General features: G+C 41.0%; 2 protein-coding genes and 2 long non-coding RNA genes across 4 annotated transcripts in view; 2 read left to right on the top strand and 2 right to left on the bottom strand.

The window, feature by feature from the left end:
* LOC117506793 (peptidyl-prolyl cis-trans isomerase FKBP5-like) overlaps positions 1-268 on the top strand; it is a 65659-nt gene extending 65391 nt beyond the window's left edge. The window contains exon 11 of the mRNA XM_034166417.1: positions 1-268. This exon is cut by the window's left edge and continues 707 nt beyond it. The gene's annotated coding sequence lies outside the window, so the exon portion shown is untranslated.
* Positions 1-1102, bottom strand: part of LOC117506794 — a 1249-nt gene extending 147 nt beyond the window's left edge. The window contains exons 1-2 of the long non-coding RNA XR_004559549.1: positions 866-1102; positions 1-420 (exon numbers count right to left, since the gene is read on the bottom strand). The exon at positions 1-420 is cut by the window's left edge and continues 147 nt beyond it. This is a non-coding gene — a long non-coding RNA (uncharacterized LOC117506794). The remainder of the gene's footprint in view (positions 421-865) is intronic.
* A 23237-nt stretch (positions 1103-24339) lies between these two features.
* slc6a22.1 (solute carrier family 6 member 22, tandem duplicate 1) lies at positions 24340-83522 on the bottom strand. Its single transcript, XM_034166416.1, has 15 exons — positions 83312-83522; positions 76594-76778; positions 66562-66696; positions 61852-61992; positions 58449-58530; positions 58223-58355; positions 51370-51504; positions 49670-49773; positions 43662-43786; positions 43421-43533; positions 27391-27528; positions 27201-27303; positions 27025-27125; positions 26701-26871; positions 24340-25919 (listed from the first exon to the last, which is right to left on the bottom strand). The coding sequence occupies exons 2-15, from the start codon at positions 76772-76774 to the stop codon at positions 25806-25808; spliced, it is 1776 nt and encodes a 591-aa protein (XP_034022307.1). The 5' UTR covers positions 76775-76778; positions 83312-83522; the 3' UTR covers positions 24340-25805.
* Positions 83523-100082: 16560 nt separating this feature from the next.
* LOC117507919 lies at positions 100083-105438 on the top strand. The gene is made up of 3 exons (XR_004559883.1): positions 100083-100578; positions 102317-102415; positions 103725-105438. It is a non-coding gene; the product is annotated as an uncharacterized LOC117507919 (long non-coding RNA).
* The last annotated feature ends 28745 nt before the right edge of the window (positions 105439-134183 follow it).

Raw genomic sequence — 134183 nt, 5'->3', positions numbered from 1 at the left:
AAAAAAACTTGCAAATTGGGAAAAAAAATGAGCTTGAAAAACACAGAGAATACAAACAAATATAACCTTGCAGCACATGCAACAATTTAATTTGATAATATAGTTGCTGCAAATTCACACAGTGCACCCAAACACAGAAATGGTTTGCATCATTTCACAATGCAACACAAGTAGTAGCAACACAACAGAAGTGCTCAGTGGAAAGAGTCAAATCTAACAAATGCACAAACAACTGATATTTAATTTTGCAAAAAACAAACAAAAAACCCTAAATTTTGTCACTGCTGGAAGCTTGTTAAGCTGTCAGTAATGACGAAATCAATCTGCACTCTAATAGAACCAAAACTACATCATTTTAACCTCGTTCTTTTTCCTAAGTAAAGCATCAGAGCCCAAATTGTTCTGCATTATTAACACCTGCTTGTTGCCACTTGGTTAACAATAAAGCAGAGTTGCAGTACAGTTTTGACAATGCAATAAGCCGCCTAACTTATATTTCACTAAGAATTTGTTGGCATTTTGTACCATATCCACTAAACATGAGTCAGTACTGCTGGCTTTGTAACTAGCCAGTAAATTATCCTGTGTGCAGCTGCAAAATAATCAAATGTATAAAAGTGAACTAAAGTCTGCCCCTGGTGGATTGATGTGATTTAGAAATCAAACCGTCATTGACTGCTGCACTCACTGTAGTTTATATATTTCATTAAAGGTGGTGCCCAATTGCTGACAGAGAAAAGTTGAAGTTACACTCTTCATCCTGGTTCTTATTCATTCAGAAGATCAGGACTGTTTCTGTCATTGGCCAGACACATTTTTGAGCGCAGGTTGGAAAGCATGAACTGAAACAAAACTTTAACATGACCATAACAACAATTTGTATATATCTGAATTAACTACATCATTTCAAATTGTTCAGTTCCTGTTGCCTTTTTTTTTAATTCACGGCATGCTTTTTTTTTTTTTAGTTAGTGAACAATGATGCACTTTGATGACTGTCGAGCCTTTTTTTTTTTTTTTTAATAAAATGTCTGGACCAAAAATCTTATTTAATAAACACATCCTTGCTGTCTAAAATGTTCTGTGTAAAATGTGTGTATTCTACAGGCAACACTGACCTGAAAAATCTGCGGTGTTTTGTGTGTGTTATATATAGTAAGGAATTTACATTTTTGTATGTTAATGAGGTTTCTGAACAGCATAAATATTTTAGAACTGTTAGCTCTAAATACTCAGACTTTGTGCAATAGCATGAAGTGCTTTTTTAATATTAATAACGTAGTTAGTGTGTGTGTGTATGTATATATATATATATATATATATATATATATATATATATATATATATATATATATATATATATATATATATATATACACACACACATCCAGCTGTCATTAGTACTCTTTTTGTTTTCTACAATACTCATAATTTTTGATCATTTGAAAGCACAAATTACAGGATTCATTCATTTTTCTATTCCCTTTTACTCCAATTAAGAGTTACAGGGGGCTGGAGCCTATCTCATAGGGCATGAGGCATGGTAGACCCTGGAAAGGACACCAGTCTGTCGCAGGACCACATACAGACAAACAAACCCATTCACACCCACATCTACGGACAAATGAAAGTTAACATTTCATCTAACCTGCATCTCTTTGGATATGCAAACATGGGGAGAACATGCAAACGCCACACAGAAAGGCCCTAAAAATTACAAGATTTTGCAACAATTTGATAAATTCAAAAATGCAGTTGAGAGTGGTCAATATGATATTATTGTTTTTACAAGAAAGCAGTAATTTTAAGTGTGACTGCAACATTAAGGGCTCCTTCACACAGTGCGAATTTGGTCGAATTGCACATCAAGTGCGCATGAAGCACGAGTCGTATGCAAAACGTGTAAAATCGTAGCTGCCTCTAACACCTCGTACAGCTGTTGCTACAACTATTTGCACACATCAGCAGCTGAAAGACAAAGTGTGCGCTGTGAGAGCCCATCAAACCCTCTCACTGCAGGTGTCGCCCAAATTCCTGGTGACACACATGAACATCTAACACTGCTTTCATGACACTTAGAAAATGTGTGGCCATTCATACTATCATCACAAAAACAGTCTCCAGACAATCACTGTCGAGCTGGATGTGAAATTTGTCTAAGTTCCTCACAAGTGTGGCTTTGCAAAGAGACACAGTGACACGGTGTGTGCGCTGTACAGACAGGAGGTGTGGCCACCGATGGGGGCAGCTGCGGGAAGCTGTGTATCTGGATGTCACGGCTGGGGACGGCTGTCGGACAGGACACGCGTGTGGTGCCGGCTGCACATGCTGACAGCAGATGTGGACATAAGACCGCACTGCTTCTCATTCATGTTACTTCATGACTGTACGTCTGTGACCATGGGTCATCTACAGAGGAACAGATGGATCATATTTGTATTGCCCACTTGATAGGGATTCAATACAATACATTGTTTTTATATGGTGTGTGGTTTTATTTTTTTATTTTTTCTAATATTTTATTTCATTCATTTAAAAGAAAAACAGAAAAGCAAAAACAAAGCACCACAATACCAGAATGAAAAGGAGCAGAAAGAAGAACAAGTCTTATGATTTCTGCCCCTTTTAACAATACAATCTTTCAATATCCAGCATCATATTCAACATTATTTAACAGATTGCATTTCTTTAACTTGTCACATACCACTGACCCATTTCATAATTATGACCATTAATTAATAGATTACATCTCTGACAGGTTACATTTAAACGTAAGACACTCCAAACATTATTAACAGTTTACCTTTTTTTTTTTTTTTGACTTTCTTGCAGCCCACTGACTTATTTCATAGTTTCATACTTACTTAATACATCTAATTTAATACGTTTTTTAAATAATTTAAGCGACCTTAATTCTTTAATTTCTTTATTAAGATTGTTCCATAATTTGACACCATTTACTGCAATACTCCTTTCCTTTACTTTGGTTCTAAATCTTGTTTTTTTAAAGACTTCTATTTCTTTCAATTTATAACTACTTACTCTTTTTTCAAACATATTTTGAATGTTTGTTGGTAAAGTATATTTATTAACTTGGTACATTGTAATATTTTCAAATCGACTAAATCATGAAATTTAAGTACCCTATACTTAATAAACAATGGATTAGATGGATCTCTAAAACCACTGTTACTAATCACTTTTAAAGCTCTTTTCTGCAAAATAAATAAAGGTTGTATATAGGTTGTATATGTTGATCCCCAGATTTCTACACAGTAAGTTAAATATGGGACAATCAATGAATTGTACAATGTTAATAAACCATAACTATTTAATGAATATTTTACTTTATGCAAAACAGCAATGGCTTTCGCTATTTTTCCTTTTATGTAATTTATGTGTGACTTCCATGTAAGATCTTCATCAATCATGACTCCTAAAAATTTTGTTTCTTTTACCCTTTGTATATCCATTCCATCTATTTGTAATGACACATTATTTTTTTTCGCTCTATCATTAAACAATATAAAATTTGTCTTATTAATATTTAGTGACAATCTGTTTATATCAAACCAATGTTTAACTTTTTCCAACTCTGTATTTATCACTTGTGCTACTTCCTGTATATCTGATCCAGAGTAAAACAGCGTTGTATCATCAGCAAATAAAATGCTGCCAAGCACATTGGATACATTCACAAAATCATTGATATACAAGATAAACAGTTTGGGTCCAAGTACCGATCCTTGTGGTACTCCATAAATAATGTTACACAATTCTGATTTGGTATTATTTATCTGAACAAACTGTTTTCTATTTTCTAAGTAGCTTTTTACCCACTGATGTGCAACACCTCTTATTCCATATTGTTGTAACTTGTGAAGCAATCTTGAGTGGTCTATAACATCAAAAGCCTTTTTCAGGTCGATAAAAATACTTACAAAATAATCCTTATTATCTATTGTTGTTGATATTTTCTCTATTAGTTCCATAATTGCCATAGCTGTTGAATGTTTTGTTCTAAATCCATACTGAGCATTATTTAAAATATGATGTTTCTCAATAAATTTATCCAATCTTGTCACAAAAACTTTTTCCATAATTTTAGAAAACTGTGGAAGCAATGATACTGGCCTGTAATTAGAAAAATTATGTTTGGCTCCATTTTTATATAATGGGACTACCTTAGCAATTTTCATTTCATCTGGAAAAATCCCAGTTGACAGAGACAGATTACAAATATAAGTAAATGGTTCAATAACAATTTCTATTATACTTTTTACAGTCATCATGTCTAAATCTTCATGGTCAGTTGATCTTTTGCTTACACAGTTTTTTACAATATTTCTTATTTCATCTTTTTCCACATTGTCCAGGAAAATACTATTGACCGTATTTACCAATGTATGTAATTTATCTTCTATTATTAGTTTTTTTCCCACCAGACTTGATCCTACATTGAAAAAATAATCATTAAACCCATTTGCAACTTCTTTTATATCATATATCTCTTTATTTTCCTTAAAGTAATTTGGAATAGTTGCTTTCGCTCCATCACTATCAATCACACTTTTTATAATTCCCCATGTTACCCTCATATTATCTTTACTCTTATTTAGTTGTTCACTGTAATAATCTTTTTTTTGTTTCCTAATTATTGTTAGTAGTTTATTTTTATATTTTTTGTATTTATGTTCTGATTCCTTTGTTTGCAATTTTAAAAAGCACCTGTATAAATAGTTTTTCTTTGCACAAGCATTTTTTATTCCCTTTGTCAGCCATGCTTTATTTACTGTTTTCTTACTAATTTCAATTAATTTACAATTTTTATTGTATGATTTCATCAATATTTTCATAAATGAGTTATATGCTATATTAACATCACTGACATAAACTTCTTCCCAATTTTGATTTTTAAGGTCATATTTTAATGCCTCTAAGGCTTTTACTGACTTATCTCTTTTAAAGTTTATAACAGTTTTTTTGTTGTACCTATTTTTATATTTAAATATTGAAAAAATTGGTAAATGATCGCTAATATCTGTCATGAAGATCCCATTCTTGATCATTTCATCTGTTCTGTTTGTAAATATATTATCAATTACCGTTGCACTTTGCGATGTAAATCTGGTTGGTTTTGTTGTCAAGGGGAATAACCCCAAACTATACATTGAATTCACAAAATCACTTAATCTTTGGCAACTGGAGCTTTCTATGTTAATGTTAAAGTCCCCACACATAAAAAGCGTTTTGTTTTTAATTTGATGGAATAATTCAATTATTTTATCTGTTTTTACAAAATACAGCTCATATCCCTCCATTTGAACTTCATCCATGAGATCATCTTTAAGCCAAGATTCAGTGATTGCAACAATACTAAATCTATTTTTAAACTGATTTAAATAATCTTTTATTTGTGACATTTTACAATACAAGCTTCGGCTGTTTATATGTATGAGTGACAGGGTATCTTCTGCAATTTTTTCACTATTCAGCTGTTCTACCGTATAATACTCACAACCAATCATTTTTAAGTCAAATATACTTTCATCAATATTAGTGTCTATGTCATATATTTTATCATGTGTTTCCATGTTTGATCTGATTTTTTGTTGGTCCAATTACCAACACACGTCATATTTGTCTATTCAGGTCTGTATTTCGTAAGGTCCTCCATGTTTTTGATTTGTATACCGTTTGTTCCTTCTTTTACTCTAATCCACACCCTACAATTCCAGACCCATGTACCAACAATATGTTTCTGTTTTCTTAGTAGTCTTGCTTCCCTAGCAATATCTGCATTTTTTTTCGCTAGATACTCATTTATATAGACACTCGTTCCTTTCAAATTCTTTGCCTGTTTTAATAACTCATTTTTATATTTTCTGCTTGTAAATCGTTTAACATTGTTAGATAGTTTATTTTTCTATCTTTAGTTGGAATAGTATAACAGTCTGATATCGTGTCTTGATGGATGACAACACCTTTTTGATATAAAAAGTTTATAACTTGTTGTTCCAATGATTGTCGTTCTTCAGGTGGTGCATCCTCCCCACTAGCTCCCCCAGAATCCACCACCCTTGCATATGTCCGATGTTTTGTTTCTAGTCCAGATATTATAACTGTTGTGTGGGCCGCTGAAGAGGAGGTACTGCTGGCCCACCACCACCAGAGGGCGCCGCCGCCCCACAGGAGCAGCCTCGGTAACAGCTGTCACCCATCACCTGAGACAGCTGACGGCAATTATCACTGGGGTATATCAGCAGGACGGCATCTCCACCTCATCGCCGAGATATCGTTCTACCTGGAAGGTAATAATCTCAGCTGACTGCTTGACAGTAACCTTTGTGATTTTTGTGAGTGATTGCAGACTTTTTTCCCCAACGAGAGGTGGAGGTAGCTTCCCTGCCGTACAGGTTGCTGGGTGCAAACGCGCCCACGTTAATTGTGTTCTTGTTCCTCGCCAGCAGTACCAGGTCCGACACGCGGAGGCAGTGGCCACCTGGGAGTTCGGAACTTGGCGGCTCCAGTATTCCCGGGGTCCTGTGGCGGAGGAAACCGTGTGGTTCCGGTTCTACTTTGGAGAGGCGTCTCCTATCTTCGAGCCTGCCCACACGACACCTTCGTGAATTGAACTTTGTCCATTGTTGTAATTTGTTGTGTTTGTTGTGCACGTTCGCAACAGTAAAGTGTTGTTATTTGACCTATTCCATTGTCCGTTCATTTGCGCCCCCTGTTGTGGGTCCGTGTTCCTACACTTTCCCAACAATAACATCATCTTTTCTAGTGAATTGTTCAAGTTCATCTACACATTGCTCAAGTTTCTTAATGATCTTGTCCTCTTTAACCAGATTTTGGAGTTCTTTAATCTCCACCATCAGTTTGTCTAAATTAGACATGTCGTTTGATATACGGTTTAATGAGGTCTTTATCTCCTTTATATCTTCCTCGAGTTTATCTGTCTTCCTGGGTGGTGCCATGCCGACTATCGTGGCTCAGTATGGCCACTATTGATTACAAAAACAATTCTCACCAGTAGCCTCCACCACCACAGGTCCGGTAGCCGCATACCAACCCTCCCCGTTGCCAACCTCGATCACAGCCGCCCCCAGCCATGGTCGTAGCTACCGCTAGCCACGGATGTAGCCGTAGACAGCCTCAGATGTAATCGCCTCCAGCCTCAGATGTTGCCGCTGCCTCCAGCCCCGGATGTAGCCGACGCTAGCCGTGGATGTAGCCGCCGCTAGCCTCGGATGTAGCCGATGCCGCGGGCCTGAATATATCGCCCTCACCAATGCTGCGGGCCTGGATGAACCGCCTCCACTGATGCCGTGGACCTGGATGAACCGCCTCCACTGATGCCGCGGGCCTGGATGAAGCACCTCTGCCGATGCCGCGGGCCCGGACGAGCCACCTCCACCGATACCGCAGGCCTGAATCTAGCCGCTGCTAGCCGCGGATATAGTCGCCGCTTTAAAACATATGCCCACATTTTTCACAGGACAGTGATGGTAGCTCAGTGATAAAGTTTCTGACTGACAATCAGAGCTTTTGGAAAGTACGGGTTTGATTCTCATTGGTGGCATGTCACGCGGCTGCTGTGTAAAGATGCTGTGTTCCCATGTCCACATAACCACTGCAGCATATATTTTTTAATGTTATATTTATTGTTTCTTTATTGTGTTCCCACGTGCACGAACTGTTGTACCGGGATCGTGCACGCCTGCCCATCGGCGCAATGTTGGTTGTGTGGTTCGCTCATACGAGCTGTTACGATGTGAGTCACCCTGAGTTGTACATATTCACACTATGCGTGAAGGGGCCCTAAGATTTGTGAAATGTTTATAACATGGAAAGCAATCACCCTTCAAAACAAAATGTGATGATATTTGATGTTTTAAAAAGGAAATTTTCAGACAAACATTTCAGGGACTTTTATTATCCTTGTCATATATCTTTTTTTTTTTATTTAAAAAGCATTACATAAAAAATTGAAATACATTTAAACAATGGTGTTCTTCACTTAGTTTCTCTTCAGCAATTTTACAACTTCATTAAAATGCCCCCACCCCAAAAAAGAAAACAAAAAAACAAAACATAAATGTGACCCTTTGCAATTTGACTTAAAAATGTTGTAAAGGTATGTACGAGTACAGTGTTGCTTAAAAGTATGTGAACCCCTTGAGCTTTTACGTTTGAATATTTTTAGGATGTCAAAAAAAAAAAAAAAATCAGGCTTTTTATATTAAAATTTCTAAAATTAGTCCCTTTAAACTCACAGTGAAAAGTAACTCTCTACATCATGAATTAAAATAAATAAAAATCTAAAAGCCAAAATAATGGTGTGAATAAGTAAGTGCACCTTTTAGTGCAACGCATATACAGTCGTGGACTTGGAGAAACACAACCTGTTCTATCGACACAGGCCAGCAGGCAATGGGTGACCCTGACCCAGTATGCAGATATGGGGGAACAACAGTTTTTCACCAACACACTTTTTTCAGTGTACAAGGTGCATCTGAATGGGTGTCCTCTCAGATTTAGCTAAGTTAAGTGTAACATGACAAATAAACAATCAAAGCAGCTTGACAATATTTTTTTAAATCAACACTACACTGGCAGAAGTGAACAAACACTGAACCAGGACAGTAACAGAATAAACGACAGATGTGTTTTTGAATTTTCACAGATTAGGCAGCACACTGGCTTGCAGCCAGTCTGCTCTGTGTCAGCCTGATCCTGTCAGATCTCAGAAGCAGTGCAGCATCTGGTTAGTACTTGGATGGGAGACCTCTTCAGAACACCAGCAGGTGTGTGTGTTTCTCCAGGTAAAACTGGAGTTGTGTCAGGAAGGGCATCCGGCATAAAACTTGTGCCACATACCTATGCAGATCTGACTGTATCTGCTGTGGTGACCCCGAACAATAACAGGAGCAGCTGAACTGGCAACAGCAATAGGTAGCACACTGGCTTAGTGGTTAGAACTGTTGTCTCACAGTGAGATGGTCCCAGATTTGCCACCTGGCAGGGATGGATTAAGGGTAGTCTGGGCCCCTGAGCAAAGACTTTGAGGAGCCCCCCCGAAAAAAATAAAATAAAAATCGTCAGAAACACCTAAATGCTATTGTCGCAGTGCTAATTCCCTCCCAGACCAGTTAGCAACACTGCATACCATATACATTAAAACAAACCACGTGTGCTATAGTTTGAACGTGAAGAAATTGAAGCTGTATGTTGCTTTATGTCTTTCCAAAAGATAAATACTGCCTGACAGCAGGAACATAAAGCCATAACATCTCAACGGAGTAGCCAGAGTTAAATGCAACCCAGCAGAAATACTTTTAAAAGTGCAGCTATATGCACAATGACCAAAAACAAAGTAAATTCAAAGATGCATACAGAAATTGTGAAGTAAGCGCAATCAAAACGACAAACCCCTGTTAAATAATAATAATAATAAAAAACAGCAGGTTTACAGGTGGGTTGTCAGGACAAGTGCACTGTGTCATGTAGGCTACTAGTTAAGAGGTGGGATTGCATTAGCTTGTCAGAGATAAGTGATACTATCAATCTAACATTAGTTTAAGATACAACACACACACACACACACACACACACACACACACACACACACACACACACACACACACACACACACACACGACACATCCTACATGAAATAAGACGCAGTCAGAATAATATTTCTTGTGACTATCTTGGTAACTAGTGCCATTTTACCTGTGTGAAGTGCTTTGAGGCAACGCTATATAAATGAAAATAAATTGAAATTAAATTGATGGTGGGCATATGATAAAGGAAACCCTATTGCCCTCCCTTAAATCATTGTGGCTGCATTAAATTTTGCTATTAGCTGTATGATCCATTTGTCTTCTTGCCACCCATACTACTAATTACTTTGTTTAAATCTGCGATTGTAATGGTACTTTCATTACATTAACTTCCGTTCTTTTATTTTCTGCCATCTAAAATTATCAATGCAAGAAAGCATGCTATAACAGACTAAAACAAAAAACTAACACCATGTTGGGCTTTTACACTGGCAGCCTGCATGTCACGTTCTAAAGGAGGGGAGAGTTTTTGATGCATTTGGAAAATTATAATTTGCCATGAACCTGTGAATGGAGTTCCGGTTAGAGGGAGAAATACAATTAAATTTTATGGTTTCCACTCCAAGTCAAATGCATTATTGTGTATAATAATATGTATAACATTTAAGCGTAAATGTTAATGTAGGTCTAATTACAGATATTTTGTCATGACGTTTAAAACAGAAAATGATAAACAACCTGTCAATAACTAATCTATTTTATATAAATTTCTTTAGACTCTTCTTTCTTGCAAAGTCATCCACTAATTCAATCAATCAATCAATCAATTTTTTTTTTATATAGCGCCAAATCACAACAAACAGTTGCCCCAAGGCGCTTTATATTGTAAGGCAAGGCCATACAATAATGATGTAAAACCCCAACGGTCAAAACGACCCCCTGTGAGCAAGCACTTGGCTACAGTGGGAAGGAAAAACTCCCTTTTAACAGGAAGAAACCTCCAGCAGAACCAGGCTCAGGGAGGGGCAGTCTTCTGCTGGGACTGGTTGGGGCTGAGGGAGAGAACCAGGAAAAAGACATGCTGTGGAGGGGAGCAGAGATCGATCACTAATGATTAAATGCAGAGTGGTGCATACAGAGCAAAAAGAGAAAGAAACAGTGCATCATGGGAACCCCCCAGCAGTCTACGTCTATAGCAGCATAACTAAGGGATGGTTCAGGGTCACCTGATCCAGCCCTAACTATAAGCTTTAGCAAAAAGGAAAGTTTTAAGCCTAATCTTAAAAGTAGAGAGGGTGTCTGTCTCCCTGATCTGAATTGGGAGCTGGTTCCACAGGAGAGGAGCCTGAAAGCTGAAGGCTCTGCCTCCCATTCTACTCTTACAAACCCTAGGAACTACAAGTAAGCCTGCAGTCTGAGAGCGAAGCGCTCTATTGGGGTGATATGGTACTACGAGGTCCCTAAGATAAGATGGGACCTGATTATTCAAAACCTTATAAGTAAGAAGAAGAATTTTAAATTCTATTCTAGAATTAACAGGAAGCCAATGAAGAGAGGCCAATATGGGTGAGATATGCTCTCTCCTTCTAGTCCCCGTCAGCACTCTAGCTGCAGCATTTTGAATTAACTGAAGGCTTTTTAGGGAACTTTTAGGACAACCTGATAATAATGAATTACAATAGTCCAGCCTAGAGGAAATAAATGCATGAATTAGTTTTTCAGCATCACTCTGAGACAAGACCTTTCTGATTTTAGAGATATTGCGTAAATGCAAAAAAGCAGTCCTACATATTTGTTTAATATGCGCTTTGAATGACATATCCTGATCAAAAATGACTCCAAGATTTCTCACAGTATTACTAGAGGTCAGGGTAATGCCATCCAGAGTAAGGATCTGGTTAGACACCATGTTTCTAAGATTTGTGGGCCAAGTACAATAACTTCAGTTTTATCTGAGTTTAAAAGCAGGAAATTAGAGGTCATCCATGTCTTTATGTCTGTAAGACAATCCTGCAGTTTAGCTAATTGGTGTGTGTCCTCTGGCTTCATGGATAGATAAAGCTGGGTATCATCTGCGTAACAATGAAAATTTAAGCAATACCGTCTAATAATACTGCCTAAGGGAAGCATATATAAAGTGAATAAAATTGGTCCTAGCACAGAACCTTGTGGAACTCCATAATTAACTTTAGTCTGTGAAGAAGATTCCCCATTTACATGAACAAATTGTAATCTATTAGACAAATATGATTCAAACCACCGCAGCGCAGTGCCTTTAATACCTATGGCATGCTCTAATCTCTGTAATAAAATTTTATGGTCAACAGTATCAAAAGCAGCACTGAGGTCTAACAGAACAAGCACAGAGATGAGTCCACTGTCCGAGGCCATAAGAAGATCATTTGTAACCTTCACTAATGCTGTTTCTGTACTATGATGAATTCTAAAACCTGACTGAAACTCTTCAAATAGACCATTCCTCTGCAGATGATCAGTTAGCTGTTTTACAACTACCCTTTCAAGAATTTTTGAGAGAAAAGGAAGGTTGGAGATTGGCCTATAATTAGCTAAGATAGCTGGGTCAAGTGATGGCTTTTTAAGTAATGGTTTAATTACTGCCACCTTAAAAGCCTGTGGTACATAGCCAACTAACAAAGATAGATTGATCATATTTAAGATCGAAGCATTAAATAATGGTAGGGCTTCCTTGAGCAGCCTGGTAGGAATGGGGTCTAATAAACATGTTGATGGTTTGGATGAAGTAACTAATGAAAATAACTCAGACAGAACAATCGGAGAGAAAGAGTCTAACCAAATACCGGCATCACTGAAAGCAGCCAAAGATAACGATACGTCTTTGGGATGGTTATGAGTAATTTTTTCTCTAATAGTTAAAATTTTGTTAGCAAAGAAAGTCATGAACTCATTACTAGTTAAAGATAATGGAATACTCAGCTCAATAGAGCTCTGACTCTTTGTCAGCCTGGCTACAGTGCTGAAAAGAAACCTGGGGTTGTTCTTATTTTCTTCAATTAGTGAAGAGTAGAAAGATGTCCTAGCTTTACGGAGGGCTTTTTTATAGAGCAACAGACTCTTTTTCCAGGCTAAGTGAAGATCTTCTAAATTAGTGCGACGCCATTTCCTCTCCAACTTACGGGTTATCTGCTTTAAGCTACGAGTTTGAGAGTTATACCATGGAGTCAGACACTTCTGATTTAAAGCTCTCTTTTTCAGAGGAGCTACAGCATCCAAAGTTGTCTTCAATGAGGATGTAAAACTATTGACGAGATACTCTATCTCCCTTACAGAGTTTAGGTAGCTACTCTGCACTGTGTTGTTATATGGCATTAGAGAACATAAAGAAGGAATCATATCCTTAAACCTAGTTACAGCGCTTTCTGAAAGACTTCTAGTGTAATGAAACTTATTCCCTACTGCTGGGTAGTCCATCAGAGTAAATGTTATTAAAAAATGATCAGACAGAAGGGAGTTTTCAGGGAATACTGTTAAGTCTTCTATTTCCATACCATAAGTCAGAACAAGATCTAAGATATGATTAAAGTGGTGGGTGGACTCATTTACTTTTTGAGCAAAGCCAATAGAGTCTAATAATAGATTAAATGCAGTGTTGAGGCTGTCATTCTCAGCATCTGTGTGGATGTTAAAATCGCCCACTATAATTATCTTATCTGAGCTACGCACTAAGTCAGACAAAAGGTCTGAAAATTCACAGAGAAACTCACAGTAACGACCAGGTGGACGATAGATAATAACAAATAAAACTGGTTTTTGGGACTTCCAATTTGGATGGACAAGACTAAGAGACAAGCTTTCAAATGAATTAAAGCTCTGTCTGGGTTTTTGATTAATTAATAAGCTGGAATGGAAGATTGCTGCTAATCCTCCGCCCCGGCCCGTGCTACGAGCATTCTGACAGTTAGTGTGACTCGGGGGTGTTGACTCATTTAAACTAACATATTCATCCTGCTGTAACCAGGTTTCTGTTAGGCAGAATAAATCAATATGTTGATCAATTATTATATCATTTACCAACAGGGACTTAGAAGAGAGAGACCTAATGTTTAATAGACCACATTTAACTGTTTTAGTCTGTGGTGCAGTTGAAGGTGCTATATTATTTTTTCTTTTTGAATTTTTATGCTTAAATAGACTTTTGCTGGTTATTGGTAGTCTGGGAGCAGGCACCGTCTCTACGGGGATGGGGTAATGAGGGGATGGCAGGGGGAGAGAAGCTGCAGAGAGGTGTGTAAGACTACAACTCTGCTTCCTGGTCCCAACCCTGGATAGTCACGGTTTGGAGGATTTAAGAAAATTTGCCAGATTTCTAGAAATGAGAGCTGCTCCATCCAAAGTGGGATGGATGCCGTCTCTCCTAACAAGACCAGGTTTTTCCCAGAAGCTTTGCCAATTATCTATGAAGCCCACCTCATTTTTTGGACACCACTCAGACAGCCAGCAATTCAAGGAGAACATGCGGCTAAACATGTCACTCCCGGTCTGATTGGGGAGGGGCCCAGAGAAAACTACAGAGTCCGACATTGTTTTTGCAAAGTTACACACCGATTTAATGTTAATTTTAGTGACCTCCGATTGGCGTAACCGGGTGTCATTACTGCCGACGTGAATTACAATCTTACCAAATTTACGCTTAGCCTTAACCAGCAGTTTCAAATTTCCTTCAATGTCGCCTGCTCTGGCCCCCGGAAGACAATTGACTATGGTTGCTGGTGTCGCTAACTTCACATTTCTCAAAACAGAGTCGCCAATAACCAGAGTTTGATCCTCGGCGGGTGTGTCGTCGAGTGGGGAAAAACGGTTAGAAATGTGAACGGGTTGGCGGTGTACACGGGGCTTCTGTTTAGGGCTACGCTTCCTCCTCACAGTCACCCAGTCGGCCTGCTTTCCCGGCTGCTCGGGATCTGCCAGGGGGGAACTAACGGCGGCTAAGCTACCTTGGTCCGCACCGACTACAGGGGCCTGGCTAGCTGTAGAATTTTCCACGGTGCGGAGCCGAGTCTCCAATTCGCTCAGCCTGGCCTCCAAAGCTACGAATAAGCTACACTTATTACAAGTACCATTACTGCTAAAGGAGGCCGAGGAATAACTAAACATTTCACACCCAGAGCAGAAAAGTGCGGGAGAGACAGGAGAAGCCGCCATGCTAAATCGGCTAAGAGCTAGTAGCTATGCTAAACTAGCGGATTCCTAAAAACACGCAAAGTGAATAATGTGTAAATAATTTAGAGGTGATTCAGCAGAAGGAGTGCTTTAGTTAAGGCACGTAAAGATTACACTGGGAAACAAATCGTAATCTAGATAACTAGATCAATCTAACTGCGCAGATTAAACAGCTAACAGATACAGAAAAACACCGCTGTGCTCCGGAACAGGAAGTGATACAATACCGCAGTGAGAGCCAACCACCAGTAGAGGCAAGCAAGAGCAATTCATCAAAATTAAGATGTCTGACCAGATCGGATTCAATGGCCAGAAGTGACAGTGAGTTCAGGTGGTTTTGGCACATCCTAATCCTGAGTTCATTCTTAATACGAGTCAGTTTGGAGAATGAACGCTCCCCTTCACAATTTGTGATAGGCATGGTCACAAAAAAGTCTAAGTGCTATGTAGACATTTGGAAAGGTTGACTGTAAATCCAAATCTATCATGGCTTTGAGCATTTTACTTGGAGAGTTTTCTTTTTCTGTTATGAATGATTTGTATTCATAACAGAAAAAGAAAAGTCGCTGCGGAAGCGGCAAGGGGGCGGAGATTGCTACGTTACACTCTGTCTGTTTCCACAACCTGAAAAAAAGTTCAGCGATCGCCATCTTGAATTTGGGTCGCCTGAACCACAAAAGCTACTTTTCGGAGTGACGCCGACCGAGGGAGGACTGACGACTTGGTGGGATATTGATCGAACCACGACAGCGGGCAGACCAGCACGGAGACCTTCAGGCATCATCACTGGGCAGACTGAGGCAGGCAGCTGGGGAGATGGAGCAAACCCACTCAGAGTGTATTTGTATTTATTTACAGTGTGTGTTTTTCTGGTTGAAATGAGATATAAATAATCTACCAGACTTAAAAAAATGTACAAATTTCCATGTTATTTTATTTGTCTAAAAATAAATGTCCAAGGTTCCTTATGTTAAACAAGAAATGATCTAATCTGAAATAACAGGTGGTTTTAATTTACAGATGAAAAATTTCTAAAGAACCATTTATTGATTTATTTAGCTATTTTAATTGCAAGTGTTCTAAACTTTTTTAACAGTAATCAGAAATTTTGAAGAAAAGTAGGAAAGTTTTAAATGCAGCTACTCCTCTACTAACAAGAATTGACTTGGCTTGGTTGGTAATAGTACTGGGCCATAAAGCAGGGTCGTTGACCGTTTCACACCAGGAGTTGGGATCCTTGCCCTCCTCATTTGAAAAAAGACACTCACACGATGCAGCTGACTGGTCTGATTGTGGGTCTGACACACCTGCAACTTTCATTTCATGGTCTTTCTGCTGCTGCTGGTGGTCTGTGGTAGTCTAGCAGGGCTGGCATTCCTGCTCTGCACCTGACTGGGTCTGCAAAGATACATAGTCACTGACAGATGACACTAAGCCAGTGGTGATCACATCTTCCTCGCTAGAACTGTGGTCACTGCTAACATTAGCAATACTTGTCTCACTCATATCCAGCGGTTTATCAAAGAAGTTTGAGATCAAAGGAACGCGCTTCAGGAAAACTGCCTGCTTTGCTTCCTTAATCTTTTTTGCTTTTCTTTTTGAGGCACCACTTTTTTGTTTCTTAAGACGCTAATATAGAAGCTTGTCTTGCAAATTCCTATTCCTATCCAATACTTCCTATGTTGTATGTTCAGGAAAAAAAATACAACCATAAAAGTGTAAAACCAGACACAATATGTACTGTATTAAAATAAGCTGATCTATAACTATTAGTTATAAGCTAAATTGTTATTGTAAATGCATGTATGAGTATGTACTAATATTATAAAGCTTACACTGCTACTATTATCAATGAATTATGTATAATAATATAATGTATTATCATATACCTATAAATGATACACCAATATGATTGGATAAAACACTAAAGAATAAATAGCAATACACTCTTTTTGCAGACGGGTAATATTTTTCATACCACCTGAGTAATCAGCCAATCCAGACAGCGGAGCGGTGCCACGACGAAGAGGCGCGGTCAGAGGAACTGTGAAATACTGGTGAGTCACTATTATTCATTTCTTACGTGTCCAACCTCGTAGGGTGATCGTTAAAATTAAATTCATTAGTTCTAAAAGCCATCATAATTATTTATAGGAAAACGTTCTACTTTTTTTCTGCTGAGGTTTGAACTTTGAGTGTTTACACAGGAGAGAAAAGTGAGAAAATGTTAATGCCTGTTTGAGAAAAGTGTATAAAGTGTGTAGTGAGGGGTTTTACAGCCTTAAAACATCTATAATAATTGTAAAAAATAACGCTGACTACTTCGCGGATTTTGCCTATCGCGGGTTATTTTTAGAACGTAACTCCCATTCACGGCCTCGCAGTTTCGCAGATTTTTTTTGTGCAATTTTGCATGCTTCTTCTTCTTTTTTAAAAATTAAACAGCGCATTGTGTTCTGCGTCCTTATCAGGCGGGCCGGTCGCGGCACCGGTCGGCATCACTACGATTGCTCTCACTGCCTCCAATGCACTTACTGAGTCTGCGGGCTCGGTAAGCGCCGCAGCGGGCCACTCACACCGCCCCCCGTCTGCTGTGCCGAGCTGCATGCAGCAACAGGTCCAGAGACTACGCTCGCTGTTTTGATGTGCAGCGCCCGCTGCATGGTCTCGGTAACCGCAGCTGCAGAGCTCCGTGGCCATGACTTGGATTCTTTGCGGGTCCTGCATCCGTACCCCCAGAGGCCTTCGCGGACGGGTAATATTTCAGACTCAGGGTGTATGGTTTTCTTTAGGGTTTATAAAGCCATATTCATTGGTAAAACAACTTGATAATGATTTTATCATATACCTATAAATTATAAATGCACGCAGAACACAATGCGCATGCTCTCCCTTCACTCACTGCCTCCGGGGGTACGGATATGTATTGTATATGTTGATAGGCATCACAAACTGTTTTGGACTACGGCCTCCCTGGGGCCCCTGGACCTCGCGGGCCCCTGGGTGCTGGCCCCGCTGGCCCGGTCCGTAATCCGTCCATGCTGCTTGGTCCTTCCTGTCTGGAGTTTCCATGTTCTTGCTGTGTTTGTATGGGTTCCCTCCCACTTCTGAAGACATGCAGGTTAGGGCCCTGTCACACCTTGATGATTTAGCCAGCGTATGTCAACTTATGAGAAATTTGGGGAATTATCTGGATATGTCGAATTAGTTATGCAGCTGTCACACCATGACGATGTAGCAAGCATATGCTGACAACCCCATTTCCACCAAGCGGTCGTGGTCGGTATAGCACATTATGGTACGGGTCAGAACAGCTAAGTCTGGCTTGGTTTTCATTTCCACCGATGGTAGAACCCTTTTTGTTTGGCAGGTGGAGCATATAGATATTGACACGTGTGTATCGACCGGGTATACGCTTCTGCGGGGCCTTTCCTCTCCACACAGAGGCCAGAGTAATTTTATTTTTGTCTTTGTGGATCATGGTATTTATTTTGATCGCATGCAGAATGCTGTCAACTGATGTCTGTGATAAACGCTGATGTGAATGGATGAGGCGCTGTGACTCTTTCAACTTTTAAAATAAGTTAATTGTCTTGTGGCACAAAGTGCTGGCATTTGTTTTCCAAAATCAGGGCACTTTATGTGGATAGGTTTTCGTCAGGCTGTGATGATGAATCTGACTGGTACACTGGTACTGGTACAGTTTTGTTTTATGCTTTTTACTCTTTTAATTCATTTTATTAGTAATTGGAGTGGGCCGCGGCCTCAACTTTACCTAAATTCTGGGTCTTTTAGTGAAGTTTAGGGCTAGTGGCTGGCGATCACCTTAGTATTTCTTCTGTTTTTCTTGTTTAATGCTGGCAAATTATACAGTATTTTTTGTCTTTCTGATGCCTGATTCTGTTTTTTCTCTGTTTAAGGTGCAGCTCCATCCAGAGATGGGAGTTGTATTTGTGTTGGCGATCCTCCTGTCCTGTGCGCCAACAGCATTTCTTGTATAGTCGTCCGTGAATTGTTCTGTAATTTATGTCTGTAGCATGGCCCAAGCAGAGGGTCACCCCTTTGAGTCTGGTCTGCTTGCGGTTTCTTCCTCAGAGGGAGTTTTTCCTACCACTGTTGCTCTGGGGGTTGGTAAGGTTAGACCTTACCTGTGTGAAATGCTTTGAGGCAACTCTGTTGCAATTTGGCGCTATATAAATGAAAATACAGTGGTCCCTTGCTATAACGCGGTTCACCTTTCGCGGCCTCACAGTTTCACAGATTTTTTTTACTGCAATTTTGCATGCTTTTTTTAAACAGTGCATTGTGTTCTACAGGTGGGCCGGTCGCGGCACCGGTCGGCATCACTGCGATTGCTCTCACTGCCTCTGATGCGCTTTCTGCGGGCTCGGTAAACGCAGCAGCAGGCCACTCACACCGCCCTCCTGTCTGCTGTGCAGAACTGCGCCAAATCTGGCAACAGGTCCAGAGACTATGCTCACTGTTTTGATGCGGATGTTGACCACAGCCTCAGAGCTCTGTGGCCACCGAGAGAGGACTTGGATTCTTTGCGGGTCCCGCATCCGTACCTCCGGAGGCAGTGAGTGAAGGGAGAGCACGCACATTGTGTTCTGCGTGTGTCTGTTTATAATCTACTTGCACAGAAGAAAAAAGAGAGTGTTTACACAGGAGAGAAAAGTGAGAAAATGTTAATGCCTGTTTGAGAAAAGTGTATAAAGTGTGTAGTGAGGGGTTTTACAGCCTTAAAACATCTATAATAATTGCAAAAAATAGTGCTATTTCGCGGATTTCGCTTGAGGGACCACTGTAAATTGAAATTGACTGAAATGAACACATAAGATTAAGACTTTATGTTTACTGTGTGTGAATGGTTTTAATATTTGAAAAAGTCTGAACTGTTTGCATGAGGACTGCAGCTTTCAGTTGCTGAGCCAATCAATGAACAGCATAAATGGATGTATTTCGATATATGAGTAACTTACAAGTAACGTGTGTGAACAATCGCATAACTTACCTACAGTTTATGACCCACGTATGCAAGATGTATGAGACATACACTGGCATGTGTTGAAGATATTGTGCATGGCCAAATATTGTGCATGCCAGCATATTCTGCGCATTTTTCATATGTCAGCATATGCTGGCTAAAGTGTCTAGGTGTAACAGGCCTGTTAGGTGAGTTAAAAACTTTATATCGACCTTAAGTGTGAATAAGATTGTCTATGAGTGGTCCTGTTATGGACTGGTGACCTGTCCAGGGTGTACCCCACCTCCACCCCAATGACCGCTTTGATAGGTTCCAGCTCGGCTGTGACTCTTGATTGAAATAAGCTTGTTCAGAAAATGAATTGCTAATAACAGTAATAACACAGTTTATGAAGTGAATGCAGTTGGAGTGAAAACAATTTAAACTTTTGTTTGTCCATTCCACACAACAAATATTTGACTTGCTGTCAGTGACCAATTGCCAGTTTATCAGAGCTTGTTAAAGGAGTGAACATGATACACATATTCTGAGATAAGCCTTTAATGAATTAACACACAGTTTTACAAAATGTTACAATTATCAAGGTGAACTCCAGATTGAAAAATGTTCCTACTACTAGCTAACGGAGGATTCCCCTTTGTACACAACTGACTGACCTTGTAGAGAGCTGGTCACCTGAACGAAGAATCTGGTGTTTGATTTTATTTGCATAATACGTATACAAACATTAAGATGCAATCTTTATCAAAGACTAAAGTCATCATAAAAACACAAACTACAATTCAACAATTAAGTCTTTAAGCGGGACTACAGCCTACATTATCTATATGTGAATGCTAAAAATGTACACTTTGAGATTTTGATTGGTACAGCCACTCATTTTAGACAGTGTATCTCCTGGATTTTGTGTTTTTATCATAATGATTTATATCATCACCATTAACATAATCATTTGATAAGATTGTCAGCAATTAAGGTCAAAAGTTAAGGTCAAATTGCTGGCCCCATGATAATATATAGAAAAAGGTCTCCATTTATTTAAATGAATTTGGATATTTTATTATCAGTGAACTTGTCTGTTTAAAAGCACATATAAGTTTCGGTACATGCATGATAATTTAAAACTTGTGTGTTGCCCATGGGGCTCTAGATTGGGTAGTGTTTATAAAATAGGTAACTGACATTTTCAAAGGTTGTAATAAATTAAGCAATGAGTTGGAATGGTTTGTGAGTCCAGAATGTTTTTAGAACCTCAGATTTCAACCCATTTATTTCCTGTTAATTGTGTATTATTTAATGTTATTTTACTGTCTTAATGCATTTAAAAATTATTAGGTTGTTGTTATCATATACACACTATTATTAGGCAGGTTTGATGTGATTTAATGCAATATAAATGAAATAAATTGAAATTGAATTGAAAAGTGTATAAAAAACAAACAAAAAAAGAAAAAACAAACAAACTGGACGCTACACCATCGTCTCCCACAGACGGACGGATGCCAGGGGAACTATTATCATTATCATTATTATTGTTATCAGTATTATTATTTTTAATTCATTATTACTTCTATTTTGTCATTTGAGTTTTAAATGGACTACAATGGAAATAAGTGTTTTCACTTTCTTGTGTCATCCATGTATTTTTAAAATATTTACAATTATATGCACTTACACTCGTGCTTTTAATATACAGATGATGTACTGACCCCTGATGGAAAGGCATGTGACTCCAAAATGTAATTAGCAACATTAACTAACATTCATAGCTTCTCCAAAACTATTAGTCCTATCAGCATTCTGTTTTGGCAGCATTTATCCTTGAATAATACATAAGCATGCCAAACAGCGAGTGTCAGCTGCGCTCAGTTTGTCCCTTATCAAAGTCAGTCAGTCGGCCGGTTGCCCGCAGGCTATAAGCAGGTGTTTTGATTTTGACAAAGACAGTGGCTGAAGACATTAAAACCACAAAAGTTTTTCATTCATGGTAGCAACATGAAACTGAAATTACACATGGTAAGAGAAACATTGAGCTACAAACACAATAAATCAATAACACTAACAACAATGTTAAACTAACATAAACCACAATAACAACATTTATAACCTCAAAACCCCAAACTCCTATGGTGCAGTGCAACACGGGATCCATTGTTTATTGGTTAGCTAAAATGGCTAATTTCTCAAAAAATATTTGGTCGATCAATTTTCCATTTTCACAGCGTGCATCCTTTACCCAAAATACATAAGCATGCCAAATGGCAAATGACAGGTCTTCTCAGTTTTTGTGTGATTGAAGCCACACACACACACACACACACACACACACACAAGCATGTTGTCCGTGGGGATCCACGGCCAGTAGATTGGGTAGTGTTTAGAAAATAGCTGTTATTTTTGTGTTAAGGGTGGTAATAAATTAAGCACAGCTTGTATAATGAGTTGAAATGGCATGTGAGTCCAGTATGTTTTAAGAACCTTAGACATCAACACGTTTTAGAAGAAGAACTCAACCATTTTATTTTCTGTTAATTATGTCATTTTTAATATTAATTTACTGTCTTAATGCATTTATAAATTGCTTAGGTTCTTGTTATCATATACATGTTATTATTTTATTTGTACTTCTATCTTGTAATTTGAGTTTTAAATGGACCACAATGGAAATAAGTGTTTTCGCTTTCTTGTGTCATCCATGTATTTTTTTCCACAAATTCACAATTATATTATATGTTTACACTGAACTTAAAATTACTCACGCTTTTAGTATAAAGATGATATTCTACCCCCTGCTGGAATGGCAGCACACACACACATGCAGCTGTAAGCAGGTTTTTTCTTTTCTTTTAACTTGACAACGACAGTGGCTTAAGACATTAAGGCCACTAAACATTTCACTCATGGTTCCAACATGGACTTAATTCGCTCATGGTAATTACAACATGAGTATTATCTAAACTGATAAAACCAACTGAGTGACAAAAACATAACACTAACAACACTGATAAACTAACATAAACCACAATAAATATTTATAACCTCAAAGCCTCAAACTCCCACGGTGCATTGCAGCGTTCATCCATTGTTTATTGGTTAGCTAAAATGGCTAATTTCTCCAAAAATATTTGTCCAATCAATTTTCCATTTTTGCAGCGTTCATCCTTGATCGAAAATACATAAGCATGCCAAATGGCAAATGACAGCTCTCCCCAGTTTCTGCATAATCCAAGCCATACACACGTACACACATGCACACAGAGACCACTTCACTATTATAATATAGATGAGGGTGTGGTGTCACTACGGTCTCTGAGCACTTTTTAATTACAGTATTATTCAAAAGAGGTGGCTTAGTGGTTAGCACTGTTACCTCACAACGAGAAGGTCATGGGATGGTTTTCCCCCTTCTGGCCTTTCTGTGTGGAGTTTGCATGTTCTCCCCATGTTTGTGTGGGTTCCCTCCGGGTGCTCCGGCCTTCTCCCACATCCAAAGACATGCAAGTTAGGTGAACTGGAAACTTTAAATTGTCCATAGGTGCCTCTTTAAAAAAAAAGATAAAGAGTAGATTTTGTGCGACTAGAGATCTCGTGGGAATTCAGTGGACACTAAATCTCTTTTTCAGCTCTTCCAATTGTCATTTTTCTTCGACTCTCTAAGTCCTAGCTCCTGGCTTTAGTTTCATTGTTTTGTGGTTCCAGAACTTTCAATGGTTGATGCACCAGTTTTTAATAGCTTTTAAGCCATTCTCTGCATTTTGAAGACAACGTCTGAGCTGAGTTTTTCAAATTGAGTGAATTTGCAAGTCTTCAAATACGTTATTTTTCTGTTCAGTGCTGAAAGTGTTTTTGTTAACCTTAATTTTCCTTCACAACTTCTTTTGCAAACCCTTGAACTTTTTCTAAATTTTTACAAAGACTTTAAATTGATTGGGGGTGGGTGGACAATACACTCGCACACCATTCGTGTTGCTTGGGGGTGGGGGGGGGGGGAATGACACACTGACCGTCCTTTGAGCTTTCGCCACCTGGACTGCAGCTCGACAGTGGTGTCCTGTGCTCTACATTCGTGCTGGCTGTGCCAATGGCCCTGCATTTTCTAAGTGCCCAGCGATTGCTGTTGGAAGTTGGTGGGTGGCACCTTGATTCTGGCCAAGAGTGGGTCGAATGGCCATTTGGCGCCAGGGTGCGATGTGGCCGATCATTTCGTGCAGCCCCAGGAACACAGTCTGATCTGCGTACCACATGCTGTACCAATGTTGCGATCACGGTCAGATGGCAGACGCCATTCAATTGGGTTTCCAGCACGAGTGCAATGTGAATGTGGAGTGTGTGTGTGTGTGTGCTGTGGCTGAATGGTTGTGCCGACTGATGTACGAGGCATTCGAGGTGGCTCCAATTTTTCACGATAGCCATTCGAATCGTCCTTTGTGCGCCATTCGGCCTCAATCGTGTAATGTGTGAAGGAGCCATTAATTTTCTGTACTTCTTTCATTTCTCTTGCTTTTTCAGGTCTCCTCAGCAACATATTGTCTCAGTAATGTAAATATGAATCATTATTCTCAAAATCTCAGTCCTGTGTTTGTACCTATATGTAAATAAGTCTGTAAATATTATGCCAGTTGTTTTTCTTGTGTCCAGTAGAAGACAGATGTTTGATCAATCATATCTTGAATTTATGACTTTCAGATTAAAGACTGATTAATATTGATTAACATGACGTTCCTGTGTGTCTAAGCAGGTGGTGCCCCTTTAGAGGCATTTAATTAAATTTCATTTTTGATTAAATATTGTTTTAACTTCTATTCTGTCTACAACTTACATTATATTCTTGTGCGCCCGTAGAAGGTACACCAGAATTATTTTTGATTATATTAATTATTTGTTATATATTTTATGGTGCTGCCCATGTGAGGCCATTCAGTATTGATTATATTTCAATTCCTTACATAATCAAAAACAAAACAACAAACAGTGTGCCAGCAGTGATGTCACTGTGGGTTCTTCTAATTAAAACTGTAACCTCCACATTTGATTTCGGAGGCCTGTGGTGTAATGGATATTATGTTAGCCTGTAATGGGGGGGGGGTCAAAGTTTTAACACTAAACTCTAAATGAAACTTTTGTACAAATTGGAATGCTGCATTCATTTAGTCATTCATTCATTCCTTCTCTTATGCTTATCTTGGTCTGGATCACAGTGGCAGTAGACCAAGCAGCTCATGCCATACTCCACCATCCTCAACCAAGTCCTGTAACTCTTCCAGTGGGGTTCTGAGGCATTTCCAAGCCAGCTGGGAAATTTAATCCCTCCAGCATGTCCTGGGTCTTTCCTGGGGCCTCCTCCCAGTTGGATGTGCATGGAAGACCTCCTTAGGCAGACGACTAGGGATATCCTCACCAGATGCTCGAACCATCTCAGCTGGCTCCTTTCGATGCGTAGAAGCAGCAGCTATACTCCGAGTTCTTCCCAGATAGACAAGCTTCTCACCCTGTCCCGGAATGTAAACCCAAATAGTCAATGGACAAATCTCATTTCATCTGCTTGTATCTGTGTCTTTGTTCTTTCAGCCATTGCCCAAAGTTCAAAAGTTCACGACCATAGATGAAGACAGGAGTGTGAAGCGACTGATAAATCGAAAGTCTTAGCTTCTGGCTTAGCTCTTTTCTGATCCAGTCCAGCATCCCTAAATCATCAGGATGTCTAATCTATAGTCTGCCATCATAGAAATTACACTACAGTATCACTAAATCAAATGTGGAGAATGTAGCTTTAAATAGATGAACTGATGATGACATTGCTGTAGCCTCCTGTCCCTAGCATTGCCGTGACCATTCACAAAAATATAGATCTACATTAATAATGATCACTTTGATTTGATTTTTAATTTGTCTTGGGCACAACCATGACATGTAGTGGAAACACATCATTTAAACTCTGTAGTTCATGAAGAACTCCAACGACAACAATTGCACATTTGAAAACTTGTAACCCCATCTTTCTGCCTCACAATGTGGTTCACAGAAATATCACAACATGCTGGTGTCTCTTCTCATGGGGACATCATCATGTTGTTGGCCGCAGTTAAGTTCAACAGTTCATGTGCTTTCTTCTCCACTTTGGACAAAGGAAGGTCATCTGCAGGTTTGCACAAGATGGAGATTCTCTAAAAAACAAACAAACAAGCAGCAACAACAAGTTCGCTTTTATGAGGCACAATTTATTTTAGAGACATATTAATGCGTTTACAACAGTGGGCTTAGTTGCCACCATGACCCTGCAATTAACAACAACACTTCACAAGGAACTAGACAAGTCTATTAAAATTTCCTGTATATTTGTGTAGTGTGTCAGTAGCATGGCCCAAGCAGAGGGTCATCCCTTTGAGTCTGGTCTGCTTGAGGTTTCTTCCTCAATATCACTGTTGCCTGTGTGCTTGCTTTAATGGTTGGTAAGGTTAGACCTTACTTATGCTATACACCTTAAGGCAGCTTTGTTGTGATTTGGTGCTATGTAAATGAAATAAATTAAATTAAATTATTTACTACTACTTTTTACTCTTTATTTTACTTTGTCTTTTACTTATTTTATTGCCTGTTGTAATTTTATTGTTATTTTTAATTTATTTATTTAAGGTAACTTGCTGCCCATTTTTTCATTATCTACAGCACTTTGGTCGAATGCTATTGTTGTAAACGTGCTTTAGAAATAAAGGTTGAGTTGAGTTCAGTATAATTTTATTTCATGTTATGGTGATTTTGCATGTCAAAAGATGCCAAAATGGCCTAAAATGGAATGTTCCTCATCTGTATATATCAGAACCCAAATTTCAGAGCTCATTATGCAGTAGCCCTTTTTTTTGGTTACTAATGGAAATTTTGCAACCTAGTCACTGACTCTATTAGTCTTATGCATGTACTGCTGATTTCAGAGAAGCTGTAACATACCTGTCTGAGTGTACCGGGAGTGCGAAACACATTGTAGAGCATCCACAGAGGAACCAGAAGGGTTGAGGACAGCGTGAACCACCAGCCAATAGCATATCCCCACCACGGATATTCCATTACATTATTGAACTTTAGTGGTGTGAATTTGACCAAGGAGAAAAAAAATGTTGCCTAAAAAGTTATTGAGACAATGTGGTTAGAATTGCAGGCGAACAAGTTCTGCAAAAAAATCACCCTGTGCTTCAGTGAAAGCAACATGTGAAATGAAGAAAAAAAAAAATGCTTTCATGTAGTATTTTGTAGGCTTATTATATTATTACTCACTGTACAGATTACTGGAGTGACATATTTCAAGCAGTATTTTATCAGGGGTAAAGGTTTGTATCCAATCATGTCCTCCAAGATTTCATAAAAGTGATCTGCACCTGTGAGCAGATTAAAAAAAGCATAAATTTCCTACTCACATTCACTGCTCATAACATGTTATTGATTGAGCTCACCGAACACCCATCCAATGCACACAGACTCCATTATGGCAAAGAGAAGTAGAGTCATCCCGCTGCAGGCGTAATAGTCGAATAGCTGGAAGATGTACAACCCACCCTGTTTGGAACAAACTCAAGTTAGCTGCTGCAAAACAGAAAACTTGATCATGATGGAAGCTGAAGTGAAACTTGAGTTGCAACGTACTTCTGTAACCATCACAAGACCGATGAAGAAACTAACAACGCTAACAGTGAGTAGAAGAACTTTACGTCGATGGCCAATGTGGAAGAAGGAAGGTTTCATATCTGAAACTGATGTTGCCAGAGATTCCAGACCTACAAACTGAAAAACAAAATATGGTATGTTCTTAATAAGTCTGACATTCAGCATTGATTTCATTATAAACAAGAACAATCAGAGATTTCTGACATCCACCAATCCGGTTCTGGATCACTTGCAAAATTTAATGGAGTCTTCCATGCCCTAATATCTATCTGTAGTGTAAATTTGGTGAGAATATGTTAAGTAGTTTTGAAGAAATCCTTCAAAGCCAGTATAAAGGGAAATCGTGATCCAGAAGGAGCACGATACCCGCACATGCACCACCCAGCAACAAATCAAACTTGTTTGTTAAGATTAAGTATATCCTTATATGTTAAAAGTGACAAGTAACAGTGAATAAACTCAAATCAAATCAATTTTGTTTATATAGCGCCAAATCTGTTGTGTGGGCCGCCAGAAGAGGAGGTACTGCTGGCCCTCCACCAGAGGGCGCCCTGCCTGAAGTGCGGGCTTCAGGCAGAGAGGGCGCAGTCGCCTCACAGGAGCAGCCAGGGTGACAGCTGTCACGCATCACCTGCAACAGCTGTTACGCATCATCTGATCAGCAGGGGAATATCAGCAAGACGACGCCTCCACCTCTTTGCCGAGATATTGTTCTACCTGGAAGGTAACGTACCTCAGCTAACTGTTCGACAGTATTCATTGTAACTTTGTGCGTTTTTTCGTGGACTACTTTTCCAACGAGAGGTGGAGGTAGCTTTCCTGTCATACGGATTCCTGGGTGCAAACGCGCCCTCATTTAATTGCTTTTTGTTCCTCGCCAGCAGTACCAGGTCCGACACGCGGAGGCAGTGGCCACCTGGGAGTTCGGGACTTGGCGGCTCCAGTATTCCCGGGGTCTGGTGGTGGAGGAAATCGTGTGGTTCCAGTTCTGCTTTGGACAGGCGTCTCCTATCTTCGAGCCTGCCCACACGACACCTTTGTAAATTGACTTTTGACTATTGTTGTAATCTGTTGTATTTGTTGTGCACATTCACAACAGTAAAGTGTTCTTATTTGACCTACTCCATTGTCCGTTCATTTGCGCCCCCTGTTGTGGGTCCGTGTACCTACACTTTCCCAACAAAATCACAACAAACAGTTGCCCCAAGGCGCTTTATATTGTAAGGCAAAAGCCATACAATAATTACAGAAAAACCCCAATGGTCAAAACGACCCCCTGTGAGCAAGCACTTGGCGACAATGGGAAGGAAAAACTCCCTTTTAACAGGAAGAAACCTCCAGCAGAACCAGGCTCAGGGAGGGGCAGTCTTCTGCTGGGACTGGTTGGGGCTGAGGGGAGAGAATCAGGAAAAAGACATGCTTTGGAAGAGAGCAGAGATCAATCACTAATGATTAAATGCAGAGTGGTGCATACAGAGCAAAAAGAGAAAGAAACAGTGCATCATGGGAACCCCCCAGCAGTCTAAGTCTATAGCAGCATAACTAAGGGATGGTTCAGGGTCACCTGATCCAGCCCTAACTATAAGCTTTAGCAAAAAGGAAAGTTTTAAGCCTAATCTTAAAAGTAGAGAGGGTGTCTGTCTCCCTGATCCAAATTGGGAGCTGGTTCCAGAGGAGAGGAGCCTGAAAGGTGAAGGCTCTGCCTCCCATTCTACTCATACAAACCCTAGGAACTACAAGTAAGCCTGCAGTCTGAGAGCGAATTTAAAAGCAGGAAATTAGAGGTCATCCATGTCTTTATGTCTGTAAGACATTCCTGCAGTTTAACTAATTGGTGTGTGTCCTCTGGCTTCATGGATAGATAAAGCTGGGTATCATCTGCGTAACAATGAAAATTTAAGCAATGCTTTCTAATAATACTACCTAAGGGAAGCATGTATAAAGTGAATAAAATTGGTCCTAGCACAGAACCTTGTGGAACTCCATAATTAACCTTAGTCTGTGAAGAAGACTCCCCATTTACATGAACAAATTGTAATCTATTAGATAAATATGATTCAAACCACTGCAGCGCAGTGCCTTTAATACCTATGGCATGCTCTAATCTCTGTAATAAAATTTTATGGTCAACAGTATCAAAAGCAGCACTGAGGTCTAACAGGACAAGCACAGAGATGAGTCCACTGTCTGAGGCCATAAGAAGATCATTTGTAACCTTCACTAATGCTGTTTCTGTACTATGATGAATTCTAAAACCTGACTGAAACTCTTCTAATAGACCATTCCTCTGCAGATGATCAGTTAGCTGTTTTACAACTACCCTTTCAAGAATTTTTGAGAGAAAAGGTAGGTTGGAGATTGGCCTATAATTAGCTAAGATAGCTGGGTCAAGTGATGGCTTTTTAAGTAATGGTTTAATTACTGCCACCTTAAAAGCCTGTGGTACATAGCCAGCTAATAAAGATAGATTGATCATATTTAAGATCGAAGCATTAATTAATGGTAGGGCTTCCTTGAGCAGCCTGGTAGGAATGGGGTCTAATAAACATGTTGATGGTTTGGAGGAAGTAACTAATGAAAATAACTCAGACAGAACAATCGGAGAGAAAGAGTCTAACCAAATACCAGCATTACTGAAAGCAGCCAAAGATAACGATATGTCTTTGGGATGGTTATGAGTAATTTTTTCTCTAATAGTTAAAATTTTATTAGCAAAGAAAGTCATGAAGTCATTACTAGTTAAAGTTAAAGGAATACTCGGCTCAGTAGAGCTCTGACTCTTTGTCAGCCTGGCTACAGTGCTGAAAAGAAACCTGGGGTTGTTCCTATTTTCTTCAATTAGTGATGAGTAGTAAGATGTCCTAGCTTTACAGAGGGCTTTTTTGTAGAGCAACAGACTCTTTTTCCAGGCTAAGTGAAGATCTTCTAAATTAGTGAGATGCCATTTCCTCTCCAACTTACGGGTTATCTGCTTTAAGCTGCGAGTTTGTGAGTTATACCACGGAGTCAGGCACTTCTGATTTAAGGCTCTCTTTTTCAGAGGAGCTACAGCATCCAAAGTTGTGCTCAATGAGGATGTAAAACTATTGACGAGATAATCTATCTCACTCACAGAGTTTAGGTAGCTACTCTGCACTGTGTTGGTATATGGCATTGGAGAACATAACAAAGAAGGAATCATATCCTTAAACCTAGTTACAGCGCTTTCCGAAAGACTTCTACTGTAATGAAACTTATTCCCCACTGCTGGGTAGTCCATTAAAGTAAATGTAAATATTATTAAGAAATGATCAGACAGAAGGGGGTTTTCAGGGAATACTGTTAAGTCTTCAATTTCCATACCATAAGTCAGAACAAGATCTGAAATATGGTTAAAGTGGTGGGTGGACTCAGTTACATTTTTAGCGAAGCCAATAGAGTCTAATAATAGATTAAATGCAGTGTTGAGGCTGTCATTCTCAGCATCTATGTGGATGTTAAAATCGCCCACTATAATTATCTTATCTGAGCTAAGCACTAAGTCAGACAAAAGGTCTGAAAATTCACAGAGAAACTCACAGTAACGAGCAGGTGGACGATAGATAACAACAAATAAAACTGGTTTTTGGGACTTCCAAATTGGATGGACAAGACTAAGAGTCAAGCTTTCAAATGAATTAAAGCTCTGTCTGGGTTTTTGATTAATTAATAAGCTGGAGTGGAAGATTGCTGCTAATCCTCCCCCTCGGCCTGTGCTACGAGCATTCTGACAGTCAGTGTGACTCGGGGGTGTTGACTCATTTAAACTAACATATTCATCCTGCTGTAACCAGGTTTCTGTAAGGCAGAATAAATCAATATGTTGATCAATTATTATATCATTTACTAACAGGGACTTAGAAGAGAGAGACCTAATGTTTAATAAACCACATTTAACTGTTTTAGTCTGTGGTGCAGTTGAAGCTGCTATATTATTTTTTCTTTTTGAATTTTTATGCTTAAATAGATTTTTACTGGTTTTTGGTGGTCTGGGAGCAGGCACCGTCTCTATAGGGATGGGGTATTGGGGGGATGGCAGGGGGAGAGAAGCTGCAGAGAGGTGTGTAAGACTACAACTCTGCTTCCTGGTCCCAACCCTGGATAGTCACGGTTTGGAGGGTTTAATAAAATGCACTGTTTCATGGGAAGATTTACACACATCCCACAAACCACATTTTCCCCCATAAATAATTAGGCACATGTTATTCTATTCTAAAGCTGTCAAACATGGCCACATTTTATAGATTTGATTAATCATTGATTTGATGTTTCAGTAAGCGCCAAAGTGTTCTCCTTCTTTTGGTTGCTCCAGTCACCCGCATGTCCTCCCTCATCACATCCATAACCCTCTTCTTTAGCCTCCCTCTGCTCCTCCTGCCTGGTGGCTCCATCCTCAGCATCCATCTCCCTATATACCCTGGGTACCTCATCTATACATGTTCAAACATCTTAGTCTTACCTCTCTCTTCTCTAGCCCCACTCTGCTCTATACCACTTCATCATGAAGCTGTATAACTGGTGATACAAAATGCAAAGCTTGCACTGTGCACAATTTGTCCAATCACAGCCACATACAATGAGGCAAATAAGTATTTGATCCACTGTCAATTTTGCAAGTGTCCCCACCTACAAAAAATGGAGAGGTCTGTAACTTTTATTGTACATTCACTTCAACTGTGAGAGACAGACTCTAAAAAAAAAAAATCAGAAAATCACAATGTATGATTTTTAAATAATTAATTTGCATTTTGTTATTGTTCTCTGAAACACTTTATCTACAGACCAAGTCAGTGACATCAAAACAAAATGGAGCAAAGTGTGAGCAATTGCGATTTTAAAAAATGCGTTATTATCTAAAATAAAATAACCCGGAACCCATAAAGATTACGTTGAAAGCTCTGTTTTGTGAAAAATATTGACTTTACATGAGTCTGGAAGAGATGTGGTGGAGCGATTTTCAACCTGACTGAAATCATGCCAGAATAGGTGGGACCTGACTGGACAATGATGTTGAGGAGGCAGTTCAAATGGTCTGGAACACTGATAACCACTGTAACAGGGGTAGACTGAGACAGGAAATCCCTTCTTTTCTGATTTGGCAGTGTGTTGCCCAAATCGCACTTATGAGAAAGCTGACCCTGCCACCACCAACGTCATGAAGGACCCCGCGGGACCAGATGCTATTTTCTACATATGTAAAAAAGTACAGTGGATGTGTATTCTTCCTAGCTGATCTCTGAACTCATCCCACCCATTAAATCAAGTACAAGTAGATTGAAAAACAGTTTCTACCCAACTGTTGTTAGAGCTTATTGAATGTCACTGGAACCAAATAGCCAGGTCACATGCCACACTTGAAAGGAGTGCAGTATTATACAAATAATGAATAATGAATGAGGTCAATGGTATGAATATTCCATGAGGTGAAAGATGGAATGTTCCATTTAATGAAGCAAAGCCAAGTTGAATGGAATGTTCCGGCTTTCACCTAATTAAATATTTGTTCCATTGAAAGAATGAAAAAACATTCATTATTTGTTTTATATCACGACTAAAATAGATCTTTGTAATGTGATCATTTGATGTTCCACTGGTGTTTTGATGTCAACAGTCCAACATGAACTTTAAATTGGAGTCCAAAATTGTTCTCAGTCAACATGGAAAAAGAGATAGTTCAAAAATTGCGATGATGTAGTCCGTAATGCCGTGCACTGACTTCGTGTACTTCCAAAATAAATAAATAAATAAAAGTTTGTGTAGTTCCTCAGTCCAGCGAAAAATCACATCAGAAATTTGTCCAGCTTTTCATCCTAACAGTTCTTCACATCTCCAGACGTCTTACAGCACAGTGGATTTGTTTTTTGTTTTTGTGTTAGAAGAGTTAGCAGCGACAATTAGCTCCTTCAAATCGTCATCTGGCAACAAAACTAACTCTGCGATGTTTATCTGCCCCCAGTAGTGTGAGTGTTGCGGTGGTTGGGGCGTACAATAGCACATTTCATATAGCACCACAATTGCGCGCTAAAAAGAACTATTGCACGGTCAATGAAATGCCATAGCAAATGGTATGAATAATCCATGTCATGTGACATACAACCCATCAATCAAATGACAAGGATCCACTCAGCTGTTATATAATTGTTAATGTGTAATATCCACTGCCATTGAAATAGCAACAGCTTTGTACATACTTTTCTCTTTTTTATATATAATCTCTTTTTTGCTACTACATACTGTGATATGGCTTATTCTGGCCATATTTTCAGTGTCTTTGTGACAGCTTTGTGTCTGTGGATACAGATATATGTCCTTATGCAGACATGAGAAATGGTGAAAGATCTGTAGGTGTCGTTCACATTTGGGTACAATTTGTCTATGGTGTTTGCACGTGAAGAAAAATCTGGAGTATGGTTAGGAGATCTGTCTGGTTAAAGTCCCCCGCAATAATGCAGACAGCATCTGGCTGAGTGTCCTGTTGTTTGCTTCACCTCAACCAGAGATGCCAAAGCCATGCCACCTCAAACTGTTCAGTGTTGCGTGTTCAATGCACATTGGGCCTCATGTATCAAAGTTGCGCACTTGTGGCGTAAATTTACGGTGTAAATTTGAAGTACACCAAAGTTGCAGTGACATGTATCAAGCAGTGCGCACCTGCCCATTCCCGGCGTATGCCTGACGTGACCTTGATAAATGCGGCGGGTGAAAACAATCGTAATTATAATAAACACGCCCATAAATATTCAGACTCCGCTTCAGACACACTCTCATTTTACGACATGGAAGCCAGGAAGACGGCAAAGAAAAAGATCTTCACCAATCACAACGCGTGCCAATAGAGCGTCAAAAGCAGCCGTCGTATTAATTGTTTTGTAGTATAATCAAAAAAGTGTTACAGTGGTCCCTCGTTTATCAATCAATCAATCAATCAACTTTTTTTTTATATAGCGCCAAATCACAACAAACAGTTGCCCCAAGGCGCTTTATATTGTAAGGCAAGGCCATACAATAATTATGAAAAACCCCAACGGTCAAAACGACCCCCTGTGAGCAAGCACTTGGCTACAGTGGGAAGGAAAAACTCCCTTTTAACAGGAAGAAACCTCCAGCAGAACCAGGCTCAGGGAGGGGCAGTCTTCTGCTGAGACTGGTTGGGGCTGAGGGAAAGAACCAGGAAAAAGACATGCTGTGGAGGGGGGCAGAGATCGATCACTAATGATTAAATGCGGAGTGATGCATACAGAGCAAAAACAGAAAGAAACAGTGCATCATGGGAACCCCCCCCCCCACAGTCTACGTCTAAAGCAGCATAACCAAGGGATAGTCCAGGGTCACCTGATCCAGCCCTAACTATAAGCCTTAGCGAAAAGGAAAGTTTTAAGCCTAATCTTAAAAGTAGAGAGGGTATCTGTCTCCCTGATCTGAATTGGGAGCTGGTTCCACAGGAGAGGAGCCTGAAAGCTGAAGGCTCTGCCTCCCATTCTACTCTTACAAACCCTAGGAACTACAAGTAAGCCTGCAGTCTGAGAGCGAAGCGCTCTAATGGGGTAATATGGTACTACGAGGTCCCTAAGATAAGATGGGACCTGATTATTCAAAACCTTATAAGTAAGAAGAAGAATTTTAAATTCTATTCTAGAATTAACAGGAAGCCAATGAAGAGAGGCCAACACAGGTGAGATATGCTCTCTCCTGCTAGTCCCCGTCAGTACTCTAGCTGCAGCATTTTGAATTAACTGAAGGCTTTTTAGGGAACTTTTAGGACAACCTGATAATAATGAATTACAATAGTCCAGCCTAGAGGAAATAAATGCATGAATTAGTTTTTCAGCATCACTCTGAGACAAGACCTTTCTGATTTTAGAGATATTGCGTAAATGCAAAAAGGCAGTCCTACATATTTGTTTAATATGCGCTTTGAATGACATATCCTGATCAAAAATGACTCCAAGATTTCTCACAGTATTACTAGAGGTCAGGGAAATGCCATCCAGAGTAAAGATCTGGTTAGACACCATGCTTCTAAGATTTGTGGGGCCAAGTACAATAACTTCAGTTTTATCTGAGTTTAAAAGCAGGAAATTGGAGGTCATCCATGTCTTTATGTCTGTAAGACAATCCTGCAGTTTAGCTAATTGGTGTGTGTCCTCTGGCTTCATGGATAGATAAAGCTGGGTATCATCTGCGTAACAATGAAAATTTAAGCACTACCGTCTAATAATACTGCCTAAGGGAAGCATGTATAAAGTGAATAAAATTGGTCCTAGCACAGAACCTTGTGGAACTCCATAATTAACTTTAGTCTGTGAAGAAGATTCCCCATTTACATGAACAAACTGTAATCTATTAGACAAATATGATTCAAACCACCGCAGCGCAGTGCCTTTAATACCTATGACATGCTCTAATCTCTGTAATAAAATTTTATGGTCAACAGTATCAAAAGCAGCACTGAGGTCCAACAGAACAAGCACAGAGATAAGTCCACTGTCCGAAGCCATAAGAAGATCATTTGTAACCTTCACTAATGCTGTTTCTGTACTATGATGAATTCTAAAACCTGACTGAACCTCTTCAAATAGACCATTCCTCTGCAGGTGATCAGTTAGCTGTTTTACAACTACCCTCTCAAGAATCTTTGAGAGAAAAGGAAGGTTGGAGATTGGCCTATAATTAGCTAAGATAGCTGGGTCAAGTGATGGCTTTTTAAGTAATGGTTTAATTACTGCCACCTTAAAAGCCTGTGGTACATAGCCAACTAACAAAGATAAGTTGATCATATTTAAGATTGAAGCATTAAATAATGGTAGGACTTCCTTGAGCAGCCTGGCAGGAATGGGGTCTAATAAACATGTTGATGGTTTGGATGAAGTAACTAATGAAAATAACTCAGACAGAACAATCGGAGAGAAAGAGTCTAACCAAATACCGGCATCACTGAAAGCAGCCAAAGATAACGATACATCTTTGGGATGGTTATGAGTAATTTTTTCTCTAATAGTCAAAATTTTGTTAGCAAAGAAAGTCATGAAGTCATTACTAGTTAAAGTTAATGGAATACTCAGCTCAATAGAGCTCTGACTCTTTGTCAGCCTGGCTACAGTGCTGAAAAGAAACCTGGGGTTGTTCTTATTTTCTTCAATTAGTGATGAGTAGAAAGATGTCCTAGCTTTACGGAGGGCTTTTTTATAGAGCAACAAACTCTTTTTCCAGGCTAAGTGAAGATCTTCTAAATTAGTGAGATGCCATTTCCTCTCCAACTTACAGGTTATCTGCTTTAAGCTACGTTTATCGCGGGTGTTACGTTCTAAAAATAGTCCACAAAAAGCGAAGTCCGCGACGTAGTCAGCGTTATTTTTTTACAATTATTATAGACGTTTTAAAGCTGTAAAAACCCTGTAAAACCACTTTATACACTTTTCTCAATCAGGCATTAACATTTTCTCACTTTTCTCTTATGTGTAAACACTCTCAAAGTTCAAACCTTAGTAGAAAAAAAGACCAATCTGTTTTCAGGCCCAAACATTTGTTTGAGAAATAAAAATAGAACGTTTTCCTATAAATAATTATGATGGCTTTTAGAACTAACGAATTTAATTTTAACGATCAACCTACGAGGTTGGACACATAAGAAATTATTAATAGTGACTGACCAGTATTTCACAGTTCCTCTGACCGTGCCTCTTCGTCCCGACACTGCGCCACTGTCGCGCCTTTTTCCACTCACACCTCGCTGCAGGTGTCTTTTTCCGAGTGACAGACACAGTTAAGAGTAGTTGTTGGCGCTCATTTTTCTTCTGGGCGAGAAGATTCTTATAAACAGACACGCAGACCACAATGCACTGTAAAAAAAAGCATGCAAAATTGGACTAAAAGAAATCCGCGAAATGGCGAGGCCGCGAAAGGTGAACCGCGTTATAGCGAGGGACCACTGTATTCTCTTTTCACATGTCAATAATTCTTAACATGTGGATATTTGCTCGCTCAATTAATAAGACACGCCTAATTTTTCAGATTTCTTTATTTTTAAAATGTATTTCTTTATTTATTTTATTGTAACAAACGAATGGAGAAGACAAAACCTGATTGCAGCATGGGCGAAGGGAATGACAACACTACAGTTGTAATTATCAATTTCATTGTCTAAAACGATCACACCACATAAAGTTAAGCTCAGCGCTGCTCTGGCTCCAGGCTCGAAGTCTGGAGAAAAAGGCGTGCATCGCTTTCTTTGCAGTCAGCACTGTGGCCACAGATCGTGCTCGAGACCAACAATCCTGCAAAAGCGGGATTTGTATTAATTATTATGTAGTATAATCAAGAAAGTGTTATTTATGTAACATATGCATTGATTTGTATAATGGCACTGTTTATCATGTTGATCATTTTCATTTTTATGTGGATTCCAGTACTGGTTCATTTTGGTGTATAATTTACGCCACCTCTCGACCTGGTGAATATTTTCAGCGCAGCGTACGACAAAGCCCATATTGATAAATGCCAAGTAGCACAGCCGTTTTGGCGTACACCCCATATACGCTCAAATATCGGCGTACGCAACATTGATACATGAGGCCCATTGTGAAGATGGTACGTACATCAGGAAGTAAATAATTGCTTTCAGGTTGTGCGAAGAGAATGAGGCTCTCACGTTGCTCTTTAATGGATAATAGATTAAATTAAACAAAAGTCTTTTTTAAATTAACTCACATTCATACGCTATATTACACTTGTATCCTAAAGCCCCAGTCACAATCCTGTGACTCATGTCTAAAATCTGGCAACTGGTTTCAAAGAAGCATGCCACAGAGGTGTATATGTCAGCAGATGGTGCAATGACATTGAAAAGAAAAACAGATTTATATACTGTGGTGCTCATGTGTTGCTGCAGTCTGTCATCTGACAGGACCTCAAAGCACACCTAGCATCGTACGTTTTATTATAAACACGTGCACCTGTCGGATCTTTATTATCATTATAAACAAGCACTTCTGTTTCTGTGTAGGCTCTCAGTTGTCCAGGTGGTTTCCATAGTAGAGAAGCTTGAATCTTCGACTGGACTGGGTTGCTTGACGCGAGGACGTTTCGCTTCAAATCGCAGAAGCTTCCTCAGCTAAAATTCTTGCTCTGGTAGTCTGACTTCTGTCTTGACTCTTGTAGAGAAGAATAAACAGAAGCCAACAAAAGCTGGAGTTTTATAAACCTAACCAGATCCCTCCTACCAAGAGGCCGACTGCAATAGGCTAGTGACTAAACAATAGCTCTAATTAGCACCTATTGTGCTCTAGTTAGCACCCTCCTAATGACAGGGCAGCTGTCCCTCCTAATGATGGGACGGAAGCCTCTCCTGATGGCTCCCTTGATGACTCTCCTGATGACGTGAATGACTCATTACCATGAACAAAAGACTGAAACTGCTTTGACCTGAGTACCCCATTGTAAACAGGGGACAAAGCGTGTCTCAGACCCCCTCCCCGGTTTAGGCTGGGTTTCAACTGTTTCACATAGAATGCTTCCTTGACACCTCTCTCAAACCATTTCTTCTCTCTGGCTAAGATTTTAACTTCCTTGTCCTCAAACGTGTGGTTAGTGTCTTTCAGGTGGAGATGAACTGCAGACTGAGGTCCATTTGCGCCCTCTCTGCGGTGCTGGTATACCCTTTTGTGTAAAGGTTGCTTAGTCTCACCTATGTAGTGTTCATTACAGTTTTCCTGACATCGGATAGAATACACTACATTGCTCTGTTTGTAACTAGGGATCCTGTCCATAGGGTGAACTAATTTCTGTCTCAAGGTGTTAACTGATTTAAAGTAAACTGGGATTTTGTGCTGTCTGAAGATCCTCTGTAGTTTTTCCCCTACTCCTGCTAAATAAGGGAGAGACACTCCTCTTCTTCTTGTCTCCGTCTCCTGTCCCTGCACTTTGTCCAGGGACCATCGTGGGTACCCACATACTGTGAGGGCTTTCTGTACAAGTTGTTGTTCTTTAGCCCTTCCCTCTGCAGTTGTGGGCACCTGTAGGGCTCTGTGTTGAAGAGTCCTGATCACCCCAAGTTTGTGTTCAAGGGGGTGGTTTGAGCCAAAGAGCAGATATTGGTCAGTGTGAGTGGGTTTTCTGTAAACCCCTGTTTGGAGCTGCCTGTTCTCTCCAATCGTAACATCACAGCCCAAGATCTTAAGTGGTTTCTAAAGTTAGCTAAGACAGAAGTCAGACTACCAGAGCAAGAATTTTAGCTGAGGAAGCTTCTGTGATTTGAAGCGAAACGTCCTCACGTCAAGCAACCCAGTCCAGTCGAAGATTCAAGCTTCTCTACTATGGAAACCACCTGGACAACTGAGAGCCTACACAGAAACATTGCAACCAACTGTAGGCATGAGGCCCTGGCACTGGTACGTAAGCTGGAAAAGACTGCTAAAAAGATAGCTAACTTTAGAAACCACTTAAGATTTAACCTGCGATGCAAACAAAACAATGTTATTCCCAAATGCATGAAGCAAAAGGCACTACAAGCAGGTCACACAGCAGAAAAGATCCAGCATAGTTACCTTAGGAGGATTTTGGGTCTTAGAATTAGAAGGCTTCATTTTAAAATATTAGACCTCCAAAATAATCTTGCTAGTCTTCACAAAAGGTTAGAAATCTTAGTGGGGGAAGAGGCCCATAAAAAGATCACAAAGTTCATAGTTAAAATTCAAATGGCTGAGCATTTAAAAAGTAAGGAGCGGCAAATCAGGAAGTTTCACAACCTTTTAGTGCAGAAAAGGCGTACTTTCAGTGGGAGTAGTTTTAAAGATACACCCAGACAAATTAGTGACAACAGGGAAAATTGGGTAAAGAATCTGTCCGACAAGGTTCTTACACAGACAGAAAAGGATGTGCTCGCTAAAGCACTAAATTTCTCAGTGACCCCTAAACATATACCGACAGTAGATTACAGTCAGCCATTAAACATAACAGTTTGTCAGAGTCAGAAGCTGGGGACCTCCGACTAAGAGTCACAGCAGTGCTTTACAGTGCTAAGCCTCCTCCGTCCAACATCACAGGAGAAGAACAGAAAGCTTTGTCAGCACTGCAGAAGGACCAAAGCATCCTTATCCTGCCAGCAGATAAAGGCAGATGCACGGTGGTCCTGAACACATCGGACTACGAGGCCAAGATCAACAACTTGCTCAGTGACTCCAGTACATACGAACGTCTGAAGAGAGACCCCGTGAGCGGCTATAAGAAGAAAATCATTAGCTACCTCCAAAACCTGGAGAAAGAGGGACTCATCGACAGGCAGACATACTCCAGACTGTACCCTGGGGACGCCACTCCATGCATCTATGGACTGCCCAAAATCCACAAACAAGACGTGCCACTCAGGCCTATTGTATGTAGCACAGATTCCATCACATACAATTTGGCCAAGCACCTCAAGTGGATTTTGGCTCCTCTAGTGGGTAACTCAGACCACCCTCTGGAGAACACACAAGATTTTGTGAACAAGATCAAGGACCTGCAGCTGGAGGCAGATGAAACTATGGTGTCATTTGATGTGACATCCTTGTTCACCTGCATCCCCACCGCTGAGGCCGTCTCAGCTGTGAGGCAGAGATTGCTGGAGGATGTGTCTCTACTTGAAAGGACCAAACTCACACCAGACCACATCTGCCAACTCTTGGAGATCTGTCTTAACACCACGTATTTCCTGTTTAGGGGGAATTACTACAGGCAGATCCATGGTTGTGCGATGGGGTCTCTGGTATCCCCCATTGTGGCCAATCTGTACATGGAGTAAGTGGAGAAGACAGCCTTGACGTCTTTCACGGGCATCTCTCCCAGTCACTGGTTCAGATATGTCGATGACACATGGGTTAAAATCAAGCAACAGGAGGTTGAGGACTTTACAGAACACATCAACTCAGTGGATTCCAATATCAAGTTCACACGTGAGGATGCCAGAAACAACCATTTAGCCTTCTTGGACTGTGATGTTACGAGTGGAGAGAACAGGCAGCTCCAGACAGGGGTTTACAGAAAACTCACTCACACTGACCAATATCTGCTCTTTGGATCAAACCACCCCCTTGAACACAAGCTTGGGATGATCAGGACTCTTTAACACAGAGCCCTACAGGTGCCCACAACTGCGGAGGGAAGTGCTAAAGAACAACAACTTGTACGGAAAGCCCTCACAGTGGGCCTCATGTATCAACGTTGCGTACGACGATATTTGAGCGTATATGGGGTGTACGCCAAAACGGCTGCGCTACTTGGCATTTATCAATGTGGTCGTTGGCGTACGCTGCGCTGAAAATATACACCAGGTCGAGAGGTGGCGTAAATTATACACCGAAATGAACCAGCGCTGGAATCCACATAGAAATGAAGATGATCAACATGATAAAAAGGGCCATTATACAAATCAATGCATATGTTACATAAATAACACTTTCCTGATTATACTATATAATAATCAATACAAATCCCGCTGTTGCGGGATTGTTATGGAGCACGATCCATGGCCACAGCGCTGACAAGAAGAAAAGCGCTGCTCGCCTTTTTCTCCAGACGTCGAGCCTGGAGCCAGAGCAGCGCTGAGCTTAACTTCATGTGGTGTGATCGTTTTAGACTATGAAACTGATAATAACAACTGTAGTTTCGTCATTCCCTTAATTCGCCCGTGCTGCAACCAGGTTTTGTCATCTCCATTCGGTTGTCACAATAAAATAAATACAGAAATACATTTAAAAAATAAAGAAATCTGACAGATTAGGCATGTCTTATTAATTGAGCGAGCAAATATCCACATGTCAAGAATTATTGACATGTGAAAAGAGAATACAGTGGTCCCTCGCTATAATGCCGTACACCTGTCGTGGCCTCGGAGTCTTGCGGAGTATTTAGTCCAATTTTGCATGCCTTTTTTTTTTTACAGTGTTCTGTGTTCTGCGTATCTGTTTTTAAGAATCTTGTTGCCCAGAAGAGAAAAGAGTGCCAACAACTACTCATAACTGCATTTGTCACTCGGAAACAAACACTTGCTGCAGCAAGATGTGAGTGGGAAAAGGTGCAGCGCCAGGACGCAGAGGCCCGATCTGTGAAATACCGGTCAGTCACTATTAATAATTTCTTATGTGTCCGACCTCGTTCGTTGATCGTTAAAATTAACCTGTTAGTTCTAAATGCCATCATAATTATTTATAGGAAAACGTTCTATTTTTATTTCTCAAACAAATGTTTGGGCCTGAAAACAGTTTGGTATTATTTTCCTACTAAGGTTTGAACTTTGAGAGTGTTTACACACGAGAGAAAAGTGAGAAAATGTTCATGCCTGAGTCTGCAGTTCATCTCCACCTGAAAGACACTAACCACACGTTTGAGGACAAGGAAGTTAAAATCTTAGCCAGAGAGAAGAAATGGTTTGAGAGAGGTGTCAAGGAAGCATTCTATGTGAAACAGCTGAAACCCAGCCTTAACCGGGGAGGGGGTCTGAGACACGCTTTGTCCCCTGTTTACAATGGGGTAGGAGGGGTCTGGTTAGGTTTATAAAACTCCAGCTTTTGTTGGCTTCTGTTTATTCTTCTCTACAAGAGTCAAGACAGAAGTCAGACTACCAGAGCAAGAATTTTAGCTGAGGAAGCTTCTGCGATTTGAAGAGAAATGTCCTTGCGTCAAGCAACCCAGTCCAGTCGAAGATTCAAGCTTCTCTACTAAGCACTTCTGTTGAGTCATTGTTGTTATGAGATATGTATCTGTTGCAACATATATACATGGCCACCCTATAAAGATGGTGCCAACATTTTGCATATGGTGTGTGCCAGTGCCTTTTGCAGCCATTGCAAAAGAGTCTTATGTATGTGACTGCAGCTTTTTCCACCAGAAAATTACCAACTGTATTCTTGAGGGAACTGCGAAAGAGACTTTTGACGACTCTCCCAAATCTCTGTGTGACTGAGGCTTAACATGACACGAATGCTGATGTGATTCACTTCTGCAGAAATCTACCTACCTCACTGTCCAGCCCCAGGAGAATGATCATAACAAAGAAGAAAACAGCCCACACTTGAGGAAAAGGCATCATGGCCACAGCACGAGGGTAAGCAATGAACGCCAAGCCAGGGCCTGCAGTCATGTTAGGAAGATAAAGAAATTAGCCACAGTACAAGACACAAAACACTTATTAAGCACATTTCATTTGCACTTTTTTTTTTTTAACATTTCAACTCTTTATTTTTTCTTTAACTTCTCACCTGACTCGGCCACTTTGGAAATGTCTATGTTTTGCTCATATGCCATGAAACCAAGTACAGAGAAGATGGCAAAGCCAGCAACAAAACTGGTCCCACTGTTCAGAAGGCACAAGTACACACAGTCCCTAAAGAATAACAAGTCACATTATACTGTATCCTCCATTGCACTGGATGTTTCATTGTCATTAACAAAGTCTGAAGTCAAGTGTTACTTTTAAAATTACTGTTCTCCATGAAGAAATAGAACAGTCATGTCTGTAATGTGATTGGAGAGACTGTGAATAGTCTACATTTTGGTTGCTGCATCAGTTACACAACTTCATTATCAGTGTTGCCACAGTTACTTTGAAAAAGTAATCCAATTACTGATTACTCCTTGAAAAAGTAACTTAGTTATTTTACTGATTACTCAATTTTAAAAGTAACTAACTTAGATTACGAGTTAAATTATTAGTTACTTTCAGCAGCTGCCGACAACACCCACTACTTCCTCAAAATGAAATGACAACATGTTTTGCCAATACTCACTCCTTCTTGACTCCAATGAACATAAATACTTGTTTCATAAAAAATTCAAAAAGGCATCTTTCGTGACCTCATATTTAAATCTTGACAGCACTGTAACGGTAGAACTTACAATTTCTAACCTACATTGTTTATAAATGTAACTATTAAATTCTTTCGAACATTTGACATTTAACTTTCTTAAAATTTTAGTTGTTGAAATTATTATTATTATTATTATTATTATAAGTAGTATTAGCAGTATGAAAAAATGTCTTCAAAAGTGGACCTTTTAGACCATGGGGCATTCCACAGAAATATGAAATTTTGTTTGACCCATTACTGAACAAAGATCTGACTCTTGTATCCTCTGATTAATGGTACAAATGTGCCAGAATGCTATTTTTCTGGAAATATTACCTGCACATTAATTAGTAACAGCTGTTTCAAATCTAAAGTCTTTGTTTTAATATGACTGTAGTTCTTAACCCTATAATGCCACGTGTATCATATTTGATACAGAATTTTCTGAGATGTCTGCTTCATCAGTGTGATATTTTCTCAAAAAAAAAAAAACCCCATCGTATACAATGAGATACTTGTAGTGCACAGACAAACCACCAGAAAAGACAGGTTGCATCAATATCAATAATTAATTAAATAATTAAATAATTGGATATTCCAAAATTTTCATGAAAAATCATGCACAATTTCATGTTGCACACATTTATCCCATTTTTAAGAATTTTGCTCTTATAGTGCAAGTTTTTGGTTTGTGGAGGGTTAATATCCAGTTTTATGACCCAGAAAACATCATTTTTGAATTGAGCACCCCTAAAATACCCAAGGATACCTATTTTCCGGTTGTTTGCTCATTTTCCCCCACAATTAAACAATTTTAAGTGTTTTGCTCTTTTATTGTACGTTTTGGGGTGTGAAGGGTTAATGTGCACATTTATGACCAAGAAAACATCATTTTTTTAAATTTAGCACCCCTAAATTACCTAGGAATAAGTGTTTTCAGGTTGTTCGCTCATATGTCAAACGAAACTTCATTTCTAAGCCTCTTTCAAGCTAAGCCCCATGGTCTATTTAATCTAGGTGTGTTGTGGGGAGCCACCCCCCCCCCCCCCCCCACACACACCCTCTTTATGTCTGGATTCAACCCTGGTTTGCTGTCTGAGAAGGAAGAATAGAATAACGTGTAAATATGACCAGATTGACAGGTAAGAAAGTTTTATCAGCATTTTTTATATTATGTTGTCCTCAGAAAGAGACTTTAGGTGCATTTGGGTGGAAAAAAAAAGCATTAGTTGTTGTTGTCCATTCGGCTGCTCCCGTTGTGTTTGGGGTCGCCACAGCGGATATAGCCTGATATGCATTCGTATTTGGCACAAGTTTTACGCCGAATGCCCTTCCTGACGCAACTCCATTGTAACCTGGCAAAACACACACAGCCACTGGTGTTCCAAAGAGGTCTCTCATCCAAGAACTAACCACTTACTGCACTGCTTAGCTTCTGAGATCTGATGAGATCAGGCTGTTAATGCGTAGCAGGTCTTCAGCTGTTTTTAGCGAGGACACACAAAGTGGCTCAGAGTTTTAATGAAGAAAAGCGTATAAATATCTTTGTAAAGCTCAGTGCAGGTTGAGAGCTGACAACTGTTTTTCAACTCGGAGCTGCTGCACAAAACAGCAGATGAACAGCTCGCAGTGCGCTGAAAATGAGCAAAGTGGGTGGTTCAGTCGAACATCGATCTCCCGCTGCCCAGTGAGTGGCCAGTTTTAATGCTACGATTGACCCGCAATACAAAATAGTAATAATGCACACTGACTTGGAGAAGTAACTTTAATCTGATTACTGATTTGAAAAGATTAACACGTTAGATTACTTGTTACTGAAAAAAGCGGTCAGATGAGAGTAATGCTTTACTAAGTAATGCGTTACCAGCATCAGTGTTCATTATAGAGTAGAACAGTGTAGTACTTTCTTAAAAGAAAGGAGATGGGACAAATGAACCAAGATATGATGTTTTCTTGCAACAAACTTTCAGTCTTGCTGAAACTGTTGCTAAATCCCATGAAGTTTCTTTTGCACACTGTTTTTTTCCTTCAACGAACTAAGCTTAGTTAAAGTGAAAGCAAAAATGTTCAGTACCTTGTTTGGGATATGATCAGCATTGTTACTTTCAAGAATAAGATGAAAAAAGTCAGTAATTTATAAGGATAACAACAAAAGTTAAATTTAATATTGTAAGAGTCCATTTTATGACATAAATTCACAAATTTATATGGTAAATGGACTGCATTTATAAAGTGCTTTTCCATCTGTATCAGACGCTCAACGTGCTTTTACAATAATGCCTCACATTCACCCAGCTGTCAATTTATAAATAAATTATTAACAATAAATAAAAATGACAGACTAGTGTCCTGCCCAGGGTGTACCCCACCTCACCCCCTATGACTGCTGGTATGGGCTCCAGCCCCCCGTGACCCCTAATTGGAGTAAGCAGTTAAAAATGAGTGAGTAAATAAAATAAATAATAAATATATACATTTTTTGGCAGACAGAAAAAGAAGATGTACAGAACATTTATTAAAGATGTAGTATGTTGAGCTGTACACAGTGACTGGGAAATGTCCTGGAGCAAGATGCATTTGAGTTTAAACCCAGCCTGGAACAATTTTGTGTGGAGTTTTCCTGTTGTCATCGAGGCTAGAATCCAGCCCACAGTTGCTCTCAAACAAAATATAAAGGTATGGATAAGGAATGCATGGTTCTTACGTGCATTCGATTTCATGTCATTTATTGTATCAGTTTGATTAGGCAATAATTATTTTTATTATCTTTTTGGGCATCATGTATATACAACCCCTGGCAATAATTATGGAATCACCAGCCTCGGAGGATGTTCATTCAGTTGTTTAATTTTGTAGAAAAAAAGCAGATCACAGACATGACACAAAACTAAAGTCATTTCAAATGGCAACTTTCTGGCTTTAAGAAACACTATAAGAAATCAGGAAAAATAATTGTGGCAGTCAGTAATGGTTACTTTTTTAGACCAAGCAGAAGGAAAAAAATATGGACTCACTCAATTCTGAGGAATAAATTATGGAATCACCCTGTAAATTTTCATCCCCAAAACTAACACCTGCATCAAATCAGATCTGCTTGTTAGTCTGCATCTAAAAAGGAGTGATCACACCTTGGAGAGCTGTTGCACCAAGTGGACTAACATGAAGCATGGCTCCAACACGAGAGATGTCAATTGAAACAAAGGAGAGGATTATCAAACTCTTAAAAGAGGGTAAATCATCACGCAATGTTGCAAAAGATGTTGTTGTGAAAGTGTAGGAACACGGACCCACAACAGGGGGCGCAATGAACGGACAATGGAGAGAGTAAATAACAAGATTTACTACTGAAACAAGCACGAGTAATACAACAAACACAATTTGGGGTCGAATCCGCTGGTGTCGTGTGGGCAGGCTCGAAGGTAGGAGACGTCTGTCTCAGTCGAACCGGAACCACCCAGATCTCCTCTGCCACCGAACCCTGGAAATACTGGAACCGCCAAGTCCCGAATTCCCAGGTGGCCACTGCCTCCGCTCGTCGGATCCGGTACTGCTGGCAGGAGAGAGCAACAACACACAGGAGTGGATGAACGCACCCAGTAACAGAGAGGGGAGAAGCCGCCTCCACCTCTTGGCAAAGTTTAGCAGGAAGGTGAGTACTTATCCAAAGAATGAGGTTTTCAGTAGTCACCAGTCCTGAAAAAGGTTTTAACAGTCTTAGCTGATGATGCAATGTATAACTGCAGAGAATACTACCTTGGTCTTAGGCGATATCTCGGCACTGAGGTGGAGACGCCGTCCTCCTGATATACCTCGGTGCTGAGTAGAACAGCTGTGTCTGGTGATGGGTGACAGCTGTCACCCAGGCTACTCCCATGATGCGGCAGCGCCCTCTGGTGCCTGGAGCCCGCACTCCAGGCAGGGCGCCCTCTGGTGGTGGTGGGCCAGCAGTACCTCCTCTTCAGCGGCCCACACAACAGATGTTGGTTGTTCACAGTCAGCTGTGTCTAAACTCTGGACCAAATACAAACAACATGGGAAGGTTGTTAAAGGCAAACATACTGGTAGACCAAGGAAGACATCAAAGCGTCAAGACAGAAAACTTAAAGCAATATGTCTCAAAAATCGAAAATGCACAACAAAACAAATGAGGAACGAATGGGAGGAAACTGGAGTCAACGTCTGTGACCGAACTGTAAGAAACCGCCTAAAGGAAATGGGATTTACATACAGAAAAGCTAAACGAAAGCCATCATTAACACCTAAACAGAAAAAAACAAGGTTACAATGGGCTAAGGAAAAGCAATCGTGGATTGTGGATGACTGGATGAAAGTCATATTCAGTGATGAATCTCGAATCTGCATTGGGCAAGGTGATGATGCTGGAACTTTTGTTTGGTGCCGTTCCAATGAGATTTATAAAGATGACTGCCTGAAGAGAACATGTAAATTTCCACAGTCATTGATGATATGGGGCTGCATGTAAGGTAAAGGCACTGGGGAGATGGCTGTCATTACATCATCAATAAATGCACAAGTTTATGTTGATATTTTGGACACTTTTCTTATCCCATCAATTGAAAGGATGTTTGGGGATGATGAAATCATTTTTCAAGATGATAATGGATCTTGCCATAGAGCAAAAACTGTGAAAACATTCCTTGCAAAAAGACACATAGGGTCAATGTCATGGCCTGCAAATAGTCCGGATCTTAATCCAATTGATAATCTTTGGTGGAAGTTGAAGAAAATTGTCCATGACAAGGCTCCAACCTCCAAGCTGATCTGGCAACATCAATCAGAGAAAGTTGGAGCCAGATTGATGAAGAGTACTGTTTGTCACTCATTAAGTCCATGCCTCAGAGACTGCAAGCTGTTATAAAAGCCAGAGGTGGTGCAACAAAATACTAGTGATGTGTTGGAGCGTTCTTTTGTTTTTCATGATTCCATAATTTTTTCCTCAGAATTGAGTGAGTCCATATTTTTTTCCCTCTGCTTGGTCTAAAAAAGTAACTGTTACTGACTGCCACAATTTTTTCCTGATTTCTTATAGTGTTTCTTAAAGCCAGAAAGTTGCCATTTGAAATGACTTTAGTTTTGTGTCATGTCTGTGATCTGCTTTTTTTCTACAAAAATAAACAACTGAATGAACATCTTCCGAGGCCGGTGATTCCATAATTTTTGCCAGGGGTTGTATATATATATATATATATATATATATATATATATATATATATATATATATATATATATATATATATATATATATATATATATCTGTCTTACCTAATGTCTGCTTACTGCTTACAATCATGTAACTCTGTTGCTTAAATAAAAACGATGAACTGAACTGAACTGGTTGTTGCTACTGTGTGCATTTTTTCCAAACTGAAAGCCCCACACATTACATGTACTCAACTTACTTGTAACAGTTATTATTGTATTTATTATAACTGCCAAGTGCAGCCAGGCACCCAATGCAAATTGCGTAAGAGTAAAAGATTTGTGTGCCAGCATCTATCCACACCTGCAACACAAAGAAAGAAGATTTTTTTCATCATGTCATCATATGAATGGTTAACATTTGCGTTAGCACATCCAAACTATAGACAATTACTTGTATCACAACTATCAGCTCATGCTCTATCTTCCACCTGGTGCAAAATTGTGTACAGTTCACTGTAGCTGTCATTTTCAGTTTAAACCTGACACAGATGTCATTTTTATGACCAGGGGCTGTATCCTCTAAATCACAGTACCACTTACATTCATGTGGCCGTGTTAGTCTGACAATGATGTGGTTGGTTGCAGAGCTGGTGCATTGAAATCATCCATTAACATAAAGCATATGTGCTTTAGATCACTCCACCTAAAGTCCAGCACTATATAAATAGCACATCACTCAGACGAGCCTTACATAAGTGGATCACAACACACTCTGCTTGAATGCCCACCATTGCCATTGCCTGTAGTACATTGTGATTTTAGAGCAACATATGATGCCTTCAAGATGACATATTTTCTATCAGCATCCATGCATTTTTCAACAAACAATGCAAGACCACACTATGCACACATTACAAAGACATGGGTGTGAGTTAACAGTGTACAGATATTGGACTGGCCTGCCTGCAGCCATGACATGTTCTCAGCAGGGAATGTGTCAAAAATTTTGAACTGATAAATGCAATGATTACCCTGTACTGTTGCACATCTAAAGATGTGTTTGCAGGATGAATGGGACAAAATAACACCCGAAATGCTTCACTGTTTTGTATCCTCAATGTCAAAATGTTTTTTTTGGATTGTGAGAAGGAATAGCAGGATTACAAAGTGGTGAATTCTTTGGTGTCATACTGTTTGCAATGAAATAGTAGGATAAATACATGAAAAAAAGCATTTTCCATACTTTCCCAACTTCTGATTTGGAGATGTAATGTGAGATGGTTTCATTTTCTTCACAGATTAAGTGTTTCACTCAAATGAAACCATTAACTCCAAATTCTGGCCTTATAGTTTCCTTTGAAAGAAAACATACATTTTTCACAAAACATATATTCTTTTAAACGTCTGTTCATTGTCATCAGAAATACACAACAAACCCCTTTTCTGGCATTTCTGGCATTTCATTAGCACATCATCTTTGTTTAACAAAAAAATTACACTACAGTGGCTCCTGTCCACTCTGATTGGTTTCAGTTGCGCCTGCTTCCTCCATACCACAGTGTTGTCTTCCTGGCACAGTCCAGTTCAAAGAAAAGGCCAGATGTCACTCTGACTGTTGTGTCCATGCCTTATGAACATGCTAAATCCAATCCCTTTGCACCACTATTTCCCACTGCTCAAACAGCAATGCCAGCTCAGACACACCCTACATCTATTTGTGCCCACTATGAAAAGCACTTTTTTTGCATTCACCATCAAGATAGAGCCCTTAAAGTTTTATAGTTTGTATACTTCAACAAACATAATCAAGCTCCAAAATACACTAAAAGGGTAAGACACCAGACTGACCTAAAGTGGATTTATGTGTATAAGTACAATCTGTGACATACATTGTGTGTTATTTCTACTTCTTAGGGTTGATGTGCTTCCACAGAGAAGCACTGAAATCTACTCATACCTGGGGATCAGTTAGTCGGGATGGGTCAGGGGTAAGGTAGAACTTGATACCTTCTGAGGCCCCTGGCAATGTAAGACCACGAATAAGCAACACCACCAGCATGACGTAAGGAAATGTAGCAGTGAAGTAAACTACCTGTGGAAGAGTGATCAGATGGATTAGTTGCTGGGATGGAATTTTTTTAATTAATTTCCAATTCTGACTTTCAACATTGTGTTTTTTTTTCATTTGCCATACTGTGTTTAACATAGAATGAAAGCATTACACAATACACTGTTCTTAAAGATGGAACAACATTGATATCTAATTAGTAATTCAGTAAATTCTTCTATTTGTTTCCCTTGGCTGCTCCCGTTAGGGGTCGCCACCACAGATCAATTGTTTCCATCTCACACTGTCCTCTGTATCTTCCTCTGTCACACCAACAATCTCCTTATCCTCCCTCGGCACATCCATACACCTCCTCTTTGGCCTCCCTCTTCTCCTCCTGCCTGGTGGCTCCGTCCTCAGCATTCTTCTCCCTATAAACCCTGGGTCCCTCCTCTGCACATGTCCAAACCATCTCAATCTTGCCTCTTTGACTTTGTCTCCAAACCGTCTCACCTGAGCTGTCCCTCTGATATGTTCATTCCTAATCCTATCCATTCTTGTCACTTCCAAAGAGAATCTCAACATCTCCAGCTCTGCCTCCTGTCTTTTTGTTAGTGCCACCGTCTCTAAGCCGTACAACATAACTGGTCTTACTACTGTCTTATAAACTTTCCCCTTCACTCTTGCTGCTATTCTTCGGTCACAAATTACTCCTGCCACCTTTCTCCACCCACTCCACCCTGCCTGCACTGTCTTCTTCACCTCTCTACCACACTCTCATTACTTTGGACAGTTGATCCCAAGCATTTAAACTCTATACTCTATATCTATTTTCACCAGCTCTACTCCTTGTAACCGCACTATTCCACTGGGCTCTCCTACACTACCCTCACATACTTCTCTGCCACTCCAGATGTCCTCATACAATACCACAACTCTTCTCTTGGCACCCTGTCATAAGCTTTTTCGAAGTCCACAAACACACAATGTAACTTTTTCTGGCCTTCTCTATACTTCTCCAACAGTATTCTCAGAGCAAACATTGCATCTGTAAGTGCTCTTTCTCTGCATGAAACCATATTGCTGATCACAGATGTTCATCTAAGCCTAGCTTCTACTACTCTTTCCTATAACTTCATGCTATGGCTGATCAACCTTATGCCTCTGTAGTTACTGCAGCTCTGCACATCACCCTTATTCTTAAAAATAGGAACAGCACACTTGGTCTCCACTCCTCAGGTATCCTCTCATTTTCCAAGATTTCATTAAACAATCTGGTTATAAACTGCACTGCCATCTCTCTTAGACATTTTCATGCCTCCACTGGAATGTCATCTGGACCAACTGCCTTTCCACTCTTCATCCTCTTCATAGCTGCCCTCACTTCATCTTCATTACTAATTTCTTGTACTTCCTGACTTACTCTCACCACATCATCCATCCTGTAGGTTCCTTCTTAATGAAATCACAGCTTGATGCTCCAATTCTTCCCTCATCCTCATCCACAACAATGACTAAAAAATAACTGCACAGGATCGTCAGTTACAAATTTAACTTCAAAATACGTATAAAACAGTAATTGGCACAAAGAGGTCCACAACGATAAAATAAAAAAAGGATGGGGAAAGATAGAAAAAGAGAGGTAAAAAAAACTGTGGCTCTACTCTGTGCTGCCTGAGCGAAAATCTGACCAGGAAGCCACACCTTCCCACGAGTCTGTGCTTGTCTACAATTAAATGTGCACGACCACTTAAAGCCACCAGGGCAGATACAAAATACCACATAAGGAACACACATGAACTCTCAAAAATATGCTTTATCCACATACATTTTAAGTGCAATGAAGCAAATACCACTCCACTACTCGCTGTAAACACTATAAACAGTCCCCACTTAACAGAGCAAACATAAATAACCAAGAACTTAAATTATTGTTCAAAGATTGATTAACTAAAATTGTATTTAGGCTCCTACACAGCCTTTCCTCTCTGTCATTTTCTTCAATCATCAGCTCCTCAAAATATCCCCTCCTTGTTTGTCAGTACATTACCATGTGTATCTTTTACGACCCTAACCTGCTGCACATCCAATCGGTACAAGTCCTTTTCTCCTTAATTCCTTACTATTCAGCTTCTTGTACAACTCGCAATATGCCCTTTCCTTAGCTTTTGCCACTTCTCTTTTTGCCTTATGCCACATCTCCTTGTACTGCTGTCTACTTTCTTCATCTCTCCAACTATCCCAAAACTTTTTTGCCAACCTCTTTCTCCTTATTCTTTTCTGGACCTCTTCATTCCACCACTAAGTTCCCTTGTCTTCCTTCCATTGTCCAGATGTCACACCCAGTAGCATCCTAAATCTGCAGTACTTTTCCAGTTGTCCAAAATTGCTTCCCCTCCATCCAGTGCCTCTCTCAGCTGCTCACTAAATTTCACACAACAGTCTTCCACCTTTAGCTTCCATCATCTGATCCTTTGTTGAGCTCTCACTCTCATCTTTTTCTTTACCTCTAAAGTCTTCCTACAAAACACCATCCTATGCTGTCTAGCTACACTCTCTCCTGCTACCACCTTACAGTCTCTGATTTATTTTAGCTTGCATCTCCTATAAAGAATGTAGTCCACCTGTGTGCACCGTCCTCCACTCTTATATGTTATCCTGCGCTCATCCCTTTTCCTAAAGTAGGTCTTCACCACAGCCATTTCCATCCTTTTTGCAAAATCAACTACCATCTGCCCTTTCACATTCCTATTCTTGATACAATATCTACCCATTACTTCCTCATCACTCATTACTTTCTCATCAATAATACAGGAAATTCACTTCTCAAAATATTCTGATACCTGAAAGTACTTGAGAATGATAAACTGCATTCCCACTTTGATTGGAGTAACATTTAGCATGTCTGATCTTTCCTAGACTCTGTATCTTTTTCATCCTTTATTGAGCATAGCATCAATTAGAGCAGTTTTCAAGGTTTGGTATGATCTTTCATGTTCCCAACATGCATAAAGCAATTTCACCTCATTTAAAATTACGTCAACAATATTGGTGATTCAACGTAAGCGCTCTTGATACACACACTGCAGACACACGCTAGCTGTATTGCTAATTAGTTTTACCAATACTGTCTTTCCACATATATCAATGGCAAGGACACTCAAAACTTGTCACCGCAGACAATTTTGTAGTCTTTGTGGAATCAGTGGATACTCTGACTGTACGAGGGTAGGCTGAAAAGTTCTAAGGCTCACCAAGAAGGAGAAATGCCATTTCAATAAAACTTGGCATGCATTAAGTTCAACTCTTCTGATGACTAACTGTGTTATTTTCTTCCAGGTTGTGAGGTAGTTTGTGGTTCATAGCCAAGTTTGAAAGTTCGTGGTAGAGGGAAACGGCAAAAATGGACAAAATCTGGCATTGCGGTGTGATTAAGTACCTGCATAAGAAGGGGTTAAAGCCCAAGGACATTCATGCGGATATGGTTGCTACATTAGGGGATGAAGCTCCCTCCATATCTACAGTGCAGAAGTGGGCAGCTGAATTTAAGAGGGGCAGAGTGTTGTGTGGGCCGCTGAAGAGGAGGTACTGCTGGCCCACCACCACCAGAGGGCGCCCTGCCTGGAGTGCGGGCTCCAGGCACCAGAGGGCGCCGCCGCCTCACGTGAGCAGCTACGGTGACAGCTGTCACCCATCACCTGAGACAGCTGACGGCAATCATCTGTGGGGTATATCAGCAGGACGGCACCTCCACCTCATTGCCGAGATATCGTTTCTACCGGAGAGGTAACGTATCGAAGCTAACGGAGTGTATCTTTTTGGATTGTGCTAGTTTGTGGATTACTGTTCCAACGAGAGGTGGAGGTAACTTCCCTGCTGTTCGGAGTCTTGGGTGCAAACGCGCCCCCATCTAACTGTTCTTTGTTCCTCGCCAGCAGTACCAGGTCCGACACGTGGAGGCAGTGGCCACCTGGGAGTTCGGGACTTGGCGGCTCCGGTATTTCCGGGGTCCTGTGGCGGAGGAAGCCGTGTGGTTCGGGTCTTACCTTGGAGAGGCGTCTCCTATCTTCGAGCCTGCCCACACGACACTTTTGTGAATTGACTGTTGTCCATTTCGTGATTGGTTGTATTCGTTGTGCACGTTCACAACAGTAAAGCCTTGTTATTTGACTTTCTCCATTGTCCGTTCATTTGCGCCCCCTGTTGTGGGTCCGTGTACTGACACTTTCCCAACACAGAGAGAGCCTTGAAGACGACCCAAGGTCTGGGCGGCCTGCAACAGCCACAACCCAGAAAAACATTGACCTTGTTCATGAAATGGTGATGGACGACAGACGATCGACGATTAATCAGCTAGCAGATGCTGTGGGAATATCCCGTGAGAGAATTGAACACATTCTGCATGAAGAACTTGGAATGTCAAAGGTGTCAGCTCGGTGGGTGCCACGTCTTCTGACGCCTGATCAGAAATGCACCAGGCTAGTCATGTCGAAGGCAAACTTGGCGCAATTTGAAGAGGATCCAGCCAATTACATGGAACGTTTTCTTACCCAGGTTGAGTGTTGGGTTCACCACTTTGAACCAGAGACAAAAAAACAATCAATGCAGTGGAAACACCCAAGGTCACCACCTCCAAAGAAGGCCAAGGTCTTTTCGTCTGCGGGGAAGGTCATGGTTTCAGTTGTCTGGGATGCCAAGGGCATTGTGTTCGTGGACTATCTTGAAAAGGGACAAACCATAAATGGACAGTACTATTCTAACCTACTGAGACAGTTACGCGAGGCTATCAAAAATAAGCGACCAAGAAAGCTGACAAAAGGGGTGCTGTTCCATCAAGACAATGCCCCAGCTCACAAGTCAACAGTGGCCATGGCCACTATCCACGAGTGTGGATCCAAACTGGTAGATCACCCACCATACTCCCCTGACTTGGCGCCCTCGGACTTTCATCTGTTTCCAAACCTGAAAAAAACTTGGCTGGGAAGCACTATCGGAGCAATGATGAGGTGATGGCTGCCGTTGAGGACTATTTTGACTCTCAAGATAAAAGCTTCTATGCCAAGGGAATCGAAGCACTCAAGCACCACTGGAAGAAGTGTGTGGTGTTACAGGGAGACTATGTAGAAAAATAACCCTGAATTTGTTCAATTCGACAACTGTGAGTTTGTCCTGGATATAGAATTAGAACCAGGCTTTCAGTGACTTCTGGACTTAACCGTCAAAAGTGTACTGTGTGTACTGTAATGTGTTGAACTTCCTGAGACATTCCCTCATCTCAGCAGTGACATCTATGTGTCTGAGTCCTTGGCCTTTGAACCCAAAAGATGCCTGGAAAGAGCTCATGGAGTTCATGAGGTCACTAGACAGACGTATTTGGTGATTGCAGGAGAAAGAAGGTCCAAGTCTTCAGGGCCCTGGTGCCTCTATTACTGTATGTATGTACGAGGGTAGGCTGAAAAGTTCTAAGGCTCCCCATGAAGGAGTAAGGCATTAACTGCATTATAGTGAGCCTTAGAACTTTTCAGCCTACCCTCGTATGTATGTATGTATGTACTGTCTGTGTGCTTTATTACCCTGTGTGCTGCTATACAATGCTGCTGAAACCTCAATTTACCTGAGGGAGTCTTCCCAAGGGATTAATAAAGTTCTATCTAATAAAATCTAATCTAATCTAATCTAGTGTATGATTTAGAGGCAAATCAGTGACCTAGATACCTTTGGTATTAGGTCTCTTCGTAGGATCCTTATGTACCACTGGAACATACTGGAATGACTTTGTGTCAAACGACTGTTATGTAGGGAGACAATAATGAAGAATATCAATTGCATTGTGAAGGATCAGCTATGACATTTTGTCCAGGGACAAAATGTTTCTTTGAGCGTGATCCAGAAAGTAGTGTTGAGGTCCCCGGTAGCTGTAGAAGACCAAGAGGATGTCCATTTTTCACTTGGCTGCAGCAGATACATGGTTACTTCCACGAGGTGGGATTGGATCGGTTCCCTGCCTATGTGGGTGTCATCTAGGACACAAGGTGGTTTCATGGCGTGGTGGATGTGGCACTGTGTGGTACTAGTGCATGATCCCAAACTTGACTTTACCGACTCTGGAAGGCCTTATCACACAAATCTAGAAAATTCCAGGATCTTCCCCTTTACCCGGTTCAAATCCCAAATTTTTTATGGTATTGATTCCATGTCAAGGCTACCTTTGCCAGTGAGATTCTTGACAATAATTTAATTCATATTTGAAACAAGAGGTGTCCTCTGGGAATACCTAGTTTAACACCAGGCAACTGTTAGTAAGGCTGTATTCAAGGGTAGAGGAATAATTGCATTCCAATTTTGAAAACACAAACAAGCAGAGGTGTTGCCAGGTTTTCTGGTGATACAATCATCAAAATACAGAGATTAATCAAGAGGAAAAAAACATTCAGTATTTCTCATAACGGTGAATGTTTTCACACTGGAGCAGTGGCAAGTAGAATAGGAAATATGGCTGACATGTTTTAGATGATGATGCTCAAAAGGTCAATGCCATAGTGTCCAGATTTGAGGACTGGGGAGACTATTATTGCAAGAAACATCCACACATCATGTTTGTTATTGTATCATTACAATACAGAAAATGTGGTCATCACATTAGAATGAAGAAGGTGTTTCTTTTTGAAGATCTGGTGGAGTGTTATTAGTTCACTCCAAAATAAGACACAAGAAGACATGGGCACCGCTTACACAAATAAAAATGTACAGATTGTTGACTTGCCTTCCCTGTGGACTTGACTCCTTTCCAGACACAAAAGTAACAGATGATCCAAGAGAGTAGAAGACACAAAGCCAACTCCCATCGTATGTTGCCTAACTCATGGATACTCCCTGTTATATTCAAAACTCTTCTTCTGCAAGTCACATTTTTAGTTAGAATATCATTAATCAGTTTCAGAGCTAACAGTAATATTTTTCATTTTTGCACATAACAACTGTACACTCACTCCCAAAATTCCCTCACTGGAGAAGTTGCATTTTGTGGGATGGTCCAGTTGAAGAGCTTTCGGTCAAACTCCATGCAGGTCTCTAATGCAAAGAAATATTTTAAATGTAGCAGCACATAAGGAAATGTGTAGATATGCAAAATCATTTGGAGGAAACCTGGAAAAAAAGGAGTAAAGGATATAAGACACTGGTCCTTAAGCAAAACCTACTCAACAGATTAATTTGTAAATGTTGTAATTTAAGGAAACTCCCTGCATTCACCATCCATTCATCTGTCTTCTAAACTCATTTATTCTGAAGGAATTTTGCAGGGCTGACAAACACATTCATACTCTCACTCACACCGACAGCCAATTCATAGTCACCAGTTCATCTAACCTGTGTGTCTTTGGAAATGGGAGGAAGCATCCAGACATGGAAACAGGAGGAGAACATTCAAAATACACACAGAAAGGACAAGGGTGGAAGTGAACCCAGGGCCTTCTTAGTGTGGGGCAACAGTGCTCACCACTAAGCCACTGTGTTTCCCCCATAGAGGTTAATATGAGAACTGGAGTCCGCACTCCCAATGCTGCCTACTAAACATGAATGTCCCTTCATGGACAGAGACATGTCACCTCCTAACTGGGCAAAGTATTGACAAAGTGTCTGGATGTTAGTGCATTTTCAATGTGGATATGCGATTGAACTCACACAGAAAAAAGCTTGCAAAATCTGTGTTAAAATGCCGTTCTGACCTGGATATCGAGCCAGTAAAAATAATTTACATTAAATTATGTAAGGAAAGTATTAAACTTACCCTGACACCCACATATATGGATGTGATCTGTTCCAGCTGCAATAAATCAGCAGCTCAGCTGCTGAGCTGCGACGTCCTGCTGTTGCTGCTATGTTCAGAGCTGCACGACTCATCAATCCATTACTATATATATATATATATATATATATATATATATATATACATATACAATGATCTCCAATGCTTTAGAATGGACAAAAATACCAGAGACGCATGGAACAAAATGGAAAACAACCATCAAAATGGATAGAAGAATAACCAGAATTGGCAAAGGCTCACGCACTGATCAGCTTCAGGATGATCAAAGACTGTCTGGAGTTACCTGTAAGTGCTGTGACAGTTAGAAGATGCCTGTGTGAAGCTAATTTATTTGCAAAGTCCCTCTGTTAAATAAAAGACGTGCAGAAGAGGTTACAATATACCAAAGAACACATCAACTGGCCTAAAGAGAAATGGAGGAATATTTTGTGGACTGATGAGAGTAAAATTGTTCTTTTTGGGTCCAAGGGCAGCAGACAGTTTGTGAGACGACCCCCAAACTCTGAATTCAAGCCACAGTTCACAGTGAAGACAGTGAAGCATGGTGGTGCAAGCATCATGATATGGGCATGTTTCTCCTACTATGGTGTTGGGCCTATATATCGCATACCAGGTATTATGGATTAGTTTGGATATGTCATAATACTTGAAGAGGTCATGTTGCCTTATGCTGAAGAGGACATGCCCTTGAAATGGGTGTTTCAACAAGACAATGACCCCAAGCACACTAGTAAACGAGCAAAATCTTGGTCCCAAACCAACAAAATTAATGCCTCACAGATGTGACGAAATCATGAAAAACTGTGGTTATACAACTAAATACTAGTTTAGTGATTCACAGGATTGCTAAAAAAGCAGCTTGAACGTAATAGTTTTGAGATAGTAGCGTCAACAGCAGATGCTACTATTATTGTGAACACCCCCTTTTCTACTTTTTTTTAACTAATAGCCCAATTTCATAGTAAGGCTATGAAATTGGGCTATTAGTTAAAAAAAAGTGTGTGCATATCATGAATGCTTGGTCTTGCTGGATTTGTGAGAATCTACTGAATCTACTGGTACCTTGTTTCCCATGTAACAATAAGAAATATACTCAAAACCTGGATTAATCTTTTTAGTCACATAGCACTACTATTATTCTGAACACTACTATATATATATATATATATATATATATATATATATATATATATATATATATATATATATATATATATATATATATATATATAACTTTGACAGGATTCCCAAAAAGGTCCATGGCACGACACAGACGAGGCAGCTGTAAACGATTTCTGATTCTATGAGCAAAAAGTTTCATCATCCAATACTTTTAAAAGCAAATGCATCATCAGCTATGAAATTATTATTTTATTTTAGTGTTGAAAGTTTAGACAGATCCGATATGTTCCAGCTTCCAAATTCTGCAGACATCAAGGTGTTACATATATTTTTGTGTTCAATTATGGTTTTCTTTATTTGTTTTCTGTACTTGTTTTGGTATTAAGATAGTTATTTAATTTAGGGTTATACTTTTATTTTCATTCTTATTCTCATTTTCCTTTGTTCTCTCTTGGTATGTCCATGGTACAAAAAGTGGTACAAACTGGATTAACCAGTTTATACCACTTATGATAAAGAGAGTTAGGTTACAATTATAAATCATATGTTTCCCGTTATTGCGCGGGCCTGGGGCAGGGGGATAGACCTCCCTTGAATGCCCACGGGGCCAATAAGAGAAGGATTTTGCAAAATAAGGTCCGCCTCTGTCATGCATATGTAATCCATATAAAAACTGCTTGTATCCATTGTTGTGGGTTCTGTAAGAGCGGCTCTTGTCTGTAAGATAAGTTCTTGCAGGGCCCAGGCCTGATTATTTTTGCTGTGACTTTTTCAGTATTAAAGAAAGAACTGGGGGAAAAAACAACAAAGGCACAATATCACACAATCCAGATGGGCACACAGACTGCATTAATTAATTGCACATGGTCTGCATTAATTAAATCCATAGTACTGAATAAATTCAGCTTTGAATAAAATTCCATTCAAGGTGGTTTCAAATCCTCAGATTTCATGCATGACGCAAGAATAACCAAAACTCGGTGTACCCCACGTCGCGCTCTATGACTGCTGGGATAGGCTCCGGCCCCCTGCGACCCTTAATTGGACTAAGCGGTAGAAGATGAATGAATGAATGAATGTTTAATTATGGAAGAAAATGTCTCCCTTCTTCCTCCATTTGTGGCTTTGCCAACATGCGCAGCTTTCCAGCATTTTGCACCAGTTTCTTGACGAGACTCACTGAGCATCAGTGTGTGCTGCCCACTGAGTTGCCCTGATCAAAAATGGCGACCACGCCTCCTTGCCGGAACACGTCTCAGCGTGACTGCGGACTCTAGTACTCATATTAAACTCTGTGCCCCCCACATTCACCAGTTTTACTTTTTCTTTTTTTTCTTATTATTTATAACTTATTTTATAATTCACATGAAAATGGAGGCATTGATATCAGAGTCACCACACATCTCATTTTGTAGGTCCAGAAATCACATCTTTGGACTGACCTGTGTTCCAGTTGTTGTTGCAGCTCGCCCATGGCAGTTCAGACTTGAATGAAGAGAATAGATAAAAGAACGCCCAGGCCAGAATGATGATGTAATAGATGCTGGAATATAAGATAACCACCTGACTGCCATAACCCACTCCTACAAGAAAGAAAATTACAATATTTGATGAAGAGCTGCCAGCGTCATCAAAGACACATCCCACCCCAGCAACCACCTGTTTGACCTACTACCCTCAGGCCGACGGCATAGGTCAATCAAAACCAGGACAAACTCCCCAGAGCGATCACTGCACTGAACAATAACAAACCACATTAATCTGCACTTTTCAAAGTTCTTGTGCAATATCTGTACCCATGTGCAGTATTTTCCCATGCAGTATCATTCCACAGTTGCACATAATTCTCATTTTACATTTTACTTTTTGCCCACATTTTATTTTAGTTGTACATATATATTTAAATAATTTATTTTGTTAAATTTCATTATCTTTTATTTGGTTAACAATTCCTTGCACCTCGGAAAAGCACCTTTTGGAGTTGCACTCAAATCTTGTTGCAATGTAAATTACAATGACAATAAAGGCAATTCTGATTCTGACTCTATTTCATGTACACACTTGGACATTAGGGAAAGGAATTTAGTATCACAAACACTTCATGACCACACAGAAAATATCAGCTTGGTAGAGGAGTGTTAACGCCTTGTTAACTGTGTGTATTCTGCATATTTGATTAGTTTTCCAAAGGAAGCAGAAAATTACCACAAAGGGTCCACTCCTACTGGAGACAAAACTATTCTAAAAACAGTGGGCTATAGTTTGTAGTCAGTTATAAGACAACTGCACAAATACAGGATTTACAGCTACTGGTAATAGGGCGGTGCAGTCTCGTTGGAACCCCTGCGTGATATGGCAGGATTAGACCACTTTGCGCAATACTAACACAGCATAACTTCACACGGATAAATGGTGTACTGTTTTACATGTCCACTTTCCACTGCATTGTCACTTTTTCTTTGCATTTTCACTTTGTTTGCCATGTAATTTGCCCAAAAACTCAGAGAGAGCTGTCTCCGGATGTAGGGTTATGTCCCTGGATGTAGGGTTATTGCCTCATATGCGTCATATTTTAACCCTTTAGCGCCCACCCACAAACAACACTGCGCTGCCCAGTAGCTATTCTTGACAAATTAATTACACAAACAAGGAATGATTTATAAACACAAATGCATTTTGAATACAAATAAAACAAAATATGTATCAGATGTTGTAATATATCTGTTTGGGTTAATTCTTTACTAGTTAAGCAACTCATTTTGGATTCTAGTACACGCTGTGTCATTAACTGACACTGTTTTTCTCAGGTTGACTGTAATGTAACAAGATAAGCAATAGAAAATGAATACATGGTTGGATGGTTGGTAAACAATACACATGAGAAAGACAAGCACAAAATCTAGTAAATCATTTAGCCACACGTAATAGAGTACAGCAATATTTAACAGCTTTTCCAGTACAAGCATTGTACCAACAAAATCCAAGTTCACAAGAATGTAATAGTTCACCAAAGTCGTGATACAGCTGGTTGCTTTTCATAGAAGCCGACCTTAACCTGAATGAACACGTTCTACTGGAATGTTTCTCTGTTATAAGAATCTGAGCAGATTTCTCAGAATGAACATTAAACATAATCTTGTGAACTAATACGTGAACAGCAAGGAAAAAGAAAATTTAATGGCTCAAAATGTTAATTTTGTTTTGCCACAATTTTCAAATACTGTAACAAAACCATTTTTGGTTTATTGCTCCTCAGAAGATTATTGATGGAAAATAATAATAAAAAATACGAGGGCTGTCCGTAAAGTATAGGTCCTTTTTATTTTTTTCAAAAACTATATGGATTTCATTCATATGTTTTTACGTCAGACATGCTTGAACCCTCGTGCGCATGCGTGAGTTTTTCCATGCCTGTCGGTGACGTCATTCGCCTGTGAGCACTCCTTGTGGGAGGAGTCGTCCAGCCCCTCATCGGAATTCGTTTGTCTGAGAAGTTGCTGAAAGACTGGCGCGTTGTTTGATCAAACTTTTTTCTAAACCTGTGAGACACATCGAAGTGGACATGATTCGAAAAATTAAGCTGGTTTTCAGTGAAAATTTTAACAGCTGATGAGAGATTTTGAGGTGATTCTGTAGCTTTAAGGACTTTTCACGGTGCGAGACGTCGCTCAGCGCTCTCAGGCAGCGTCATCAGCCTGTTTCAAGCTTAAAACCACCACATTTCAGGCTCTATTGATCCAGGACGTCGTGAGAGAACAGAGACGTTTCAGAAGAAGTCGGTTTCAGCATTTTATCCGGATATTCCACTGTTAAAGGAGATTTTTTTAATGAAAGACGTGCGGACGGGTCCGCGCGTCGGGACGCAGCCGACGCGGCGCGGCGGCACAGGAAAAACACCTCCGTGTTGATAACCATTTGTTAAAATCCAGTTGGCTTTTGATGGCTTTCAGTGGAGTGAGTATATGAGAAATTGTTTATCAGCTGGAGATGTTCCAACTTGTCCTCAAGGCTTCCAACAGAGGTGTTTTTCCTGTGGCGGAGCGTCGCGGCGGCTGCGAGCCGACGCTGCCATCCACCCGCACGTCTTAACAGCTTAATTTTTCGAACCATGTCCACTTCGATGTGTCTCACAGGTTTAGAAAAAATTTTGATCAAACAAAGCGCCAGTCTCTCAGCAACATCTCAGACAAAGGAATTCCGACGAGGGGCTGGACGACTCCTCCCACAAGGAGTGCTCACAGGCGAATGACGTCACCGACAGGCGTGGAAAAACTCACGCATGCGCACGAGGGTTCAAGCATGTCTGACGTAAAAACATATGAATGAAATCCATATAGTTTTTGAAAAAAATAAAAAGGACCTATACTTTACAGACAGACCTCGTACATATCTGTTCATTTTTACATTACTATTTCCAATTTGTTACTTTATTTATAATCCATGCTCACCAATTCATGAATGACCAACTGAGAGAGACAGACAGATAGATAGATAGATAGATAGATAGATAGATAGATAGATAGATAGATAGATAGATAGATAGATAGATAGATAGATAGATAGATAGATAGATAACAAATGAAGTTTATTCACTGCAAAACACCCACTAGATAGAGTATCTTGTAAACAAAGTTTTAAAGTGTGACAAACTCCTTTCTACAAATGTCAAGTGTCTGGCATGTAACTACTTTGCAGACATTACAAAGAATAGCATTTAAAGATCATTTTGACTTTCTCTTTGCCATAATAGCCCCTTCACACACGAAGTTTGGATGAAGTTTGGACGGCGTTTGGACGAAAATAGTGAAACAGCTGAAAATTAGTGCAGAAAACATCGCGCCGATGGGCAGATGTTCATGAACCTGGTGTGAGAGTTCATGCACGCCCATGTGTCCATCAAGCAGGAACAGTGCCAGGTGCACCACATGGCACCGCTTATGTGAAAGAAATAAAAACCAGCTGGTACGTGTGGAACCACATCGTGCTTCTTATGTGGAATAAATAAAAACCAGCCGGTATCCATGGGACCACATTGTGCTACTTATATGGAATAAAAAAAACACATCACCCAGGACACGAACTTGTGCCTTTCAAAACCTATGATCCCCAGTCAGAGACTTTACAGAGATGTTCTTTGAAAGCTGTGGGAAGCTGCCTCATATCAGGAAGGACATAGAAGTATTACAAAAAAAAAAAAAAAGAAAATCTCACACCATATAAAAACACCGCATTGATCAAGTGAGCAATACAAATATGATCCGTCTGTTCCTCTGGTGATGACCCATGGTCACAGACATACAGTCACAAAATGATATGAATGAGAAGCAGTGTGCTCTGATCATGTCCACATCTACTGGTCAGGTGCGTCCAGTCGGCCGCGCGTGTGTTCTGCCCGACATGCGTGTCTTGTGGATGGTGTGCCGCAGCACAGACACCACGTCCTGTGGAACAGAGATCACGTGAGTGACATGACAGTCAGATCGCCCGCTGCGTGTTCTGATCTGACGGTCCGTTTCAACCTGGGGGGTTGTCAGTGTCCGCTCGTTGCACGCGGTCGCTGCAGCTTGTCGCCACCACGGCGATATGTTTTTATTTATGTCCACTTAAATACAGCAATCAAACACACGTGCCTCACAGTGGACAGTTGTTTGTCCAAGGCTGTCCAAACACAGTGGGTGTTGTGTAGCTGGAATGTCCAGAATGACAGATCACCACAGCTGTTTCTGTTGGAAGCCACGCCTCCCGTGAGTGGAGCACACACACCCATGTGTCAGTGTGTGTGTTTGCAAAGTCACACTCGTGGGGAACTTTGACAAATTTCACAGCAGTACAACAGTGATTGTCTGCAGTCTGTTGTTGTGCCAAGAGTGCGACTGGCCACACATTTTCTAACTGCCATGTGAGCGGTGTGTTTGTGCGTGCGTGCTGCGAGAGGCTGTGATGGGTTCACACAGTGCACACTTTGTCTTTCAGGCGCTTGTGTGCACAAATAGTTGTAGCAACAGGTGTACAAGGCGTTGGAGGTAGGGATGACATTACACGGTTTTCACATGTTTCCTGTGTCATGCGCACTAAGTGTGCACTTTGTCCAAACTTCGCACTATGTGTGAAGGGGCCCTAAAAGACATCCATGCACCGAATTTTTACATTACCTTCAAAGAGGGGGCAGATTTTCTGAAAGCAGGTAATTGCTCCTTGGTTAGTGTACTGTCCAATGGCCGTCTCCAGGAGAAACAACGGGATGCCGCAGGTAAAGAGGAAGAGTACATAAGGGAAGAAGAACACCCCTTGGGTGTGATAAAGGCAAGTTACACATCATATCCAAATTGTTCAGTGCTGTTAACAATCAGCAGGAATCACAGTGATTTTCTGAGCTGATTTGTTGATTAACATTTCTCTATAATATGTGTCAAGGTTAAATTGGGCAAATGGACATTTGCTTCAACAGCTTATAAACACGAACAAACTGTATAAGCATCAAGACTGTTATCAATCAATCAATCAATTTTTTTATATAGCGCCAAATCACAACAAACAGTTGCCCCAAGGCGCTTTATATTGTAAGGCAAGGCCATACAATAATTATGTAAAACCCCAACGGTCAAAACGACCCCCTGTGAGCAAGCACTTGGCTACAGTGGGAAGGAAAAACTCCCTTTTAACAGGAAGAAACCTCCAGCAGAACCAGGCTCAGGGAGGGGCAGTCTTCTGCTGGGACTGGTTGGGGCTGAGGGAGAGAACCAGGAAAAAGACATGCTGTGGAGGGGAGCAGAGATCGATCACTAATGATTAAATGCAGAGTGGTGCATACAGAGCAAAAAGAGAAAGAAACAGTGCATCATGGGAACCCCCCAGCAGTCTACGTCTATAGCAGCATAACTAAGGGATGGTTCAGGGTCACCTGATCCAGCCCTAACTATAAGCTTTAGCAAAAAGGAAAGTTTTAAGCCTAATCTTAAAAGTAGAGAGGGTGTCTGTCTCCCTGATCTGAATTGGGAGCTGGTTCCACAGGAGAGGAGCCTGAAAGCTGAAGGCTCTGCCTCCCATTCTACTCTTACAAACCCTAGGAACTACAAGTAAGCCTGCAGTCTGAGAGCAAGCGCTCTATTGGGGTGATATGGTACTACGAGGTCCCTAAGATAAGATGGGACCTGATTATTCAAAACCTTATAAGTAAGAAGAAGAATTTTAAATTCTATTCTAGAATAAACAGGAAGCCAATGAAGAGAGGCCAATATGGGTGAGATATGCTCTCTCCTTCTAGTCCCCGTCAGTACTCTAGCTGCAGCATTTTGAATTAACTGAAGGCTTTTTAGGGAACTTTTAGGACAACCTGATAATAATGAATTACAATAGTCCAGCCTAGAGGAAATAAATGCATGAATTAGTTTTTCAGCATCACTCTGAGACAAGACCTTTCTGATTTTAGAGATATTGCGTAAATGCAAAAAAGCAGTCCTACATATTTGTTTAATATGCGCTTTGAATGACATATCCTGATCAAAAATGACTCCAAGATTTCTCACAGTATTACTAGAGGTCAGGGTAATGCCATCCACAGTAAGGATCTGGTTAGACACCATGTTTCTAAGATTTGTGGGGCCAAGTACAATAACTTCAGTTTTATCTGAGTTTAAAAGCAGGAAATTAGAGGTCATACATTTCTAACCGTTTTTCCCCACTCGACGACACACCCGCAGAGGATCAAACTCTGGTTATTGGCGACTCTGTTTTGAGAAATGTTAAGTTAGCGACACCAGCAACCATAGTCAATTGTCTTCCTGGGGCCAGAGCAGGCGACATTGAAGGAAATTTGAAACTGCTGGCTAAGGCTAAGCGTAAATTTGGTAAGATTGTAATTCACGTCGGCAGTAATTACACCCGGTTACGCCAATCGGAGGTCACTAAAATTAACATTGAATCGGTGTGTAACTTTGCAAAAACAATGTCGGACTCTGTAGTTTTCTCTGGGCCCCTCCCCAATCGGACTGGGAGTGACATGTTTAGCGGCATGTGCTCCCTGAATTGCTGACTGTCTGAGTGGTGTCCAAAAAATGAGTTGGGCTTCATAGATAATTGGCAAAGCTTCTGGGGAAAACCTGGTCTTGTTAGGAGAGACGCCATCCATCCCACTTTGGATGGAGCAGCTCTCATTTCTAGAAATCTGGCCAATTTTCTTAAATCCTCCAAACCGTGACTATCCATTAGAGGTCATCCATGTCTTTATGTCTGTAAGACAATCCTGCAGTTTAGCTAATTGGTGTGTGTCCTCTGGCTTCATGGATAGATAAAGCTGGGTATCATCTGCGTAACAATGAAAATTTAAGCAATACCGTCTAATAATACTGCCTAAGGGAAGCATGTATAAAGTGAATAAAATTGGTCCTAGCACAGAACCTTGTGGAACTCCATAATTAACTTTAGTCTGTGAAGAAGATTCCCCATTTACATGAACAAATTGTAATCTATTAGACAAATATGATTCAAACCACCGCAGCGCAGTGCCTTTAATACCTATGGCATGCTCTAATCTCTGTAATAAAATTTTATGGTCAACAGTATCAAAAGCAGCACTGAGGTCTAACAGAACAAGCACAGAGATGAGTCCACTGTCCGAGGCCATAAGAAGATCATTTGTAACCTTCACTAATGCTGTTTCTGTACTATGATGAATTCTAAAACCTGACTGAAACTCTTCAAATAGACCATTCCTCTGCAGATGATCAGTTAGCTGTTTTACAACTACCCTTTCAAGAATTTTTGAGAGAAAAGGAAGGTTGGAGATTGGCCTATAATTAGCTAAGATAGCTGGGTCAAGTGATGGCTTTTTAAGTAATGGTTTAATTACTGCCACCTTAAAAGCCTGTGGTACATAGCCAACTAACAAAGATAGATTGATCATATTTAAGATCGAAGCATTAAATAATGGTAGGGCTTCCTTGAGCAGCCTGGTAGGAATGGGGTCTAATAAACATGTTGATGGTTTGGATGAAGTAACTAATGAAAATAACTCAGACAGAACAATCGGAGAGAAAGAGTCTAACCAAATACCGGCATCACTGAAAGCAGCCAAAGATAACGATACGTCTTTGGGATGGTTATGAGTAATTTTTTTTCTAATAGTTAAAATTTTGTTAGCAAAGAAAGTCATGAAGTCATTACTAGTTAAAGTTAATGGAATACTCAGCTCAATAGAGCTCTGACTCTTTGTCAGCCTGGCTACAGTGCTGAAAAGAAACCTGGGGTTGTTCTTATTTTCTTCAATTAGTGATGAGTAGAAAGATGTCCTAGCTTTACGGAGGGCTTTTTTATAGAGCAACAGACTCTTTTTCCAGGCTAAGTGAAGATCTTCTAAATTAGTGAGACGCCATTTCCTCTCCAACTTACGGGTTATCTGCTTTAAGCTACGAGTTTGTGAGTTATACCACGGAGTCAGGCACTTCTGATTTAAAGCTCTCTTTTTTAGAGGAGCTACAGCATCCAAAGTTGTCTTCAATGAGGATGTAAAACTATTGACGAGATACTCTATCTCATTTACAGAGTTTAGGCAGCTACTCTGCACTGTGTTGGTATATGGCATTAGAGAACATAAAGAAGGAATCATATCCTTAAACCTAGTTACAGCGCTTTCTGAAAGACTTCTAGTGTAATGAAACTTATTCCCCACTGCTGGGTAGTCCATCAGAGTAAATGTAAATGTTATTAAGAAATGATCAGACAGAAGGGAGTTTTCAGGGAATACTGTTAAGTCTTCTATTTCCATACCATAAGTCAGAACAAGATCTAAGATATGATTAAAGTGGTGGGTGGACTCATTTACTTTTTGAGCAAAGCCAATAGAGTCTAATAATAGATTAAATGCAGTGTTGAGGCTGTCATTCTCAGCATCTGTGTGGATGTTAAAATCGCCCACTATAATTATCTTATCTGAGCTAAGCACTAAGTCAGACAAAAGGTCTGAAAATTCACAGAGAAACTCACAGTAACGACCAGGTGGACGATAGATAATAACAAATAAAACTGGTTTTTGGGACTTCCAATTTGGATGGACAAGACTAAGAGTCAAGCTTTCAAATGAATTAAAGCTCTGTCTGGGTTTTTGATTAATTAATAAGCTGGAATGGAAGATTGCTGCTAATCCTCCGCCCCGGCCCATGCTACGAGCATTCTGACAGTTAGTGTGACTCGGGGGTGTTGACTCATTTAAACTAACATATTCATCCTGCTGTAACCAGGTTTCTGTAAGGCAGAATAAATCAATATGTTGATCAATTATTATATCATTTACCAACAGGGACTTAGAAGAGAGAGACCTAATGTTTAATAGACCACATTTAACTGTTTTAGTCTGTGGTGCAGTTGAAGGTGCTATATTATTTTTTCTTTTTGAATTTTTATGCTTAAATAGATTTTTGCTGGTTATTGGTAGTCTGGGAGCAGGCACCGTCTCTACGGGGATGGGGTAATGAGGGGATGGCAGGGGGAGAGAAGCTGCAGAGAGGTGTGTAAGACTACAACTCTGCTTCCTGGTCCCAACCCTGGATAGTCACGGTTTGGAGGATTTAAGAAAATTGGCCAGATTTCTAGAAATGAGAGCTGCTCCATCCAAAGTGGGATGGATGCCGTCTCTCCTAACAAGACCAGGTTTTCCCCAGAAGCTTTGCCAATTATCTATGAAGCCCACCTCATTTTTTGGACACCACTCAGACAGCCAGCAATTCAAGGAGAACATGCGTCTAAACATGTCACTCCCGGTCCGATTGGGGAGGGGCCCAGAGAAAACTACAGAGTCCTACATTGTTTTTGCAAAGTTACACACCGATTTAATGTTAATTTTAGTGACCTCCGATTGGCGTAACCGGGTGTCATTACTGTCGACGTGAATTACAATCTTACCAAATTTACGCTTAGCCTTAGCCAGCAGTTTCAAATTTCCTTCAATGTCGCCTGCTCTGGCCCCCGGAAGACAAATGACTATTGATTGTCGCTAACTTCACATTTCGCAAAACAGAGTCGCCAATAACCAGAGTTTGATCCTCGGCGGGTGTGTCGTCGAGTGGGGAAAAACGGTTAGAGATGTGAATGGGTTGGCGGTGTACACAGGGCTTCTGTTTAGGGCTACGCTTCCTCCTCACAGTCACCCAGTCAGCCTGCTTTCCCGGCTGCTCGGGATCTGCCAGGGGGTAACTAATGGCGGCTAAGCTACCTTGGTCTGCACCGACTACAGGGGCCTGGTTAGCTGTAGAATTTTCCACGGTGCGGAGCCGAGTCTCCAATTCGCCCAGCTTGGCCTCCAAAGCTACGAATAAGCTACACTTATTACAAGTACCGTTACTGCTAAAGGAGGCCGAGGAATAACTAAACATTTCACACCCAGAGCAGAAAAGTGCGGGAGAGACAGGAGAAGCCGCCATGCTAAATCGGCTAAGAGCTAGTAGCTACGCTAAGCTAGCGGATTCCTAAAAACACGCAAAGTGAATAATGTGTAAATAATTTAGAGGTGATTCAGCAGAAGGAGTGCTTTAGTTAAGGCACATAAAGATTACACTGGGAAACAAATCGTAATCTAGATAACTAGATCAATCTAGCTGCGCAGATTAAACAGCTAACAGATACAGAAAAACACCGCTGTGCTCCGGAACAGGAAGTGATACAATACCGCAGTGAGAGCCAACCACCAGTAGAGGCAAGCAAGATGTGTGAATGTTATGTGAATGAAAATATTTTGTCTGCAGGGTGGCTTGACCTATTGTCAAAGTTTTTAAATGTGCAACACCAAATAATACCTAATCTGTTAGGTACAGTATTTAATCTGTTAAAATCTGCATATTTGCATTGTTTTAGGCCCCACTATGATAGCTCACTTACAAATGAACACTTTTACATGGTAGTTCTTATTACCCGAGGCCAAAATATGGCCATTGGATATTGCGAAGGCTTTGCATCTGTCCGTCTGTCTGTGCTTTGCATAAGTCCAGTCCTATTACTGCCAGGGTCTTCAAATTTACAGGGAACAGTCTCGAGACACAGACCTTGGACAAGTTCAAAGATGGCTAACCTTGACCTATTTTAAGAGGCCAAAATGTCACATTATGTTTCCTATTTTTATGCTCATACGGCCGAGGGTATTTTAGCATTGCGCTTTATATATATATATATATATATATATATATATATATATATATATATATATATATATACGAGGTCTGTTAGAAAAGTATCGAACCTTTTTATTTTTTTCAAAAACCATATGGATTTGAATCACGTGTGATTGCATCAGCCAAGCTTGAACCTTCGTGCGCATGCATGAGTTTTTTTCACGCCTGTCGGTTGCGTCATTCACCTGTGCGCAGGCTTTGAGTGAGCACTGGTTCACCCCTCTCGTCATTAAGGAAATGACGGAATGATTTGGAGCTTTGCTGCATCAATTTTTTCCTGAAACTATGAGAGACTTCCAGGTGGACACCATTCGGAAAATTAATATGGCTTTCAGGGATGATTTTATGGGGATTACACAGATTAAGGAGTGTTCCAGCCAGTTTAAAGACCGCCCACAGCGTCTGAGAGTGCGGCACGCTCCGAGCGCCGATCGACAGGCTCAAACCCCGCTGAAACAACCAGATCGTTTCCAACGTGAAGGCTTTGTTGATCCGGGACGTCATCTGACTTTCACAAAAAGGCAGAAGGCGTGGACATCAGCACTTTTTCGGCACATTCCACTGTTACAGGAGTTTTTTTTCATGGAAAAAGAAGCGGATGAATGCGCCACCGTGCCGCTCATGGCGCGGGCCAAAACCACCTCCATGTTGGTCTCTCAGGACGGCTTTCAGGTGGCTTTCAGACGGCCTCCGGTTGCTTTTCAGTCGTGTGAATATCCGAGAAATTGAGCATGAGCTGGACATGCCCCAACATGTCCTGTGAGGCTTCATCACGGCGTTGATTTGCACCATGCGGCTCCGCCGCAACGTGCGGAATTCCTCCGCACGTCTGTCTCAATGTGCCGAAAAAGTGCTGATGTCCACGTCTTCCGCAATTCCTGTGCTAGTCAGACGACATACCAGATCAACACAGCGTCCAGTTTAGAAATGAACGGCACATTCCACTGTTACAGGAGTTTTTGTCATGGAAAGAGGAGTGGAGGAATCCTGCGCGTCGCGGCGGAGCCGCATGGCGCAAAGCAACACCGTGATGAAGCCTCACAGGACATGTTGGGGCATGTCCAGCTCATGCTCAATTTCTCGGTTATTCACACAACTGAAAAGCAACTGGAGGCCGTCTGAAAGCCACCTGAAAGCCGTCCTGAGAGACCAACACGGAGGTGGTTTTGTCCCGCGCCATGAGCGGCATGGTGGTGCATTCATCCGCTTCTTTTTCCATGAAAAAACTCCTGTAACAAAACTCCTGGAATGTGCCGAAAAAGTGCGGATGTCCACGCCTTCTGCCTTTTTGTGAAAGTCAGACGACGTCCCGGATCAACAAAGCCTTCACGTTGGAAATGATCTGGTTGTTTCAGCGGGGTGTCAGCCTGTCGATCGGCGCTCGGAGCGCGCCACGCTCTCAGACACTGTGGGCGGTCTTTAAACCGGCTGTGTAATCCCCATAAAATCGTCCCTGAAAGCCATATTAATTTTCCGAATGGTGTCCACCTGGAGGTCTCTCACAGTTTCAGGAAAAAATTGATGCAGCAAAGCTCCAAATCATTCCGCCATTTCCTTAACGACGAGAGGGGTGGACCACTGCTCACACAAAGCCTGCTCACAGGCGAATGCAGGCGTGAAAAAACTCACGCATGCGCACAAAGGTTCAAGCTTGGCTGATGCAATCACACGTGATTCAAATCCATATGGTTTTTGAAAAAAATAAAAAGGTTCGATACTTTTCTAACAGACCTCGTATATACAGTGAGGAAAATAAGTATTACCCTGCGATTTTGCAAGTTCTCCCACTTAGAAATCATGGAGGGGTCTGAAATTTTCATCTTAGGTGCATGTCCACTGTGAGAGACATAATCTAAAAAAAAAAAAAATCCGTAAATCACAATGTACGATTTTTTTAATAATTTATTTGTATGTTACTGTTGCAAATAAGTATTTGAACTCTAGTGAAAATCAATGTTAATATTTGGTGCAGTAGCCTTTGTTTGCAATCACAGAGGTCAAACATTTCCTGTAGTTTTTCACTAGGTTTGCACACACTGCAGCAGGGATTTTGGTCCACTCCTCCACACAGATCTTCTCTAGATCTTTCAGGTTTGGAGTTTCAGCTCCCTCCAAAGATTTTCCATTGAGTTCAGGTCTGAAGACTGGCCAGGCCACTCCAGGACCTTTTTTTCTTGGGGTTGTTCTCATCCTCTAAACATGGTAAGTGGAGTTGATTCCAAAAAGCTCTATTCTGGTCTCATCTGACCACATGATCTTCTCCCATGCCTCCTCTGGATCATCCAGATGGTCACTGGTGAACTTCAAACGGGCCTGGACATGTGCTGGCTAGAGCAGGGGGACCTTGCTGCCCTGCAGGATTTTAAACCATGACAGCATCATGTGTTACTCATGTAATCTTTGTGACTGTGGTCCCAGCTCTCTTCAGGTCATTGACCAGGTCCTCCTGTGTAGTTCTGAGCTTTGTCAGAATCATCCTTACCCCACAAAGTGAGATCTTGCATGGAATCCCAGACTGAGGGAGATTGACAGTCATCTCCTGGTTCTTCCACTTTCTAATAAATAATCATAACAGTTGTTGTCTTCTACCAAGCTGCTTGCCTGTTGTCCTGTAGTCCATCCCAGCCTTGTGCAGGTCTACAGTTTTGTCCCTGGTGTCCTTAGACAGCTCTTTGGTCTTGGCTATGGTGGACAGGTTGGAGTGTGATTGATTGAGTGTGTGAACAGGTGTCTTTTATACAGGTAACAAGTTCAAACAGGTGCAATTAAAATTTTTTTTTAAGATTATGTCTCTCACAGTGGACATGCACCTAAGATGAAAATTTCAGACCCCTCCATGATTTCTAAGTGGGAGAACTTGCAAAACCGCAGGGTGTTCAAATACTTATTTTCCTCACTGTATATACGAGGTCTATTAGAAAAGTATCCGACCTTATTATTTTTTTCAAAAATCATATGGATTTGAATCACGTGTGATTGCGTCAGACAAGCTTGAACCCTTGTGCGCATGCGTGAGTTTTTCCACGCCTGTCGGTTGCGTCATTCGCCTGTGAGCAGGCTTTGAGTGAGGAGTGGTCCACCCCCTCGGCGGATTTTCATTGTCAGGAAATGGCGGAATGATTTGGGCTTTTTTTCCATCAGAATTTTTTCAGAAATTGTTAGAGACTGGCAGCTGGAAACCATTCGAAAAATTTATCTGGCTTTCGGTGAAAATTTTACGGGCTTCACAGAGAATAAGGACTGTTACTACAGCTTTAAGGACGCTCGGCGCACCGCGCTCCGTGCCGCCATCGAGAGCCACAACCACCGGATCATTTCTAAACGGATGGCTCTGTGGAGCCGGGACCGTCGTGTGCACTTTCTCTGGTTATCACAAGAGCTGGACATCAACCATTTTCCGGCAGATTTCACTTTTAACAAGAGATTTTGTCATGGAAAGCCAAGCGGAGGTTTCGCGCATCACGATGGATTCGCTCTCTACTGGAGCGGGACAAAACCACCTCCGTTTTGGTCTCACAGGACGGCTTTGAGATGGCGTTCAGACAGCTGTCGGTGGTTTTTCCATCGAGTGATTGTGGATGTGCCTGGACATGCCAGAACATGTCCCATGAGGCTTCATCACAGTGTTGCTTTGCGCCATGCGGCACCGCCGCGACGCGCGGAATTCCTCCGCATATCTTTCTCAATGTGCCGAAAAAGAAAATGTCCACGTCTTTTCACAATTCCTGTGCTAGTCAGACGATGTCCCGGATAAAACACAGCGTCCAGTTTGGAAATGAACGGCACATTCCACTGTTACAGGAGTTTTTGTCATGGAAAGAGGAGCAGAGGCTTTGCGCGTCTTTTGCGCGTATATATATATATATATATATATATATATATATATATATATATATATATAAAACAATTAAAAATGTTGCTGGTGCAGCTTTCACTGTAAACACAAAAATTATAAAGTACAATCACTTTCTCAAGAAAACTCCTTGCTCCCCCAGTGCTATTCCTATTGATAGATATGAAACTTACCGCCTCCATTTTTGTAGCACAGATAAGGGAACCTCCACACATTTCCCAAACCTATAATTTGTCCTGCAACAGCCAACAGGAACTCAATTTTATTAGACCACTGTCCTCTGCTTGGGCTCCTGGGTGCAGGATGGGCTGTGGCCACTTTGAACCTGTCCTCAGGTTCATATGATTTATCCATTGCACTGTAAAAGGAAGAATAGTTTATATAAAAATATTAGAGGGGTGGTTTACAGATGGGAGGGCACATAAGCAATTTAGTGTAATTTTGTTACTCTGTAACACCAAAATTGTACGCAGTAACAGAATTACACCCAAAACAATGTTTACAGTCTTTGTCCCCTTCAAACCTGCCCCCAAATATTAGTAAATTATGAATATAAATCAGTGATTCCCAAAGTGTGGGCTGTGAAGGTACTCCAGTTGGGACAGGACCTTCGTGGTTCCCTTTTTCAAAACAAATAATAATAATAATAATGATAATAATAATAATAATAACAATAATAATACTAATAAAATAAAAGTAGTGAAACAAAGCTCTGAGATTTGATTGTAAATTGTGACTATAGGCCTTGGTGGGTCCCAGATGATTTTCACATTTTGAAGTCAGCACTGGTATTTTTAAGTTTGGGAATAGCTGATTTAAATGACAATTGCCCACAATTTTAGTGTTTGTGTATTATTTACTGTACGATATGTTGGTTTTCATATGTACTGTTAATAAATAATGAATAAGAACACATTTACTGGGTGGTGACCCTATGGTATACCTAAAAAACATTACCAAACACAGCTGCACAGTAACGTGGTGTAGTCATTGTATATTAATATTCATATTCCAAACAATGCCAGCAGTCTTTCACACAAGAGCCATCAGGGCACTGGGGATGTGTGTGTGTGTGTATGGGGGGGCAGTTCTGGTTTCTGGGCACCAAAGTAATTCTGTCCTCAATGTTGCTTTTGTGTAGTAGCCTGTGGATTGGATGTGGGAATGAAACAGACTGGAAAATATGTTGCCACTATGTCATAGTTAAATACCAACAAGATCCTGAGACATTCAAGCCCCTTTGCCAAACCACTTCAGTTTTGTTTGTTTTTTGGTCTGTATTTATTGTAAAGATCATTTATGAACAGGATTTACTGGATAGTGCTGAAAACATGTTTACTGCCATGTTCATTTCGTTCAAGTTAAGAGTGGGAGCATACACTGGTGTCACGCTTCGCCACATCAATGACGTCAAGAAACTGCAATAGGTCCTGGATGGCAACCACCTACATAGACAATGGGTCTATCCCCACCGCTCTAAAATAACCATTTATCTGCCACAGCCGGGTAAAATGTTCCTTTAGAAAACTATTTTTGTTTACAGTATACTGTAAAATCACCTGTGTTAAATTAACACTGTCAGTGTCAGTTTTACACTGGTGATTTTACTGTGTAGGTGCATCGAGGAAATATGAGTAGTCCTGATACATTCCAATCTGAAAATGTCTTACATAGGTCCCTTAATAATAAGTCCAGACCAGTGACTCATATTTAGCTTTCACCTGTCATGAAAATTCAGTAAGGTATATCTTCTATTATACATTCCAAATCTAAGGTAGAACTCTACTAACATATACTAAAGTATATCTAAATATCTAAAAAAAGAAGAGTAGAGCCACTTAGGTACCTGGTCTTGAGAACCAGGGATGGTAGATTCTGTTTACCAGTAACAGATGCCTAAAATGATCTGCTTACGAGGGCTGTCAATAAAGTTACGGTCCTTTTTATTTTTTTCAAAAACTATATGGATTTCATTCATTTGTTTTTACGTCAGACATGCTTGAACCCTCGTGCGCATGCGTGAGTTTTTCCACGCCTGTCGGTGACGTCATTCGCCTGTGAGCACTCCTTGTGGGAGGAGTCGTCCAGCCCCTCATCGGAATTCCTTTGTCTGAGAAGTTGCTGAGAGACTGGCGCGTTGTTTGATCAAAATTTTTTCTAAACCTGTGAGACACATCGAAGTGGACACGGTTCGAAAAATTAAGCTGGTTTTCAGTGAAAATTTTAACGGCTGATGAGAGATTTTGAGGTGATTCTGTCGCTTTAAGGACTTTTCACGGTGCGAGACGTCGCTCAGCGCTCTCAGGCAGCGTCATCAGCCTGTTCAAGCTGAAAACCTCCACATTTCAGGCTCTATTGATCCAGGACGTCGTGAGAGAACAGAGAAGTTTCAGAAGAAGTCGGTTTCAGCATTTTATCCGGATATTCCACTGTTAAAGGAGATTTTTTTAATGAAAGACGTGCGGACGGGTCCGCGCGTCGGGACGCAGCCGCCGCGACGCTCCGCCACAGGAAAAACACCTCTGTTGAAAGCCTTAAGGACAAGTTGGAACATGTCCTGCCTGTTAAACAATTTCTCATATACTCACTCCACTGAAAGCCATCAAAAGCCGCCTGGATTTTACAAATGGTTATCAACACGGAGGTGTTTTTCCTGTGCCGCCGCACCGCGTCGGCTGCGTCCCGACGCGCGGATCCGTCCGCACGTCTTTCATTAAAAAAATCTCCTTTAACAGTGGAATATCCGGATAAAATGCTGAAACCGACTTCTTCTGAAACTTCTCTGTTCTCTCACGACGTCCTGGATCAATAGAGCCTGAAATGTGGAGGTTTTCAGCTTGAACAGGCTGATGACGCTGCCTGAGAGCGCAGCGCGACGTCTCGCACCGTGAAAAGTCCTTAAAGCGACAGAATCACCTCAAAATCTCTCATCAGCTGTTAAAATTTTCACTGAAAACCAGCTTAATTTTTCGAACCGTGTCCACTTCGATGTGTCTCACAGGTTTAGAAAAAATTTTGATCAAACAACGCGCCAGTCTCTCAGCAACTTCTCAGACAAAGGAATTCCGACGAGGGGCTGGACGACTCCTCCCACAAGGAGTGCTCACAGGCGAATGACGTCACCGACAGGCGTGGAAAAACTCACGCATGCGCACGAGGGTTCAAGCATGTCTGACGTAAAAACATATGAATGAAATCCATATAGTTTTTGAAAAAAATAAAAAGGACCGTTACTTTATTGACAGCCCTCGTATGTCAAGTGCTATTTGGGAACAAGAAGAACTTGACAATTTTTAAATCTTGTGCAGTTTCATTGAGATCAGTGGAATCATATGCGGGAATAATGATCTAAGCACAGTTTTCATAACAGTTCTTTAATTAAGCCTGCTAGAGTTTTAACTATTGCATGTTTGTGATATTCAAAAGTCTAAAAGCTTCTCTGATGACTTTATAAAGCTTAAATCTACTAAATGCTGCATGTTGCAGGACACATTGCTGTGTACAGTTTCCTTTTAGTTATTGTCTGTCGTGTGGATTTTGGCTGAGTCGAGACATTGGGGTCACCTCAGAACAATGTCCTCCCATGTCTATTTGTAGACACTCTCAAAGGTGGGGGCTTTTAGAGCATCACACCAAAGAGTTTCAAAATAAATCGTGATTAAAAATTGATACAGCTGTTCCAGTCATATCAAAATCAAGATGTCATGTGAGCGGGTTGTGGAAATTTCAGTTATTCATTTCATGCCCTATTAATGTCATCATTTTGACACTGGAAAACGATGTTTGATATGGGGAAGCATTTCCTGAATGTTCTTCTGTGTAAGCAGGAAGAGGGACTGATGGGCAAAGCCATTCATTATATTCATGCCAAATTTGGCAAAAGCACAAATTGCAACCAGGAATTTTTTTTTTGGTGATTGTAGTGTTTGACCTTCCTGTGACCTTGACCTTTGACCATGAAAGGTATCTCCATAGGACTGGTATATGTGAACTTACAAGAGTCTGCAACGATGATTTACACGCTTTTTCACACTTTCCATCATCATCATCATCTCCTCCTCCATCACCGTCTGGTATGCTGCTGCCACTGCTAAGGACAGTAGCAGACTGCAGCATGTCATCCACGCAGCACAGAAGGTGATCCACTGCAATCTGCCATCCCTACAGGACCTCTACACCTCCAGGGCCCTGAGGTGAGCAAGGAAGATAGTAGCCGATCTCTCTCACTCAGGACACAAACTTTTTGTTGCCCTTCCCTCTTGCAGACGGCTGAGGTCCATCAGGACTAAAACCTCAAGACGCAAAATCAGCTCAGGGCCCTGGGGGTGTACAGATCCTGGAGAGATGGCAGATTGCAGTCAATCACCTTCTCTACTTCGTGGATGATATGCTGCACTCTGCTCCTATCCTTAGCAGTGGCAGCAGAGTACAAGATGGTGATGGAGGAGGAGATGATGGACTCAATGATGGCATTGAAGAAGTTCACCATCATTGTTTTTGGCAGGTTGAAGTTCCTTAGCTGCCACAGAAAGTACATCCTATGCTCTCTTGTTGAGAGAGCTGACCTTCAGCTCTCACTCGAGGTCCTGGGTGTTGGTGATCCCCAAGTAATGGAAGGACTCTACAATGGCAAATGGGGGCAACAACCATCTCCACTGTCTTGCATTGAGGGCATTGAGCTCCCGATTGTTTTGTTTGTACCAGGACACCAATTGATCGATCTCCCATCTGTAGACAGACGAGTCCCCATCAGAGATGAGTCCGATGAGGGTTGTATCATCCGCAAGCTTTACAAACTGGTGACTAGAGGTGCAGCTGTTGGTGTACAGGGAGAAGAGTAGAGGGGAAGAACGCAGCCTTGGGGGAATCCGGTATTGATGGACCGTGTATCGGAGACGTGACCCCCTAGCTTAAGATGCTGCCTCCTGTTGGACAGGAAGTCAGTGATCCACCTGCAGGTGGAGTCAGGCACACCAAGCTGAGAGAGCTTTTCCTGCAGCAGGGCTGGGATGATGGTACTGAAAGCAGAGCTGATGTCCACAAACAGAATCCTTGAGTAGGTTCCTGGGAAGTCCAGATGCTGGAGGATGAGGTGGAGGCCCACGTTGAAAGGGTCGTCTACCGACCTGTTGGCTTTGTGGCCGAACTGCAGGGAATTCAGGTCAGGGTCAGAGTCCTGAAGTTCTTTATTTTTTGGAGATGGGGATGATGGTGGAGTCTTTGAAACATCCTGGCACCTGGTGAGGTGTTGAAGATGTCTGTGAAGACCGGGGACAGTTGGTCTGCACAGTTCTTGAACATGGATGAGGAGACAGGTACCATCTGATGAATAACTTGACAATATTAACATGCAGCCATTGTGTTGTACTGCTTTGGATTTGCTCTTGCTCCCCCTGCCTTCCTGTCTCTCCAGCACACCTGTTAGCAATCACCTCCACCTGTATTTAAGCCCTGGTCTGTTCTCTCTACAGAAACTCAGTTCTACCTGTGTGGTATCCTGACCTCTGTTTTTTTTCTAGTTTGTGACTCCTTCTAACCATTTATCTCTTTGATCCACCAACATCTTGTCAGCTCCGTCGCGGCCGCCTGGGTTCTGTGTTCACCTACCATTCTGCAGTGGCTCAGCGTTCTGGTACAGTTGGCATCGCTCTCCTTCAGCGCTGTCATTGCAGCTTTGTACATTTATCATTTGCTGTCAAATATTACAATAAATAAATAAATTGGTCTCAGGGCGTGGCAGTAGTGGGTGAATCAAACAGACACGCACATCCAAAATGTAATCAGTGTGCTGGATCAAGGTGAGGCAAATATTACAATTGGCAGTAGTCGCTCTATATTAATATTGGCAGCAGTAGGAGCACAAAAGATCCCACTACAGCAAGTCCAGAGACAAAAGAACACAGGCCTCACCAGGTCACCCAGACTTGCCCCCAGGTTTGTGCACAACAAGCATGCAGTCTGGAGCATAAATACAGTGCATCTGGAAAGTATTCACAACACTTCAATTTTTTCCACATTTGCTATGATGCAGACGTATTCCAAAATGGATGAAATTAATTTTTTTCCTCAAAATTCTGCACACAATACCCCATAATTAGATGTTTCTACAATTTAACTGGAGCCCACCTGGGGTAAATTCAATTGATTGGACATGATTTGGAAAGACACACACCTGTGCGCATATAAGGTCCCACAGTTGACAGTGCATGTCAGAGTACAAACCAAGCTTGAAGTCAAATGGGTCAAATGCGCTTCACACAACTAAAGTCTAACCTTACCAACCCCTAGAGCAGGGGTGGGCAACCTGTTCCAGAAAGAGCCATGAGGGTGCAGGTTTTCTTTGCAGCCACTGACTCCACCAGGTGATTTTTACTGATTAATATCACTTTGAGCAGATGGAATCAGTTAATCAGTGAAATCACCTGGTGGAGTCAGTGGCTGCAAAGAAAACCTGCACCCTCATGGCTCTTTCTGGAACAGGTTGCCCAACCCTGCCCTAGAGGACGTTAGCTTTATAAGTGTGCTTTTTGCTGTAGTTTTTTTTTCTTGAAGATACTGAAAATGAAATATTCACAATTTTTTTTAAACACATTCAGTTTTAATCAAGACAGCAACATGCAGCGCTGACTGATCTCAGATCTGCCTGAGATGACACACTAAACATGGGGAAATAGCCACTTTGCTGCATAGCCAGTCACCTTTGGCCTACATTATAGAGCAACAGGCATTAAGCACAAGTGCAACCACAAAAGCTTTGTCTGTGAAGCACGAAGAAACAGCTTGCTCCAGTCTGCACCTCTAGGACAAATTCACAAGTCATACGATAAAGAAAGAACCAGAACATAAACTTGCTTGTGAACATAAGGCAAAGGAATTGATTTAAAAAAGTACCTGAGAAAACCAGCCACACTTCAGTAGTCTGTGCTTTATGCTTCCGTTTCGCCTGAGATGTAATTCATCTGGTGCCTCCTGGGGTGGTGGAAAATAACTCTAATGCCCCCACTCTCTCCAAGACCAATGCTCTTCCCAGCCCCAAATATGAGTGGGCCCATGTGAAGTGACAGAGCTGTGTGTGTGTGTGTGTGTGTGTGTGTGTTTGAGACAATGACAGAGAGAGAGAGAGAGAGAGCAAGAGAGCGTGTGTGTGTGTGTGTGTGTATGTGTGTTGTGGTGGTGGTGGGGGGGGGGGGCATTGTGGGTTTCTGAATGGGCAAACTGAGGCGGAGACTGAGTGAGGAGAATAGTTTTGTACTTGGTATTTGAGAGCACATATACAGAGCTGCAGTGTTTTTGGCTGCGAGCAGTGTGAGTGTTTTTTTTTTTTTTGTAATACAGAGCCCCCAAAGTCCCAAGGAGGCTTCTTTTTTACTTTTTATTTTTTAAAATGTTATGTTCGGTCTTAGGAAGATGTGTTAATGCCATGATATATTCAGCCAAATTATTTTCAGAGAGAAGCCATCGACACATCTATGAATATAAATGCTTGGTCCCATTGAGAAATAACGTATTGTGTAAAGAATACAGTGCTGTTTGTGTTCCCAACACTTCAATCCACCTCTGCCAGTAAAGGCCCCCTGACACTTGCATGATTTTGATCCACGCACTTGCACGCACTCTGCAGTGCATGAGAGTAACCTTGTTGTAAACTTGTGTAAACTGTGCGCAGGTTCGTGCACATGCGCAAAGAAAATTTTGAAATGTCCAAAATCTCCATCATACATTAATTACGTGAGCTTCACGTGAACATTACGCAAACAAGTCAAAAACTCTTCATGTGATTGCAAGTGATTGCATCAGTGCACCGCATCAGAGCGCAGCCCGTCTGATCGATTATAACGAGATGTTACATCTATCATAAACATACTTTTACAGTTGCACAGAAGAAGGGATGAACATGCAACTGTTTTACCAAGCTATTACAATATAAACATGACGAATAATTGCTATAAATTTTAGATGGCTCCAAATACATTCTCCAACTCATTAAGTGCGCAAACACAAGTAGCACTCCTCTTTGATTCTGGAAGCAATTAGAGCTGTTTTCAACAACCAACACGGACAGAAAATGATTCATCTGCTACAAAATAATTATTTTATATACGCAGTGTCCAGCGCACAATGTGTGTCAGCCAGCGGAACAAAGCATGGCAAAAGTCATGCAAGTGACAGGGCACCTTATGTCTCTTAAGCCCCTCTCACACAGCAGCTGTGTGCGTGGCACACTACTGGCAACCTTTGGTGTGCTATACTTGACGGCACACAACGCCAATACCAGCAGCTGTCGATTTGTGCTTGTTCAGTCATGTTCCCGGCCAGTGTCTTATCAACTTTGTCCCTGTTTTTGTTCTTCTTCCACTTTATCATGGATCTCGAGTTTCTGAAGAACCTGGTGCCTGGTATAAATACACTCTTTTTTTATGTTGATTTATTATTGAAGGGCGGCGAGGTGACTTAGTTGTTAGCACTGTTGGCTCACAGCAAGAAGGTTGTAGGATTGCTTCCCACCTGATCCTTTCTGCGTGGAGTTTGCATGTTCTCCCTTGTTTACGTGGGTTCCCTAAGGATGCTCCGGCTTTCCGTCACTTCTAAAGACATGCGGTTTAAGTGATTTGGAGCCTTTAAATTGCTCATAGCTGTGAGTGTGAATGACTTTGTCTGTCTATATGTGTCTCTGTGATAGACTGGCATTCTGTCCAGGGTGTATGCCACCCTATGACTACTAGGACAGGCTCCAGCCCTTCTGTGACACTTGACTGGAGTAAGCCAGTATACAAAATTAATTAATGAATTTATTATCAAGTTACTACCATGCTAGATACATCACACTGTTTCCAAGTTGTAATGTTATGTTTCTGAATTATAGGGCTGTCTAAACTGACATCATTGATGATGTACCCCACGAGGTAACCTACGGTTTTAACCATAGACTGGTGGGTGTTAACGTAGAGCATTGCCATTTGGAGGTGCATAAACAACCATCAGATGGAGCAAAATGGGCTTAGATAACATAGGAATAATGCCAAAATGCAGCTGGTATATTCATTTGTCGAGATTACAAAATATAAGTTTCTTGTCCTGTCTTGTGGTGAGAATTCATCATCATGCTGCTTTGACATCCTGACACCATATGTAGGCAATTAATTTTAGTACTTCCCTTTGACTGCCAGCTCCCTGGCAGCTGAAGCGGGAACTACCAAAATTCTGATACAGTTACAGTATACAGCTTCATGATGAAGAGGTATAGAGGAGGAATACAGTATCTTAAAAATAAGACTTGAAAGTTTAGCTACAAATACCCAGAAGATACATCTGACATGTTGTTTTGGTAAAAGAATATCTTTCTCTGCTCTATTCCACTATGAAGCTAAGAGTGGTGATGCAAAATGCAAAATTTACATGGTGCACAATTTCTCCAATCACAGCCACATAAGCCTATAACGTCTTCTGGGTTGTCTGGGTGTCTTGGTGGCGTTCCTTACTCTTCTCCTTCTTGCACAGTCACTCAGTTTTTGAGAACTGTGCACTCCATGCAGATTTACCATAAAGAGTAGTGGAGGGCGCGCACATCCAAGACAAAAACATCAGCAGGTGGCAAATCAAAAAAACGTACGTAGAAGGGGGAAGGATCTGCACACTGCTTGTAAAAGACTTAATTTATTGGAAGTAGAAACGTTTCAATCATAGATCTTCAGGCATTTTACAAAAGTTAAAAAACAGAATAAGTAGAGGAGGCCTGCACAGCTGATTGGCAGCTAGGTAATCAGCTGATAGTCAGATGTTCTATCGTATGGTGTTCAGCTGGGCGCAGCACTGTTGCGACCGGGGCTGTAGTGCTGTGATTTTTTTAATTTTTTTTTTTTTTTTTTTACATTTTAGCTTATTTTAAGGTGGTTGTGAGGAATTGTGTGCTTGCTACGGGAAACAGTCGGTGTCTTCTGAGTAATTTTACAAGATTGTGGTGGATTACTGTAGCCGGTTCGAATGGGGAAGCTCCAAACCACCGGTGGAGTCATGAGGCTGCACCTGCTGCTGCTATTTCTGCTACTCTTGGCAGTGAGCGAAGCCACTTGCAAGAGCTTTCCATCGGCACTCTCAACAACATCAAACTACACCCGACAGTTAATCTACTCAAGAGAGTTTTTGCTGGATTTTCGGTACAAAGGCACCTCGCCCCCAAGTGGCTTACCAGTGGAGGTAAAGTGCAAATCTGCTGCCGGTTTGAAGAAACGGCGAAAGAGAGGTAAACGGGGGGCTGTCCGGCAGCGGCTTCGGAGGAGAGGGAATAAACCACCGTTCCCCTCTATGATTTTAAGTAACGTGCGGTCACTGTCCGGTAAGATTGATGAGCTGCGTCTAAACTGTCGTTACTGTCACGAGTACAGGGAGTCATGCGCTATTGTGCCAACAGAGACATGGTTAAAGCCAGAAATTCCAGACAATTTAGTTGACATCGGTGGCTTTTTTTGTGTGCGCGCAGACAGGACTGCATCATCGGAAAAGACCAGAGGAGGGGGGCTCTGTGTCTATATTAAGAGTGAATGGTGCAAACAGTACACTGTCCGTGAACGGTCAAGTGACCAGGACTTGGAACTGCTTTGTTTGTCCCTGCGTCCGTTTTATTTACCCCGGGAATTTGGTAACATCTTAATCTTAGCGGCTTATGTTCCGCCTGACGGAACGTAAAAAGAGCTGCAAATCGGTTGTCTGAGTGCGTACAGAATCAGCTTCAACGTACCCCTGCAGCCGCTGTCTTTATTCTGGGTGATTTTAATCACTGCCACCTGGAGCAGGCGTTGCCTGGTTTTTATCAGTATGTTAAATGTGGCACTCGGAAGGACAAGGTTTTGGACAAATGTTTTGGAAATATAAAAAGTGCTTATAGAGCAAAGGCACTTCCTCCACTTGCAAACTCAGATCATGCCACTGTCCAGCTAATGCCCACATATAAAACAGTGCTTAAATCATCAAAGCCACAGCACAAATCTGTGCTGGTGTGGACTGAGGACAGTGTGGAGACACTGAAAGCATGTTTTTCTTGCACGGACTGGAGCATTTTTCACAAGTTGGAGTTAAATGAAGCCACAGAAACTATTACAGACTATATACATTTTTGTGTGGACATTGTATCAAAGAAACAAATTACACACTTTGCTAATAATAAGTCTTATGTAACTAGTGAAGTAAAAAACAGCATAAAGAAAAAGCGACTGGCTTTTAAAAACAAGGATAGAATAGCAGCAGCTGTAGCCCAAAAGGAACTAAATGTTGTGCTTAAAAATGCAAGAGAAAAGGAGCGTGAACGCTTGGAAAGGAGCCTGAACTCCATGGACAATAAAAAACTTTGGGGCTTAATGAAGAGGATTATAGGCATGAACACAAACAAACAGCACTTGATAACTATGAATGATGAGGAATTTGCTAACAGTTTAAATGATTTTTTTCTGAGGTTTGATGTTGAGAATGACATGAACTTTGCTTTTGATTTAATGGTGGACACGGATATTAAAAGTTTTGACATTGATTTACAGGAGACTCAAGCTATTTTTAGCAAAGTCTCCAGTAAAAAAGCTGCTGGTCCAGATGGTCTGTCAGCCTTTCTTCTCAAAAACTGTGCAGAGCAGCTAGCTAAGGCCTTTTGCCCTATTTTTCAAATGTCTGCCACAAGTTGTTTAGTTCCACAGTTCTGGAAAAAGTCAATTATCATACCTATACCAAAGATTTCTTGTCCAGCCACAAACAAAGATTATAGACCTGTGGCCTTGACAAGTATTGTCATGAAATGTTTCGAGAAAATTATGGTGAACAGGTTGAAATCAGAAGTGTCTCCTCACCTGGATCATTTTCAATTTGCATATAAAGAGGGTATTGGCACGACCGATGCCATTGTTAGCATGTTGCATATGATCTGTAAACATCTAGAAAAGCCAGATGCTTATGCACGTGTTCTATTTGCCAACTTTACATCAGCTTCATCCTTACTTACTTATGCAGAAATTAATTGACCTAAATGTTAGCCCTTTTCTTGTAAAGTGGTTTTATTCTTTTTTAACAAATAGGTCACAACAGGTGAGGGTAAATAATTCTTTATCTGAAGCCAAAATATGTAGCACTGGAGTGCCCCAAGGAGCTGTAAGTTCTCCTATTCTTTTTTTCATTGTATACAAATGAGTGTAGGAGTGAACAGTCAGATTACAACAAAATTTTGAAATTCTCTGACACAATCATTATGAGTTTGCTGACATCAGGTGAGAGTCCGTCCATATACATGGATTAAATAGACTCTTTTCATTCGTGGTGTGTGAGGCACCACTTGACTCTTAATGTTGTAAAAACTAAAGAGATGGTCTTTGACCCCAAAGGGCTGCTGTTCCATGACCCGGTCATTATTGGAGGTAGTGAGATAGAACAGGTAGAGTCTTTTAAATATCTTGGTGTCTATGTGGACTGTTTTCTCAAGTGGAATGCGCATGTGGATTTTTTATGCTGCAAATTGTCCCAGAGGCTTCATTTTTTAAGAAGACTCAGATTGTTTGGTGTGAGTTCAACAATATTGGCTTCCTTTTATAATGCTGTGCTGGAGAGCCTAATAAGATAAGGCATGGTAGCTTGGTTCGGCTCTCTTACTGTCCAGAGCAAATCCAAAATTGAGAAACTAGTTCGATACGCCATGAAAATTATTGGCAAGAGAGAGTATCCTTCTTTAAAAACTATTTTTGAAACCTTGGTCCTGGCGCAAGCTAAAAATATTCTTAAGGAGCCTTCCCACACGCTTTTCAGTGAATATGAGCTCTTGCCATCAGGGAGAAGGTATCGGGCTGTCAGGTATAAGAGCAATAGATTTAAAAAATCCTTTGTTCCTTTGTCTATTGCTCTGTTGAATAAATCTAGATAATACCTACAGACGCATTACCGGACATTGAGGGGCCTCACTGAAGATTATCTAATTTTAACTGACTGTTTCCTGTGATTTTTTTATTTATGTAATGGTATATTATGTGGTTGTTGCATGATTGTATGTGGTTTTACTTTTTAATTATGGCATTGCAAGCTCAAGACAAATTTCCCTTGGGACAATAAAGTAAACCTTGACCTTGACCTTGTTCTAATTAGGCCTGATAAGCAATTGTTAGAGATAACAAACAATCCTGATAAAAAATTAAACACATACAGCAAAAGACCAAAAACAAAATCAGAAACAGCAACAGCAACATTTTTTAACAAGTATAAGCACAATATAAAAAAGGTTTTAAATCAAAATCCAAATTGAGGCCTTTAGGTGACAGGGTATTGAGGTAAAATATATAAAATGCCTCTCTTCTTAGAAGAATACTGTTGATATCCCTCCCCTTCTTGGGACTTTTACATGTTCAATCCCAATGTATCTCAACAAGGAGAGATTGTGTTTCATGGAATTGAAGTGCACCGTGACAGGGTTTTTTTCATCACAAGTCCTTATACTGCTCCTATGTTCTGAAATCCAGATCAGGCAAATAATGTGGAATATTTTTCAATATGATTGGAGCATCTTTTAATTTTGACTTCTGTGTAATTCTTCAATTGACCCCGACCTGACCACCGATTGAAAAGTCAAGTGGCCAATCGTTTTTTTCAAAAGAGGATTGTCTAAGGAGTATTTCGGCCAAATATGATGCTTTTATCACCATTTGCATGATTGTTTCACTTATCTGCTGCACTATTGAGGTTTCTTCCTCAAATCATCAGAGGGAGTTTTTTCTTACCACCGTCGCTTGTGTGCTTGCTCTGGGGGTTGGTAAGGTTATACATTACTTGTGTGAAGCGCCTTGAGGCAACTTTGTTGTTGTGTGGGCCGCCCGAAGAGGAGGTACTGCTGGCCAACGCCAGAGGGCGCCCTGCCTGTTGTCAGGTTTCAGGCACCAGAGGGCGCAGTCACCACCCAGGAGCCAGGACTAACAGCTGTCAGAAATCATCTCATCACTATCCCATCCCATAAAAGACTGGAGGAGACACCACATCTCTGCCGAGATATCAGTTTACCACTCAGGTAATTCTCTCAGCCGTTGTTTCTGTGCCGAACGCACATACCGTGTTTGTTCTGAACTTTTTGCAGGAATACCTGGAACTCTACTTGCAGCTGGAGCTGGGTTTGTGGATGGTGGGGGAGTGACGATCTTCACTCCTCATTCCACTCACGTTAAGTAGTAGTTCAGGCTCTGCCGTTAACTGGTTCAAGAGTTGGAGGTGGAGGTGTTCCCTCCAAGTGGATAAACATTGTGAGTTGCTGACTGCTTACTGGGTGTCCACACACCCACCATTAACCTGTTTTTGTTCTTGCCAGCAGTACCGGATCTGACAGCTGAAGTAGAGGCCACCTGGGGACTCGGGACTTGGCGGCTTCAGTATACTGCAGGTCTTCGTTGGAACCTTGTGGGCCCCGGCTTTTCTCTGGATAGGCGTCTCCTACCCTCGGACCTGCCCACACGTCACCTGTTGTATTTTTATTTAATTGACTGTCTAAAAGCAGTATTCGACCTGTTGTGCACATTTGCCACAATAAATTGTATTTATTGGACTATCTATTGACCGTTCATTTGCGCCCCCTGTTGTGGGGCGCAAATTATATACATAAAATAAATTGAATTGAATTGAAATCCGAGTTTTTAGACACCGAGTGCTTTTTCCTATGTATGCCAAACCATAAGGGCATTTAATTATATAAATAACATTTTTTACTGTTACAGGAAATAGTACCTTTGATATCAATCTTTTTTCCAGAGTGTGGATGGGTGAAGTAATGACACTTAGAAGTAAAATTACATTGTGCACAATTGCCAGATTTCAGAATATGCCAATGCTGTTGAACAATGTCTTTAAATGAGTTTCCCAAGGGGGAGAATTGTATTGCACAAATTGGCCTATGACTATCAGAATTGACCCTTCTCATTTTAAGACAATCATTTTGGTTGACATTTTTAAACCGCTCTACAGCATTTTGCACCCAGTCTTCTTGATATTGTCTGTCTCTAAATCTTTTCACCATGTCATCACTGTGTTTGGCATAGGATTCTTCTGAACTGCATATAGGATGCACCCTGTTGAGTTGGCTAATTGGGAGGCTCTTTTTTAGGGTGGTTGGATGGAAGCTTTTGCCGTGCAAGATGGTATTCCTATCTGTAGGTTTTCTATACAAGTCTGTTGACAATTTGTCTTGTTTCTGTGTAGGCTCTCAGTTGTCCAGGTGGTTTCCATAGTAGAGAAGCTTGAACCTTCGACTGGAATGGGTTGCTTGACGCGAGGACGCTTCGCTTCAAATTGCAGAAGCTTCCTCAGCTAAAATTCTTGCTCTGGCAGTCTGACTTCTGTCTTGACTCTTGTAGAGAAGAATAAACAGAAGCCAACAAAAGCTGGAGTTTTTTTTAAACCTAACCAGACCCCTCCTACCGAGAGGCAGACTGCTATAGGCTAGTGACTAAACAATAGCTCTAATTAGCACCTATTGTGCTCTAGTTAGCACCCTCCTAATGACAGGGCAGCTGTCCCTCCTAATGATGGGACGGACGCCTCTCCTGCCGGCTCCCTTGATGACTCTCTTGATGACGTGAATGACTCATTACCATGAACAAAAGACTGAAACTGCTTTGACCTGAGTACCCCATTGTAAACAGGGGAAAAAGCGTGTCTCAGACCCCCTCCCCGGTTAAGGCTGGGTTTCAACTGTTTCACATAGAATGCCTCCTTGACCCCTCTCTCAAACCATTTCTTCTCTCTGGCTAAGATTTTAACTTCCTTGTCCTCAAATGTGTGGTTAGTGTCTTTAAGGTGGAGATGAACTGCAGACTGAGGTCTACTGGTGCTCTCTCTGCGGTGCTGGTATAGCCTTTTGTGTAAAGGTTGCTTAGTCTCACCTGGACAACTGAGAGCCTACACAGAAACCATGAATAGGGGAGATGATGGTCTAGTGGTTAAAGCGTTGGGCTTGAGATCAGAGGATCCTCAGTTCACATCCCAGCCTGACCGGAAAATCACTAAGGGCCGTTTGGTTAAGGTCTTTAATCCCCTCGTTGCTCCCGGTGTGTAGTGACTACCTTGTATAGCAGCACCCTCACATCAGGGTGAATGTGAGGCATTATTGTAAAACACTTTGAGCGAGTGATCCAGATGGAATCGCACTATATAAATGAGATCCATGTTAAAAGAATCCCTTAGATTATTAAAAAAAAGTGTCATGCATTTGACTGAAAGATATTCCTGCTGTTCAAACTGAGTGCTGCTACTAAAAGCTGATGACACAGAAATGATATTTCTTATTTGGTAGGTAAAAAGACTTCCTCAGCATTGACTGAAAACCAAAATTCCCAAACCAAGTGCTGTAGTGTAAACAACATGATATGGAGCATACACTGTAAACCCAGACAGTCATACTAACTCATAAATTTTTGATACACATGAATCATAAAAAGACAATTCGTTGATTTAACATTAATCTTTTGAGTACACAAAGTGACAAATCCGGATTTACTTTGAATACAGGCAATAATCTCTGAATTGACATCTTAACTTGAGTTTTCCGTGGTTACGTCATGACCACATACACCTCCTCTCCGTACACGCACGCGAGTTCGAGAAGCAAGATGGCTGCTTGAAGTGGAGGACAAACTCTCGTCGCCCGCACCATAAATGTAACGTTTATTATCTTTATTTCTGCATGTGTTTGTGTAAAACTGTGCTACTATGTTTATTTAAGGGTCGGACGTTGACAACACGAGGTTGGAATAAAGTTGGAGGACGACGTAACATTAACTAGATTGTCTATCGCTAGCATAGCAAGCTAGCATAGCAAGTTTAAGCAACATAGTGAACATTGTATTTTATACTTGTTCATTACATACAGATGAGGGCTGAAACGATTAATCGAGTAACTCTGTTGGGAAAGTGTAGTGACATGGACCCACAACAGGGGGCGTAAATGAATGGACAATAGATGAGCCAAAAATACAACACTTTACTGTTGTGAAATGTGCACAACGAAAATACAGACAAACATAGAATTTGGATCACAATCAAAATATACAAGGTGATGTGTGGGTAGGCTCGAGGATAGGAGACGTCCGTCCCGAGTAGAACCGGATCCCACACGATTTCCACTGCCACCGAACCCGAAGGATACTGGAGCCGCCAAGTCCTGAGTCCCCAGGTGGTCACCGTCTCCGACTGTCGGATCTGGTACTGCAGGCAGGAAGCAGAAGAACAGATGTAATGAGTGTGTGAAAACACACCCAGTAAACAGTCAGCAAGTTCTTCTTTCCAGGTGGGAACAACACCTCCACCTTTAACACAGAAACAACAAACGTGCAGCGCCTGACTACCTATCCGCTTTGGTGTGAGGAGAGAAGAACGTCGTCTCCTTCACGATCCACAACCCCAGCCTCCAGCTGCGGATAGGTATCAGGTACGCCTGCAAAGTATTCAGAATAAGTGTTTGGCACCAAAAACGGCTGAGAGTTTTACCTTAGAGGTAGACGATATCTCGGCGAGGAGGTGGAGATGTCGTCCGGCTTTTGTGTGTGTGGGTGATGACCTGGTGATTGGTGACAGCTGTCATAGTTGATGAGTGACAGCTGTCACCCTGGCTGTTCCTGTGAGGCGGCAGCGCCCTTTCATGCCTGAAGCCCACACTTCAGGCAGGGCGCCCTTTGGTAGTGGGCCAGCAGTACCTTCTCTTCAGCGGCCCACACAACAGGACCCCCCCCCCCCTCAAAGGGCGCCTCCTGGCGCCCGACCTGGCTTGTCGGGATGGCGATGGTAGAAATCGGCCAGGAGGGCCGGATCCAGGATGAAGCTCCTCTTCACCCAGGAGCATTCTTTGGGTCCATAACCCTCCCAGTCCACCAAGTACTGGAAACCCTGGCCCTTCCGGCGGCCGTCCAGGAGCTGACGCACAGTCCAAGCCGGCTCCCTGTCGATGATCCGGGCAGGAGGCGGCGCCGGTCCGGGAGCACAGAGGGGTGAGGTGTGATATGGTTTCACTCTGGAGACATGAAAAACCGGGTGGATCCGCAGTGACGCTCCAGCTCCCAGCTTCACTGCGGCAGGACTGATGACCTTGAGGATCTTAAATGGTCCAATGTATCTGTCTTTGAGTTTTGGGGAGTCCACTTGTAGAGGAACGTCTTTCGTGGAAAGCCATACCTCCTGCCCGGGCTGGTATGCAGGGGCCGGGGAACGCCGGCGATCTGCATGGACTTTGGCCCTCATCCAGGCTTTCAACAAGGCAGAACGGGCGGTGCGCCACACCCGATGGCACCTCCGCAGGTGGGCCTGGACCGAGGGCACACCGACCTCTCCCTCCACCACAGGAAACAAGGGGGGCTGGTACACCAGACACACCTCAAACGGGGAGAGGCCGGTGGCAGAGGACACCTGGCTGTTATGCGCTTACTCGATCCAGGCCAGATGTTCACTCCAGGCCGTCGGGTGTGCGGACGTCACACAGCGCAGGGCTTGCTCCAGTTCTTGGTTGGCCCGTTCTGCTTGTCCGTTGGTCTGCGGGTGATACCCGGACGAGAGGCTCATGGTGGCCCCCAGTTCTCGGCAGAAACTCCTCCAGACTTGAGAGGAGAACTGGGGACCTCGATCCGAGACGATGTCCACGGGTATCCCATGCAGACTCACGACGTGGTGGACCAGGATGTCTGCTGTCTCCTGGGCCGTAGGGAGCTTCGGGAGGGCCACGAAGTGGGCCGCCTTGGAGAATCGGTCCACTATCGTGAGGATGGTAGTCATGGCGGGAGGCCCGTGACGAAGTCCAGGCCGATGTGGGACCAGGGGCGATGGGGCACAGGCAACAGCTGGAGGAGTCCCTGTGCCCGTTGGTGGTCAGCTTTTCCCCTGGCGCAGGTGGTGCAGGCCTGGACATAGTCCCGGACGTCGGCTTCCATGGACGCCCACCAGAAGCGCTGCCGGACCACTGCCACGGTCCTTCGCACCCCTGGATGGCAGGAGAGTTTGGAACTGTGACAGAAGTCCAGGATGGCAGCTCTGGCCTCTGGTGGGACATAGAGGCGGTTCTTCCGTCCGTTACCTGGGTCCGGGTTCCGTGCCAGGACCTCCCGGACGGTCTTCTCCACGTCCCAGGTGAGGGTGGCCACGATAGTGGACTCGGGTAGGATGGATTCCGGCGGATCTGACAGCTCGGTTTTGACTTCGACTTCGTGAAACCGGGACAGGGCATCCGATCTTTGGTTCTTGGTCCTGGGGCGGTAGGTGATCCGGAAGTCAAAACACCCGAAGAACAATGACCAGCGGGCTTGCCTGGGGTTCAGCCGCTTGGCGGTCCTGATATACTCCAGGTTCCGGTGGTCTGTGAAAACCGTAAATGGTACCGCGGCTCCCTCTAACAGATGTCTCCACTCCTCAAGAGCCTCTTTCACCGCGAGGAGTTCCCGATTGCCCACGTCATAGTTCCGCTCAGCTGGGGTCAACCTGCGTGAAAAATAGGCACAAGGATAGAGAATCTGATCGGACTCCCCGCTCTGGGACAGCACGGCTCCTATCTCTGAGTCCGAGGCATCCACTTCTACCACAAACTGGCGGCTAGGATCGGGCTGCACCAGAACTGGTGCAGTTGAAAACCGGCGTTTCAACTCCCTAAACACGGCCTCGCACCGATCCGACCAGGTAAATGGTACTTTGGAGGAGGTCAGAGCTGTCAGGGGGCTAACTACCTGACTGTAGCCCTTAATGAACCTCCTGTAGAAATTCGCAAAGCCGAGGAACTGTTGCAGCTTCCTACGGATTGTCAGTTGGGGCCAGTCTCTCACCGCCGCAACCTTGGCTGGATCAGGGGCGACGGAGTTGGAGGAGATTATGAACCCCAGGAAGGACAAAGAAGTGCGGTGGAACTCGCACTTCTCGCCCTTCACAAACAGCCGGTTCTTCAACAACCGCTGCAGGACCTGACGTACATGCTGGACATGGGTCTCAGGATCCGGGGAAAAGATGAGAATATCGTCTAGGTATACGAAGACGAATCGATGCAGGAAGTCCCGCAAGACGTCATTTACCAAAGCCTGAAACGTCGCGGGGGCGTTGGTGAGGCTGAACGGCATGACCAGGTACTCAAAGTGACCTAATGGGGTGTTAAATGCCGTCTTCCACTCGTCTCCCTTCCGGATCCGAACCAGGTGGTACGCATTCCTAAGATCGAGTTTTGTGAATATTTGGGCTCCATGCAGGGGCGTGAACACCGAATCTAACAGGGTTAGAGGGTACCGGTTGCGAACCGTGATCTCGTTCAGTCCCCTGTAGTCAATGCATGGACGGAGGCCGCTGTCTTTCTTGCCCACAAAAAAGAAACCTGCACCCATCGGGGAGGTGGAGTTCCGGATCAGCCCGGCAGCTAACGAGTCCCGGATGTAGGTCTCCATTGAGTCGCGTTCCAGACGTGAGAGGTTGTACAGCCGGCTGGACGGGTACTCAGTGCCCGGGATCAAATCAATGGTGCAATCGTACGGACGGTGTGGGGGAAGAGTGAGTGCCAGATCTTTGCTGAAGACATCAGCGAGATCGTGGTACTCTTCAGGCACCGCCGCAAGATTGGGGGGAACTTTAACCTCCTCGTTAGCGGTCAAACCGGGTGGAACCGAGGATCCTAGACATTCCCGGTGACAGGTTTCGCTCCACTGAGCCACAACCCCAGACGGCCAATCAATCCGGGGATTGTGTTTGATCATCCATGGGAAGCCCAAAATCACGCGGGAGGTAGGAGTCACAAAAAACTCAATCTCCTCCCGATGATTCCCAGACACCACCAGAGTCACAGGTAGTGTCTTGTGTGTGATTAAAGGGAGAAGGGTGCCATCTACTGCCCGCACCTTCAATGGCGAAGGAAGCGCCACCAGAGGGAGCCCTACCTCCCTTGCCCATCTGCTGTCCAGCAGATTCCCTTCTGACCCCGTGTCCACCAGAGCAGGAGCCTGAAGGTTAGATCCCCACTCAGGATCGTAACTGGGAGTCGTGCAGAAAGACGGGTTTGTCCCACGTGAATTTCTTGGCCCACCCTTAGCCCAGTTTCTAAGAGCGGGCGTTGGTGTTTAACCGTTTGGGGCAGTCTCTCTGCTGATGCTCGCTTGAGCCGCAGATAAAGCACTCTCCGCGGGCCAGTCTCCTTTGTCTGTTAGTGGCTCTGACTTTAGCCCTGCTCATGTCCATAGCATCGTCAGCAGGGGGAGCGTGGGGAGGGCGGTACCTTTTTGGACCCGGAAGGGAGAGGGACGGCGCGTACCCGACCACGTCCTTCGTCTCACTCCCGACGGCGTTCCTCTAACCGATTGTCTAATCGTATGACCAGATCAATAAGCCCATCTAAATCCCGCGGCTTGTCCTTAGCCACTAGATGCTCCTTCAGGACTGACGACAGTCCATTTACGAAGGCGGTGCGGAGTGCAGCGGTATTCCAGCCGGACCTCGCAGCCGCGATGCGGAAGTCGACCGCATACTCAGCTGCACTCCGACGCCCCTGTCTCATTGACAGCAGCGCTGTTGAAGCAGTCTCGCCTCTGTTTGGGTGATTAAATACTGTTCTGAACTCCCTCACAAACCCAGTATAAGAGGTAAGGAGCCGTGAATTCTGCTCCCAGAGCGCCGTAGCCCAGTCGCGTGCCTCACCTCAAAGCAAATTAGTTACATAAGCCACCCTACTGGCGTCTGACACGTACATCACGGGACGCTGTGAAAAGACGAGCGAACACTGCATTAAAAAGTCCGCGCATGTCTCCACACAACCCCCGTACGGCTCTGGGGGACTTATGTATGCTTCAGGGGATGGTGGGGGGGGGGGGGGGGGGGGGTTGTTGAATGACCAGTGGAATGTCTATATTCGGCACCGGGTCAGCAGGAGGAGGAGCTGCAGCAGCGCCCTGAGCGCGCGCTTCCACCTGCGCGGTGAGAGCCTCCATCCTGCGATTGAGGATGACGTTCTGCTCGGTCATTAGATCCAACCGAGCAGTAAAGGCGGTGAGGATTTGCTGCAACTCACCAATCACGCCTCCTACAGACGCCTGTGCACCCTGCTCTTCCATTGGCTGTCCAACAGATGGTTGAAGCCCCTCGGGATCCATGACGATGACCGAGATATCCTGTTGGGAAAGTGTAGTGACATGGACCCACAACAGGGGGCGTAAATGAACGAACAATAGATGAGCCAAAAATACAACACTTTACTGTTGTGAAATGTGCACAACGAGAATACAGACAAACATAGAATTTGGATCACAATCAAAATATACAAGTTGATGTGTGGGTAGGCTCGAGGATAGGAGACGTCCGTCCCGAGTAGAACCGGATCCCACACGATTTCCACTGCCACCGAACCCGAAGGATACTGGAGCCGCCAAGTCCTGAGTCCCCAGGTGGTCACCATCTCCGACTGTCGGATCTGGTACTGCTGGCAGGAAGCAGAAGAACAGATGTAATGAGTGTGTGAAAACACAACCAGTAAACAGTCAGCAAGTTCTTCTTTCCAGGTGGGAACAACACCTCCACCTTTAACACAGAAACAACAAACGTGCAACGCCTGACTACTTATCCGGTTTGGTGTGAGGAGAGAAGAATGTCGTCTCCTTCACGATCCACAACCCCAGCCTCCAGCTGCGGATAGGTATCAGGTACGCCTGCAAAGTATTCAGAATAAGTGTTTGGCACCAAAAACGGCTGAGAGTTTTACCTTAGAGGTAGACGATATCTCGGCGACGAGGTGGAGATGTCGTCCGGCTTTTGTGTGTGTGGGTGATGACCTAGTGATTGGTGACAGCTGTCATAGTTGATGAGTGACAGCTGTCACCCTGGCTGTTCCTGTGAGGCGGCAGCGCCCTCTCGTGCCTGAAGCCCGCACTTCAGGCAGGGCGCCCTTTGGTAGTGGGCCAGCAGTACCTTCTCTTCAGCAGCCCACACAACAAACTCAAAAAATGTTCGAGACAAATTCTGTGCCTCGAAGCTTCATTGAACGTTGTAGTACATATGCCAGGCCTGTATGTGGCGCTGCAATGGCCGCAGGAAAAAAAAAGAAGACTGGAGCATAACAGCTAATCAAATAGCAAGAATAGCTACCGCTTTCCAACGTGACACATAGAGTAAAATAAAGCCTTTTAAGAGAAAGATTGTCCACGCTGATCATCTGAAAATAGACTTATTGTGCATTTAAAGCAAAGCAGTGTGTTTGTGTATTTTTAAAAAACACACGGACCCGGTGGCCAGCTGCTGTCTCTCTCTACCCAGTGTGAGGGGCTCTCAGACCAGGCGAGTCACAGCTCTGTCCCCGGCTACATTGACAAACAGCAGAAGTCCACTCTTTCTTCTGTTTCCCTCAGACTCACACTGAGTGTTTGACTTTTTAATTTTTGCTTTTAACACACAACACTTCACAAACATGGTAACTTAAATAAAATAATAATTTTAAAAAACTGACTGAGGCTTGCATGTTCAACCTCCAGCTGAAATGCAGTTGCTGAATTGCAGAGAAAGAGGGATAAAAAAAATCAGGGACCAGTCCTTCAACCTTTATTAAAAAAAAAAAATTTAAAAATGGTTGCATTTTACAAGTTGGAGAAAACAAAACAGAAAGCCACATCCTATCACCATTTCAGCAAAATGCCAACACTTTAGCGCAGTGACATTGTGCCATTGCTTAGGGAGAGCCCTGGACTATTGATGTTTAAAAACGCAGAAGTACTTTTTTTTTCTTACTCAATTAATCGCCAGAATAATCGATAGAATACTCGATTAGTAAAATAATCGATAGCTGCAGTAGAAAGAGATCAGGTGTTTTTAGAGAGAGGCATGCAAACAACATTTGCACTTCGACGGCAAGAGATAATCACTGGAGACCAACTAGTAAAGGATCACCTGATGCGATGGCCAGCGCTGCAGATGGAATCACAGGTAAAAAAAATAAAATAAAATCTTGTTCAGTTTGTTTATCCACACCATCTGTAACACCTCTTCATTTTTTGCAGGTTCTTGCAGAGTTCCACCGCATTACCAATGTAAATCTCCAGGCCACCTTCTATGGCGAGCTGGATCGCCATTCACAAAGACTAATAGGATTGTTCAGACAAAAGGCTTCAAGAACGGGCAAGGTTGCTGAAACCCTGCTGAGACTTCTCAGAGACTCTGACGTGCAGGTATACCCCAGGGCTCTCCCTAGAAATTTAGAACAAGGTGGTGCTGGGTAGTGTTGGTGTGACACAAGATGACAGGACTTGCTGAGAGTTCATAATAACAATTAATTTCACTAAATTAAAGAGAATTTCAGACAAAAAAACAGGCACATTTCAGGAAAATTGCACAAAAAAATGGAAGGCAGAAAAACTTAGCTGGGGGTCCCACGGGCCTCAGGCCCCCGACGGGGTCCAGGGGCAGCTCCAGGGTTTTTAGCATTTAAAATCTATTTAATGGCTTTTTAAACACAAAATCTCATGCACACTTTTGCTCCGATGATAATAACAATCTTTAGTTCATTATTAGACAATAGACTTTTTAAAATACACAGAATGACTCATTTTACATATTCATGCTGCATGTGTTGTGCAAGTCAATATTTGATTGATTACATTTAGAAAAGTCATGTTCTGTCCACATACTGTGTGGTTATGTAACTAAAGTGACTCAGGAGCAGAACTGTCTCTGGTTCATGGCCTCTCTCTGGGGCCCGACGGAGTGAGCCCTGGAGCGTCAGACTAAGGTGGAGACTGTCTCAGCGCTAGCAAAGTATTGCTAACTTCAGCTAATGCAGAGTTACAGCCGCAAGCTAACATCGCAGAAACATGGATGTGTGCTAATGTGTAGCAGAGAGCCACAGTTTTATCTGTGTGAAATAAGGGCCATGAACCTGGCTCCTGTGTCATTTTACTTGCATAAACATACTGTATGAGGTGGTACATTACTCTTCTAAAATTCAGTCAATCAAATATTGACTTGTGCAACACATGGAGCTGCATGAATATGTAAAGTGAGTCATTCTGTGTATTTTAAAAAGTCTATATTGTCTGATAATGAACTAAAGATTGTTATTATCAGAGCAAAAGTGAGCATGAGAATTTGTGTTTAAAAAGGCCATTACATTGGTTTTAAAATGCTGAAATTCCTGGTGCTTCCAGGCTGCGGCCCCCTGGACCCCCAGCAAATTGTCAGAGTTTGGATGCATTTTCTCATCTCCCATTCTCTTCCCTGTGATAGCCAGCTTCAAGCAGACTTCCAGATCAGTGGTTCGCAGCCATAGTAGTTGAGTACAGTTTTAAAAAACGTTTAAAATGTACCCTTATTACAAGAGAAACCGCCCAACCTTTGCAGCTTACCACCATCTAATCTGCCTTGCAACAGAAGAAAAGGGTAACTCTTCTGAGTGATGTTTGGAGAAAAATTATTTCTTTTTTTGTTTTTTGTTATCCCATAAACTGTATTGAACTTACAATTCAGAAAATTGGTCAAATCCTTGTTATTAAAAGTGGAAGTCTAGCTATGTAAAAATATTTAATTCAACCCTAAATGTGATCCTTTTTATTGGCCTTACCTTAATCTATCTGCAAGCAAAATATAATCCTTACATACAATGCAAGTAATGCAGCTCCCATTGGGTCATGAAATGTTTACTGATCACAATCAGATTACTCACTGATACTGTATATATTATCATACTGACAATCTAAAAAAAAAAAAAAACAGCACAGCAACATATAATATATCAATACGACATAAAATGTAGTGTGACCTATTGAGTAAATGTCTTCATGTGTATTTGAAATCCTTTTACAGCTTGCAGACTATTGAAATTTTTGTTAAGCCTGATTCTCAGGCCGACCGAACTAAACCATTTCTCTTCAACAGAAATTTTTAATTTTTTTTAATCTTCTTTGTCAATAGGAAGTCTTCGCCAATGTTGACATCAGACGCATATTGTGCCTTCGGGGACTTAGTGCCTACCTAATGGAAGATGATACAGACTTCTTCCAATGCTGAAATGTAAGTATGTTTGTTCTTCATAATGAAATTTATTGAGGTGACTTACTTTTCAGATGACATTAAGATTCACTAAATGGTGACTTAGAGCAGAGTGGTTGAGGACTTTGAGGCTGAGGCAGAAACAAGTGCATGTTGCAAAGGACAATGCCACCACTCACACTTAACAAGATGCAGGTTTTATCAAATTGTAGACACATTGCATTGTGATTAGGGCTGAACTATTAATCGCATTTGCAAAAATATCACAATATTATAAAACGCAATTTTCAAATCGCAAAGTCTGCAATTTAAAAATTTAATAAATGCTTTTTATGCCAGTTTTTTTTTTAGACTTTTATTCAGTTCAGACAGTGTTACATTGAAGTAAAAATGAAGTTCATGTTTTATGACATGTGAAATGGTGAAGAGGTAAAGCCATAGTTTGCTTTAAAGCTGCACATTAATAAACAAGTTATCAAGTTAAACAAACCTGATAATGTTTATTATGGGACAAAATCATGTATTAATTTTATTTAATTAAAATACTGAATAATGAAAAAATACACTTGAATTAGATGCCTTTTATAAGATAAAATATCTCAATTTAACGATGTTTTACATTGAATAATCAAGTCTTTTTCTCTTATTCAACGCATCTTATTTCAAGTAAAATTAGCTTTTAAAAGTATTTTTTATTGTTGTTGCCAGAGTCGGAGGTCAAAATGACTCATAAGGTAAAATATCCTTTAACTGGGTCATTTTAACTTATTAAGGCATCGTTAATTTGAGGTGGATGGACTAAACATGCCCCCTGGCCTTGGTTCCCCAGAGCTTTTGGCTCCCTGACTGTCCAAAAAAAAAAAAAAAAAAAAAAAATATATATATATATATCCCCCTCACATGACCTGTATACCTTTTTTCACCCATGTTGATATCATATATTGTATATTAAGCATGCTCTGCCTTGATTTAACTTTCTGAACTTTTCTTGAAGAAGAGAGTAGTGGCAGTGCAACGGTGGTTGCAGCAGCCTGATGGGCACTGATCAAATTTGTTGTCTTTCTGTTTTTGTACTATGTTGTTTTTATGTCTGTTTTGATTGTCTTTTGATATAAAGCACTTTGGCGATCTTTAATCTGTGAACAGTGCTATATAAATACATTTTTGATTGATTGACATAGGTAATTTTATTAATACATAAAATGACAGGAAGAGTGGGTCTTTAGATTACTTTCCTTTTCCTCATCTCTGACTGTGATTTAGCCCACTGCATTATGTTATTACTTGCACAATTTGTTCTAATTTTAAATGCATAATTTGTATTTTGCAGCAAGATGGTGAACCTGATGTGTCCAATCTCCCTCTGGCTCTACTTGTCGAGTCTCCAGAAGTCTTCCAACCAGGCAAAGTCTCAATTATAGTGGAAGGAAACATTGTGATGCACGAGTGTTCTACTCTCCAAAAGGCGTATATGTTGTTAATTGGTTTACTGTACATATTCAACATTGAATACCCAAAGCAACTCTTGAACACATTCACATTTGTGCAAAACATTGTGATTTGTCTGGAGAGCAACACTGTTCTCAAACCACATCTGGCATCTTTGAAAAATGATCTTTTTGAAGACCAGTGTTAAATGTTGCAAATCAGGTTGTTCACTATGGTGCTGCAAGTTGCCAGTGTTCTTTTTCTTCTATGAATATCTTTTAGCAAATTTTAGCTATAAATTTTACAATTGTTTTTTTTTTTCGTAAGAGTGTGTAAGCATGCAAAATGACAAGAGGCAAAGTTCCTGACTGATTCAGGAGGGGAGGGACAAGCACTGACAGGGAATAGTGCCTGATAGAGCTGCTACAAATGACTATTTTGATAGTCGACAATTCAACATTTCTGTGAAGGGTCTCAGTTGTCCAGGTGGTTTCCATCATAGAGAAGTTTGAATGTTCAACTGGACTGGGTTGCTTGACGCAAGGGCATTTCGCTTCTAATCACAGAAGCTTCCTCAGCTAAACTTCTTGCTCTGGTAGTCTGACTTCTGTCTTGACTCTTGTAGAGAAGAAGGCAGATGTAACTTTAAGCTGGAGTTTTAAACATAACCAGACCCAGATCACTAGCCTCTCAACAGGAGGGGTCTGGTTATGTTTAAAACTCCAGCTTAAAGTTACGTCTGCCTTCTTCTCTACAAGAGTCAAGACAGAAGTCAGACTACCAGAGCAAGAAATTTAGTTGAGGAAGCTTCTGTGATTAGAAGCGAAACGTCCTCGCGTCAAGCAACCCAGTCCAGTTGAAGATTCAAGCTTCTCTATGACTAGTCAACGATTACTTTTGCGACTAATCAATTAGTTGGACCATATGGCAGCTATTGCACAATTATACAACTGCTGTTGTATTTATCGTTCAATCATTAGCTTCCAGCTTGAGTTGGTGTTAAGCTGTTACACATGTATTGCCAATACAGCTTATAAAAACACAATTAATAGCTATGTTAATTATGACAGCGTTTAGAATGTTCAACCCAGACAAAAGTTAATACATGTGTTCCCTTTTAAGCATATTCATTACATTATTTTAATATGTGGACAGACTGAAAAGAGGCGGTTTGTTGTGTTGTTGGCCTGTCGGTGTGCGGGCAGACAGACCAGCTCGTGTTGTGCATGTATTTGTGTTTACTGACTGATTTAGATCAAAAATATTAAAACATATCAGGCATTACTTTGGGATGGATGAAGTTTTACTTTAAAGTTTGAGCCATGGCGTTTAATTTAAGGCGAATTTTCCGTTTTGTCTTATGGGACTTGTGGCACTGACGTCTGGTTCAATCATATTTACGGACACATTATGTAGCTGTATGTTTGCCTATTGACTTTTCTTTTGCTTCAGTATTCAAACACGTGTGTCGTGTACAGCAGCTATTTTGAGTGAAAAACAATGACTGTTCAATTGTTTGAATAATAGCCTAAAGGTTTGAATTGTTTGAATATTGTTTTGAATTATTTGAATAATAAATGTTTGAATTGTTTGAATATTGTTTTGAATTGTTTGAATAATAAATGCCATTGCTTTGAATATTTGGCCTTGGGTCTTGTGTTGAAAGCTGACCTGATTATATTATTTGGATGTTTTGTGCAAGTGTATAGATTTTAAGTCAAAAGTTCTGTAAAAGTAAATATGATATGCTTATATAACTTAAAAACTATTGGTTGAAATTTTCAGAAAAAATGAAATGCAATAAGTCAGGATAACTTTAAAATTCTAAGTTGAAAGTGACAGAAGAAGTTAATGTTACATGTTAACCAAACTTTAAAATTTAAGTTTAAAACTGACAAAAAAATGTAATAAGCAAGCTGAACTTTAAGGTTTTAAGTTTAAATTGGGAAAAAAAAAGCATATGCAATAAGCTCAGTAAACTTATAAAAATAAGGTTGTATGGGTCTCTTGAACGTGTAACTTATAAGTTGGACATGACTTAAAAATTTTAGGACATTAACTAAAAAATTATGTCATTTTTTTGCCATTAAAATTTTGAGTTTACTGAACTTTTTCAGATTTACACTGTACCCGGCCCGGGCCTATAGGCAGTATAGACAATTGCTAAGGGCGGGGTCCATCCGGAGGCACGAATGAGGGGAAAAAAATAGTCAATTTTCACTGTTCTTATACTAATACTAGTTAATACTATTTAATATAAAATAAACAACAGCCCATATTGATTTAACTGCATAGCAAAGTCTATTAAATAAGGGGGGGGGGGGGGGGGGGGGGGGGTGTTGCTCTAATTTATAAATCTAGGTTTAGGTTACGAGCTGTTGGGGGTCTAAAATATAATTCATTATAAGGACAATACATATCACTTCTGCCTCTTCTGAACGTCAAAAAAGACTTCTTTCACTGATGGCATGAAGCACATTTTATTTGTGGCTTACAATGTTGTACTTGATCAAAATACTATGCCACCATCAAACTAAAACATATAACACTATAAGTCAAAATGCTGGATGAGACGTTAAATTGCAGAAAAACATAAACAACATACCTCGCTGACTGATCAGTCCCTGAGGCAGAAATGAGGGCTTACTTATATTTAAACACTTCCAAGCTTGTTTAACTTAAACTGGCTGTTCTTGCTGTGACTTGCCGTGCTTACTATGCCATGGGTGTGCATCTCAAATAGTGCGCACCAATGGAATAACCAAAACAAAAATAAGACAACCTGGGAATTTTCAAAATAAAAGTCCTAATGCCATGTAAAATATGCATAAAGCAAAATAAAATACATAAAATACCAAAATTATGGCAGTAAAACTCCCACCAAATCACAAAGCTATTGTGATTTCACTTCAAAATATAGCAATAATATAAAAATATATTTACACTGTTTTTTTTTTTGTTTGTTTTGTTTTTTAGCATTTACTCTGCTTCTAGTAATAACACAGTTTTGTGTACTGGCCTATCAAGATACAGTGGTTTAACTTCTTTTTCCATCCTTATCCAAGGTTGAATCACTGAGCAACAGCTTTACTTTTCTTACTCTTCCATCCGCATTTGGATATATTTCTGTTACTCTTGCCAGTTTCCAAATGTTCCTTAGAGAATTATCCTCTTGAAGAAAAGCAATATCATTCACTTTTGTTTTCCTTTTGTCCTGTTGCCAGATTTGTCTCAGTTGAAGATCAAGAAGATATTTTTTCTTCCACCTTGTCCAGAATTCATTGGCTAAAAACTGAACTTGGCACCATCTCTTTCTTGAATGAATGAATGAATGAATTTATTCAGTATGCATAGGTCCAGAACAACAACAACGACAACAAAAAACTTAAAGAAAGAAAACAATCCAACAATGCACCCATGCACCCAAAAGGGTGTAGGCAGAAGCTAAAGCTACCCCTTTAACCAAAGATAAAAAGTATACATATGTATGTAAAATTGTAAATATACCCATCATAACTAATACAAAGTATACATTGATCCAGAAACTAGAATTTCAAAAAACAAACATGCAAGCACAGACATGCAAGCAGCAGTGCAACAAAAAAAAATAAAATAAAATAAACAAAAAAAGCAAAACAGTATCAATAAACCTAATTTAACATGATATAGCAAGTAATTACCTTTTAAAACCAACCAAACGACCAAGTAATTTTATATTATTCGGGCAATTATTCCAAATATTTACACCTTTAACAGAAATACAGTGACTTTTTACGGTAGTTCAAGTCATTGATTTCTGAAGTAATAATGTTTCTCGTAAATTATAACTGGAGTCTCTCATTCTAAACAGGTCCTGGACATGTTGTGGCAGAAATCTGTGTTTCACTTTGAACATAATTTGCATTATGATGTAATCAATCAAGTCCCAAAGTTTAAAAATATGCAAATGGACAAACAAAGGATAAGTTGGCTCATGATAAGGTTTCTTACTAATAATTCTTATTGCTTTCTTTTGAAGTAAAATTATAGGATTTGTATTAGTTTTGTAGGCGGTTCCCCAAATTTCAATACAGTAGGTCAGTGGTTTTTCAAACTGTGAGGGGGTGCGGCAGAGTTCTTCAGGGGGAGTGTGAGCGATGGGATGAAACGGTTCTTTTCGAGAATCATTAAGAAATGATTAGATCCACCGACATCAATAGCCTTTTTGCTTAACAAGTCCCTTATCAGTCCTTCAGAGTGGCCCTGCAGCAGGTCTGTAATCAACCGCTTCTGTAATGGCTCCGCTTTGAAGCATGAAACAATGAAGCAGTGCTCCGATCCACAGCTTCGTTGGTTCATTGCTTCGCTGCTTTTCAGAAGCTTCTTAACCCCTCTCAAAGCTATTTTAAAATATCAATTATGAGTCACTTTTGTGCGGATTAAAGTCACTAACTGGTGCTCTTGTTTGCAAGAAAGAAACGAGAATCGTCCTCCGTTCCGTTCACACACCTCCAAATGCTGTGCGGCTGTCTGCTGAGTGACGTTAGAGTCTGACCGGAATTAATAACTTCAAAGCGAATCACCATTTTAAATCAAATGACACATCTTTTCAAATGTTGTACAACCCCAATTCCAATGAAGTTGGGACGTTGTGTATGTAAATGTAATGTAAATAAAAACAGAATACAATGATTTGCAAATCCTCTTCAACCTATATTCAGTTGAATACACCACAAAGACAAGATATTTAATGTTCAAACTGATAAATTTTATTGTTTTTGTGCAAATATTTGCTCATTTTGAAATGGATGTCTGAAACACGTTTCAAAAAAGCTGGGACAGTGGTATGTTTACCACTGTGCTACGTCACCTTTCCTTCTAACAACACTCAATAAGCATTTGGGAACTGAGGACACTAATTGTTGAAGCTTTGTAGGTGGAATTCTTTCTCATTCTTGCTTAATGTACGACTTCAGTTGTTCAACAGTCCAGGGTCTCCATTGTCGTATTTTGAGCTTCATAATGTGGCACACATTTGCAATGGGCAACAGGTCTGGACTGCAGGCAGGTCAGTCTACTACCCGCACTCTTTTACTACGAAGCCACACTGTTGTAACACGTGCAGAATGTGGCTTGGCATTGTCCTGCAAAAATAAGCAGGGAGGTCCCTGAAAAAGATGATGCTTGGATGGCAGCATGTATTGCTCGAAAACCTGGATGTACCTTTCAGCATTGATGGTGCCATCACAGATGTGTAAGTTTCCCATGCTATGGGCATTAACACACCCCCATACCATCACAGATGCTGGCTTTTGAACTTTGCGCTGGTAAAAATTCAGATTGTCTTTTTCTTCTTTTGTCCGGAGGACACAACGTCCATGATTTCCAAAAACAATTTGAAATCTGGACACATCAGACGACAGCACACTTCTCCACTTTGCATCTGTCCATTTCAAATGAGCTCGAGCCCAGAGAAGGTGGCGGCGTTTCTGGATGTTGTTGATGTCTGGCTTTCACTTTGCATGGTAGATGTAGCGACAAACTGTGTTAACTGACAATGGTTTTCTGAAGTGTTCCTGATCCCAAGCATTAAGATCCTTTACACAATGATGTCAGATTTAATGCAGTGCCGCCTGAGGGATCGAAGGTCACGGGCATTCAATGTTGGTTTTCGGCCTTGCAGCTTACGTGTAGAAAGTTCTACAGATTCTCTGAATCATCTGATTATATTATGGACTGCAGATGATGGAATCCCTAAATTCCTTACAATTGTATGTTGAGAAACATTGTTCTTAAACTGTTGGACTATTTTTTCATTCAGTTATTCATAAAGTGGTGATCGTCGCACCATCCTTGCTTGTTAACTTTAAGACTCAATAAAATGTTATTGACATAGAAAACCTGTAAAGCCTTTTAGTACACAGAAAATTCACAGGAGGCACTGATAAGGGAATCGATAAGGAATCAGATCGATAAGCGGAATCAATAATGGCACTGATATCGATAAAATCTTATCAATACCCATCCTTTATTATTTATGTTAAAATGTGTTAGTTATGCTAAAGACGTTTAAAAACACACGATGTTTAAATGTTTAAAAAAAACGATGTTTAAAATATGACAAAAGATAAAATAGAAGAATATAAGGTTCTTTAAAAATACACTTAAAATGTTTGAAAAGGCTGTAAAATGTGTGAAAGAATAGAAAGTTCTTTAAAAACATGTTGAAATGTTTACAAATGCTATAAAATGTGTAAATTTATTTATTTATTTATCCTTTATTTATACAGGCAGTCCCTTGAGACTCAACGCCTTATTTGTAAGACAGACTTGTGTCACATATACAAATTGCAACATTTCCAAAAAACAGTATTACAACAACATTGGATAAAATATCACAAATACAACAACATGAAATAAAATATCTAACTAAAACAATGGCAATTTCCTAGAGAGACATTCTCTAAATGTTTTATTAAAACTCTAAATTCTCCCAATGTGACCAAACTGGACAGCTTCAGGTCCTGCTGAAGTGTATTCCAGGTGGACGGGCCTGAGAAAGAAAAAGTCTTTTTCCCCAGCTCTGTGCGCACTGCAAGGACATTAAAAGAAACAAACTCCTGGGAGCAAAGGATGCGATAGTTTGTCCTGTGTATAAAATGACGACAAGTAAAATGGCACCAGAATCATCTGCATAAAGATGTATAGCTGCATCTTCGAGACAATGAACCAGGTTGTTTATGTAAATGGTGAACAAAGAAGGTCCTAAAATTGATCCTTGGGGACTCATTTTGTTATGTCCAAGCCTTTGACACAACGTTCCATAGTTGACTGTGTCAAAAGCTTTGGACTGATCCAAAAAAAGCACTGCACAGTATTGTTTTGAATCAAGCGCTTCAACAACATCATTGAGAACTTTCATTGTGGCAGTAAATGTCCCATGATCTTTTCGAAAAACCAGACTGAAATTGAAAATATGAAATTGGTCACTGTATCCTTGATCTCTGGACATAAATAAAAATAAAACGGTGTTTCGCTTTGAATTTATTAATTCCGACTAGGCTCTGTCGTTCTGACTTGACTCGGCAGAGAGCCACGCAGCGTTTGGAGCTGTGGGAACAGAACGGAAGACGATTCTCCTTTCTTTCTCACAAGACAGGAGTCCTAGTTAGTGACTTTAATCCGCACAAAAGTGACTCACGATTTCACATATTCAGGGATGAAAGTGGTGAAAAACAAAAAAAAGCTGAAACCCAAAATTACCCCCCAACACCACCTGCACGAAAATGTTTGAATTCTAGAAGCTCTGAAATACAATCTGGGTGCAGCATCCATTTTGGTGAGAAAAAACCCCCAACTTATTCAAATTCATTCCAGTAGTATTCTGCTCTTACTAGGATGCAGCAGTTTTCTAGCTTGGCAGATAGTTCTGGAGGAAATCACTGAAGAAATTAACAAATTGAAAATATGGTTTGACCGAAACAAACTCTCATTAAACTTAAATAAGACAGGGATGAAATGGAGGTGTAAGAGTCACTAGGTGTTCACAGGAAACACTTATTTATTGCTGTATGTATGTATTTATTTATTTATGTATGTTCATTGTTAGTTGTTTTATATTTTCTATTATGTTTATATTCAGGTTCTTTTTGTCTCTTTCTCAAAAATTGTATATAATCATTAGATTAGTTATTATTGCTATTATTGTTGTGCTTGCTGTTATTATTAATATATAAACAAAAATAAATTTAAAAAATATTACAATTTGTAATACATTGGACTCTTTTATGACAACAAACGCTTGACAGCTGCAACTGCTTAATGCTAACTTTAACATTGAAAATGCCATAGACATGCTAACGTGTTAGCATCAGTCCCGTTTTTAAGTTATAAAATACATCTATCAACTGTTTCAGAAGACCAAAACAGGTCGATTTAACATAAAAAAGGTAAATAATACTCACAGCCATATGCTCTTTAGGGTTTTAGCGAGGGGGGGGGAAGTGAAAGAAAAAATGAATCATCAAAGCACTGCTTCGATCTACGAATCACTGCCTCGATTGGTTCAAGGTTCAAAGCAAAGTCGTGCTGCAGAAAAGTTGATTACAGACCCGCTGCAGGGTCTGTAATCAATGTAGAGAAATGATCATTTTTCTGACAAACACCCCCAAAAACAACGGCCACTCTGAAGGACCGATAAGGGAATTGTTAAGTAAAAAGGTTATTGATGTCAGTGGATCGAATCATTTCTTAACGATACCCCAAAGGAACTGCTTCTCGATACCCATCCCTAGTGACCACTGATCTTCAGCATGATGGAAGAAACATTCTCCCAGATGAAAGGGACTCTTTGGTCATCACAGCCAGGGGCGGTCCTGGAGGCGGGCTGACCGGGCAGCCGCCCGGGGCAGCATCGCGGGGGTGGTGGTGGGGTGGGGGGGCACGAGCGTGCGAAAAAAAAAAAAAAAAACCTGTCCAAAAAAATAAATAAATAATAATAATAATAAAACCGGGGGGGGGGGGGGGGGGGGTCCTGATGGGGGAGTTCGTGGTTACGTTACGGCAGAGCGCACCCCATCTCACCTCTCGCGTTAGGTGAGCAACGCTGCACAGCGCAGAGTTTGTGCAGGGGGAGGGGGGAATCATTCAATGTTTGGACGAGGAGGTGGTCGAAATGGAGTAAGACATAATCGTGGATAGGAAACGATCAAAGCCATCAGGTGCACAATTTCGAAAGAAAAAGAAAGAAGAAAAGGAGAAACGAGCAAAGGAAAAAGGTATGTATTGATTTACGTATTCCCGCAGCTTCACGGTGCTTTAAACTCAGTTCAATAGTGAAGCAAAAACTGCAGCGAAACGAGACGAGTCATTGGATAAATGCTGGGCTTTGTCCCGCCCATCGGACGCTCAGCGTGTCTGGGGGTCTATGGGGCAGTGGGCTGGCCTTGGCTGGCCCGGACATTCAGCTTCTGCATGATGATTGGATGATCTGTCTGAGGCTGAATCCCTTTTTGATTGACAGCGAAATGAGCGAATCAGCGATCTTTTGGTGTGAACATCCGTGGGAGCATTTTTTAATTTTCATTCTGTTCTGAGTTGAACCGGAGACTTTCCTAATTCTCTTAGCGGCATTTTCTTTGTTAAAAACGACTAGCGACAAATCGAGCTTCTATTTCTGGTGTTTTTTTTGCAGCTTAGGTCTCTCTCTTCTAAGTCCCTGTTGGTAAATGATATAATAATTGATCAACGTATTGATTTATTCTGCCTAACAGAAACCTGGTTACAGCAGGATGAATATGTTAGTTTAAATGAGTCAACACCCCCGAGTCATACTGACTGTCAGAATGCTCGTAGCACGGGCCGGGGCGGAGGATTAGCAGCAATCTTCCATTCCAGCTTATTAATTAATCAAAAACCCAGACAGAGCTTTAATTCATTTGAAAGCTTGTCTCTTAGTCTTGTCCATCCAAATTGGAAGTCCCAAAAACCAGTTTTATTTGTTATTATCTATCGTCCACCTGGTCGTTACTGTGAGTTTCTCTGTGAATTTTCAGACCTTTTGTCTGACTTAGTGCTTAGCTCAGATAAGATAATTATAGTGGGCGATTTTAACATCCACACAGATGCTGAGAATGACAGCCTCAACACTGCATTTAATCTATTATTAGACTCTATTGGCTTTGCTCAAAAAGTAAATGAGTCCACCCACCACTTTAATCATATCTTAGATCTTGTTCTGACTTATGGTATGGAAATAGAAGACTTAACAGTATTCCCTGAAAACTCCCTTCTGTCTGATCATTTTTTAATAACATTTACATTTACCCTGATGGACTACCCTGCAGTGGGGAATAAGTTTCATTACACTAGAAGTCTTTCAGAAAGCGCTGTAACTAGGTTTAAGGATATGATTCCTTCTTTATGTTCTCTAATGTCATATACCAACACAGTGCAGAGTAGCTACCTAAACTCTGTAAGGGAGTTAGAGTATCTCGTCAATAGTTTTACATCCTCATTGAAGACAACTTTGGATGCTGTAGCTCCTCTGAAAAAGAGAGCTTTAAATCAGAAGTGTCTGACTCCGTGGTATAACTCACAAACTCGTAGCTTAAAGCAGATAACCCGTAAGTTGGAGAGGAAATGGCGTCTCACTAATTTAGAAGATCTTCACTTAGCCTGGAAAAAGAGTTTGTTGCTCTATAAAAAAGCCCTCCGTAAAGCTAGGACATCTTTCTACTCATCACTAATTGAAGAAAATAAGAACAACCCCAGGTTTCTTTTCAGCACTGTAGCCAGGCTGACAAAGAGTCAGAGCTCTATTGAGCTGAGTATTCCATTAACTTTAACTAGTAATGACTTCATGACTTTCTTTGCTAACAAAATTTTGACTATTAGAGAAAAAATTACTCATAACCATCCCAAAGATGTATAGTTATCTTTGGCTGCTTTCAGTGATGCCGGTATTTGGTTAGACTCTTTCTCTCCGATTGTTCTGTCTGAGTTATTTTCATTAGTTACTTCATCCAAACCATCAACATGTTTATTAGACCCCATTCCTGCCAGGCTGCTCAAGGAAGTCCTACCATTATTTAATGCTTCAATCTTAAATATGATCAATCTATCTTTGTTAGTTGGTTATGTACCACAGGCTTTTAAGGTGGCAGTAATTAAACCATTACTTAAAAAGCCATCACTTGACCCAGCTATCTTAGCTAATTATAGGCCAATCTCCAACCTTCCTTTTCTCTCAAAGATTCTTGAGAGGGTAGTTGTAAAACAGCTAACTGCTCACCTGCAGAGGAATGGTCTATTTGAAGAGTTTCAGTCAGGTTTTAGAATTCATCATAGTACAGAAACAGCATTAGTGAAGGTTACAAATGATCTTCTTATGGCTTCGGACAGTGGACTTATCTCTGTGCTTGTTCTGTTGGACCTCAGTGCTGCTTTTGATACTGTTGACCATAAAATTTTATTACAGAGATTAGAGCATGTCATAGGTATTAAAGGCACTGCGCTGCGGTGGTTTGAATCATATTTGTCTAATAGATTACAGTTTGTTCATGTAAATGGGGAATCTTCTTCACAGACTAAAGTTAATTATGGAGTTCCACAAGGTTCTGTGCTAGGACCAATTTTATTCACTTTATACATGCTTCCCTTAGGCAGTATTATTAGACGGTATTGCTTAAATTTTCATTGTTACGCAGATGATACCCAGCTTTATCTATCCATGAAGCCAGAGGATACACACCAATTAGCTAAACTGCAGGATTGTCTTACAGACATAAAGACATGGATGACCTCTAATTTCCTGCTTTTAAACTCAGATAAAACTGAAGTTATTGTACTTGGCCCCACAAATCTTAGAAGCATGGTGTCTAACCAGATCTTTACTCTGGATGGCATTTCCCTGACCTCTAGTAATACTGTGAGAAATCTTGGAGTCATTTTTGATCAGGATATGTCATTCAAAGCGCATATTAAACAAATATGTAGGACTGCCTTTTTGCATTTACGCAATATCTCTAAAATCAGAAAGGTCTTGTCTCAGAGTGATGCTGAAAAACTAATTCATGCATTTATTTCCTCTAGGCTGGACTATTGTAATTCATTATTATCAGGTTGTCCTAAAAGTTCCCTAAAAAGCCTTCAGTTGGTTCAGAATGCTACAGCTAGAGTACTGACGGGGACTAGCAGGAGAGAGCATATCTCACCCGTGTTGGCCTCTCTTCATTGGCTTCCTGTTAATTCTAGAATAGAATTTAAAATTCTTCTTCTTACTTATAAGGTTTTGAATAATCAGGTCCCATCTTATCTTAGGGACCTCGTAGTACCATATTACCCCATTAGAGCGCTTCGCTCTCAGACTGCAGGCTTACTTGTAGTTCCTAGGGTTTATAAGAGTAGAATGGGAGGCAGAGCCTTCAGCTTTCAGGCTCCTCTCCTGTGGAACCAGCTCCCAATTCAGATCAGGGAGACAGATACCCTCTCTACTTTTAAGATTAGGCTTAAAACTTTCCTTTTCGCTAAGGCTTATAGTTAGGGCTGGATCAGGTGACCCTGGACCATCCCTTGGTTATGCTGCTTTAGACGTAGACTGTGGGGGGGTTCCCATGATGCACTGTTTCTTTCTCTTTTTGCTCCGTATGCATCACTCTGCATTTAATCATTAGTGATCGATCTCTGCCCCCCTCCACAGCATGTCTTTTTCCTGGTTCTTTCCCTCAGCCCCAACCAGTCTCAGCAGAAGACTGCCCCTCCCTGAGCCTGGTTCTGCTGGAGGTTTCTTCCTGTTAAAAGGGAGTTTTTCCTTCCCACTGTAGCCAAGTGCTTGCTCATAGGGGGTCGTTTTGACCGTTGGGGTTTTTCATAATTATTGTATGGCCTTGCCTTACAATATAGAGCGCCTTGGGGCAACTGTTTGTTGTGATTTTGCGCTATATAAAAAAAAAGTTGATTGATTGATAGCTGCTTGTGTTTGGAGACTGACTTCTATCACTCTTTCTGACTTCTATTGCAGTTTCTGTCCCTACCGAGCAGCGGGTGCTGCTGAGCTCCTCCACCGTCACAAAGCACTCAAAGGCGGACACACTTCACACTAGCCTCGCGCCAGTCCCAGCAAGCGAGCTAGCTCGGTAGCAAGCTGCACATAATGGCAGACAATTTGAATGTTGTGGACCGGATTTTGGCGAAGCCATTTGATAGTCTTCCTTATGAAGAAGCCATGGCTGCTGTCATGGCTTCAGCTCTCAATGGTTTGCAGGCCAAAGTTAAAGCAATAGCCCCCAGTGCAATGTTTGTGTATTGCTATGCACACAGACTGAATCTGGTTCTGTCTCAGGGGGCTAAATGCTTATCTGAGTGCAGAATATTTTTTGCATCACTCTCTGGGATTGCCACATTTTTCTCAAAATCCACAAAGAGGATGTCTTTTCTTGAGTCTGCAGGCTGCTCAAGGTTGCCCAGAAATGCTCCTACTCAATGGAATTTCACATCACGGATAGTGAGCACTGGGGCAAACAATTATGATGCCTCCTGCAAACTTTTGTATATAGACTGTTTTCCTCTTACTTCTTTTGCACTTCTTGTTATTTATGACAAATTATTGTGGTTTGCCGTTTTTGCCTTTAAAGAGTGTTAACTTCTTCACTTGTTGCTTCCTGTTACTTATGATACACAATAGTGTTTGTTATTTCTTCTGATGTGTACAGTAATGGGTATAGAATTTACCTCTGTCGTTAGTTCATTTATTTATGATACATGATTGCGCTTTACCATTTTTGCCACTTTAATGTATAGGGTTTTTTTGTACATTTTTGGTCACTTCATGGTATTCTGTAATATACAGATTGTTCAACTTCTTTTGTTATTTATATGGTGCGACTTTAATGGCGGTTTAAGTCTTGTTCATTATGGTGAATGGTACTCTATGATAATGCAAAGTGCACTCTGTTGGTAAAACTGAATGACGTGCAATATTTTGACCATCAGGTGGTGCTGTAGTGCAGTTGTGCTTTCTTAAATACCTGTACTGTACATAGTTGTAATGTGAAGTCACTGAGTCTTTTGTTTTTTATGTTCAAAAACTTTATTGAAGTAATTATTGTTTATCTTTGTGTTTGTTATTGCAGTTGACATTAAAACCGGAAATTTGTTCTTGAAAATAGCTGTTGTGAGTTAATTTGTGGAATTGTGGGTGTTCTGGACGAAGTTAGTGTTTTCATGGGTGGTGGGGCAGAGGTGGTGGCCACGTTAGTGTGCGCAGGGGGCGCACGCAGGGGGTTTCGCCCAGGGAGTAAATCACTCTAGGACTGCCACTGATCACAGCCCTGTCATTCTTGGAGATAAAATGACAATTAATCAGTCTTCAGTTGGGACTTTGTTTTAACTCTGTCTTTATGTTTGCTAGATGCATTCTTTACACACTGTAACTGCCCACACACCTCCTGCCCTGACATGTGGATAAAAGCAGAGCTGAGAAAACCACCCTTCACACTGTTCCAATCAGAACACCCTGGTTGACACAGTGTCCGAAGCTTTGTATTAAAAAGCCTGCTATTTGACAAACGGTCATGTCTTGACTTTATTTTTTCCACAGACAGCCTGAAAATCCTTCGGCCTCCACATTTGTTACAGCCTTACTGTAATACCCCCATCACACATACGCTGATTGAGACTGAATTGCATCAGAATGACACATCTGGCCACAATCAGGAAATATTGCCTTGCAGTCCGAAGACCAATGGACAGCAGTCTGTTAGCATCTACATATTTGGTACCATTCGCTCGGCTGTACTGAGTGTGTTGCACATGTTCAAAACACTCTTGGCGCCATCGAGATGGAATGCACATCTGACAGTGGTCTGTATACAGTTTTTGCACCATCTGATCACAGTCTACATTCTCTGACTGGAAATGTTGATATGTAATACATGTATGTGGCACACATTCATAATTTACAGTGAATGTGAACAGGGCACAATCAAACAGAAAGTACCGTGTGCCACTGCGCCTGTCCGTAGTCTCATGCACTTTAATGCGTCATAGTGCACGTCGGGCATGGAGCTGAATGGATCTCACCACTGTAATATACATATTATTACCTGATGACCATTGAAACTCTGTAGGAGGTATGATGTGGAACTGTATCCCAGGCCGTGACAATTTTATTAAACATGAAATTCACTTCCAGCATGGAACTTGCAGACTTGCTTCGTGCTCCTGAAGCGAGCAAAAAAGAAAAAAGAAATTAAAGTTCGCTGGAAAAGCTGCGTCTGACGTATGGTGTGACTGCTTGGCCCACTGCCAGCAAACCTTCAGCAAAGGTGTCCAGTGGCACGCATGAACCTCCCACGAACATGCACTCCACAAATGTGTGCCCCGCATGCACGCTTAGTGGCTCATGCAGCCCTTTTGAACACACACACACACAGACACACAGCTGAGTGATGATTTCAGCCCAACGCTTGTGTGTGCTGCGCACTTGTGCACATGCACGTGAGGAACACAGCACTGCCTCCGAATCCAGTCCCGTGTTTGCCATCCAGACGTTTGGACATCGGGCAGTATTCAGTGCCTTTTATGGCCGTCTGACAGCAGTCTGTATCATCTAAACTGTTGTCTACATGCGCGTTGGATGCCATTGTGCAGGTGTGGACCAGGAGGTCTGGATGTGTTCCGACACTGCTGACCATGCCTCTTTCCCATCCTGACTGCGTCCGATGATGGTAATATTTGCTGTCTCGGCCTGGTTCCTGCACATTCTTGCTATGTGTGACGGGGGCTTAAACCAAAAGAAACAAGACATCAGGGCGAAACATGGAAGGGTGTAGAAATGTACCTGTGTCAGGGCCAATGAACCAGGTACTTCTGGTGCCCTCTTTTAGCTACCCTGGATCTGTTCAGTAATTCTACCTTTCAGTAGGTTTGTAAAATAAAAATAGTACTCTATCATTCTGGGAGGGGTATTGGTCCATGCCATCAGTCTCATAGCCATCATTATTAACTACTAATATGGTCGGATTGTATCAAATCAAATCAAAATAATCGATTCTGAATTTTAAGAATTGGAATCAATTCTTGAAATTTGAATCAATACCCAGCTCAATTCCAAAAAGGATAATACATGTTGCTAACTTTATTGTTTTTGTGCAAATATTTGCTCATTTTGAAATGGTTGCCTGCAACATGTTTCAAAAAAGCTGGGACAGTGGTAAGTTTACCACTGTATTACATCACCTTTCCTTCTAACAACACTCAATAAGTGTTTGGGAACTGAGGACACTCATGATTGGGTGTAAAAGGAGCTTCCCCAAAAGTCTCAGCCGTTCACAAGCAAAGATGGGGCAAGGATCACCACTTTGTGAACAATTGCATGAAAAAATAGTCCAACAGTTTAAGAACAAGTTTCTCAACATTCCATTGCAAGGAATTTAGGGATTCCATCATCTACAGTCCATAATATAATCAGAAAATTCAGAGAATCTGGAAACATCGCATCGCTAAATGTAGGACCTCTTTTGCCAAATCTGCCTTTTCTGTTGTTGCCTCTAGTCAGTGGAATATCTTACCAAACGACATAATGAAATGTACAACTTTTCCAACGTTTGCACAGCTGACAAAGAAATGGCTTTTATCAAAGCAAGTTTGCACCCATCACTGATGAATGTATTTGTATGAGAGTGTGTGCACGTGAGAGCACAGAGTGCAGGTGTCTGAAAAGTATGATTTGTATATATGATGTATGTATGTGCCTATGTGTGAGAGTATAGCGTGAAGATGTTTGAAAAGTGTGACTATATATATATATATATATATATATATATATATATATATATATATATATATATATATATATATATATGAGGTCTGTCCAAAAAGTATCGGACCTTTTTATTTTTTGCAAAAACCATATGGATTTGAATCATGTGTGATTGCATCAGCCAAGCTTGAACGTTCGTGCGCATGCGTGAGTTTTTTCACGCCTGTCGGTTGCGTCATTCGCCTGTGAGCAGGCTTTGTGTGAGCAGTGGTCCACCCCTCTTGTTGGATTTTTATTGCGAATAAATGTCTGAACGATTTGGAGCTTTGCTGCATCAAATTTTTCCAGAAACTGTGAGAGACCTCCAGCTGGACACCATTCAGAAAATTTAGATGGCTTTCAGAGACGATTTTATGGAGATTACACAGATTAAGGAGTGCTCCAGCCGGGTTAAAGACCGCCCACAGCGTCTGAGAGCGCGGTGCACTCCGAGCGCCGATCGACAGGCTCAAACCCCGCTGAAACAACCTGATCATTTCCACCGTGAAGGCTTTGTTGATCCAAGACGTCGTCTGACTTTCACAAAAAAGGCAGAAGGCGTGGACATCAGCACTTTTTCGGCACATTCTACTGTTACAGGAGTTTTTTTCATGGAAAGAGAAGTGGAGGATTGCACCACCATGCTGCTCATGGCGAGGGACAAAACCACCTCCGTGTTGGTCTCACAGGACGGCTTTCAGGTGACTTTCAGATGGCTTCCAGTTGCTTTTCAGTCGTGTGAGTATCCGAGAAATTGTGCATGAGCTGGACATGCCCCAACATGTCCTGTGATGCTCCTCTTTCCATGACAAAAACTACTGTAACAGTGGAATGTGCCGTTCATTTCTAAACTGGACGCTGTCTTGATCCGGTATGTCGTCTGACTAGCACAGGAATTGCAGAAGACGTGGACATCAGCACTTTTTCGGTACATTGAGACAGACGTGTGGAGGAATTCCGCGCGTCGCGGCAGAGCCGCATGGCACAAAGCGACACCGTGATGAAGCCTCACAGGACATGTTGGGGCATGTCCAGCTCATGCACAATTAACATATCACTGGTTCACATATCACTGTCCCAGCTTTTTTGAAACGTGTTGCAGGTATCTAATTCAAAATGAGCAAATAATCGCACAAAAACAATAACATTTATCAGTTTGAACATTAAATATCTTGTCTTTGTGGTTTAATTGAATATAGGTTGAAGAGGATTTGCAAATCGTATTCTGTATTTATTTTCATTTCACACAATGTCCCAATTTCATTGGAATTGGGGTTGTACTCTGCTTCTAGTAACAACACAGTTTTGTGTAGTAGCCTATCAAGATACACTGATTTAACTGTTCTTTTTCCATCCTAATCCAAGGTTGAATCACTGAGCAACAGCCTTACTTTTCTGCCTCTTCCATCCGCGCTTGGATATGTTTGTTACTTTTGCCAGTTTCCACTTGTTCCTTGGAGAATTATCCTGTTGAAGAATAGCACTGTCATTCACTTTCGTGTTCCTTTTGTTCTGTTGCCAGATTTGTCTCTGTTGAAGATTGAGAAGATATTCTTTGTTCCACCTTGTCCAGAACTCATTGGCTAGAAACTTAACTTGGTGCCATCTCTTTCTTGAATTAATTAATGAATGAATTTATTTGGCACACACAGGTCCAGAACAACAACAGTAAAAAACTTACAAAGAAAGAAAGAAAGAAAATAATCCAACAATGCACCCACGCACCTGAAAGGGTGTAGGTGGAAGCTCAAGCTTGTAAACCCCTACCCTTTTAAGCACAGATAAAAAGTATATATCTGTATGTAAAATTGTACATATACCCATCATAACTAATACAAAGTATACATTGATCCATGAACTAGAATTTCAAAAAACACAAACATGCAAGCACAGACATGCAGGCAGCAGTGCACCAAAAAAAACCAAAACTATCAATAAACCTAATTTAACATGCTATAGCAAGTAATTACCTTTTAAAACCAACCAAACTACCAAGTGATTTTATATTATTCGGGCAATTATTCCAAATATTTACACCTTTAACAGAAATACAATGACTTTTTACAGTAGTTCAAGTCATTGATTTCTGAAATAATAATGTTTCTCATAAATTATAACTGAAGTCTCTCATTCTAAACAGGTCCTGGACATTTTGTGGCAGAAGTCTATTTTTCACTTTGAACATAATTTGTATTATGATATAATCAATCGAGTCCCAAACTTTCAAAATATGCAAATGGACAAACAAAGGATTAGTTGGCTCACGATAAGGCTTCATACTAATAATTCTTATAGCTTTCTTTTGAAGTAAAAATATAGGATTTGTATTAGTTTTTCAGGTGGTTCCCCACCTGAAATATATATATAAATATATAGTAGGTCAGTGGTTTTCAAACTGTGAGGTGCACTAGAGTTCTTCAGGGGGAGTGAGGATGGGTATCATGAAACAGTTCTTTTTGAGAATCATTAAGAAATGATTCCATCCACCAACGTCAATAGCCTTTTTGCTTAACGATTCCCTTATCGGTCCTTCAGAGCAGCTGTTGTTTTTGAGGGTGTTTTATTGGGAAAATGATCATTTCTTTACATTGATTACAGACCCTGCAGCGGGTCTGTAATCAATGTAAAGAAATGATCTGTAATCAACCGCTTCTGTAACAGCCCAGAATGGAAGCGTGAAACAATGAACCAGTGCACCGATCCGCTGCTTCGTTGGTTCATTGCTTCGCTGCTTTTCAGAAGCGACAAGTCTGCTTCTTAATCCCTCTCAAAGCCGTTTAAAAATGTCAATCGTGAGTCACTTTTGTGCAGATTAAAGTCACTAACTGGTCCTCTTGTCTTTTTGCAAAAAAGAAACGAGAATCGTTCTCTGATCCATTTGCACAGCTCCAAACGCTGCACCGCTCTCTGCTGAGTGACGTTAGAGTCCGACCTGAATTAGTAACTTCACATTAATAACAAAGCGAACAAATGTTGTAATACAGACAACTACAACATAATAAAACGTTTTTTCCTCCCAAAATGAGACATCCAAGGAAATGCAAATTTTGAGAAAAGCTACAGATTTTGTTTATTTTTATTTATGTCCACAGATCAAGGATCCAGTGACCAATTTGATATTCATTTACTTTAAGACTCAATAAAATGTTACTGACATAAAAGCCTTTCTTTAGTACACAGAAAATTCACAGGAGGTATTGATAAGGGAATTTATAAGTAATCGGATTGATAAGTGGAATCAATAATGGCATCAATATTGATAAAATCTTAATACTCAACCCTTATTATTTATGTTAAAATGTTAGTTATGCCAAAGATGATTAAAAACACACAGAGATGTTTAAATATTAAAAAAAACATATTTAAAATATGACAAAAGATCAAAAATAGAATAGAAAATTCTTTAAAAGCATGTTTAAAATATTTGAAAAGGGTGTAAAATGTGTGAAACAATAGAAAGTTCTTTAAAAACATATTTAAAATGTTTACAAAGGCTGTAAAATGTGTAAATGCATAGACAGCTCCTTAAAAACACACAAATACCTTGAAAATGTGTTTAAGATGTGCCATTAATCCTAACACGTGGTAACAGGTTGCAGCAGTTCCTGAGGACAACTGACACCTCTGCCCCGAATCATCACATGCGTGACCAGTGGCCAAGAATGTATACTTCAAGGCATTCGTGACTTGCCGTCGTTATCACCACTCTTAGCTTCATGGTGGAGTAGAGCAGAGAATGATTTTCTTTCACCAAAACAGATCAAATCCAGGCTTGCATCTCAGATGTACCTTCTGGCAATTTGTAGCTAAACTTTCAGGTCTTCTTTTTAAGAAAATCCTCCTCTGTACCACTTAATCATGAAGATGGATAACTGGTGATACAATATGCAAAGCTTGCACTTTGCATAATTTCTCCAATCACAGCCACATAAGCCTATAACTTCTTCTGGGTTGCCTGGGTGTCTTGGTGGCTTTCCTCACTCTTCTATTTCTTGCACAGTCACTCACTTTTTGAAAACTGTCTACTCCATTCAGATTTACCATAGAGTGCCTTATTGTTTGTATTTCTTTGTAATTGATGTAAATAAAGTCAGAAACATATTCAGTGGCAGCTTCACCATCAGAGAGCCTCGTCCACACCTACCACAAAAGACTCCAAGCTGTCACTGATGTTAAAGGGGGCAATACATAGTATTAAGAACAAGGGTATGTAAACTTTTGATCAGGTTCATTTGGGTAGTTCGCTTGTCATTTTGATTTAAAGAGAGTAAACCTGGTTGTTTGACAGTAAATGGCTATAAAACTGATTATTATAAACAGGTTTTATCAAGTTTTAGACATTTGCTTTGAGTTTGAGGATATAATTTTAGAAATTTTAATCTTTATTTTTTTGTATTTCTATTATTTAAAATGGCATAAACAAATTAAAATGTGTGAAATTCCAAGTGTTCCAATACTTTTAAAGGGCACAGTATCCTAACCTTATGATGAGTGTGGTATTATTACTGTTTTGTTTAAGAATGTTTAATTTTCACTGCTGCTGCACTTTGTGTCAAATCATAGTCATATTGTTTATCATACTGAAATGAAAATTCAGTAAGGTATATCTTCTATTATACATTCTAAATCTAAGGTGGAACTCTACTAGTGTTTACTAAGGTACACCTAAATATCTTTAAAAAAAAAAGAGAGAGAGAGAGAGAGAGAGAGTCGAGCCAGTAAGGTGCCTGGTCTTTAGAACCAGGGGTGAGAGAGAATGATGTTGAAAAGCTTTTTATCCCATGGGAACTCTCCCTACCCACCCAAGCGGATCAAGAATATGGACATTTACATGACAATTTATATGACAATATTGAGATACGATAATTTGGCCATATTGTACAGCCCTTCTGTCAACTCACTGAAAACCTTGAATATTAAAAGAAAAATGCTTAAAAAGGTGGGGAGTATGGGGGAAGAGCCCCTCCAGAAGCTGAAAGGCAAAATAAGGAAAATGCTTAAAAAGGTGGGGAGTCTGGGGGGTGCAGTACCCCCAGAAGCTGAAAGGTTTTTGCCATGCCAATGCTCCCCTGAACCATTTACTCAAAATAAAGTCTGAAGGACCGAAATGACATGGAGATGCTGACGAGCTTCACTCATTCATTCATACATGCTATGCATATTAATTTAGAATGCAAATATAAATTGTGAATCAAGAGCATATGTATCAGTTATATACATCTATTTGCATTAAAATGTAGGAGTGCTTCAGGCGTTTTTTTTTTTTTTTGTACAGCAATTTATATGCAATAACATGCCACAGAAATTATATTTGTGCCACTCAGATAAACAGTTGCGGTCCAAAGTAAGACTGCTCTGATGAGTATTGATTAGCTTTGAAATGTTCTGATACTTTGTCATTCCTGCTGCTGGCCACTTGGAGGCATTGTTTGTCTCGGGTGGCGTTTTTTTCCTCAACAACAATCCCATGTGGGGTTCACCAACAATCCACGTGGAATCAGTGGTTTTGATTGGTTTACATCATACATTTTTCAACCAGTGATAAAGGAGAATATGTTTGTTTTTTTTTTCCCTGGCCACAGCTGAGGAAGAAGGAAAAACATACATGTATACGGTGAATGCAGCACCTCTGCAATGAAATACATGGGTATATGATCAATTTTGGTTTGGTTTAGAATGCGTGTTTAACACTAAATCATAAAGGGACAGCTGTGGTTTCTTTCACCTTGAAACGGCTGCAGGCAGAGAAGAGGAAAGAGGGAGAGAAGTCTGTTTGCACGTGTGTTGGATGAGCGCACGAACGGAGAACTGTTCCACACATTTTCATAATGAATCAGAAAAGAGTGGGTTTATGATCAGTTTTGGTTTGGTTTAGAGCGTGAGTCATGCTTTCTTTCACCTTGAAACTGCTGCAGGCAGAGAAGAGGAAAGAGGGAGAAGTCCGTTTGCATGTGTGGTGGATGAGCGCATGAACGGAGAACCACTCCACACACATTTTCAAAATGAATCAGAAGAGTGGGTTTATGATCAGTTTTGGTTTGGTTTAGAGTGTGCGTTTAACACCAAATCATAAAGGAAGAGTCATGGTTTCTTTCACCATGAAACTGCTGCAAGAAGAGAAGAGGAAAGAGCGTGTTGGAGGAGCGCACAAACAGAGTACCGCTCCACACACATTACCATAATAATGCAGCAAAAATTATTAATCATTATTCAGGTTTTACTGAGTTGATCAACAAAACTTAAAAACTGGTTTAAAGGTTGAAGTCTACACTTTCAACAAGCATTCAAACAAAGTGTGGGGAATTTGGTGGGAGGAACGTTCAATTCGGTCATATGATGACTCCAGAGGGTTAATATAGCTACTAAAATAAAAATAAACATGCAACCCAGCTGCCATGCAAACACAATGCCTCTGGTGTGCTTTAGGCAAATGCACTCACTCGCTGATTCGTGCGTCGCCACCCAGCCACTCATCGCGCAGCGCCACAGCAAAACAACTCCGTTGGAAGCATTACAGGACAAGTTTGAACATGCCCAGCTGTTAAACAATTTCTCGGATACTCACTCCACTGAAAGCCATCGAAAACCGCCTGAATCTTACGAATGGTTATCAACAAGGAGGTGTTTTGCTGTGGTGCGAATCTGTCCGCACGTCTTTCATTACAAAATCTCCTTTAACAGTGGAATGTCCGGATAAACTGCTGATCCTGACCTCTTCTGAAACTTCTCTGTTCTCTCACGACGTCCTGGGTCAACAGAGGCTTAAATTTGGAAGTTTTCAGCTCGAAACAGGCTGACGACGGCAGCTCGGGGCGCGGCGCGCCGTCCGGCGCCGTGGGCTGTCCTTAAAGCGATAGTAACACTCCTTATTCTCTCATCAGCTGTTAAAATTTTCACCGAAAACCGTCTGAATTTCTCGAATGGTGTCCACTTGGATGTGCCTTACAGTTTCTGAAAAAATTTTGATCAAGCAAAGCGCCAGTCTCTCAGGAAGTTCTCAGACAAATGAATTCCGACGAGGGGGGTGGACCAGTGCTCACTCAAAGCCTGCCCACAGGCGAATGACGCAACCGACAGGCGTGAAAAAACTCACGCATGCGCACGAGGGTTCAAGCTTGTCTGACGCAATCACACGTGATTCAAATCCATATAGTTTTTGAAAAAATAAAAGGTTGGTTTCTTTTCTAATAGACCTCGTATTTTTACAATTTTTAACACCCACTGTGACACTTGTCAATTTAAGACAGTGCCTTTTCCTTGCATTGTGATTGATCAGAGTTTTGCAGTGTCACTCAGAGGTCATTTATGTGATAAGGCAAGGTAAAGCTGAAGGAATGTGTTAGCATATGCTTTTCACACTGAGCATGTCTTAGCATTTAGTTAACAGAAAGGTTACAGGCGGTCAAACAGAATATTTAGTTAAAACAGAACATTTCGTAAAACATAAAAGCAAAGCAATATTCATCATTTTCACACAAAGATAAAAAAACAAACAAAAACCTATGGCTTTACTTCACAAAATTTGGCCCTCAAAATGCAGGCAATAGTGCTTGAGAGAGTTATAAATTAAAAACCTTTCCGTGGGAAAAAAGTCCAGGTCTCCCCTACAAACACTTGCGTCTGCAGTGCTGGCTGTGCAGCACGCTGCTGGAGAACTTCTCACACACCAGCACAGACTGACTTTTCAGTCAGTCTTTTCCCACAGCCACGCAGCGAGTGCTGGTGGAAAATACTGACTGACAAGTCAATCCACACCAAAGAACTTTCATGTGCGGTCCCACGGAAAAGGCCCATTATGAAGAAAGAAAAAAAAAAACTACTGTTTGAATTAAATGGCAGACTTTTCTCTTTTCTTACCCACAACAGACAAAAGTCCTGGTCATGATTGACATCTTTAAATGTCTTTGACAGAGGTTGATGAATAAATTGTGGACCTGCTTCTAAATCAGAACCAGGGGGTCCACAACCATAGTAGAAAAATGATCATTTTTACACCCTCTGACACAGCACAAAGGCCCAACTGCAGCGTAATTTTTTCAGGGACACTGTTCAGACACTTGTGAGAAGTGCATATATATATATATATATATATATATATATATATATATATATATATATATATATATCCTTTTTTTTAAATCGATCTGTGGATGTGTGAAATGATCTGTTGTAATTAAAATGAGAATCAATTTACAATCAGCGAATGGATCTGTTCATCCCAGCACTATTTCAGAACAGTTCAAATGTAAAATGCGTTTGGACTGCTGGTCAGTATAAAGCTAAAAATGCCATAATTTCAGTACAGACATAACAAAATGTCCAACAATGCAGTATTTTCTGAATTTAATATTGTAGCTGTTATTATATACCAGGTTTTCTCTTGGTTTCTGGATCACAGAGGTGATGCTGTTACCAGTGGGAAGTCGTGGGGTTGATGGAAGGTTAATGGTTTAATTAAAGTGTTGTCATGAAAATTCTAATGCATCACTTCTTGATAATGATGTAGTGTGTTGCTGCCCTCAGATGAACAAGATGGGAATGATTAGGGCGAAGAAATCCTCATGTGATGCCCAGCGATGGATGCCTGTTCAAAAGGGTCTACCATCACGTGTGAAATGCATCCACTACCACCAGGACCTCCACACCCTGTAGATAACTGCATCTTAGAGAGTGATGCAGGGATTCCACTCACAGAATTTCAAACACTTCACCATTAATGCAAGTTGTGGATCAAATTCTAATGACGATGAAACTAAGACAATAGCACAAATAGGTACGAATCACACTGAAACAGCGGTTAAGGCTTATTTAACATCAGTGAGCATAAGTGGGAATTTAATCGCATGTGGAATTTAAAGCATCAAGTGTTTCAGAGCCCTGGCTGTAAACAAAGTATGATTCAGCTCTCTGTAGCCAGAATTACAGAAAACATGATTCCAAAAATGATCCGGGTGAGGTCGCAATAGACAATATTAAAGTGATGCAGTGACCTAAAAAAAAAAATACACTCTTGATCTGGAAGATTGAGGTTCTTACATGAAAAACAGCAGAAAAACACCCTCAATAATCTTCCAAGTCATTATACTTTCGCTCTCCTGAAATGTTTCAGATGAGAACAGCTTGGTTTTCTTCTTTTTTTTTTAAAAAAGGCAACATTCCAATGTGGCAACAATGATTCCGGTGCAATCAGTCTGTGCGCGCAGTTCTCCCAGGCTGGGAGAAGACAAGATGAGAGCCCCGCACTGTCTTCTACTGCCTGTGAGAAGATAGTGCGGGGCTCTCCTCTTGTTTGTAGCGCAGTGCATAGACGCGCGGGCCGCGGCAGCCTTTTTTGTCAGTGGAAGACTGTCTGCTGTGATGCAGGCGATGACACCTGCACAGAGGATGGATGGGTGGGTGTGTGCCCTGTCTGTGTCATGCAAGTGGGTCTGTGTTATGCGAGTGGGTGTGTTTTCCTGTCTGTGTGAGTGGGTTTCCTTATGTGAGTGGGTGTGCATATCCTGTCTGTGTCATGCGAGTGTGTGTGTGAGAGATTGGGTTGTCGTCTCACTCCTCTGGTGTGTAGATCTGTGTGTATGTCTGTCCTTCAACTCCTGCATGTGTGGACTTGTGTGGTCTCCGACCCTCACTTCTGGGTTGTGGATGTGCGCTGTGTTCCTCCTGCTGTCAGATATATGTTCTGCCTATGGGTGTGGTTTTTGATTTCCATCTGATCTGTTTCCTGATTCCGTATCCTTGATTTAGATTTATCATGCGGCCATGATTTGTAACTCCACTTACTCACTCATTCACTCATCTTCAACTGCTTAGTTCAGTTGGGGGTCGCGGTGAGGCTGGAACGTAAATGCAGAGAAGTCTTTACGTTAGGCAGAATCCTTCACTATTTGGGCAGTGCAGCTCGTTTGAGGGTGAGTGCTAAAGGGTAAAAATATGATGCAATAATCCTACATCCGGGGATAGCCCTTGTATGTCCCCATCCGAAACATGGCACTTTCTCTGAGATTTTGGACAAATTACACAGCAAACAAAGTGAAAATGCAAAGAAAAAGTGATGATGCAGTAGAAAGTGGACATGTGTTGCAGTTTGTTTATGACCCGGAGCTCAAACATGTCGGGTGGTTGTGCAGGCGAAAGAACACAGCTACTCTGTCAAAGTGTGTCAGCTAAAACTTACCAACACGACCTCTCCCATTTGCCTTGTCTTCCCGTCTCCACTGGGAACTGAAAAAAACCTGAACTTTTCACGGCTACTTCAGTGATTGCAGCTGAAAACAAAACTGTACACCATTTTTCCATTAGAAGTAATGCTGTGTCTGTATTGTCCAACAGCAGGCTGTTCCTCGAAGTGGTCAAATCTCACAATATCACACAAGGGTTCAAACAAGACTGTTCTGCCCTGTTGATGACCCTGCTTAGTTAGGAGTGTTCTTGTTCACTGCGTGTAAAGTACACAGTCACTCACTTGTTCAGCAGTGACAGCTGTTTGTGAGCTTGGGTACCCTAATAATTAGAATTTAGAGGTGCTGTATTGCTGCTACTGCTATTGACTCATTAGTTCAGACCTGATCTGGCTGTGCGAGTGAGTGCATTTGCCTAAAGCACACCAGAGGCATTGTGTTTGCATGGCAGCTGGGTTGCATGTTTATTTTATTTTAGTAGCTATATTAACCCTCTGGAGTCATCATATGACCGAATTGAACGTTCCTCCCACCAAATTCCCCACACTTTGTTTGTTTGAATGCTTGTTGAAAGTGTAGACTTCAACCTTTAAACCAGTTTTTAAGTTTTGTTGATCAACTCAGTAAAACCTGAATAATGATTAATAATTTTTGCTGCATTATTATGGTAATGTGTGTGGAGCGGTACTCTGTTCGTGCGCTCCTCCAACACGCACGCAAACGGACTTCTCTCCCTCTTTCCTCTTCTCTTCTTGCAGCAGTTTCATGGTGAAAGAAACCATGACTCTTCCTTTATGATTTGGTGTTAAACGCACACTCTAAACCAAACCAAAACTGATCATAAACCCACTCTTCTGATTCATTTTGAAAATGTGTGTGGAGTGGTTCTCCGTTCATGCGCTCATCCACCACACATGCAAACGGACTTCTCCCTCTTTCCTCTTCTCTGCCTGCAGCAGTTTCAAGGTGAAAGAAAGCATGACTCACGCTCTAAACCAAACCAAAACTGATCATAAACCCACTCTTTTCTGATTCATTATGAAAATGTGTGGAACAGTTCTCCGTTCGTGCGCTCATCCAACACACGTGCAAACAGACTTCTCTCCCTCTTTCCTCTTCTCTGCCTGCAGCCGTTTCAAGGTGAAAGAAACCACAGCTGTCCCTTTATGATTTAGTGTTAAACACGCATTCTAAACCAAACCAAAATTGATCATATACCCATGTATTTCATTGCAGAGGTGCTGCATTCACCGTATACATGTATGTTTTTCCTTCTTCCTCAGCTGTGGCCAGGGAAAAAAAAACAAACAAACATATTCTCCTTTATCACTGGTTGAAAAATGTATGATGTAAACCAATCAAAACCACTGATTCCACGTGGATTGTTGGTGAACCCCACATGGGATTGTTGTTGAGGAAAAAAACGCCACCCGAGACAAACGATGCCTCCAAGTGGCCAGCAGCAGGAATGACAAAGTATCAGAACATTTCAAAGCTAATCAATACTCATCAGAGCAGTCTTACTTTGGACCGCAACTGTTTATCTGAGTGGCACAAATATAATTTCTGTGGCATGTTATTGCATATAAATTGCTGTACAAAAAAAAACAAAAACGCCTGAAGCACTCCTACATTTTAATGCAAATAGATGTATATAACTGATACATATGCTCTTGATTCACAATTTATATTTGCATTCTAAATTAATATGCATAGCATGTATGAATGAATGAGTGAAGCTCGTCAGCATCTCCATGTCATTTCGGTCCTTCAGACTTTATTTTGAGTAAATGGTTCAGGGGAGCATTGGCATGGCAAAAACCTTTCAGCTTCTGGGGGTACTGCACCCCCCAGACTCCCCACCTTTTTAAGCATTTTCCTTATTTTGCCTTTCAGCTTCTGGAGGGGCTCTTCCCCCATACTCCCCACCTTTTTAAGCATTTTTCTTTTAATATTCAAGGTTTTCAGTGAGTTGACAGAAGGGCTGTACAATATGGCCAAATTATCGTATCTCAATATTGTCATATAAATTGTCATGTAAATGTCCATATTCTTGATCCGCTTGGGTGGGTAGGGAGAGTTCCCATGGGATAAAAAGCTTTTCAACATCATTCTCTCTCATCCCTGGTTCTCAAGACCAGGCACCTTACTGGCTCGACTCTCTCTCTCTCTCTCTCGCTCTCTCTCTTTTTTTTTTAAAGATATTTAGGTGTACCTTAGTAAACACTAGTAGAGTTCCACCTTAGATTTAGAATGTATAATAGAAGATATACCTTACTGAATTTTCATTTCAGTATGATAAACAATATGACTATGATTTGACACAAAGTGCAGCAGCAGTGAAAATTAAACATTCTTAAACAAAACAGTAATAATACCACACTCATCATAAGGTTAGGATACTGTGCCCTTTAAAAGTATTGGAACACTTGGAATTTCACACATTTTAATTTGTTTATGCCATTTTAAATACTAGAAATACAAAAAAAAAAAAATCAAGAATTAAAATTTCTAAAATTATATCCTCAAACTCAAAGCAAATGTCTAAAACTTGATAAAACCTGTAAATAATAATCAGTTTTATAGCCATTTACTGTCAAACAACCAGGTTTACTCTTTTAAAATCAAAATGACAAGCGAACTACCCAAATGAACCTGATCAAAAGTTTACATACCCTTGTTCTTAATACTATGTATTGCCCCCTTTAACATCAGTGACAGCTTGGAGTCTTTTGTGGTAGTTGTGGACGAGGCTCTCTGATGGTGAAGCTGCCACTGAATATGTTTCTGACTTTATTTACATCAATTACAAAGAAATACAAACAATAAGGCACTCTATGGTAAATCTGAATGGAGTAGACAGTTTTCAAAAACTGAGTGACTGTGCAAGAAGTAGAAGAGTGAGGAAAGCCACCAAGACACCCAGGCAACCCAGAAGAAGTTATAGGCTTATGTGGCTGTGATTGGAGAAATTATGCAAAGTGCAAGCTTTGCATTTTGTATCACCAGTTATCCATCTTCATGATGAAGTGGTACAGAGGAGGATTTTCATAAAAAGAAGACCTGAAAGTTTAGCTACAAATTGCCAGAAGGTACATCTGAGATGCAAGCCTGGATTTGATCTGTTTTGGTGAAAGAAAATCTTTCTATGCTCTACTCCACCATGAAGCTAATAGTGGTGATAACGACGGCAAGTCATGAATGCCTTGAAGTATACATTCTTGGCCACTGGTCACGCATGTGATGATTCGGGGCAGAGGTGTCAGTTGTCCTCAGGAACTGCTGCAACCTGTTACCACGTGTTAGGGTTAATGGCACATCTTAAACACATTTTCAAGGTATTTGTGTGTTTTAAAGAACTTTCTATTCTTTCACACATTTTACACCCTTTTCAAATATTTTAAACGTGCTTTTAAAGAATTTTCTATTCTATTTTTGATCTTTTGTCATATTTTAAATATTGTTTTTTTTATATTTAAACATCTCTGTGTGTTTTTAATCATCTTTGGCATAACTAACATTTTAACATAAATAATAAGGGTTGAGTATTGATAAGATTTTATCAATATTGATGCCATTATTGATTCCGCTTATCAATCCGATTACTTATCAATTCCCTTATCAATAGCTCCTGTGAATTTTCTGTGTACTAAAGGAAGGCTTTTATGTCAATAACATTTTATTGAGTCTTAAAGTAAATGAATATCAAATTGGTCACTGGATCCTTGATCTGTGGACATAAATAAAAATAAACAAAATCTGTAGCTTTTCTCAAAATTTGCATTTCCTTGGACGTCTCATTTTGGGAGGAAAAAACGTTTTATTATGTTGTAGTTGTCTGTATTACAACATTTGTTCGCTTTGTTATTAATGTGAAGTTATTAATTCAGGTCGGACTCTAACG

The sequence above is a fragment of the Thalassophryne amazonica genome, chromosome 3 (assembly GCF_902500255.1).
Source record: "Thalassophryne amazonica chromosome 3, fThaAma1.1, whole genome shotgun sequence".
NCBI classification, from domain to species: domain Eukaryota; kingdom Metazoa; phylum Chordata; class Actinopteri; order Batrachoidiformes; family Batrachoididae; genus Thalassophryne; species Thalassophryne amazonica.
The sequence above is the reverse complement of the archived record's forward strand: the minus strand, read 5'-3'. Positions and strand labels throughout refer to the sequence as shown.

Bases quoted from the DNA above. Each gene is read 5' to 3' on its own strand.
- slc6a22.1 (XM_034166416.1), bottom strand. From the start codon at position 76,774: ATGGATAAATCATATGAACCTGAGGACAGGTTCAAAGTGGCCACAGCC. The intron at 58,531-61,851 runs GTCAGTCCAAAG...TCTTTGCATTAG, and splicing joins CAACAACAACTGGAACACAG to AGACCTGCATGGAGTTTGAC. The intron at 25,920-26,700 runs GTATGTTACAGC...TTTGTTTTTTAG, and splicing joins CTCCCGGTACACTCAGACAG to AGAATCTCCATCTTGTGCAA.